Below are 144,179 nucleotides of genomic sequence, written 5' to 3'. Positions count from 1 at the left end.
ACTAGACCTGTAGATACTGAAGTCATTACAATGAAAGGGACCTATGAGTGACTTCTGTCAACACAGTGTAAGGCTGAAGAATAGGGGGAAGATGAAGTCTGACGACCTTTGATGATAGTCCAGCTAGCAATACCACCTTAGAGAAGACACCAAGTGCAGATTTTATAGGTGACCTCCAACAAACCCTTACAGAATGGGTAATTCTGAGCAAAGAAAACCCTTCCAGTGACTGAGTTCACTAACAGTTGGAGTTTTAATAGAGCATTCTCTATTTTTAAATATTGGCAACTTTTAAACTTTTTTTTTTTTTTTTGTCAGTGCAGGCAAAACACAATATGTCTGCAGGCTGGTTCCAGCCCATAGTCTGCCAGTTTGCAATCCCTGTTCTCTGCCTCACGAAGCACCCTTGAAAGTCACAGTGCAATTAGGTCGATGACTTAGGGGACTAACGGTGGAACTCACTGATGGAATGATGAGATGCTTACGTGCAGCACACACACACCGTCTTCATGGTCTGCACACATCACAGCCAGCTGCTCCTAAAGAAGGCTGGCACTCATGGAGGGGTGGGCGGGGCAGACATCCTCAGGGGTTGTCTTGTGAGCTTTCGGTCCTGCCTCTTGCATGCCTTGCTGTTTGTCTTATCTGTCCATCTTTTCTTTGTCTGTCTCTGAGAATTGAGTGGAATACAGGCTTCATGCATGCTAGGAAAGAGCTCTGCCTCTAAGGTGCACCCTCAGCTCTTTAAAAACGTATTTGCTTCATTTTGAGGCAGGTTCTCACTGTGTTGACCAGACAAGGTTGTACTTAAAATCCTCCTGCTTCAGCCACCCGAATAACTAGGATTATAGCCCTGTGCCACTAGGCCTGGCTTAGTCTTTCTAATGAACACTCTTCTTTTAAAAAAAATATTTTCCAGCTCTAGTGAATTATGACTGACAAAAGTATACATATTTAATATACACAACGTATGAATTTGATAAATGTATGCATTATAAGGTAATTGCCACAATCAAGCTAACACAATGATAACTTTAGTTATCCTTTTTAGACTGTCATAAAATGTACATATTTATGAAGAATCATGTGATGTTTTGATGTATATGTATATATTATGTAATATCTAAATCAGCATAAACATACTTGCCTCCTTAATTATTATTTATTTATACTAAAACATTGCAAATTCAACTAACTTTAAAAACACATATCACCTGATCTTCACCTGCTATCCATGTGCTGAGGACCAGCACAGCCAGATTTACCTTTCCCTCCTCACTGTAACTCAGTCCCCGCCGAGGGCCATGTCCTCCTCATCTCTTCTCTGGCCTCCTTCTGCCCAGCATCATGCTGCTCTCAGCTTTCATGTCATGTGTGAGTGAGCTTGTCTCATGGAGTCTGGCTTCTCTGACTAAATACAATGACCTCGGCTTCATTTTACCCATTTTGTTATAGATGACAAGGTTTCATCTTTTTTGTGTGGCCAAATAGCATTCCATTATGCCTATGCGCCGCATTTTCCTTACCCACTTATTGGGTGCTGGGCATGTAGATTGCTTCCATTTCTTGATCCTTATGAATATTGCTAGAATCAACACAGAAGTGTCAATTTCTCTCATATATTGATTTAACTTCCTTAGCAAGTGTGAGATTGCTGGATAGAACTATTTCTTTTTTTAATTGTCAAGGTACCTTCTTACTGTTTTCCATAATTGCTGTATTATTTACTTTTCCACAGGCAGTGTACAGAAGCTCCCTTTCCTCCCTGCCCTCAACTTGCTTTCTTCTGCTCTGCTGTGAGGACTCTTGGTTTTGACTTGTGTTTCTCAGATGACCTTGGCATTACTTTTCGCACGTTCCTGTTGCTCATTTGTATGTCTTCTTTCAGTAATGCCTATTTAGAGTTTTTGACATGTTTTACTTGGAGTTTATTACTCATAAATTGCTTGAATTCCTTTTAGGTTCCAATTATTAGCTCCTTGTCAGTTTGCAAATATTCCTCTTATCTTCTAGATTATTTACTTGCTGTTTTACTCAATAGGCAAGCCAGTTGAATTTGGAAATCTATTTGTCTACTTAAGCTCTTGCCCCCACCACACACACCCCTCTCCTCTCCCTCCTCTTTTTCTCTGTTGAGGGTGGAATCCAGAGCCTCACCTGTACTACAAGTTCCACCAGTGAATTGTATTTTAGAACTTTTGAGCCAGGGTCCTGCTAGGTTTTCCAGGTTGGCCTTCAACTTGCAGGACCCTCTTTATTAGCCTCTCTACCAAGTAGCTGAGATTACAGGCCAGCGCCAGCACATTGGGGGCCTGTGCCTTTAAATGCACTTTTCTTAACTACCTGATCCAATAATAAACCCAGCCTGCTGTGGATATCGCACAGTTCTGATTGGCCAGTGGCCAGGCAGGAAGTATAGGCGGGACAAGAGAGACACTGGTAAGCCACAAGCCATGTGGCAAAGTATAGACTAACAGAAATGGGTTAATTTAAGATAGAAGAAGTAGATAACAAGAAGCCTGCCACGGCCATACAGTTTCTAAACAATGTAAGTTTCTGTGTGCTTTCTTGGTTGGGTCTGAGTGACTGTGGGACTGGTGGGTAAGACAGATTTGTCCTGACTGTGGGCCAGGCAGGAAAATCTAACTACACCAGCCATTTGATGCTTCCACTAGAGACTCCGACTCCAGGAAAAAAGTATTACAATATTTAGGTCCCACTTAGGGCTCTGAGTCTTACACAGACCATAATTACTTATTCTGTCTTTTACTAAGGGAGATATTAGAGTGTAGTAACCCACAGCCTGAACTTTGGAGCCAGCCAGTCCTGTTTAGATCTTGCCTCTCCTGCCCTATATGACCCTGTGACCTCTCCATACTATCCTTTCCCAATGATAAGCAACATGGATAAGACAGACCATCCCCGATCTAAGGGTGTCCACACTGTAGTTGTGGGGAAACTACAATAAAACAAACAAACAAACTCACATAATGTATGTCACAGAGCAGACTGTTTCCCAGCATAGAGGCAAGGCTTGGCCATGTGATTGCTTGAGCTGACAGAAGGAGGCAGAAGCCATGCTGATCCAGTTCTGGGCGTGGATCCCATTGGTCTGTCTTTCCAAGTGAGTTCTGTATTCATTGTTGCCTGGAGTAGGTGACAGATCTCTGGAGGGTGAAAAACTGGGCTGAGCTAAGTTAGCCAGGATCACCCAGTCTCTAGCTGGCTCCAGATGTGCAGTGGTTGCTTGTTAAGCTACTGAGCTGGGATTGGCACAGACTGCTGCTGTCTGGTGTTTGCCCTTTGTGTCCACAGCACATTTAATCCCCACAGCACTCTGAGGGCAGGCACTGGGACACTTACTTCGTGAATGAAGATTGTCTACAGTGCAATGAAAACATTAACGTCTCCTGCCCACCTCAACCACCCCAATCTTGTCAAGAGTCAACAAGTTTCAAGGTGACATGACAGGTCAAGGGTATCATTAAATGTCAATCTGATCACAGACACACTGGAGGCTGTTACTTTGGAGAATTTTAAATAACTTTTAAATATTTAAATAATAAATTTCCATTGAATCCCTCATGTAAGAAGCTTTGTGCTGGAGCGTGACTCAGCCGTTAAGAGCACCAACTGCTCTTGTAGAAGCCCTGGGTTCAATTCCCAGCACATGTTTGGCCGCTCAGTCTCTTGTAACTCCAGCTCCAGGGGATCCACCCCACATAAATATAATTTTAAATCTTTTTTTTAAAATTTGTACTATCATTATCTCACCCAGTTAATGGGAAAGGAACTGAGATGTGGAGAGCTTGATGACATGGTTAGTCAGGGAGTGAGTGCAGGAAGGGAGAGCCAATGCCTGGATGGTGCTTCTCCACCTAAGGAGAGGTCAGGACCTTACCACAGGTGACACCTGTCGTATCTCTCTCAGGTTGAGTGGGTTACCGTATGGTTAGGATCCAGGCACCCTCCTTTCTCAGCCAGATTCTTGAATGTCTAGTGATTTGGGGCCTTGGTTTGGCACAGTCTCTGCAGCCCTTCAACACGGCACTCACACTTCTCCATGCTGCTCCTCAGGACCTCTGCATGCAGGCCTCCTGGCTTCTGCCCTGCTTAGTTTCTTTGATTTAAAATGGGATTTTTTTTTCCTTTAAACTTTTAATTGGTTAGTGTGTGTGTTTGTCATTTAGAAAACAACTTGCATGAGTCTGTTCTCTCCTACCCAGGGACTCAACTCAAGTCAGTGGGTTTGGCAGCAAACCACTGAGCCATCTCACAGACTCCTTGCTTAGTTTCTTTACAGCTCTTGATAGATGGCTCTACTCACACCCAGAGCTGTGTGTGTCTCATCCTCCACTTCTGCTCTGGGCTCACAGAACTGTGGCCCTAGGGGATTTCTTCTCCCCAGCTCTTACAGAGGCACAGCTCTGCAGGCCATTCCTGGCCCGCTGTTGCCCTCTAGTGGACTTTCAATTTACTGCTTCGTGTACATGATGAGCTCTAACCCTGTGCTGGAGGCCGCTGTTGTTTACAGCAATTCAAAGGATGTAGCTAGTAACTAAATCTCATCTCTGACTCATTTCAGCCTCCTTCATAATATTAAGCTGTGTGCTTGAAGGATTCCTCAACATTTAAGAAAAATATGTGAAGCAAATTAACGACAATAGTTTCAGAGGACCCGGGGACAAGTTGACTCTGATTTCTAACAGACATTTTTCTTCTCAGCTTTAAGAAACCAATGGGTAAACCATTCAGTAAACATCAACCGAGCACGGCCAAATACTGCACACTTTCCACATAATGGGGTCTGAGTGGAGGGGCATGTCCAAATCTTGCAGCATGCATCAAAAGACAACAGGACTGTTGGCATCGTAAAGTGTAACAAACAACCCACTTCTATGACTTACAGGAACAGGAAGTCTCCACAGCCCTTCCTAAACACAAGCCAGCTCACTCCCTCCACAGTCCTGACTTGGTTAATGGCCAGCAGGTCAGAGAAGCCAGAGCTAGTGAGTAAGAGACTGAGTTCCGGTAACTCAGTTTCAGAAGAGTGTACAGCAGTGAGCAAACTCATTTTCTACAGCAGAATCTTCCAACAAGTGCCAGGAAATGACTCAGCTGCCACAGACTTTCCCAAGACAGACTGTGGCAAAGGGATCCCTTTGATGTTCTGGCTCCAGGGGCCTCACACCTCCAGAGGGAGGTGGGGGTGGGATGGGATTTGTACCTGTGGTGCCTTTCAGATGCCCAAGCTTTGGTGTCCACAAAGCATTTGTGATAACAATGTTTCTCTTTTCTCAATGCTCCATTGCCAGTTTCAGAATTATTCAGACTCTGATTTCAAGCAGATGTGTAACTAATATCAAAGATCTAAAGTTTGAAGTTATCTTTATTTTTTTGTGATTTGTTTGTTTTAGGGACAAGTTTTCACTATGTATTTTAAGCAGGCCTCAAACTCACAATCCTCCTGCCTCAGCCTGCCAAGTGCTAAGACTATAGGTTGAAGCTACCAAAGTTACCTACTTTACACAGCGGTAACACCCACGGCCAGAGGTGACAACCAGAAGGAGCTGACACTGTTTGTTTTGAGACAGGGTCTCTTGTGATCCAGTCTGGGCTGGAACTCACTGGGTAGGGGAGGATGACCTTGAACTCCTGATCCTCCTGCTTCTACTTCCCAAGTGCTGGGTTTACAGGTATATACTACCTTGCCTGGCTAAGGATCTTACCCTCTTAAAGGGAAGACAGCTGACCACCGTGTGGATAGATGACCCCAAAGCACCGCCTGGTTGAAGTCAGCACCTCCACCAATGCCTGAGCATGGCTGAACACAATGCTTTCTGCCATTCCCAGTCCCTAGATTCAGGATTTCTAAGGAGAATAATCCAACTGCCACTGGATCTTGGGTTCACTCACACAATCCAGTATACCAATGGGCCTGGCTTGTTTTAGCTGGCCCTGCTCCTGGAAGAGTCTGGGAACTAAACTAGAATGGGCGTGGCTGCCTCCTGCTATGCCCAGGAGCTCAGAGCTCTTTCTGAAAGGACGACACTGGTTGGGATATTCCTTTGCCTGACTGAGAGGGCAGGAGAGTGGCCCAGGGTCGTCTGGCCTCGGTCCTCTCTTTCCTTAATGCCCCTCCACTGAGGCTAATTGGAGGAGCCAGTTAGGCTGTTTTGACCTGAACACCATCTCAGTGAGAATGCTGGCCGTGGGTGTTACCGCTGTGTAAAAGTAGATAACTTTTGGTAGCTTTTGGCAGGCTGAGGCAGGAGGATTGTGAGTTTGAGGCCTGCTTAAAATACATAGTGAAAACTTGTCCCTAAAACAAACAAATCACAAAAAAATAAAGATAACTTCAAACTTTAGATCTTTGATATTGGTTACATTTCTGCTTGAAAACAGAGGAAGCAAAGCTTTACTCTGTTGCTATGTTTTATTCATTTTTTTTCTTAGTTCCTTAATTATTCTTTTTTTATTAATTTTTTCATTAATTTTACATACCAACTACAGTTTTCCCTCCCTCCTCTCCTCCCCCAACCTCCTTTCTACCCCTCCCCCGTCCATTCCTCAGAAAGGTAAGGCCTCCCATGGGAGTCAACAAAACATGGCATATCAAGTTGAGGCAGGACCACACTCCTCCCCCTGCATCAAGGCTGGGCAAGGCATCCCAGCATGGGGAATAGGTTCCAAAAGGCTAGCTCATGTGCCAGGGACAGGTCCTGATCCCACTGCTAGGGGCCCCACAAACAGACCAAGCTACACAACTGTCACACATGTCAGTCCCATGCAGGCTCCCTAGCTGTCAGTCTGGAGTCTGTGAGCTCCCACGAGCTCAAGTCAGCCGTCTCTGTGGGTGTTCCCATCATGATCTTGACCTCCCTTGCTCATACAATCCCTCCTCCCTCTCCTAAACAGAACTCCCGGAGCTCGGCCCAGTGCTTGGCTGTGGATCTCTGCATCTGTTCCAATCAGTCACTGGATGAAGGCTCTCTGATGATGATATTTAGGGTATTCACCAATCTGATTACAGAAAAGTCAGTTCAGGCACCCTCTCCACTGTTGCTAGGAGTCTTAGCTAGGGCCGTCCTTGTGGATTCCTGGGAATTTTCTTAGCACCAGGTTTCTTCCTAACCCCATAATGGCCCCTTCTATCAAGATACCTCTTTGCTTACTCTCCCCCTCTGTCCCACCTCCAACTCAACGGACCCGATTCCTCATGTTACTCTCCCCCCACTCCTGCCTCCCCCCACCCCCAGCTTACCCAGGAGGTGTCATCTGTTTCCCTTCCCAGGGAAATCCGTGTGCCCTCTTAGGGTCCTCCTTGTTACCTTGTTGCTGTGTTTTAACTCCTAATTCCCATGAGGTGGCCAGTCAAGTGGGTGGTGAGAGTGCAGCCACGGGCAGCGTCAAGTGCTCATTGTCATTTTATGTGTGTTTGCCTGCATGTACTTAAACACTACTTGTATACAATGCCTGAAGAGGCTGGAAAAGGTATCAGATCCGCTGGACTGGGAGTCACAGATGCTTGTGTGCCACGGTGTGGATGCTGGGAACCAAACACACACTGTGTGGGTGCGGGGAACCCAACCACATTGTGTGGGTGCTGGGAACCCAACCAGGTCCTCTCCATTTCTCCAGCTATAGAAGCACATTTTAAAAAGTAAAACAAAAACAAAAAAATCCTTCCAACAGATGCTGGGGAACTCAAATCCACAGAGGTACTTGTGGGTTTCACTGGCTGCTTCTCACTGGAGAAACAGCAGAAACATAGCTCAGTTTGATGGTCGCTGGTCTATAGGTCTGATACTATGTGCACCAGAGCCTGTTCTCTTCAAAACATAATTACTGGGGCTGATAAGGTAGCTCAGCAGGTATCTGTTGCCAAGCCTGAAGACCTGAGTTCTACCCCAGAGACCCATGTTGTGGGCACAGAACTGACTCTGGTAAATTGTCCTCTGACTTTCACACTTAAGCACAGTGTGCATGCACACACACAATAAATGTAACTAAAATAATAATTACTGAAACTGTTCTCTCAATTGATATATCTTTAGGCAGGAAATACACAGAGGAATATACCCACAAAGCATCCAGGGTATGATCTGCTACTGCCTGCTGTGATGGGATCTGAAAAGAACACGTTTCCAGGACACAGGAGAAGGAAACACTCAAGCCTCAGCACCTTCCACAGTATAGTGTGTTAGTCCAGCACACAGAAGGCTTTCTTTCTGCTGGACATATATGCATGTGTATGTATACATAAACATACATGTAATTTTTCGTTATACTATGTTCATTTCATCAGCAATGCAAACAACCCCACAAAATGAAATTGTGGGTAGAAATGTACTGTTTCCATTCACAGAGCTCAACTTACTTTTAAGATCTCATTTGTTCTAGCTTTTTCTCTGTGTTCATAGTTGGCTATCAATAGCTTTTCTAAGTGATCACGCTCCTGATGGCCCAGCTCCAGTCACCACCATTTTGGCAGTGAGATCCCAAAAGACTTGGAGTCTCTCACGCCGACACAGCCATGCCAAATTAGCTGAGAAGAATCTCAGAATGTTTTTATAGCTAGTGAAAAAATAAAAAAATACCATCAAAGATCACACAGGACATCATCATCTTGCTTGACTTCATGGCAAGCTTGTTTGGGCAGTCTTGCCTGCACCTCTCTGGTTTTTTTATTTTATTATTATTTTTTATTGTGTGCTTGCCTCCCATGCATGCACTAATGCATCAGCAAAGGCCTCTTGGGATGTCTGCAACAGGACAGAAATGTAGTTGAATTTCTAAGCAGTCTTATTAAATAAAAAACACGGAGCCAAATATACGGTGAAAGCCTTAGAGATCAGGGAAATAGTGAGAGCCACCAACCAACCTTACCTCACCAGCTCTGCATCTTCCAAAATGCCATGACTTCCTGTCTACCAAGGCGTTTATTGCCTTGATATTCTGCCCTCTTATTGGCTCTTGGCCCAGCTACCTCACTTCCTTGTCACTGTCTGTACAGACCTCCATGTCTCTATGGTTCATACTGGGATTAAAGACATGTGTCATCTAGCTTGGCTCTGTTCCCTAGTATGGCCTTGAACACACAGAGACCCGCCTGCCAACTGCTTGGATTAAGGGTGTGTGCTATCACTGTCTGACCTTTGTGTTTACTTAAAACGGCTTGCTATTTCATCTGATCTCCAGGCAAACTTTATTTATTAACATACAAATAAATTATCACCACACAGAAACCCAACCTGAAGAGATTTCAACAGAGGCAGTGCATCACCTCTTGTTATAGACAAGGCTGAGAGGCTTTGGCTTTGGTTGCTCTAGGCCTTCAAGTGGTTATGTTAGGCAGTTTTTTTTTTTGTTTTTGTTTTTGTTTTTTTTTTTGTTTTGTTTTTTTTTGAGCTGAAGATCGAACCCAGGGCCTTGTGCTTGCTAGGTGAGCGCTCTACCACTGAGCTAAATCCCCAACCCCTATGTTAGGCAGTTTTTAAAGTAGTTCTTGATGAGCATCATCTCCTGTGTCTATGCCTTTTGCGGTCAAGTTCCTTAAGAGCTGTTATTACATCGACAGTCTTAGAGATAATGTACTTGCTGGCTAAGAGTTGTATTTTCATATTTCGTGACCAAGCTTTGTTTTGTTTTCTGATGATGACATCATGCCACACAGATGTGTACCAAGTGTTGGCAGGTGCCACCCAGCTGATCCTATTGATCCTCCAATATGGACTATTCCTCTCCTGCTTGGCCTTTCCCTGGCCACTCTTCAGCTGGGCTGGTGGAATATCACAGCAAAGACCAGGGTTATGGAGTAAAGTCATGGCTTGGTCATTTACCAGTATGCTGCTCTGGACTCTCTGAGCCATAGTTTCTTATTAAAGTTGAGGAGGATTTTAGTTCCTGCAGCACTAAAACTTAAAACCACCAAACAGCTACACATACTACTATCTTATCTAGGAGTATGTCATTGTTTTATAAAATATAGCTAGAAGTAATATTTTACCATTTCTTTTCAAATGGTAAGACATTTGTAGAAACCAGATGTGAACACAGAAACACAGATTATGGTAGGGTTAATTAGTTTGTCCTTCTAAACTAGATGTAGCCATTTCATAGTGCTGACAGGTATTGATCTTGTAAAGAATGCAGCTGCTCCAGGGTGTGTGTGTGTGTGTGTGTGTGTGTGTGTGTGTGTGTGTGTGTGTGTGTGTCTTTAGGTGAGCTGCTGATTCCACCCTCTTGTTCTGCACCATCCCACTGAGTGTTGTTGGTGCCTGTACACGGGGCTCCTTACCAGCATCTAAGACATCATTTTGTTGTTGTGGATCTACTCATTTTCTATGCCTATTATTATTCGTTATTATCAATTATGCAGATGTGGATGTGAATGTGGGTTTCCAGATGCCATGGCATTCCCATGAAGGCCAGAGGACAGCTTTTGGGAGTTGGTTCTCTCCTCCCATAGCTTCAGAGGGTTGAATCCAGATCTTCAAGCCTGTATGACAAGTGATTTTTACTCCTGGCTCTCTGTCAAATCTTTCAGTCATTTCCTAAATCAGCTGGGTGGGTGCCTATGTTGGATGATATGTTTACCCAGTGGAGCAGGGCATCCATTCATCTCTCAGGACACCCAAGGAGCCTAGTCTAGAGATTGGTGGCATGCTGGTAGAGACCTGCTTTGGATGATCAGTCTGTGCTAATTTACTTAGTCAACTATAAGGCCTTTAATTGTTCTAATCTTCAACCTCTATAATGTAATGTTTCTCCCCTGAATGTTGGGAAAGCCTTCTTTGTTTCAGAGTTTTATGTAATTTATAGTTTATATTTGTTCTACATTATCATGATTATCAAAAGAGAAAACACAAGCTCTTGTCCTTTCTGCATCATTGGCTCTCTCAAGCTTGAACTCTGCAGTGCTGCGTCCCAGGCCCTTCACCACTGCAGTGCATGTGAGTCCCTGGTGGCTCATTTCTGAGGGTGAAATTTTATCTCGTTACAATGAGAACTCCCCAGTTGCTATAAAGTAGAGCGTATTTTCATATCTGTTCACAACTGGAGCGCTCCTTTCTGACCTATGAGTATTCTTAGCTCATTTTTCTGAACTTTGATTTTGTAAATAGTGTGTCTTGAAGATATTTTTATATGTAGGTATAACTTGAGTACTTGTACTTTATAACTAATTGCAGAACATTTCATTTAATGGACATTACTTTGTAGTGGTCTGAATGCGAAGTGTTCCCTTGGCAGCCAGCAGGTGCTGCTCTTTGGGATGCTTGTAGAGCCCTTAGGATGGAGACTTCCTAGGGGCATAATCACTCAGGACAGGTCTTTGGGGGTTTATAGCCTTGCCCCACTTCCTGTTCCCTCTCTAGGTGGCTTCCTGTTCTGCTGCCTGTCTTCCTTGTCTGTTGCCAGGATGGACTCTCTCTCTTTGGAATTGTCGACCAAAATAAGCCCTTTCTCCCCTAAACTGATGTTTGTTGAGGTGTTTTATCACAGCAACAGAAAATAACTAATACAAACAAGGCTTGTATAATCATGTATTTATTCCAGTTTTTACTCTTTTTTGTACAAATATTGTTTTACTTGATGGATGTAATTTGGTGGTTATATCCACAGATAAATTTCTTTGTAAGAGAGAAATTACAGATGGAAAAAGCAAATGAGTTTTATGTTTTAAGAGATATTGTGAAACAGTGTTCTGAACTGTTGCGCCAGTCCATGTTCCCCACTGACAGATGCCACATCTGTTGTAATTCTGTGTCAGGAAAGAGCTATTTACGCTCTCCAAGTGAGTGGGACACTTGTATAGCTGTTCCAAGGGCAATCTATTTTCTGTTGCTATAACAAAATACTGGAAGGTAGAAACTTCACAAAGAAAATACGTTTACTTGGTCTTCAATTTTGGAGGCCAAAAAGCCAGGATTGTTTGTCCTCTGATGGGCATCACGATAGTGGGAATATCTGCAAAAGAAGTCTCAAACAATATCCAGCCCTGCACCACATGTTGTCTCTCTCATTTTCACAAGCTCCCAGGTGAGAACATTCTCTCCTGCCTGACCTGCCATTGAACTTTGGAGAAAGTTGTATGTATTTATTTAGGGAAATATGTGCTCTCCATTCCCCCACTCAACTTCACAGGAAGAGTCTGTTTCCTTGTCCTACAGTGTTGGGTTAGCATGGGACTCCTGGGAGGACCAAAAGCATGGGTGAACAAGGCTGTCTGGAGATTAAAAGTGTGGTCACATGGCTTAGCTTGAGCTAGCACCTGCCATTCCCGGTGAGAAAAGTGGCTCCAGCTGTTCTGGGTTCAGAACAGCACTCAGTGCCTAATGAGAACTGGACCTACAGCCCCATAGGACCGCACTCCTGACCCCCAAATCTGTGAAGAGAAAGACAGGCCCACATGGTACATCACTGGCAGTTCGGGCTTGGCTTGTTGTAGTGCAAGATCGAAAGATTGATGCATGAAGCTCCTCCCTCACGTTTGTCGTACTGGTGACTGGCCATGTGCAGGGTAGGCAAGTGTCGGACCCATAGACTTTCTGGCATTTTAAATTTTGAGACAGGGACTCACTGAATTGCTCATCTCAGCCTTGTACTTGCTGTGTAGCTCAGACCTTGAACTTGTGATCCTCCTGCCTTCTGAGTGGCTGGGATTTCAGGACTGTGGCATGAAATTCAACAGCACTGTCGACCTGTTAAAACCCTGTATGTACGTAAACACACACACATATGATTGTATAGATATACCTAGAATTCATGATTGTTATAGAGGTTTTCATGTTTTTTTTTCTTTTCCTTGTTATATTACTTATTCCTTTGTTCTTTGCTCATATGTACAGAGGCTCCTTTCCCTGTAATGCATGTTGTCAACCCCATCTTTACTCTGTTGGCTGGTTTTATGTTAACTTGATGCAAACTAGAGTCCTCTGAAAGGAGGAAACCTCAACTGAGAAAATGCCTCCACAAGATCTGGATGCAGGCAAGCCTGTAGAGCATTTTCTTAATTAGTGATTAACTGGGGAGGAAACCCCTGTAGGCTGTTTCACCCCTGGGCTGATGGTCCTGGGTACTAGGAGAACAGGACGAGCAAGCCATGAAGAGCAAGCCAGTAAGTAGCAGTCTGTCATGGCCTCTACATGGCTCCTGGCTCCACATCCTCACTTTACTTGAGTCTCTGCCTTGACTTCCTTTGATGATGAACAGTGATGTGGAGCTGTACGAAAAATAAACTCTTTCCTCTGGTCATGGTGTTTTATTATAGCAATAGAAACCCTAAGACATTTACCTATATTTCTGTATACTCATTTAAAATAAGAAACAGGGGTGATAGTCAAGGTATGTAACAGCCAATAATATGACCCAGTCTGAGTGAGGCAACTTGCTGAGACATCCAATATGACCATCTCTCTCTCTCTCTCTCTCTCTCTCTCTCTCTCTCTCTCTCTCTCTCTCTCTCTCACACACACACACACACACACACACACACACACACACACACACACAGATGTTTTGTCATTTTGTACTTTCAAAAATGGCACAATGTTATGAACATTGTTGCTTTCTTGTTATTTTTACACAGCAATACCTCATGCTCTAATTCCAACTGTGATACAGCTTTCTCATTTCTCTTGGCTACTGTATGGAGTTGTGTCCAACCAGCCAGGTGTGTCAGCACTCTCTGTGTCACTGTGTCACTGGCCTTCTCTCTACCGGCACTCGGCTGTTGTATGTACAGGTCAGCCTCCACTGATGCCGTCTCTAGGGCATCCAGTCCCAGGGAAAGTCTCTGAGTTCTGTGACAATTTACACTTTAAACCGTCAACACCATGTAAGGAAATATTTCCCTGAACCACTCACCAGGAATAAGTAAGCACCTTTCTGATTTTTGTCAAATATACAGGCAAAAATAATACTCTACATTTTCTGACCACCTTCCTGTGTGTTGGCTGCTGGGGTCTGAGACCTTCTTCTCTCTGCTGCTGGGGTCTGAGACCTTCTTCTCTCTGCTGTGTTCTCTCATACTCGCTAATACCCAGGAGCTTTTTTTGTACATTTCAGATACTGATCTTAACCATACATTGAAATTTTCTTACTTTAATATTTATTCATTGATTTGGTTTGGGTTGTTGCTGCTCGCTGTTCCAAGACTATCGATAATCGTGATGTTGAGACTTCTCTCATTTCTCCACACCTCTCCTCTTCTCTTCTCCTGCCTCTACGTGACTGCTTTGCTCAGTACCTCTGCCTTCTCTCCCTCCTCACCGCCTCTTGTCTCTAGCTACTTGTACTTGTTTTAAAGGCGGAGACCCCTGCTTGTGTCGTTTATACAGCCATGAAAAAGTTAAGTTGCCTAGGAGCAGCACAGGAGTAACCAGAGTTGTGTTCTCAGAGTTGTTTTGAGGCCTTGAGATTTCCTTTTCATGCAGAACCTCTAGGCCTTCTGCAGAGCCTGATCCCCTAGGTCTGGTGGGATACAGATGCGGGGTGGGGTGGGGGTGGGGCCCAGGAGATTCCAGTACCCAACTAAAGGCCCGCAACCTGTAAGTTAGGATTGGGGCGGGGAGCCGGACTATTGATCCTCAGTGTCTTAGCTTGCTTAGGAAACTGGAATCAGGTTGTTGAAGTACTAGATACCTGGCTCCAACAGCTACCCAGATCAGCCCAAGGCGGCCTCAGTCCAGCGCCAGAAGGTGGCAGTGTGGCTCTTTGACACTCTGGCGACCGGTGGGAACAGAGACCCCCAAACCAGACTGCCACAGGCAGTGATGTGGGAGGGAAGCTCCCGCACTGGCCACTCATGACCAACATAACCTGGCCCTCTGACGATTAAGTCCACCCAACATTTACTGAGATGACTTTCCTCAAGTCAAATACTGTCCTGGTTCTTTCATTTACTCTCCATGGAAGCCCCAGGTAGGCAAAATATTTCTCTTCTACCAAACAGGGAAGGTAATTTTTTTTTTTTTTTTTACATTCAGCTGTAGTTACTCTATGCATAGGTACCATTTATTTGATTCTCAGCATATTAATACAAGAGACACTCTCTTCATTAGTTTATTCTTGATGACTGTTCCTTCCTTGTCCCTGTGTCCCAACCCCTCACAGGGTCAGTAACAATAACCAAGTTAGCCAAGAAAACCTAAGCTCACAGTTGTTTGTATTTTAACAGGTTACCGAGGAAGCAGAGACACACGCAGTGCAAGATCTCACTCGGCTAACGTGACTATTAAATGATCCACCTCAGTGGATTTCGGGGAACATTGCTCTGCGTTTCCTGCCGTGCCTACGGTTCCTTCTCGTTGTGTCTTCATGCATCTTCCCTTGCCACATGCCAGGTTGGTGTCTGCCAAAGGGCTGTCAGGCTGGTGGCCACCGAGAGGAGCTCCCTTCCCTGGTACTGCTTCCCTCTGGGTATCTCTGTAACTATCACACTGGCCATCTGGCCATCTTTCCATCCATCTGTCCATCTGTCTGTCCACCCATCTGTCTGTCCATCCATCCAAGCCGATGCTTCCAGCACCCAGCCAAGGCCTGCATTTGCCAAGGCTAAATTTAACCGGCAGCTGCTTCATCAGATGCTGGTATTTTCAGTGAGGAGTCTGGAGCTGCTGAGCTGGAAGCCTCTGAGGGCTGCTGGCCAGGGCTCACACCCTGGCTTTGAGTTACGCTCAACATCCAAGCTGTTCTGAGAACTTGTTTCTTCCCATCCCTTCCTTTTTAATTAAAAAAAAAAAAGATTATAATTATATCATTTCCCCCTTCTCTTTCTTCCCTCTAAATCCTCAAATATACCACTCCTCACAACACCTCTGCTCTCTTTGAAGTTCATGGCCTCTTTTTCTTTCTTTCTCCCTTCCTTCCTTCCTTCCTTCCTTCCTTTCTTTCTTTTTTTAAAATTTATTTATCATGTATACAGCATATATGCCTGCAGGCCAGAAGAGGGCACCAGATCTCATTACAGATGGTTGTTAGCCACCATGTGGTTGCTGTGAATTGAACTCAGGACCTCTGGAAGGCTAGTCAGTGCTCTTAACCTCTTAATCTCTCCAGCCCGGCCTCTTTTTCTTTAATTGCTTTTGGCGGTGGTAGTAGTGGTGGCGTTATGTTTCCTAAATACATAAACACAACCTGCTCGGACTATATAACATGACTTGGTGTATGTTTCTAGGGCTGACCATTTGGTACTGGATAACCAATTAGTGTGCTCTCCCTTAAAAAAGATATTCCCCTTATCTGGGTGTTCCTCAGTTGCCTGTAGTTCTGTTCAGGGTTGAGGTCTCTTGAGCTCCCCTTCCATGCTAGCATGGCTACTGGTGTTCTTGTTCAGGGCATGCTTGGGTGGACATGTTGATGAGACTTCATGGGAGTAGTTTCCCTTCCTTTCCTAACGGGCACTGGGATGGGAAGAAGCAAGCACTGGCAGAGAGAGGAGAGAAAGAGGCAGGTCTGGGGACCTCTGTGTGCTCTGTCATGCTTCTCCTCTCCCAGATCAGCAGGACTGCTCTCTGGGGTGTGATAGGAAGAGAACACAAGCTACACCACCCATGGAGGGGCTGCCAGCTGGTCTGTTCTCTCCCTGCCTCTGTTTCTGAGTCACTGTCCAGGGAGCTGCCAGGCTTGCTGTGAACTCCTGTATTCATTAATCATCCATGCTTTTTCTTATTGGAGCACTCGTGGGAGGCCCTGGCCCATCACACTCTGAAAGTCTCCAGTCCTTCTGGCCAAGGGGTCAGCTCTGTGGAAAACCACAGGCCCTTAGTGTTCTTTACAAGCAGGAGAAGATGGCCTCAGAGGTGTGGCAGGTAGAAGAGAGAGAGATGGTGGGTCTTGGGGAGCAGGGTGGAGGTGGAGCCTATTGTCCATGGCCACCACACTGGCCACGGTAGCAGCCTGTCAAATGTCTCAAGGGAAACAGGATCTACTCCCCCCTACCTTACCCTCCCCCCCTCCATGTCCAGAGTGAGCATCCTTGACCACTTTGTGTGGCTGGCACCCGATACTCAGGCTGTCTGCAAGTGCCCACTGGATGGCACCTTTGGCCCATAGCTCTCACCCAAGGAGGGGCCTCTGGACTCTTACAGACTGGCAAGCAATGATACTCAAGGTCTTTGGTTTATGTCTGGATCCCTGACTGCCTCTGATTAGCCCTCAGGACCCTATTTTCTAACTCTCCTGTCCTGGGCACAGCACTATCTTCAATGCAGCTTGTGAGTAGACATATTAAAACCTTGTATCAGCCTTTGCTGATACCCCTACAATCCCATTCTACAGATGAAGACATAAAGACCAGACAGGTTATGTGGCTTCCCCAAAGACACACAGGATTTGAATGTGAATGCTGAGGCATGAATCCCAGTCCCTTCAACACTGTGAAGACTCAGGGGAGGGGGTGAGAAGGCATGGTATCAACGACACAGACACTGGGAGTCAGTTGAAGGCAAATATCAGACTCGTTTATTCAATAATGTGAAAGGCCTTATATACCCTCCTCCCAGCACCCAGGCTGTGTCCCAATCTGGTGGCATTGTGTGGTCATTCCTCATTGGCTGGGCATAATCAGCAGCAACCTGACAGCACAATCACAATTCTGACAGCACCTGTTGCTAGGCCTTCAAGCAGACTCCAGGTTGGCTCATAAGGAAGTATGTAATGTGCGTGCCTTGGCAAATGGTTTGAGCCAATTTCCTTGACCCTATGGGCCTGTCCTACTACATATCCACCTTTTTATTTTATTACATGGAGTTCTTTGTTCCAGCCTTGTTGACCTAACTCAGGGGGACTCAGCAACTGGATTCTGCTGTTTTATGTTGGCTTGCCAAACAAGCCCTTGCCTGTACTTGACTATCAGATCCCAAAGAGCATCCATCTCTAGAGAATCACCAGGTGGGGAGGGCCAGGCAGTAACAAGGGCTATGAATTAGATGTCTAAGAGCCATTACACCTGTAGAGTCGCCTTAGTGGCTGCCCATTGTTGCCAGATGTGCTGTAGGAAACACTTAAAAAGGAGAAAGATTAAAAGCACCACTCCACCAATCAAAACATAAATGAAAATCCAGGAGGGATCAAACAGCCTTTTTATATCATGCCAATATTTTCAAAAAATAGTCAAGGCCATAACTTCTCTTGTCTGATTTAATTGGAAAATTTCCTGTGTTAGTTATAAAGAATAATAGAGAAACTTAGCTGACCATGGGCCCTTAATTTATTTATCTAGCTCTCAGCCTGCTAAACTAATGTTCCTCATCTCAAAAGGCATCATACAAAATGAGGAAAAGTGAGGGCCCACAAGTCTTAAGCCCTTAGAGGGGCAATGAAAGTGAGAAAGGGAAATATATATATTTACCCATCCTGAATTATTTCCTCCTTAGCGGAAGCAGGCTGATCTGTGGCCAGGCACACATCTCTTGCTGGGACCCATATTGGTATAGTGGCACTCTGAGGAAAAACATAAGCATGCCCTCTCCCATGAGTTAGCAAGGGGGCTGGCTGCTTTCATTGAAGCAATAGGATTTCTCCGTCTCACCAGGGGCAGGGACATGTTCCTTGGCAGAGATGCCCAGTGCTGAGTCCCTGTCATCAAAGCTGAGAAAGTTCATATGGAAAAGGACCCCTGTTAAGGCCAGATGAGGATCTCTTCTAGCCTCTGGTGAAATAGTCCTGGCCAGTAGCTTCTTTTTTTTGTTTTTGTTTTTGTTTTTGGAGCTGAGGATAGAACCCAGGGCCTTGTGCTTACTAGGCTTCTTAAGAGCTCTGTTGGTCCTCTCCATGATAGCTTGTCCCTGTGGATTATAGGGGATGCCAGGGGTATGGGAAATCTTCCAGGACTCCAGGAAGTTATTGAATTGTCGAGATGCATAGGCAGGGCCACTGTCAGTCTTAAGTGCTCAAGGTACTCCCATAACTCCCATGGCTGACTCAAGGGCCTTGATAGCACTGACGGCTTCTCCCCAGAAAGAATGAGGCATAAACAAAGGAGGAACAGGTATCTATTATCACATGAACATATTTAAGATTGCCAAAGGGAGAATGATGCATGACATTCATCTGCCAGATAACATTAGATAATAATCCCCAGGGATTAACCCCTGAACACTGAAGCGGTCCTAGGGGCAGAGGAGCACAAGTGGCACATGCCCAGGGCAAATGTTTACATTGGGAAACTGGTAATTCTGGAAGAATCTGTGCAAATTCTCTGGAGGCAGAGGAACTGCTGTGAAGAGCCCTGGCTTGCTCTAGGAGACCTATACTGGTTATTATTATGATGGTGTTGGTGACCTCCTTTCCTCAAGCCAATATTCTTGGTAATTTGTGATGAAATCTAATATGTGACAGGTACCAAGGCTCAGTCCTCTGATTTAGGATATCTTGTATGAGCAACACAGTGCTGGTGATGGGGGTTAGTGAGTCTTTGACTCAAGAAAAGACCAGCACACAAACTGCCTATACTGGCTATCAGAAAACAATATTAATGGGACCAGTCTGGCACTCTACTGGAACCTTTAGGAGAGCCAATAGCTCACCCAATTGAACAGAACCAGGGTTAGAGATAACATATGTAACATCTTTGGAGCCAGGATGCCTGACAAGAACACTATATCTGCTTTTATTGGACTCTAAAGCGCCAGGTTTGCATGAGGGATGGGGTGAGGGAGGGATTACATGGGGCTGTATCTTTATTGGAAGTGTGGGGAGTTCTGCTAAGATATTGGTTGTTTTGGCAAATGATTGTCAATATTTCCTGTGACTCCTGCAACCATTTCCTGGATAGACTCTGCCCAGAGGGAGTGGAAATTCTTTAAAAAAGCTTATCTGACTCTTGTCCATATGTTCTCCATGCCAGCATCCATGCCTTAAGGCTGAGTTGGAAGAACTGGTCAAACTTAGAGGTGACCTTGTGCAGGTCATAATGTACTTCAATGTATCCATAGAAGGGGCTCAGATTGCCATAATACTCCCCCAAATCCCCTGGGTGTCCAGAGGACCTTTGGGGATCATGGCATTGCAGGCTGAAGGTGGCTAGAATGGCCAAAACCTTTTGTAGCAAATCTTTAGCTTCCCAGATAAGCCTAATCTTGATAGATGGGCAGGTGGAGCCCTTCAGCAATGAAATGAGGTGTCTCATCTCTTGATCAGGGATGGGTAAGAAGGTTTAAGCCAATTAACTGTTCCAAATAATTGTAATTCTGAGAGTGAGTACAATTCCTTCATTTCCAAAGGCAAAGGAGGACCACTTGGACCTTATCTGGAGCCACCATCAGATGTAATGATTCAAAACCTTCTAATACTCCCTTGGCAGTCTTTTCAGGTAGGCTGCATCTGGGTGGGCCAGGTGGAGATCATCCATATAATGGGTCAGAAGAACTTCCTGGAGACATTGACCAAAGCTTGAGGAACATATAATTGGCAAATAATGGGGCTGTTTTTCATTCCTTGGGACAAAACAGTCCGTTGATATCTCTTAGCTGGTTTATGCATATTAGGTTCCCAGACAGTAAATGCAAAATGATCTTGATCCTGTAGCACCAGAAGAATTTGAAAAAAGCAGTCCTTAATATCTAAAACTAATATATAATAAGATGGAGGAATAGCACTAGGGTGGGGGAGGTCTGGCTATGTAGACCCCATTTTTTCCATTAGACCATTAACTATATGAAGATCCTGCAGGAGGCAGTAGTGTCCTGATTTCCTGGGGATAACAAATATGGGGGTATTATGTTTACTTGTGGACAGTTCTATGTGCCCCATTTTTAGCTGTTCTGTATCTAATTCCTTTAGGGTTGACAGCTTGGGTTTAATTATAGGCCTCTGTTCCACCCGTACTTCTTGATCTGAGCACATCAATGGAATGGGGTTGGGGATATCGATCATGGTGAATCTCATGGGGACAGTGGCCCTTAGAATTGGGGGTGCAGACCTCATGCAGGGTTACAGACTGCAAGATTTGCCTTTTCATGGACCTTGATGTCATCAAAAAAGGCCCTGTCATCTGTACTTAGGACAATACCCACATCCTCCAAAATGTCTCTGCGCCACAGGTTCCTAGGTACAGTGGAAATGACAGGATGACTGGCTCCCCAATTGCCATCAAGGTCCTTCCAATGGACCAGACGGGTGGTCATCTTAGAGTCTTGTTGGCCTCCAACACCACTGATGGGAGGACTGGGTTTAAACTTTCAATGAGGGAAGTGAAGCACCTCAGTCTTGATTAAAACGGAGATGTCCACACCCATGTCAACCAATCCTTGGACACCTTGTCCATCAAGATAGCATTGGACAGTGTGGAAAAATGGGCATTGTCCAATAGATTTTGGGATTACCAGAGCCTTCTCTTACTGGTGGGGTTGAAGAGTGCCCCACCTGGAGTTTAAAGGGTTTTGGCAGGCTGTGACCTGCAATCCTTTGCCCAATGAAATCCCATATTGCATCTGGGGTATCAGGTCCTAGGTTTTGCCTAAGGGCAGTTATGCTACAAATGGCCTGGTTTGCCACATCCCCAGCAGGTTCTATCTACCTGAGGCCCTTGGAGTGTCATTAGCATGCTGCCTATCAGTGAGGAGAGCATCCAGGGAGGCAGTAAGAGTGGCAATGGGACTTGTGCTGGGGTTGAGATCTCTGGTGGCCTGCACCCATTTATGCATGTCCTCATTTCACACAGCTGCAACCACATTATGGGTTTGGGTGATGAGCCCCTTCCAAGTCAGCTGTTTTATTAACATATTTCTAGTGGTGCCTGCTTCCACTCTGTGCTCTACTGCCTCATTGATAGGGGCCAGGAAGTCCATAAAGAGCTCCCCAGGCTGTTGGATAAGATTGTAAAAATAAGATGAGGTGTCTGGGAGTACAGGCTCTGAGGGCCTTGTGGGCCAGGTCTGAGACCTGTTGAAAATAGACATTCAAGCCAATCTGTGCCTGGTGCACAGAATGGACATATTCCCTGAGCCCTGTGAGCATATTATAGGTCACCTGAACATTAAATAAGATGTTCGTCTAGGTCTGGGATTCTGCCTGATCCTCATAGGCTGATCTCCAATTGAGAAACACAGCTTTAAGCAAATGATACCAATCAAAATAAGTTTGTAACTGCATGGATCATTGAGCAGGGACCTGCTGAAAGTAGAGAATTCTGGTCCTGACTCATTGGCTGCCTTCCAGATGAGGGAGAGATCAGCTATGGGGGTGGGAATCCAGGGCTGGCACTGGCATTTGGGCCCACATTGACTGGGAAGGCTTCTATGGGCCTACACTGACAGTAGTGCAGGGGTGAGGGTGGTAAGTCATCTGGCACTGCAGAAGAGCCTCCTGAGGCAGGCTGGTATTGGGGTTGATTGCCCCAAGAATACCATGGTGGAGGCATAGCTACCCTCAGTGGTGGTGGAGCAGAGGGGGGAGCAGCACATGACTTAATGACAGCTGCCTTCTCCTTGACAGATTTTGCAGGGCCCAACCTATCTGTCTGTTTCTTCAACATTGGACATTGTAGAGATATCCAACATGGAAGGAGTGGGGTGATGAAAAGATTACCCACCTTTTAGGGAGAAACAGGAAGCAAACAACAGTCAGAGAGAAGATGACAGTCAACAGGGGTGGAAATTTGTATTGGACCCTGTCTTGTGCTTAGTGGGGGATGTCTGTGGTTTTTTTAGGCCATGGCTATATGCCCACATGGTGTCTCTGGACAAGGGATGGTGTTCAGGAGCTGAGCCTTGGTTCTGCCTATTGGGGAGTCAATCTTTATGTGGAGGTGACAGGTGAACCAAAACAGAAAAAAATGTGCCTTCCTAACAGGATGGGCAGAAAACCATGACAGACAACATGAAAGAAGGAAAGAAATGGGTCCCAATGCTTCCCTGCCAGAGGACCAAAAGAACACAACACTGAGGGGCCTTCTCACCAAAATACACTGGGAAAGAGATAGTAACAGAAGCCCCATGTTCAGGTGCCAGATGTTGCTGGATCCTAATGGCTTTCTTGGGAGAGGGAGTGAGAAGGCATGGCATCAACAACACAGACACAGGGCGTCAGTTGAAGGCAAACATCAGACTCATTTACTCAATAATGGGGAAGGCCTTCTATATACCCTCCTCCCAGCACCCAGGCTGTGTCCCAATCTAGTGGCATTGCACGGCCATCCCTCATTGGCTAGGCATGATCAGGAACCCTGACAGAGACCATAAACTCTGACAGTGCCTGTTGCTAAGCCCTAAGGCAAACTCCAGGTTGGCTCATAAAGAAGTATGTTACATGTATGCCTTGGCAACTGGTTTGAGCCAATTTCCTTGGCCCTATGGGCCTGTCCTACTATATCATAGTATTTCAGATGCCTCTTTCTTGCCTACATCCTTCACTAGACTGTGAAAGTGTGGACAAAGATTGTGCTTCAATCTTTTCAAATATTTGTTGAATGAATGAAAAAATTGTACCTAAACCACTGTTCTTTACCCTGTGTTTCCTAAAGCTGATGGGTCTGAGGTATTTGTAGGTTCAGGGGCATTTTATGGCTACTGGGGAGAGCCAGCAGCACACCAAGGGTGGCAGCCTGTGGCTTCTCTGTCTCTAGCCCCTCTGCCTCCCTCTGGCCTTCTTACCTTGCCTGCACAGAGCAAGCACCCGACTGCTTGTCTTGGCTAAGGTCCCAAAGACTCACTCTGACCCAGGTAACTGTGGTCACTCCCTTGCTGTGCTATAGGCCATGAGGACAGCAAATTCTTGCTCCCTTTTCTCCAGGCCAAGGTCCACTGGAGGTCTGTAGGGGAGGTTGCCCTCTGACTGGGGTTGGTATGTGAAAACAGATGGGGATTGGCAGGCAGGTGCAGTGAGTGTGTGCTGGAGAAATACTTCATTGGGAAGCAGGTTGGCCCTTCAGAAGGTCTGGAATGGAGGCCATTGGCCTAAGTATTTGCATCTTCTTTATGGGCAGGTATGGGTATATAACATACTGCTGTTCTACCTGGAAGAGGGTGTGACCTTCATAAGTGGAAGAAGTTCATGTGGAAGGCTGCAGCTACCACCAAGCTGTACTTACTAGTCTGGGGAATAAAGTGCTTGGGAGCCAGGCAGCCACTACTGGACTCATTTGGCCCAAAGATGGAAAGGGCAATATCCAAGAGCCAAAGAAAGTAGACTCAAGTGAATTACAAAGACTGATTCCCCAACTCCTCACAGTACTATGCAAGGATTTGTTGGTGGGTACTGGGGCTGCTCACAGGATGAAGGTTTGAGAAGCCCTGTCTCACACTATGCCATTGTTGGGACTAAACACCAAGGACTAACTGGGTTTTTGTTTACTATAGAGAACCCTCAAACATAAAAGATTGGACACACACACCCTCAGTGCACTCATGCCCACCCTGGTGGCAACTCTGAGGCAAGCATGAGGACACGTGACAGAAGCAGAACTCCATGCATCACCTGAAGCAGCCTGAGTTCTTTTTAGAATCCACCACTCAGGGAAAATCTGGATCTGGGGCTTCCACCCAGGAAGGAATTTTAGAACAAGCTAATAGAAGGTGGAGCTGGAATTTATTAAAAGCAGAAAGGAAGGTACCCAGGGAAGAATAAAGCCTACCCAAGAACACAGGTGTGGGCTTCTCAAAGAGAAGTTGCATTTCAAGAGTCCTCATGGTGATTATAACAGGGTTCTGGAAACTTCTGGATCCACTGCTCAGCAGGTCTCTAAGGGACACTCCCTTTACCTCTGCCCTGCACTGAGAAGGTGCTTTGGATGGGATTGCAGTCTGACAAGCCACCACCAGGAGCCACCTAGGTTGCACAAAGGGTTTAGGGCCCATCTTCACTGTAAGTGTGTTTTCTGGTGAGAGCCTAGAAAGTAGCAGGGTTACAGGTGAGAAGAGTGCATGGCCTTACACACATCTGTATTGTGTTGTAATTCTTGATTCTCAGCTGGTGAGAGGCACTGCCCCCTGGATTCTGAGTGGAAGGCTCCTTTCCCTTTTCAGGTCCACATCATTTTCCCTGGCTTTTTATCCTGCTTCAGAACACATACATAAGTCTCTCACTTCCATGTCCAGAATCCCACCACTGTACAAAAGTAAAGGCAGGAAACACAACTCTTGCCCAAGGTTTGATGTATTTCCTGGCCACCAATCATCAAGATAATGACATTAAACTAGTACCATCAGGGTTTTCCAAAGTGTAATTTGCTAATGTGGCAGATGGCTCCATCACAAGCTGTAATTTGTCCCCAAAGACTCTCAATATATTTAGCTTCTTAGAGGCAATAATTAGCCTTGGGAATTAAAGATTAAAATCAGCATAATTCTGTTTAACTATGCCCTCTAAGCAAGTCATAGTACTTGAAGAGTTTCCAGGTATGGCAACATACTTTTGAAAAAACTGTTAATTTAAGTAGATTGATAATTTAAAAATCAACTGAAGACCCCCTTTTTGGATCACATTTGTGTAGCCACATTGCTAAGTATCTTAGTTATTTTTTGCATGGGTGTGTGTATAGTGTAGGTATGTGTACGTATTTTCAAAGGTGTGTGGGTGAACGTGTGTGTGTGTGTGCACAGTGTGAGAATGCATGGGAAGGCCAGAGATTGACATCAGGTGTCTTCAGTTGCTCTCCACATTATCTTTTGAGGCATGGTTTCTCACTTAAACCCAGAGCTAATCAATTCAGCTAGTCAAGCTTGCTAGCTTGCTCCAGAGATCTGGTCTTAGGTGATGGCATTATATGAGTCACCATGCCTATCTGGCACTTAAAGGAATGCTGGGGACATGAAATCAGGTTCCCGTGCCTGTGTAGCAAGTGAATTACCCACTGGGCCACCTCTTTAGCCCATGTATCCCAAGTTTTAATCCCTATCTATCCAAGACAAATGATTGTTTTATTAAACATTAAAATTTCAGGAACCAGGGAGATTTTGTCATCTTGGCTCAACTTAGTGTGTATTTGCTGTTGGCTGGTGGCCCTTGACTATTCCTTATTCTCACCTTTATTACTGGTTTTATCTGGGTCATTGTTGTTGTTTGTATATAGTACAAGTCTCAATTCTGTCTCTTAATGGATTTACTTATATTTAATGGTAGCTGGTAGTTTTTACTTCTTTTTTTAAAATTTATTTTTGTAACTATACATTGATAGAATAAAATAGTGTGGGCTTCATGATATGATTTTTTTTTTGAGCTGAGGATCGAACCCAGTGCTCTATCACTGAGCTAAATCCCCAACCGCATGATATATAATTTTGATACCTTCATTTCTCTTTATTTTTTAATTTTTTGTTTGTCTTTTGAAATAGGGTCTTTATACATAGCCCTGGATTGCCTGGAACTCAGTATATAGACCAGGATGTCCTTGAACTCACAGAGCTCTGCCTGCCTCTGTCTCCTAAGTGCTAGGATTGAAGGCGTGCACTGCCATTCCTGATGATATTCATTTCTAAAGTGTATTTATTGTTTATTTCACTTGGTTTGTACCTCTTATGCCACTCATTACTTTTTATGGCTTGATTGAGTAGTCATTTATTTCCTTTCTCTGATTATTAATTTTCATAGCTTTGATAGAGTATAATTGCTATAAAGTAAACAATAGCTTAAAGTCTGTAAATTCAGGACAAGTGAGATTGCTCAGTCAGGAAAAGTGCTTGCCACACAAGCCTGGGAGCCTGAATTTGATCCCTGGAGCCCACAGTTGTACTTGGAAGTTTTCCTGTGATCCGGCCAGCTGGCGGTCAGGACAAATCTCTCCTACTCATGTCCCTGAATAAGCGCACAGAGGCTTATATTAATTATAAGTGCTCGGCCATTAGCTCAAGCTTATTACTAGCTAGCTCTTATACTTAAATTAACCCATAATTCTTATCTATGTTTAGCCACGTGGCTTGGTACCTTTTCTCGGTTTTTCCTTGTCATCTTGCTTCTTCTGTGTCTGGCTGGTGACTCCTGATCCAGCCTTCCTCTTCCCAGAATTCTCCTTGTCTGCTTACCCTGTCTATACTTCTTGCCTGGCTACTGGCCAATCAGCATTTTATTTATCAACCAAATCAGAGCAACACATTCACAGCATACAGAATGACATCCACAGCACACAGTGGAAGGAGAGAAACAGCTTTGGAAATTTGCCTTCTGTCCTCCACACACATGCCTTGGCACAGTAGGTATCCATGGAGCCACATCTTCAGGCCAAGATGTTTTGAAGCAATGTCTTACTATGTGTAGCTCAGGCTGTACTTGACCATTCTCCTGCCTCTGCCTCCTGAGTGCTGGGATTGCAGGTGTAGACCCTATGTCCAGCTTCACTTCCCATGTTGTAGACAATATGTTTTCTTTCGGTACCTCAAATATTGCTTCATATTTTCTTCTTTCTTTTTTTTGTTTTTGTTTTTCGAGATAGGGTTTCTCTGTAGTTTTGGAGGCTGTCTTGGAATTCACTCTGTAGACCAGGCTGGCCTCGAACTCACAGAGATCCACCTGCCTCTGCCTCCCGAGTGCTGGGATTACAGACATGAGCCACCACCGCCCAGCTTTTTTTTTTTTTTTTTTTTTTAAGATTTATTTATTTATTATGTACACAGAAGAGGGTGGGTGCCAGATCTCATTATAGATGGTTGCGAGCCATCATGTGGGTGCTGGGAACTGAACTCAGGACCTCTGGAAGAGCAGTCGGTGCTCTTAACCTCTAAGCCACCTCTCCATCCTGCTTCATATTTTCTTAATTGCATTCTCTCCAATAACAACAAAATGGTAAAAATATTTACTATTGCTCCTCTGAATATAAAACATCTTTATTTCTTCTGTGGCTGATTTTAAGATCTTTTTATCTTAAACATTTATTTTTAGAAATTTGGCTGTGCCATGTCTTGTTATAATTTTTCCGTGTATCTTGTGCTAGACTTTATTGAACTCAGGTATTTTAGCTATAATGTATATGTATGTACATATGTATGTATGTATGTGTTTTAGTTAGGGTTTCTATTGCTGTGAAGAGACACCATGGCAACTCTTACAAAGAAAACATTTAATTGGGATGGCATACAGTTTCAGAGGTTCAGTCCATTATGATCATGAGGGAGAGCATGGTGGCGTGCAGGCAGATGTGGTGCTAGAGCTGAGAGTGCTACATCTTGTTCAGGCAACAGAAAGTCAACTGTGACACTGAGCAAGGCTTAAGTAAAAGACCCCAAAGCCCACCCCCACAGTGACACACTTCCTCTAACAAGGCCACACCCACTCTACCAAAGCCACACCTCCTAATAGTGCCTGTCTCTGAGGGCCATTTTCTTTCAAACCACCACAGTATGTATGTATGCATGTGTGTGTATGTGTGTGTGTGTGTGTGTGTGTGTGTGTGTGTATGTATGCATGTGTGTGTGTATGTGTGTATGTGTGTGTATGCATGCATGAGGTTCTTATGCTTACATGGCTGGTGCTTTAGCAGCTGAGTCCCTCTCCAGGCCTCAGTCAGGACTGTCCTGGATCTTGGCTACTACAGTCTTCAAGGAAACACTACTCTTATAGCAAGCACCCAGAACCACCAGGGGTATTCCCAGGACCTAGGCCCTCCCACAGAAATTATTAATCAAAAATGTACCACAGGCTTGCCTACAGGCCTATCCAGTCTGGGCGTTTTCTCAGTTGAGGTTGCCTCTTCCACAACGGCTCTAGTTTGTGTCATGTTGGCACAGCCAGCACAGTAGCTAACAACAGGCTCTTATTCAGTGCCCACTATGGTGTTAGCACCATCTCCCAATATTTTATCTTCAAATGATTCTAGAAACCAACCCTATCACAGGGACCCACTACTATTCTTATTTTATAAATGAGAAAGTTGAGGCCCAGGCAGGCTATGAAACTTCCCAAGAGCACATGCGACAGTTAATTTGCATGGTCAGTTTGCTGAGTCCGGGTGGAAGGATCCTCTCCCAGTGTGGGCAGCCAGGGTGGAAAGTGGTCCAATGCCTGTCTGCCCTTGCTTCCCACTGCTTAGCACACCCATTTCTGCCTCTGCCTCTGCCAGTCTTGCTGACATCACACTTCAGCTTCTTCAGCCTTTCAGCACAGACTGAAGGCTAGTGGCTCTTCAGGACTCCCCAAGGCCTTGAGTGTTGGACTGAGACCACCAAAGCATCCAGTTTCAGGGACTGTGCAGCTACTGAATTCTCATTCTCTCCAACATGCAGATGGCCATTGTTGAACTACCCAGCTCTTAGAATGCAAGGCAGTCTAACAAATACCTTTGTGATACATGTTCATTCTACCGTCACTGTTCCTCTGGAGAACCCTGACTAATGCAGAGAATGACGAGTGACACAATGAGAATTTGGGACACAATAGTTGAGTCCAGAGCATTGTGGTTAGGCAAGAATGATGGATTTTTTTTTAATACCTAGAACATTCAGACTTTTTACAGCCATAAACCAACTCATAAATTTAAATAGAAAAGAAGTATGTATACTCTTTAAAGAGCAAGAGAAAAGAAAACAAGAAAAAATACATCATCAACAATTTTAAGGACTCAAATAATTATGAATTTTTGGGTTTAGTAACAATTTATTTTTAATGGACAATTAAACACCAACATGCTGTGTTTTGTTAATATGTCCATGGTTTATTCTCAGAGAACAAGGCAGAGAGGAGGTGAGTGGGAAAGCTTGCCTCAGACCTGATCTATTTATTTGTATTAGAGAGTTTGTCAGGAAGAGAATTAAGTTAGTAAGAAGCCAAATATCCACCAAATGTCAAAGTGTGCTCATCTGTGCCCCAGCCCCCAACAACAACTCTTAGCCTGGAACTCGGAAATAAAATTTAGCTAAAAAGTAAGTCTATGCCCCTTAGCATTCTTCCCAAAAGCCAATAAACTAATTGAGTTATTGTAGATGCATGCAGTTCACTCATTCTGTCTAGATTTTGTTGATGTTACCTTTTTGTTTTGTTTTAAAAACAAAGCCTTGTGATATATCCCAGGCTGGCCTTCAATTCAAGATCCTTGTACCTCAGCCTCCTGAGAGGTAGGATTTCTTAAGCATGTCCACTACATCTGACTATAAGGTAAAGTCTTAATTATTTTAAATGTTTTTACACTTTTGAAAATATCTATTTTTATTTGCTCTATTGAGTTTTTATTTTTCTTGAGGAAATGATGGTCTTATATTTTTGTGTATTTTATACTTTACAAGGACCATTAGTCTGTTACCCTTGGCAATCTTATTACACTTGGAGGGAAGATATTTTTATTCCATTTCAGTTCAGAAACTCAAGCTCCTGTTATTTCCCTAAAGTATCTTGGCTAGCAGCTAGCAGAGTTGGATGAAGTATCTTTATATAGTGCATATATAGCCTTAGACCAGGGTCTGCTCCAAAAAATACAGTGACTATAACACTGAAAAAAACCTACAAACCAATTTCTTTCTAATGAAAAAGAACTGAAATGAAAAGAAAAAAAAGTGAAATATCCAAGATAACAACAGCTCGTGGAGAATGTCTTTGAATCCAAGTCAGTCGATATTAGAACTGAGACAATTGGCACTCTTTTGACTGTTTAAGAAAGGCTTTTTACATGGTATAGAATAATAACACTGTTTATTTATGGCTTCCTGAATGCAGATGTGGTACTGCATATTTTAATGCAGTGTTTCATTTCTTCTTCCAACAATCCTATGAAGGAGAATCCCCATTGGCCCCGTGATATAGCCAACGCACAGAGGGAAAGACCCTAAGGGCCGTGATGCATCCTGCCCACCCACAGAGCTACTCAGAAGCAGAGCCAGGATCCTAACCCAATCCACCTAGAGTTTCAACATGCTCTTCCCTAGTTCTATTTCAGTCTGAGGTGTGGAATCTCCCAGGGACATAGTTTTAAGTCCAGAGGGCACTGTCAAGGTTTCTTGAATTAACTGGCAATCAGCTAATGTTCTCCACGGGAAAACGAGAATTGAACAGGGACTTTGCTCGACAGAGGGAGAGTCTGAAATATCACATTATTGGAGCTTAAGCAATTGGGCTCACTGAGGGCATTTAGACAAGTCCAAAGTTTGTTTATTTCCCTGGATATGAAGAAAGAGCAAGGTTGGGTTAAATAGTAATTTATTATTGTTGATAACAAGGAAGGAAAACAGCCTCCGTATTGTGGCTGCCTTGGTCTCTTACACCGCTGATCAGGTAGACAGTTGCTACTCGATTATTTTGTAAGCAAGTACTATTATTACTGTGGCTGGTTTCAGGTCACTCACTCTTGGCCCACAAGGCCCACACTGATCTTTGTACCTTGTCTAAGCTGATCATTTTCCTTAACCGTGTTATAAAGTGTAATTGAGAATACATTCTAATACATTCTTTGGGGATGCTGGGTCTGGGGCTACACCCTAGGCCTGTGACTTGTTGTAGACTTTCCACCCACATCCTACATAAAACCTTGCAGGAATGGCTTTGGAGAGACAACCCCCACATCAGAACATGACGGCTTTGAGCAGGAGGTCTCACTCCTTTCCACCATGAGTTAAGGCTAGGGGTGCAGTCCGTCACAGACCATGTGAAAATGTAGTATTTGTGATATCCTCTCCAAGTCCCAAGGAAAGAAAACAAGCAAGGATTAATCCTCAGGAAAACTGGGTTTAAGAATCATCAGGTTCACAGTCTCTTGCCTCAACGAGCAAGCGGGGGACATCCACACTACTGCCTCTGAAGGGACCCTGCAGGACCTGTGCCTTGTCCACAGCCCAGTGAAAATCCCTGTTCCCCATGCCCCAGGGAGGAGCTGAAATTGCCTTGTAGAGAAAGCTGCCAGACTCTCTATCTGCCCCTTTCTTCCCTATCATGACCTGTTTTTCCTGTTTCTATGGGAAATATGTGTTCTCACTTCCTTATCCCTTTATCAGAGTAAGTTTAGTTTGAATCCAAAGCAAGGCTGGGCATTTTATGTTCTTATTGGCAAAACTGTTATAACTAGGGATTTGGAGCAGATTTTTAAAAATCCTGGAATTAGATAAGAGTGTGAGCAGACAAACAGACTGGTTCAAACTCCAACCCATACAGTCACCAGAACGTTAAAAATCTCTCACTGTTAACCTTGCTCAGCTTTACATTTTATGAGCAACTCTGTGGTACTATTGTGAGGATTTATTCAGGTGTCCTTTGTAAATCCTTTAGTCTAGCATCTGGCCCATAGTATACACATTCACACAGGATGCTCATTACAGATACTGTGAATGTGGCTCTTAGTTTACCACCAACCTGAAGACCTGAGTTCAATTCCCAGTAACCATGTGGTGGAAGGATGTTCACATGCAGGAACGCACTCCTGCAAGTTAGCCTCTGACTTTCTCACTCTTGCTGTGGCACATAAGTTTCTCCCCAATAAAAAGATGCCTAAAAAATATAAAAGAAGAAAACAGACTCCTGAAAGTTGTCCTCTGACTTCCACACATATACTCCTCAAAGAGCTTATGTGCATGTACACCTAAACCACAACAATAATAATAGTGATAATAGGACTTAACAGCATGGCAATGCATAAGAAAATTGTGTCCTTCTATATGGTGCTCTTTCCTAGTGTGTTTGAGCATCGTCACAATTAGGTTTTTAAAAAAATTCTGATGTTATAAGGCAAATTAAAAGGGAAGTCCCCAGCATCACTGACGAAGAAGCAGAGGTGTTGCATGTTAAACTGACATGAGAGGTGGGGCTGGAAGTGGAGGCCTCAGGCTGGGGTGTTGAGCAACAACACCCCAGTTAGGCATCGGGAAGAATCCTGAGCAACCAGCCAGGACTGCGCTGGCCCCTGGGCCGCAAACATAAAGGGTAGTTTTTATTCCAATGTTTTTGTGGCTCTGGTCTGCCTTTCAGTTCTGTGGGATCCCATGGAGTGGTGGATGTTGTCAGCAGATGGTGTAGTGGTGGTTGTCAGCAGATGGTGTAGTGGTGGATGTTGTCAGCAGATGGTGTAGTGGTGGTTGTCAGCAGATGGTGTAGTGGTGGATGTTGTCAGCAGATGGTGTAGTGGTGGTTGTCAGCAGATGGTGTAGTGGTGGTTGTCAGCAGATGGTGTAGTGGTGGATGTTGTCAGCAGATGGTGTAGTGGTTGGATTGTTAGAAGGGATTCAATTTCCTATCATACTGGTTATCTCTCCTGTTTTAAATCTGTTTTCAGGCATATTCATGGACTTAGACAAATATTTAAATTTTACTTCTCTCTAGAAAGAACAAAGAAAAAGGACCCTCATACCGGTTAGCCATCCTAACTTCTTGCCCATATTTCTCTTTCCAGGGTGTCCACCAGACAGTCAACAGCTCCTCCAAACACTGTTCAAACCACACCTCACTGAAAGCCCAAGGCTAATTGGTTTGTCTGTCAATAGGAAAGCACAAAGCTAACCTGGTGATAAGCCAAAATCGTCAGTTCAAACTGAGTTGAGCCTTGTACAGCACAGCCGCCCACTGCTCAGAGAAAGTGAGCTAATGGTAGGAAGAGGGGGCATTTGAGAAGGACTCTCCTTAGAGTCCTTGGCAGCATTCCAGAGGACAGCATATCCATAAATCAAGATCAAATCCCATCAAAAAGAGTAATCCCAAATTAGAATTCCTAGATGTGCAATCATGACAGTGTGATTACTTAAATTAATTTTAAAATTCCAAGGAAGTCAACAAAATATAAACGGGTTCATCTGAGGACTGAATTAGTCATTCAGAAGATAATCTTGACAATGGAAATCTCCTCAAAGGCTGAGACAGGATGTGAAGACAAAAGAGTATGAGGAAAGCCTGAGAAAAGGCCTGGAAAGTTTTCACGAGGCAGGAAGAATGTGGAAAGAGAACATTAAACAGTAGGGAAGTGGCTAACTTCGGTTTGAAAGGGTCCATCTAGATCCATAATTGGTAAGATTTCTACACTTCAAGGATGAGGGAGCATCACTAAACATTTCAGAAAGAGGGCTGGCAAGACAGCTTAGCAGGGAAAGGGCTTGTCTAGTCCTGAAGGAGAGAGCTGGCCCCTGACCCTCCTCCTTTGACCTCATGTGTGCTGGATTGTAGGCATGAGCACCACTCCTAGTGAGTTCTAGATTTAGAGAAAAATGTTTTGAACATATGCCATCTGGGTTAAAAGTAAAAATGTTTTAGACACAGACAATGAATTATAAGTGTCTTCTATATAGTTTTTCTTAGGTATCTCTTTTGTGCTTAGAGACAGGCACACAAGGGATCCCAGCAAGAGATCACTGGGGAGGACAACAGCGAGAAGTCTGAAGATGATGGTTTCCCTGGGTACTTCAATAGCCTCAGTTCTGAATGAAGAGAAGTCAGACACCAGGGCCATGGAAGCAGTCTTCAGGAGGAAGGTGGGTAACCTCACATAAATGGTGGAAAGACACTCTAGAAATATTGTTACAATCCATTACCAACCCAATGGCAGCAACATCCTCCTCCTCCTCCTTCAAGTATAGGAAAATATGTGGCCATTTGATATTCTGGGAAATAAAGAATTTTTCCAGAGCCAATCGGTGATGGCACATGCCTTTAATCCCAACACTTGGGAGGCAGAGGCAGGCAGATCTCTGTGAGTTCAAGGCCAGCCTGGGCTACAGAGTGAATTCTAGGACAGGTTACAAAGATACACAGAGAAACCCTGTCTTGGAAAACCAAAAGAAGAAGGAGAAGGAGAAGAAGGAGGAGGAGGAGGAGGAGGAGGAGGAGGAGGAGGAGGAGGAGGAGGAGGAGAAGAAGAAGAAGAAGAAGAAGAAGAAGAAGAAGAAGAAGAAGAAGAAGAATTTTTCCAGAAAATTGAAGTCTCAATATGAAGTGATCTAGATTCTGAAACATTATTGGTGTCTACCAAACAGCAATGGATCTTCTGAATAAATAGAGAATTTATTACAGCTTCTTGTTAAATACAGCTTTGCCTTTGATTTCCCAAAGACATTTTACATGAGCCTTAAAGACTGGCTTTTCTGTAATAATTTTTTTTGAAGAATTACTTTGTGTAACCCACAGGTATAAAATTTTATTGTCATTTTCATCCTCTTACAAAAAAGAAACAAAAACTTTTTTTAACTGCTATCTACCATTGTTACTTTTGATTTTGATTAGACAATTATCTAAGGCCCAATATATAGAAACTTAAATTTCTGGACATTAAGAAGTTATCAACTAAACAGTGTTCAATAACCCCAGCTTTATTGTTTCATAGTTGTGTAAGCTATTTAAGGGTCCCTTAGTGACTAACAGCTCTTATTTCGAAAAAAATATATCCCTTTAATTTAAAGCAATTTAAAAATTTGTTTTTATTTTATGCATATGGGTGTTTTGTCTGCATGTATGTCCCATGTGTATACAATGCCCCTGGAGGCCAGAAGAAGGCACCAAATCCTCTAGAACTGGAGTTACACATTGTTGTTAACTACCAAGGGGATGCTGGGAACTGAATCTGGGCTCTTTGGAAGAGTAGCTAGTGTTCTTAACCACTGAGCCATCTCTCTAGCGTATATCCCTTTAGTCTAATTTAATTATTTTTTATATCAAACCCCAGTCAAAATAAATGGGAAATGTTTAAAGGAATACTGACAAGTTATCCATGGGTGTTAGAATTGGCATGATTTGAATATGTATGTAAATCATACATGTATATATAATTTACCCAATTTTACACCAAAAATAAATTGCTTTTAAAATAAGAAAAACTTCATGTAATTTAATAAGAAAAAATATTCTTCCCTCACCATGAAGTCTTCTTCAAACTCATCCCTTCCAATAATCACTCATCTCAAACTTGCAGACTTTTGCTTTTTGTTTTTATTTCTATTTGTTTGAGATGGGGTCTTTCCATGTGGCCTAGGTGGTCTCAGACTCTCATCTCTCCTGCCTGTGTCTCTCAGTGCTGGATTACAGGTGTGGGCCACCTCGCCCTTCAGGAAACTCATTTAAAGACACCCCGTTTCTGACAGCCCATGGAGCTGTGCTTGGGCATCTTCACCATTTTTCTTCTGGCCAGGTTTAGCTCAGCCTCCAGTCATTCCCATAAGGAGCAGGAGGATGTCCTGGGCTGGTGCACACTGCCCTCTTCTCACAGGCACACGGTATGGGCGAAGGACAAGAGAAAGTAGCAGGTCCAGACGTGGGAAAGCATAGTGGTGGGCGGCCTCTATACCAAGCAGATGTTTGAAATTGTTTCAATTAACACTGAAAGGCCTATTACTTATGGTTGAATTAGTACACTTGACAGAAGGATCACAGGGCAGGAAAAGGCTCAACCTTGACCCTGACCATCTTTTCCTGAGTAGCAGTTGTGGGGCACAGTGTCATTTTGAGAAATAGATCAAATAATTTGTGGAGCTTGGGCATTTTCATGACGGGCCTGAAATGAAAGGTTTAAGGCCGTGGGGACCACTCAGAGGCAGGGTAATCTGGGAAAAGCCTTTCACCGAGGGAGGCTGGCTTTGGCTTGTTTCCTTCGGTGAAGTGAAGCACATGCCCTGCTTTCTGCCTGCAGGAAGAGAGTGAGCCTGGGGCTGTGCTTTGCATGTTGTCTTCCAGAGTCCGTGTATTACCTGGTTAGCCCTCGTGGTGGCGCCGTTGAGAAAGAGTGGGGCCTCTAAGAGGTCTCAAAAGAAAAGCTAGTGGAAATGAAGAAGTGGTCGAGTATCTGTAGTGTGCAGTAAGGACAGAATCCATGTGGCAGGAAGTAATCTGAAATTGAATCCTACAGAGAGAATTAGGTCTGTGTCCATTCTTCCTCTGATCAAGGAGGTGAACACCTGTGAGGGAGGAGGAAGGCAGGAGGAGGGAGCCCAACCAGACAGGAAGTACTAGCTTTAGTGCACCCCAACTGCCGGGTCTCCATAGGTATGCAGAGCTAAGATGGCCTTTCTTGTCATTGGAAGCAGGCTGCCCTGGAAGAAGAGGTCAGCTTAGGTGATGCAGCTGTCTTAAAGGATCATGGTTGTGTGCAGGTGAGGGAAGCTTTGGAGAGACTGCGGCAGACCAGGTTTGCTGTGGTGACTGCACATGAGGCACATCATCCATCACAGACACCCATTCCACAAAGGTCCTTTCCCAGCACTGCGTCTAGGAATGTAAGGGACTAACTGCATTCCCTGTTGAGGCTCTAGGCCTCAGGAAGACTGAACTTCAAAAAGACTGAACTTCAAACAGCTTCGAGGGGAACTGGAAGGTATTGGGTGGGGCTTCTCAGTAGGAACCAAAAGATTGCTACACAGGAGCAGGAAGTAGGCCTGGTCTCTGTTTCCTACCTAGGAACCAAGTCTTCATGCCTGACTGTAACCTCATGGTCTAACCCCAAGGACAGGGTAGCACCTGGTGACACTGTCTTTCTTCCTTCAGCCCTAGTGCTCCCTCAGTGGCAGGCCAAGGCTCACCTCAACATTGTTTGCAAATTGGAACAAATCAAAGTCACCAGCTCACCACTGGGAGGACTAAAAGATTTCAAGTTTTCAGGTTGGCAGTCAGAGAATTGGTGCACATTATTGTCTCCTGGGTGTTGTTATAGTGGAATGAGTCCAGGGAGCAGAGCCAAACTGGGCATTGTCTATAGACGTGCGCCTATGTCTGCTTCTCTTTCCCAGCACTCAGAGCTGGCCAGGCTGTGACCAGGATGCCCCATTTCACTACTGTCCTGCATGCAGTCAAGCAAAGAGGGAAGAAAGGCTAGGGGAACCAATAATTAGACAAACAGTGACAAGCACAGGGGCCCAGAGCTCCCTTTGTAGCATAATGCATAATGCTGGAATTGGAACTAGCATGGCGCTGTGCAAGGTGGACAAATTCCAGACACGGGCCATAGTTTTCTCAGGGCTATTGAGAAGTTCTGGTGAGGGATACTGATGCTGATTGCAGAGTATGACTATATTTAAGGTCGTGCACTCTGCACTGAAACATAGGTTACATGGGTAAATTTGATGTCACTTAGGGAGCAAGAAGGCAATGAGGACTAGAGAGGTGTACTCATTTCTATCCAGGGCATAACCAGAAAGGACACACCCCATTTCCACCCATAGTCCATTGCCATATCCACGCTGTTAAGGAGGCTTGGAGAAATAAACCCCAGCTGGGGTAGGCACCGCAAGTGCTCGATTATTAAACATGGTGATGTGGACACTGCTAGCCATATCACACACAACTTACATTATGTTTTCTGTAGTCTACAACTCAAGACTGACAAAAAGAGTGAAGTTACTATAATGTTCCCTACCATGGAAGCTCATTTTTTCATTGGTTTAGTAAATAAATACTCAGTTACTTGCTATGTGCTGTCCAATAGGCTGCAAAGCTAATGAGGTCTCTGACACTGTGAAACTACAGTTGTCAAAGGTAGACAGTAGAGCAACACAGACCAGGGAAGACACTGGAGATCAGTAAGTGCAGAGATAAAAGTGAATGTGATGGAGGAGTGAGTGGCCAGGTGGCTCCTTTGAGTGGGTGGTTGAAGGTAGTTCTGGTGACCATCTTGTAGGTGCTGAGACCTCAGTTAGCAGCAGCCATTAAAAGCACAAGTAATTGTAACTGTCAAGCACAGGCATTGTTAACTTCTTGATGGGGGAGAGAAGGCTTGTTGTATAGAAGGGCTGGAGAGCTGAATTCAGAGGGAGAGAGAAGAGAGATACAGGCAGGAGCTGGCTCAGGGGGGCTCTGGAGCTCAGGGAAGTTTGCTCTCCAGCATTGGCTAGGGCTGAGCAAACTGTACCCAACATGTGTCAGATCAATGAGCAAAATAAAAGATAAACACCTGTGCTTACTGATGCTTACAGGTCTCTGGTTTACTGGCTGGTGAAGGTTAAAGATAAACTAGAAACAGTGCTGTCCATAAAATATGGTAGCAGGAAGGAGTGCTGGACCTCACTGTGCTTGGTGTATCAGCTTAAAGTACAGTGGGGATGAGGAAAATGTCTGGTGTCATCAGAGATGTGATGGTAAAAGTTGAGGCTAGTCCAGTGCATTGGCAAGGCTTCCAGGAGCCAGCCATTACTCAGACGAGTTTGCTTTGTCAGCCCTGTAGCTGTGTGAGATGCTAAATGGGTGTGTGTGTCATGCAGGTCCATGGAATGAAGACACAGAGGGATCTTAAGAATGAATCTAGCCTTCCATGACTTCTGCATCAGCTTCTGCCTCCAGGTTCCTGCCATGCTTGAGCTGCAGTTCTGACTTCCTTCAGTGATTGTACTACAATTTGGAAGTGTAAGGTTAATAAACCCTTTCCTCACCAACTTGTTTTTGGTCATAGTGTTTTGTCCCAGCAACAGAAACCAAAGCTGAGACAGAAGTACTATGTAGCCTTTTAATATGAGGGTCCATATCCTTGGATTGAGTTATAACTAAATTGTGTTTCAAGTGCCTGTCTGCTGGTTTCTACCTTAATTGTTTTGAATTTCAGTCGGTTAATGATCCACAAAACAAGGACTACATTACTTGCCCTCCATTGCTCATAGGGTTGCTAGCACAAATGTGATGGTGTTTGCAAAAGTAGCTTGTCACCTGTACTGCTGCTCGGGTTAAGTTAGGAAACAAACAAAGACAGAACTTTTTATCAAAGTCACCCTGAGTGTTCAGCAAGAGGTGGGGATCAGAATTTGTGGGGAATCTGGAAGGGCCATCCAAACAGTTATTGTTCTAATCTGTAGCCCATGTCCTGATTTTTGTGTAGTGTTTAGTGTTGCCTGGGACTCAGCCAAGTTCAGCCCTTAGAAGATCAGATGGGGCAGAGCATGTACTGTTCTGGAATAAGTGAAGCAGAACATGTAGCCATCTTTTTGATCCTGTCCCTCAGCCAAATGAAGAGCGAGCTTCATTTTGATTTAGAGTTTAAGAAAACAACAACAACAAAACACCAGGAAAGATTCCATTTGTAAAGTAGCGTGAGAAAAGGAAACATGGTTCTGTTCCTCCCTGGCTGTCCTGCTGCGCTGGTCTCCAGTGTCCACTGGGAAACCCCCAGGTGGAGTCAGCAGTAGAGCTGGGATGGCTGTGAGGCCTGAGGCTCCTTGGCAGCACTTGACTGAGTGTGTCCCTTCCATCCATACTGCATGTAAGGTGAGTTTCTGACCCTCCTGGATTTCTCCCTCTCCTCTGATCAAAGATGTTTGGTGGCCCCTTGAGCTGCTTTGTGAGCAAGGAAAGGAGGCTGTTTCAGGAGCCTATGCAGGCATGTGTGATACATGCATGTGAGCAGCTTTGATGTTCTGAAAACTGCCTAAGTGACTAACCCAAAGTTATTTATCTGGGTCAGATTTTTGTTTACACTTCTAACCAAGATAATGTGTTTTCTCTGATAGTATATCAAACATTTACATGAAGGGCATGGCAATCATTGTTATTTTTTGTTTTTTCTCTGACCTTGGTAGAAAAGGTCAACAAGATTTCCCCAGGTCCTTGCTACCACTAGGTGTAATCATGAAAAAAAAATGTGTAGCTGGGAGGCATTGGTGCATGCCTTTTGTCCCAGCACTCAGGAGGCAGAGCCAGGCAGATCTCTGTGAGTTTGAGGCCAGCCTGGTCTACAGAGTGAGATCCAGGACAGGCACCAAAACTACACAGAGGAAACCCTGTCTCAAAAAACAAAACAAAAAACAAACAAACAAACAAAATGATGTGTAAATCTGGTCAGACTATCTGGTGATGGCTGAAATGTGTTTAGAGATAACAGCAAAGGGATTTTGAAGCTTTGCCACTCAATGATGCTCAGAAGTAAACAAACATACATGTATGCATTTTTGAGACATAGTGCTGCAAGCTGCAAACATATATGAAGCAGGATTTCAGCTGATTATGACAAGCTAATACCTGGAAGAAGCCAGGGGCCTTCCAAAGGTCAAGCTGAGGCTCAAGGAGTCTTGGTGATATTGGCTTTTGATTATTAGCCATTTCCTACTAAGAATTTCTCGTGTGCTACTGTAGCTTTTCCATCATTCTTTGGGCACAATTTCCCCTCTACTAAGGAATATTTAGATAACCTTCTGTGCAGTAACACAGCCAGGATCTCTAACTTCAGGCCTTTCTGTAATTACTGTCATCAGCAGCATCTGGCTAGGACCATCCCTGGAGGGACAAAAGTATCTTATCAGAAATACCCCTGCACTCTCTCTAAGAACAGACTTAAGCATTCAGACTATCTGTTTCAGAAGTCCTAACTTTCTCCTTTCCAAAGTCTTACCTCTACTTTTAGATTCACCCTTAACAATGAACTCAGAACTAAAGGGTCCCAACTTACTGGTATATCTAGCTGTGATGGAAATTGCCTAGCCAAGTTGACTATCACCTGAGCACACTTGCCAGAAAGGGCAGGAGCAGAGATAGCTTGGAGAGATAAGGATCAAAGGGATAAAAAGGCAGTTTTAGTTTCAGAGAAGGACTAGATGGAGAAAAGAGAATGGAAGAACAAGATAGGTAAGAACTGGAGAGGAGCAGACTGAGATGGGGAAGGACTAGATTGAAGGGCTAGAAGCGAGTACTAGAGGAACAAGATGGAAGATGAGGAAGAGCCAGATGGGGAAGAACAAGATGAGAAAGAAGGAGATGGGAGAGGAGCTAAGATGGGAAGGAACTAGATGGATGAGAACCTAGATGGGGCGGAACTGAGATGAGAGAATTAAGATAGAACTTAGAGAGGACAGCAGCTAATGTAGAGAGAAATCAGGTAAGAAAGGAGCTAGGCATGAGAGCAGAATAGAAGCATTGTAGAGAAAAAACTGACTCAGAAGAATAAAGTATATGGACTAAAGAGTTTCATGTACATAGATTCATCTCTTATCATCAAAGATTAAATTATCAGCTGGTTTATATTCTTCCTGGACCCTGGGAGGGGAACCCTCATAGTCCCCGACACCATAGTCTCATTCTGTAGCCAGGGCTGGTTTCACTCTTGATCTGCTTGCCTCTGCCCCCTGAGGTCTGGGAGCAGGTACATGTTATGTTTAAAAGGCTAAGCACCATGCTTAGAAGCCTATTCTGAGGATTGTCCTTGCAGCCATTCAAACTCCAGTTTCACAAAAGATCCACTGGTGACTGATGGGTTCCTTCTGCAACAGTGACTGCATCTCCTGCAGCTCACCCTGACTGATGGGTTCCTTCTGCAGCAGTGACTGCATCTCCTGCAGCTCACCCTGACTTATGGGTTCCTTCTGCAGCAGTGACTGCAGCTCCTGCAGCTCACCCTGACTGATGGGTTCCTTCTGCAGCAGTGACTGCATCTCCTGCAGCTCACCCTGACTGATGGGTTCCTTCTGCAGCAGTGACTGCATCTCCTGCAGCTCACCCTGACTGTGGGTTCCTTCTGCAGCAGCAGTGACTGCATCTCCTGCAGCTCACCCTGACTGATGGGTTCCTTCTGCAGCAGTGACTGCATCTCCTGCAGCTCACCCTGACTGTGGGTTCCTTCTGCAGCAGCAGTGACTGCATCTCCTGCAGCTCACCCTGACTGATGAGTTTCTTCTCTGCAGTGACTGCATCTCCTGCAGCTCACCCTGACTGTGGGTTCCTTTTGCAGCAGTAGTGCCTGCAGCTCCTGCAGCTCACCCTGACTGTGGGTTCCTTCTGCAGCAGCAGTGACTGCATCTCCTGCAGCTCACACTCTACCAGGGCTCGCCCATGAGTATGATTCACTCTGCTGGCATCAACCCCATTAATTCTGTGTTTCACTTTATATCAAATGTTGAACTTACTTAGTGTACTTTCCAATAAACATTTGGACTAAAGAAAACATTGTAACTAAAGCAGTCTCTTGCTTACTGGCCAAGTCACTTCTCTTACATCCCTGACACAGTTTTTGTTTCTTTTCTTAGTCTTTAATCCTCTAGAAATCCCTTTATTAACCATATATCTGTTCTAATATTTACAGCTGTTTTAGTATGGGACTAGGGGGTTGAAATATAGAAACAAGCCCAAGCAAAAAGATGGATTTATTACCTTATGTAGTGACAAAGTCTAGGGATATAGATGTTTCGGCTGAATAGAGATGCCATTGATTATCAATTTCCTTCATCGTCTGAGCCTCCTTTTCTCCTGTTGTAAACAGATTTCCCCATATGGCTGAGAGAAGTGGGCACCAAATGGCTCCAGATTCATAAACCCACACACGAAGGACCTCACACTAATTAATGCCCAAGTACCAGCTTCAGGGACCCCCCCCCCAGCCTCTCACCACTGCTTTACTGATGTTCAGACTTCATTTGCTTAGGAAATCATTTCTGCTCTTCCCCTTTAAGTCTATGTGTCCTTACTGGAGAAATGAATTTTGTAGGCAGCATTTTTTGAAAAAGAGGTTCTTGCTTTACTTGAACCTGACATTCCCCTGCATCAGCCTCCTGAGTGCTGGGATCATGGTCAGGTGCTTTAGTCTAATTTCTTAACCAATTAGTCCAGCTAGACAGTATCTTTTAATGAGGATAAAGACCAGTTACATTCTGAGTTAGTAATGAAAGATATGGACTGGCACCGGTCATTTTGTTGGTTGTCTAGGCTCTTTGATTGGCACTGTCATCCATCTTTGTGGTTGATGGTTTATTCTGTTGAGGTTGGATGATTTTCCCGGTCTCATTTGTCTAACTTCAGGCGGGCTCTAACTCTTCCCATGCTGTTGGGATGGCAGCTGCCACTCTCTGCTTGTTGTGGGACTCTGTTGTCCCCTGTATAAGGCTGAACCAGTCACAAGTTTCCCTAGTTTTTGCTATTCTAGGAAGCCTTTATTTCTTTTTTAATTCTGAAGATCATTTTGCTGAGTCTTGTCTTTTAGGAGTGAAATTCCATCCTATGCTCCCTGGCCTCCAGGGAGGTTCCTCACCAAGTGGGAAATGGCACTTTCCTTTCACAGATTTAAGAACTGTGCTTTGGACAACTTGGCTATGCTACGCTATGACTGGGATCTTTCTTGGGGTTTTATAGGTATTCTGGATGCCCATTGTCTTGTCCAAATTAGGAAAGTTTTCTGCTACTGTTTCACTGCACAGATTTTCAGTCTCTTAGCCTTTACCCACACTGCTCTTTAGGCTCTTGGGCTGGGTAGAGTCTTTTGTTGTTCTTTTTTTTTTTTTTTTCCTGTCAACTTGATACAGACTGCAGTCTTTGGGGATGAAGGAACCTTAATTGAAAGATTACCTCCATCAGACTAATCTGTAGGTAATTCTGTAGGGTGTTCTCTTGGTTAATGGTAATGTGGGAGGCCTCAGCCCACTGTGGGTGATGCCACCCTGGTGGTCCTGGGTTGTGTAAGCAGTCAGACTGAGCAAGTCTGTAAGCAACATTCCTCATGACCCCAGCTTCAGTTCCTGCCTCCTGCCTGTGGCCTTGCATTGCTGCCTTGACTTCCCTGGGTGATGGATTACAAACTGTGAGATGCAATGAACCCTTCCTCCCTAAGTTTATTTGGTCATGGTGTTTACCACAGCAACAGAAAGCAAACCAAGAGAGGTATGCCGGTGATGACCTAGACATTTGAATGTATGTCTTTGTTTGCTTGCTTGCTTTTGAGACAGGGTCTAACTGTGTAGCATTGACTGGCTCAGAACTCACAGAGACTCACCTATTTCTGACTCCTGGGTGCTGGTATTAAAGGCATGTGTCACCACACCTGACCTTGATATTTGATCTTTTAAAGGTTTCCCAAGGTCCTGTATGTTTTCTTCAATTTTTCCCTTTGTTTATGCTGTAATGTGGCATTTCTAAAGACCTGTATTGATGGATCTAAAGACCTGGAGAGATGGATCAGTAACTAAGAGCACTTACTGCTCTTCCAGAAGACACAGGTTTGATTTGCAGCACCTACATGGTAGCTAACAACCGTCTGTAACTTCAGATCCAGAGAGAGCTGCTGCCCTCTTCTGACCTCCACAGGTAATGCATGCTTGTTGGTGCACAAACACACACAGGCAGAATGCTCATAAACATCTACCAAACGCAACTGTTGAAAGCACTGCCTTCCAGCTCCGCTGCTCTTCTGCTGTTGAGGCTTTCAACCTTTTTCTCAACCATTTTCTCAACCCAGCTTACAGAGCTCTTCACTTCGATCGTTTCCAACTGGTTCATTTTTAAGATTTGTTTCTCTTCACTTAATTCCTCACTCACACTGTGAGTTGCCTTCCAATTTCATTAAACTGGTTCTATCTATGCTCTTAGCATTGAGGTTTTTAAAAAACCATTTTTTGTGAGTGAGTCGTGAGTCATGAGGCATTTCATCCACTTTGTATGTGGACCTGTTACTGATAAGTTATCTTAGGAGGTGTCGTGTTACCTTTATTTTCATATTTTTATGTTCTTATGATGATACTTGTACATCTGCTGAAAAGAATATCTCTGGCACATTTATAGGATGCTTCTTTAGTAAACAGCTGCCTCCCTAAGGTATGTTGTGAGTTGTCAGCATTTATGCAATTTTGAGTCTAATTCTAGCTGACTATCCTCACATAATCTCTCTGTGATCTCATGATTTGTGAGTTTGGGCAAAGCACTTACCATCTTGGAGTTGGAGAGACCTGTCTGTGTGACTCGGCGTGAGTAGGGATATTAGCAGTTCAGGCAGGTAGAGTAAGTACATAGCTCAGTGTGTAGGGTGTACCCTGTGTAGTTACTGTTCCTGTGTGTGGTAACACATCGGGGGAGGTGGACTTCTGAAGGCATTGACAGTGGTTCCAGCAGTAGTAAGGTGCCAAAAGCACCCGTCCTCTGATTAGAACAGGTGTAAGTTCAGGTATTTCACAGAGAGAGGCAGGGCCAGGATCACAGCACTCTACAGTGGCACTCTCACACTGAGTCTTATCTGCAGAGCAGTCTCAGACAAGGGGCAGCTGATGCAGGGCTCACATAGGTGCAGATGCAGGGACAGTTGTGTTATCACCTCTGATGCTAACATGGAATGGTTGCTGAGAGAGGACTCCAGACTTCCAGCTATAAACGTCCATCCTCTCAACTGTGACATCTTCAGGGATGGAGTGGGCAGAGGTAACTGTTAAGGCAGGTAAGTATCCTCTCAGCTCTGCTGTCACAGGAGAGAGCTGGCACTAGCAGCTTCTCTATGGACATCTATGTTAGTGACTGTTCTGCCGCTGTGATAGAACATGACCATGGCAATGCACGGAAGAAAGTTTACTCCCACATCGCAGCAAGCGCAGGCATGGCAGCTGGAGGAGGATGCCAGGGGCTCACGTCTTGAACTGTGAGCCCCAAGCAGAGACAGTGGACTGGAAATGACAGTCTTGAAACCCCAGAGCCTGCCTCCAGAGGCATATGTCCTCCAAACAGGTCCCCAGTTGGGTATCTTAGCCTATGGAGGGCTCCCATTCAGCCCTCCATAGTGTTCTTAGAATGTGTGTGTGCCTGGAGGACTTCCCTCCTTTCTGTACTCCACTAAGGATGGGTCACAGCTAGGCTAGTAAAACTCTTCTTAGCTGAGGTATCCTCAGGAGCAAGGGAGAGAAGCACATAGCCATCGCTGGACAAGAATTCTCTCTGCCTGGAAGCTGTATACCTCAGAGGTCAATAAGGGCCACAGTGCCATTGCTCCGAGTTTATTCTCTGCTTTGCTAGTGGCCATGTCTGTGTGTTGCACTAGGAGGGTAGTGGAAGGAAACATGCACATTACCCATGAAAAATCGCATGTGGCTTAGCCATTATTCCACTGAATCAGAGAAGGCTCCCTGATCCCTGGTTCTTACGGATGGCACTCTGCTGCTGTCTGCATTGTAACACCTTCCTGTCCTGTGTAGTCTTCTCAGTGGGCTGTGTCAATCACTCCAGCCAGCCAGCTCTGGCCAGTGTTTTCTGTGGGGACCCAGAAACGGCAGTGTGCTGTCTGAATTCTCAAGATGGCTCTTTAAGATGACTCTTGGCTGCAGCACCCAGAAGGTTACTAGGGGATGCATGGGTTTCTTCTCCAAAGCTAGACACCTGGTCAGATGTCAATTGTCTGAGCTTAGGCTGTAAATATGCAAGGCCGGGAACCTCTCCCATAGCTGGGGTTGTCCTTATCCTGCTGACAACTCTCTAGTACTCTTCTATTTACACGCCTTCACCCCCAGTGTGGGGTTAGAGTTTTGTTTCTCTTGCTGTGTCTCAGGTTTCTAGGTTTTTAGAAAGTTTCTCTTTCTGTCCTGTAGAGGTCCAGGGCTCTCCTGTGGTCACTGACAGGACTATAGCCATATTCTTGTTTCCTTGATTCTTTTTTAGAGGAGCCGAGGAAGGCTGAGTACCTCTTTGCAGTTATCTTGCCTTTTCCAATATGATAAATTAGATAGTGTCAAATATCTTGTTCAAAATGATATAAGAAAATGGATGTTAAATAAAATCAATGAGGTTGATATCAGCAAGAGTAAGTAAAAATCAAATACTTTAAATATTAGTATAAAGTCATGGTACATTTTAATAATTAAAACTTCCAGGGTTTTCTTCTGAAACGGTAGAGAACAGTGACACTAGTCTCAAGCCAAAATTATTATATGAAGTTATTTCCTGTTTTATGTATGAAATTTTATCTTCATATAATAATCACTTGACTTCTTTTCCTATTCTATCCTTTTGATCTCTCTCACTTGTCTGACTGCTCTAGCTAAGACTTCAAGCTTGATTACAGAGGCAAGGAAGGAGTAGATATCCACAGCGTGTCCCTGGCTCTCGTGGGAATGCTTTGTTTTTCTACTTCAGCACGATATGAAGTGTGAGCTGGTGGTACATTGCCTTTGTTATGTTGAGACGTCTCCTGTACCCCTAGATTTGCCAGGAAGTTGTTTATGTGGTATATTACATTTATTGATTTATTAAAATAATTCATGCAAAATTTCCACACTCTATAATCTACCACATTGTGTAGATGTAACTGTCTTGTTCAATAAGAAACACAGAGCCAATTGCAGAGTTAAAAGCCAAGAGGTCAGAGCAGTAGCTAAGAGCTATAAACCTTACCTTTTGCTGCCGCTCCTGTCCTTACCTCAGCAAGAGACCTACTTCTGTGTGGTTTTCCTTTATATAGACTTTCTGTTCTGCCTTCTCATTGGTTGTAAACCCAACCACATGACCTCCTCGTCACTGCCTGTCTGTACAGACAGGTCCTCTATGGTTGGTACTGAGATTAAAGGCGAGTGTCGCCATGCCTTGAACTCACAGAGATCCGCCTGGCTCTGCTTCCCGAGTGCTGGGATTAAAGGTGTGTGCTACCACTGCCTAACCTCTATGTTTAATATTGTGGCTGTCCTGTTCTCTGACCCCAGATAAGTTTATTAGCGTGCACAATATTTCGGGGAACACAATACCACCACATAACAGATAACAGGAGTCTGGTTAAAGAGTATTAGAGAAATTTATTAGGGTAAATTGAGGAAATACACTCATGAATACAGAACAGAGTAGACAACTGAAGTCTTCTGATCTGACCAGGAGTGAATCCACCTGGCAGTTTGACCGCACCAGGCAGCAGGGAGAAGGGGGTCATGACCCTCCTCCCTTTCCTTTTAAGAGGTCATGGACAACAGCAAGAGGCACCACCTCCTTCAGGCCCAAAGTCATGGGCAGAGCAAATACTATTCCATATTAACACTGAGTATCAGTGCATCACTAGTGTGAAGCCAATTTGATCATGATGAATAAGCTTTTTGATGCATTTTGGGATTTGATTTGCAAGTATCTTTTGAGAATATTTGTATTTATGTTTATCAGAGATACTGGCCTATAATTTTCCATCTTTTTTGTTGGGTCTTTGTCTGGTTTTGGTATCAGGGAATGTTGGCTTTATAAAGAAATTTGGAAATGTTTCAAGACAGTAGCAGACTTTCTGTAAAGTTAGAAGATTCTCAGAGCACCAGAAGTCTGGAGAGGTACTAGGGATTTGGCATTTGGTAAGAGCTGGTAGAGTTGGCAGTGGAAGTCTAGGATTCCAACCTATAGAGGGGTGGCCAGGCTGATGTTCGAGTCTCAGTCTGAAGAAGTGGAACTGGAGAGGGGAGCTGATGGAAGGTGTGAGATATCTGGTCCTCAGACAGGTCTTAGAGCCGGGCTGAGTTGGTGGCATGAGCCTAGTGTCTCTACCTAGAGAGCAGCAGTTGAAGTTCCAGAAGGCAGGTGAGAGATGTGTGATTCGCAGGCATGTTGAAGGAGTGCCTAAACATTGATTTTTAATCAAGCTTCTTGAGTTACCATCCTTTAGAGAGAACATATAAGGCTATGGGTCATTTAAATAACCACGAAGAGGTAATCAACATACTCAATATTGTGAGAATGTTCCTAATATAAGGGAGACAGTTCATTCACCAGAGCAAATGTGGTAGCAGAGGAACGAAAGAGATGGGTTCAGGGAACCCATGTCCTAAAACACGCTGAAAGAGACACGTAAGTGTAGGTTCATTGTTGTTGTTGTTTGTTTTTGTTTTGTTCTGTTTTACTCTTTTTACTCTTTGCTTTTTTGGCTCTTTGGGGGTCCACCACTCAGCTCAAGCTCCCAAATAAATACACACAATGTTATTCTTACTTATGAATGCCCAGCCTTAGCTTTTTTTCTAGGCAGCTTTTCTTAACTTAAATTATCCTGTCTACCTTTTGCCTCTGGGCTTTTAGTTTTCTCTATTCTGTATGTCTTTCTCTACTTACTCTATTGCTGGCTGTCTGGCTGGGTTGCTGACCCCTGACATCATCCTCTCCTTCTCTTTTTTCTTGCTCCCCAGTATCTCTTCCCAGATTTCTCCTTCTATTTAGTCTCTCTGCCTGCCAGCCCCACCTATCCTTTCTCCTGCCTAGCTATTGGCCATTCAGCTCTTTATTAGACCAATCAGGTGTTTTAGACAGGCAAAGGAACACAGCTTTATAGAGTTAAACAAATGCAATATAAAAGAATGCAACACATCTTTGCATCATTAAACAAATGTTCCACAGCATAAATGTAACAATTCAACTAATATTCCACAACATGCAAGCTCATTGCAATTTATGATCTCATTTGAATGCTGATTCTAAGGAGTCTTTCTACTCCCCCAAGAAAAGAAAAAGAAAAAAAATAAGTTCAGTTACTTTCCTATTGCTATAATAAATACCATGACCAAGGCATTTTGGAAAGTAAAGCATTTAAATGGGCTTATAGTTCCAAGGGGGTTAGAGTCCATGATGGCAGAGCAAAGGCATGGAGGCAGGAACAGCTGAGAGTCACATCCTGATCCACAAGTGGGAGGCATGGATCAGGCACACGTCTTTGGAAACTTCAAAATCTACCCCTGTGGCCCAACAAGGCCACACTGCCTAAATCCTCCCCAAAGAGCCACCAACTGGGGACCAAATATTCAAATGCCAGACATTTGGGGACATCTCATTCCAACCACCACAGAAAATAAGGGAAATTTGTGCACAAATTAGATATTTGATATTAAAATTACAGTCTTTGGTATGACAATGAAATTGAGGTTTCATTTAGAATAAGGTTATTTTACTGCAGGAATCAGTTAGTACTGAAAACCAGAAACCTTGCCTGGTGCAGTGGTGCTTGCCTTTAACCCCAGTACTCTGGGGGCAGGGGCAGAAGCAGGCTGATCTCTGAGTTCAAGGCTATCCTGGTCTACAGAGTGACAGCTAGGGCTACACAGAGAAACCCTGTCTCTGAAAACAACAAACAAACAAACAAAAAAGCCAACAAAACAAAACAATAAAAACCTTGAAATAGTTCTCGCCAACCTTACTGAAGAAATATGCTAATAGACAGATGAGTGACGTGAATGTCCAAGGCTTTTGAAAAGGTCTCCAGATCTGCGAAAAGTCAAGGAAGTAAAGCACAAGAGCACAACTCCACACCACACCACCATACCACACCACCACACTACCACACCACACCACCACACCCCACCACACACCACACCCATCACATCCCACCACACCACCACACCCCACCACACCACACCACCACACCATCACATCATCACACCCCACCCCACCACACCCCATCACACCTTACCACACCACACCCCACCACACCCCACCCCACCACACCACCACACCATCACACCATACCACACCACCACACCACACCACACCCCATCACACACCACCACACCCCACCCCACCACACACCACACCCATCACATCCCACCACACCACACCCCACCACACCACCACACCCCACCACACCACACCACACCACACCACACCACACACCACACCCATCACATCCTACCACACCACACCACCACACCATCACATCATCACACCCCACCACACCACACCACCACACCATCACATCATCACACCCCACTACACCCCACCACACACCACACCCATCACATCCCACCACACCACCACACCCCACCACACCACACCACCACACCATCACATCATCACACCCCACCCCACCACACCACACACCACACCCATCACATCCCACCACACCACCACACCCCACCACACCCCACCCCACCACACCACACACCACACCACACCACACCCACACACCACACCCATCACATCCCACCACACCACCACACCCCACCACACCACCACACCATCACATCCCACCACACCACATCCCACCACACCACCACACCCCACCACACCACACCACACCCCATCACACCCCACCACACCACCACACCACTACCCCATCACCCCACCACCCCATCATCCCACTACACCCCACCACCACACCCCACCCCACCACACTGAAATAGACTATTCCAGAGCCGTGGGAAAGTGTTCTAATTCTTTCAGTTCTCTTACATGGAGACAAAAGTCATTTGTTCTTTCTGGCCCACATGCCTTTGAGCAAAAGTGTAAACTCATACAAGTGGAAGAGCTGATTGTCAGCCCTTAGACACTCAAGCCTAACATCTCCACGCCTCTCCAGACATGTTCCATCTATCTTCTCTCCATATCCCTAGAATCGATCCATGTAAAACACTCCTCAGAAGTGAACCTGGGGCAGACGTGAGGCTGAACTGATGGCCAAGCAATGGTTACATGCCCTCAAAGGGCACAGTCCAGTGGAGGAGTTAGCCTGTGCAAGGCCACCAGCGTTACCAGGGAGTGAGCTCATGGTCTGAGTCCTGTTTCCTGCAGTGCGCAAACACCAGAAATCTCCGGAGGGAGGGGGAGCATGGCTGATTCTTCTCAGTGGATGGCTTTGCTCCGGAGTCGGAGGCAGGCTGGCTAAGCGGCCCTTTGAGATCCTCTGCTGCCTTCTTCCTACAAGTGCGGATGGCCGAGGGTCCATCTAGTCTAGCGTATGCTCTTTGCCCATTTGACCAGTTCATCTTATAGATGAGTTTTCTTCCCTTGCTCCAAAGCTGCGGCCATTAACTGTCTGAGATGTGGTTTTAGCGAGACCAATCAAGCCATCCCATTGCCTCCTCCCAGAACAGTCCAAGTTAGCAATCAAAGAAACTAAAAATAGCTGGAAATGCTTTGGCTAGTCTGTCTCCAGGGAGTGGGTCAGCCGAGGCTCCAGAAAAAGGAAACACAGAGCCTGACAAACAAGAAATGTAATTCCTGCTTCCTGCAAGCTGCATATGACTTTAGCGGAAGAGCAACAGACACATACCCATTTACACATTTGTGTCTGTGTAATAATATGCAGACACTGGGCACAGTGGCCAGGCTTTGCATACTACGGGTCTATAGGTTCACGAAGATGTTTCCTGGAAGGGGCCTTCTGGAGAAAGTGGCAAGGAAGCCATGTCTGGAGGGAGCTGCCGTGCGCGGACAGACACAGTGAGGAGGAAAGACCGTTTTGAGATGGTTGGTGAATACAGACAACCACGAGAGGCAAGCGAGGGGTCAAACAACCCTCCCTGCACAGACTCTTCTAGAAACCAAAGGAGGAAATGTTAGTCTGAAATTTCCCACAAGATGCAGATGACTCTGAATGGCTAACCAGTTGCTACTGGTAATTTTTTTTTTTTTTTTTTTTGTCTTAAAAAGCACCAGTTTTTGGCTTGATGAAATGAGGACTTGGGGTGTACTGAGCAGAAGTAAGCAGAAAATGAATCAGGGCTTGACAGTGCAGGTGGGGCAGGGGTGCTGGGGGCAGAGTTCTGGGTGAAGAGCCTTCCTCTCTTCAATACATGGTGGCTGAGTGTGATCTGGAGCAAGCCTCACTTAGACCCTAGCACATGCTCTGTAGTGGGCAGAGCCAGGCAAGGGTTCCAGCCAATAAGTTAAGTCTCACTTAGCAAGTTAGTGTGACTTGGCTTAATGGCCCCGACTTAATTTTCAACTATTCAGTGTCCATTATGTGTATATACAAATTTCCCCAATTATGTGTAATTTTTTTTCTTAGTTTCAAAACTACCTGAGAGGAATGAGGTATCAGCCTATGTTCCCCACCACCCCCGGCCTGCTGCATTCTCATACCTAGAATGAGGTATCAGCTTCCATGCTCTCTTCACACCGCCCCCCCCACTGCATTCTCATACATACAAAATACTAAATTCAGCAGCTGTTTAGCTTGTTAACCTTCCCCGTCCCGTGGTCTAGTCACCCCAGGTAACAGAAAGCTCTATTCACTCACCACCAGTAATTGGAGACACCTCGTTCCAAGACGTGCCATGCACACCACAGCTAGCACCACAATTGTGTGACACTGTTTTCCTGCTTGGTAATAAAAGCAATTCTTTTATATATTATAGAGAATAAAAGTAACTCAGAAAAATCCAGAATTTCTTTTGCATGTAAATTTTATGATGACTTCCTTAGAGCTATTGTGTGCAAAAGGCAGAAGGGTGTGTTGGACAGATTTGTAGTCTGGACATGATACGAGATGTCTTTGTCAGCTAAGTTATCCCCCTCTTTTGCTTCCTGTAGGAAAAACATGGTGATCTTTCTATCCTCAGGCAGGCTAGGGTGAAGACAAGTTTTATGAGCCGCAAAGGACCATTCGACTGTCTTGTGCTAAGCCTTGCTCCCTAAACAGGAGAGAGATCACTACTAACCGCTGTGGTAGACAGTGTTCATGTGTGAAGTCCTGAACCAGTGCCTGGGAAGTAGTTTATACACAACAGTGGTTCTCAACTAGAGATGACAGGGGCTTACACTATCTCTGAGGGGTGGGGTATACAAGCCTTTCCCACTGTCATAATCTGGCATTTATCAGATTTTTAGGAATAAATGTGTGTGATTTAGAAAAACTCACAGGTAACCTGATCATTCCTTCCTACCCTCCACCTATCAATGAAAGGGTAATTCACCAAAATTCCAGACAAGTTCAGAAATGGATGTGAGAAACAGACATCAGAAGCCTGAGGGTCAGGAAAATGACCAAAAGCAGGCAGTTTCTCAGAATGCATCTTTCCTGCACTGATTAACCTGACATTTCCAAACATGGCTCATCTGAGAAGAGCACTGTCTGAAGCTTCGTTTTCCCCAAGGCTTGGTAAGTACGCCACAGCCTGGTGTTGGAATGCTCTGTTCCTTTTCGGTGCCACACCTTGCTCGCACAGTTCTGGGGACGAGTGATGTCAGAAATCCTGAACACACAAGTCATGTGATCACAAGAAAAAGTACAGCTACAACTTCCAGTCAATTGTTCCTTTAAAAATACTTCCAATCTTGTTTTAGATGTGACTTTTCTAAGTGGCAAATAGACTGTTCCTGTCTTTTGGATTTATGTGTCCAGGATATACAAGGTTCACATGTGTGCATACAGCTCACAGTTAATCTTGCTTATTTTGCTAATTGTTCCACTTGCTTTTCTCATTTATTTCGAAAACCATATACACATTTGACCTTTTCCTGTTAGTCTGAAAGCAATATACTTATTTCCATGCCAATTTGTTCAATATGTACGTTTATCGTGGTCTAAAATTGACCAATAGCTTTAGCCACTCTCCTGAGCCGAAGCACTTCAGAATCCTTCCAGCTCCACTTACGTTGCTCCTCATTTATGCTTTCCTGGTGTAAGTCCTGCTTACTTTAAATCCTGGGCACATTCCTATTCACCATTGTTTCACACAGTCAGCGTTGGCTGAACTGTGTCTGACCCGCTCACTGCTCTTCCCCCTTATCCCTTAGAATGTTCTGAAATGGTGGCACACAGAATTTCAGTTCTTGGTGTTGTAACAGAACTCAGTTTATCCATACTCTTGAAACTGTTTTAGTGGCAACAAAGTTGTCTTGGGGATGACTTTCCTTTCCGACACTGGCACCCATCGGTGCTGTTGAGGCAGGGCTTATCTTTTTCCTTAGAACATCATGTTTTGTTCTGGCTTTCTTTCATATTTTTATTAGCAAGTGTATGGAATAATAGGCTTATACATTTTCATGAATGTTAATAATGGCTTTGCTTGCCAGGCAGTGGTGGTGCATGCCTTTAATCCCAGCACTTGGGAGGCAGAGGCAAGTGGATCTCTGCGAGTTCGAGGCTAGCCTTGGCTACAGAGTGAGTCCCAGGAAAGGCGCAAAGCTACACAGAGAAACCCTGTCTAGAAAAAAAAAATGGCTTTGCTCAAATCTGTACACATTCTGTGCCCTCCCAAGACACCCTGTTATTCCAGGCTTGCAGTTTCACTCTCCTGTCTGGATGTGGCCGATTTTACTAAGGATTCATTGAGATTTGATCGTTAGATGGTTGCTTTCACCAGTTCAGGTGAGTCCCAAGGCCATATGAAAAATAAGCATGTATTAGTTGTACAAAATAAGGGCTTTCAAGACAGGGCTTCACTATGTATCCCAAGCTGGCCCAGACCTCAGCCTTCATTAGACATTTCCCAGATGTATACATGAACTTTCATCCTATTCAACCATTTTTGCCCCCCTGCTGCTGGTCCCATCTCTTGTCCTGAACAGCTCCTGTTCTGCACTCACACCTTAGAAACAGGTTCTGTAGATGATGAAGAACTTCCACTATGGTCCAAGCCTGACTATTGTATTTCACACGATGGTCTTCAGCTGTATCCATTTTCCTGCCAAGGATGTTTGTTGTTCTTTATGGCTGAATCAAAAGCTGCTGTGGATACAGACCGAATTTGCTGTTAAAGGACACCTAAGATAGTTCCATAACTAGGCTATTGCAAACAGTTCAGCAATAAACTTGAGCATGCTCAGACTTTTTAATAATAATGATGACTTAAGTATATATATCCAGAAGTGGCTACTTCTATTAAAAAACAAAACAAAACAAAAAACCCTGTAAAACCTCCACACTGCCTTCCATAGTGGCTGCACCTACACTCCCAGTGTACATGGGCTCCCCCTTTCCCCTCTGGCCCAGCACCTGTTACTGTATCCTTGATAATAACCATTCTGAGTGGGACGAGATAGTCTCACTGGTTTCAATTTATATTTGCCTGATGGCTGAGAATATTCCCCATGCATTTATTTTTTTGGCAATTTCTACACTTTTGAGAAGTCTGTTTAATTCTTATTCTTCTGGGAGTTGTTTTATTTGTTGAGTTCTTTGTATGTTCTGCACAGTAATCTCCTTGCTGTTGTTCTGGAGTCCTACTTAATGCCTGTGCCCATTTCTTCTAGTGTTTATTTTGATACAGAATGGGTAATATGGCTTGGTATATTTTTCTGCCCATGTGCACCCCACTTCCCAGTTCTTCACTGTACTGGCACTTGTCAAGAATCAGGTCGCTGCATGTGTTCACTGTTGCTTTGGCCTGTTTTGTGTGTCAGTGTGTGATAGGTGTGTGTGTGTTGTCAGTACTATTTTCTGTTCAGTCTAATTTCTTAAACTGTACCTTCTACCCTGTTTTCTCTGCTTCTAGAATACTCCTAAGACCAAATGCTGGGCCTTTTTCAGTTTTTATGTTTTTATTTGCTTAACTTGCACTACTTTCGTGCTGGGCAATTCTTGGACCACCTCCAAGCCACTGGTCCCTCGTATACCAGCTTTTGCGTTTTTAAATGCTCATTCTTTCAATCCTCCTTTCAAATACTATATCATTTAAAATTCACTCCCTGGCATGTTTCAAAGTGTTTTTCAACATTCTTTTAAAGAATATACTACTCTGTCTCCTAACTGGTGCCGAAGCCCCTGTGTTTGTCCTTGGTGTTTTGTGTGGCTCCTCTGAGCCGTTCATTTCTTAGGTCATTGTTGTGACGGCTCATGCTTTTACTGCTGCCATCCTGCCAGGGATTCTGCCCATTCGGTTCAACCAGTGTTCTCAGTCTGACCTCATCATGTGCAGGACTGTGATTTGGACCGCAATGGCAATTTAGGGGTACTTACTTGTTTTTTAAAATTACCTTCTGAGTATAAGCAGCTTTTCTCTGAGCGCTCCAGGGACTGGAGGTTCTGCTGGATCACCTTCACCCCGAAGGGTAAACGTGGGGACTTCCCAGGGGATAGCTCATCTCTGTCCTCAAGGGCAGACTTGCGAAGCCGGCACTGTAGCAGCATCTCTGCCCATCATGTCCACCGTGGCCCACACAACTGAGTTCACAGTCCCCATTTTGGTGAACATTCCTGGACAAAAGTGTTTTTCTGTTTCATGACCTTCCATCTGTACTTTCTGATCTGGTCATTTCTTTCTTGCTAGCTCAGTACTGAGAAAATTACCACAAGCTTGGTATTGCTGGCTCACACAGATGCCAGGTGTTTCTAGTCTTTCCTTTTGGGAAGGGAGGTTTAGACAGGACATCATTAGGTAGCCCCGGCCGGCCCTGAACTCAGCACCCTCCAGCTGCACCTTTCTAGTGCCGAGATCCCAAAGCACACTTGTCTGCTTTTGGATTTCTTGCTTTCCCTGGAACTGTTTTCCATCCCTAACAGCCATGACCTGTGGCATCAGTGGATTAGGAAGCGTGGAGTATGCAAATTGTGTATATTCACAAATAAGAATCCTGAGCTTGTGACTTGAGAGTTGAAAACTACTGAACTACGTACAAAGGTAACCTTGGACAAATAATGCCAGTTTTCCTTCTCATCTATCTGCTTAGGAAATGACTATTTTAGGAGCTTAAGAATCCAAGTTTCTGACTGTACCCGGAGCTTCCTGATTAGCTGCATGGGCCAGCCATCCAGTGATCCAGGCCTGGAAGCTCTGCTTCCACCACCTCAATGTTGAGATAACAGGAACATGCCCAACTTGCCTAGCCTTTTCTGGGTGCTGGAGATCTGAACTTGGGTACCCATGCCTGTGCAGCAAGCTTTTTCTTTTTTCTTTTTTTTTTAACCTAGTAAGTTATCTCTCCAGATAAAGCTTTCCTGTATATGTGTTCTCACTTTTCCTTTCTCTTTAGCTGATGCTGGCCAGTAAGCACCCTTTGCTTGCTTATGCTCTGCCACTTAACCTTCAGGAGTTCAATGCCAGTTGGTCTTGGGTCCTTCTTTGTTAGCTTGATATGCCTTTTCTGGAAAATGGAAGGTGGTGGGCTATTTCAGCTTTGCCAGCTCTAGCTTGTGCTCCAACTACTCAACCCTGCTACTGTAGCAGGAAAACAACGATGACCATAACCAATGACTGGCTAGGGCTATGTTTCAATGAAGTTATCTACAAACCAGATGGTGGGCTGGATTTGGTCTGTGGTGTGTGTGCCAACCACTGGTCCACACTCACTCTCTAGAGCTGTCTCCTTCACTGTGCCTCCAGTGAACACCTACATACCCCTCACTCCTACACACACACACACACACACACACACACACACACACACACACAGACACCCCTACCTTGCCCATGCCTGGAGGGGCTGTTCTGTCTCCAATCCTGTGTTCTCCAGACACCTATTCACTCTCTGCATTTCAATGTCCCCAAGTCCCCATGGTCCTAGAAACCACCCCTGCCCCCCGGCTCTTAATAAATAATGGTACTACCATCCAGAGCTGCTGAAGGCAGAAAGGTGGAGCAACCCTCAGCGAACCCTCCTCTCTCATCCTCCAATTCTTTGGAGAAATACCTAGAAGAGGTAGGTTTGGAAATGGCATTATTTGACACACACAGTCAAATTTAACATTTCACTAACAGAACTAAACTTTATTTCCATGTTTATTACATGTTGTCTTTGATGCTGATTACATATTAGAATTGACTTAACATACAACTTGGGAGAAAATTTGTTATTCTCCACTGGATGGGTTAAAAAGAAATGTAAAACTACAAAATACTAGTTTAAGTGAATTCTAAGTTATGGTAAGTACAACAACAAATACCTTGCTATTTTTCTCTAATTCTCCAAGATGGATTTCACTATAAAAGCTTTTTTTCCTAACAGATTATTTCAAGAAAGGCTACTCATAAAAAGTTTTTACTTTAAATATAGGGTACAAATAAGTCTTAACACAAAACTACTTCCTACTTAAAGTTATGAATGGAGGGGGCCTAACTAATGTCAACTGCAAATCTAGTGTCTTAAATCTGTATATGTCCTGCTTTAGTCAGGAAGGGTTAGCCAATCTAAGGGTGACACACAGTACTATTCCATTTGACATTTATGTCAACCACTTGGTACTCAGAATGGAGATGGCCAAATACTGCTTAGTGACAGAAATTAAAAATTCATCAGTTCCAAGGGGACCAGAGCCAAGAGAAATTACTCATTCCACTTCTGGACCCATGTGCACAAATGTTGACTTCTAGTTTTCACCAAATATTTCAAGATAAAACTGGCACGTGGATCTTTTTAAGTCACCGAAGAAAAACACTGCTTAGCATGACAGCAGTGGCAGTTTTGTGTAGAACTCTCTAAGCCTTGTAGCGTTTTGTGATGTTGTGCCTCTCCTTTCTGGAGCAGAGACAAGGCTCTACACAGCTCAGACTGGTTCTGAACAATAATCCTGTTGAGGATCCTTCTCAAGTCCTGGGATTACCTCTGCCTACCACCATACCCACATGTCTTTTTAGTACTACTAGTCTTAGGTACATTTTAATTTTCTCAGGGTCTCAGGTAGCCCAGGCTAGCCTGGAATTTGTTGTGTAGTTCAGGATGATGTTGATTTCTGATCCTCCTGTCTCTGCTTCGGTTCTGGGATTACAGGCATGCACACACCATGCTGAGACTACTTAAATTACATTTTATTTTTTTTTAAGGTCAGTTTAAGATTTTTTTTTTTTTTTTTTTTTGCCGTGTATTATAGGATAAGGATTACTGAAAGTAAGTAAAGCTTTCTGTTCTCCTTAAGTTTTAGGATCACTTGCAAAAACCTTGAACTTACTTCATCAGATTAGTGATATGCTCTCATGTAACTGTTTTAGATGACTTATGGCTTTTAAAATTTCATCTTAACAGCAAGTTGTTAAAACTTTTCAAAATCAGTTTTCTAGTATCAGATTCTTAAATGAGAAAAAAACAATAGAAACTCCATAAAATTCAGCTTTCTTCCTTCCCAGAAAATCCAACATCTCTCTTGAAATGCAAAGGCATGCTCCTTTTCTTAGAACACAGGCCATTGAGCTTTCTCCTTGTGTTCAGTGAACACGGAAGTGAACACTGCAGGCTTTGAGGACTCTTTGGTTTCAACTGAAGTTGCTCTCTCTCTGCCACTGAGAATGTGTAATAAAAATGAAGGAGCAGTGCCAGGCTGGCCTGCAGGCCATCCCACCTTAGGACCCAGGGTCAGGAATTACCTCCAAGTGTCTAGTGTCTAGTTGGATGCAATGGCCAACTCAGGGTCTAGCAGTGAATCACTATGAACATTTTGATGATGGATATTGCAAATTCAGCTACATCTCCGATGAAGAACGATTCTTCTATTAAGAATTGCACTTTCCACTGAGGATAACATCAAGAACTTGCTTACATATTAGTTACTGAGGGTTTAATTTAAAAGTAATAAATGATGTCCATACAGTTTAATATCCAATTTAATTTTTTAAAAACTTAATGAAAATATAACAGAATCAAAACATTTAAAATAAGTGTACTCACTACCCACTCCAGCAATTCATTTAAGTCATACCAACTATAGAATATGAAAAATAAATTCAGAAGTGTAATTACTTTAAAATACACTACTTCCACTTTCAATATTTTACATTTATGTATATATTCTGTAGTGGAAGCAGAAATTCTCTCTAAAAACATTATCTTCTTAAAATCTTGAGGTGCATATTAGAGCCACAGGCAATATCTGACATACAAAATTGCAGAACAGGCCTTTCAAATTTGGCATTTCACTGGTACAATACAATGACCAAGAAATAGAACTATACAATGCCTAGACATCTGAGTATGAACCATAATTCTCTTCAATGTAGAATGACTAACGCATACTCTACAAGGGCAGTGAGGTTAGTATCTCTGTTGGGTATATGTCCTGACATAATTTCCAAATGTACAATAACACAAACAACTTTGTTAAGGCCATGTTTTATTTGCTGATTAATGGACAAAAGGCAATGTAATTTATTTTCAAGTATTTTCTTGAAAGTCTGTGCTCATAAAAATCATGAAAAGTTGGAAACAGACTGTTAAATCACTGAAACTTTAAATATATCTTACACAATCTCATTTGTACAAAAATACAAGTTAAATATAAACATAAAGCAGTCATGGTAATTTATGCAAATCTGTTTTATGTGATCTGTAGTTATATATAAAAGTTTCTTGATTCTGTGATTTGTGAAAAGGTCAACAGCAGATCGAGTCACTATCTATTAGCAAAGGGCCCTAAAAAGCTTACTTTAGCATTAATCTTGTACATGGTTATAAGTATTTCCTAATTTGAAATCTTCTAAACATTGGGAAAAAGAAAATAAAAAGGGCAGTATGTCCATAAACCAACAAATAATCTGGCTGTAATGTGTCATAAACACAAACCCACATGTCTGTACAATGAACATGTTACTCCATACGCACAAGCACACACATAGTGCACGTATGTACACACACACACTGCACAAACAACCAGGCCTAGTGAGGTGCCACGTCCTGCTCGATGTTCAGCTGTGCATTTTTCCTGACTTCATCAAATGAATAGCTTTTTGTCACCTTCCCATTCTTGAAAACCGTATGGAGAAGATCCTGCAGGATGTAAATTTCATCATTAAAAAGACCATCAAATCTTTGAATTGTGCTTTGACCAATTCACCTAAGAGGTCAAACACACAAAGCTGTTCAGAGTGTCCACTTACAATAGTGAGATTACGATAAACATTCTCAGGCCAGTTTTCTTAAAAGAAGTAACAAAACACTAGACACCTCAGCCTTTGTACTACTGAAGAAACATGTTTGCTTCAGAGAACTACAACTGTCCCTGCTAAATTATCCCTCCAGAGCCTGACCAACTGCTTTAACACTGCTTAGACTGGTCAATCTAGAAGTTTAGTAAATTTGTTAGCCATTAAGTTTTGTCCTTAAAAAATGATAAAATCCAAAAACCAAACCCAAGACAGAAACACAGAAAAACAGGCATTGATTTTTTTGGTCTCATTCATAGTGACTGAGTTACACAAAAATTATAGCTGCAAAGTCGTGGAAAAACATCAACAGAGGATGAGGACTGAATTAGTTTCTATATGAAAAATCTACTGAAATTCATTGTTTTCTTACTGTACACATGACATTAACTGGTATCTTATATGCTCCAAATTGCACCTAGATGTAGCATTTTCATTTAAAAATTTCAATATAACCGACCAGGGAATGTTGGTTCTTATCTCTTAACCAAAATGTCTCCATGATCAGAGGTCACCAGCATACTTCTGACTGGACAAGTGTTCGAGCACTTGTTTCCTCTGAATCATTCTCAACTGGCTCTGCTTCCCTCAAGAAGACCCCATTCAGCATAACCTTGGAGCTCCAATTGTTAGGTGAAATTGCTCAAAAAATTGCTGGTGGACTACATAAAGAGATTTCATTCTAAAAGCCTGATCTACAAGTTCATAGTTTTCTTAGAAAGACAGATTACTTTATTAATTCCAGTCCCAAACCTCAAGAATCATAAGGAAATAACATTTTCGTAAGCAGTCATATTTGCACAGTGTCATCAAAGCATTGTCGCAGAACCAGCTGGGGATTTATTTCTGAAGAACATAAGACACTCAAGAGAAGCCTTCCTCTCAAACTGAATCCCTCTCCCATCTAGTGGCTTAGAGATCAGTATCTTTTCACTTTTGAGCATACAAACTTAAGTATACTTGTGCTGAAACCATCAGATCACATGGCCTACTTCAGCATACAAACTATACATTCCTCCCAGTTTGGTTAACTAGAATAAGAAAACTCAGTTATGGCTTTAACCATCAGTTAGTTATGTAATCTGAATCAACCCACTCTATTTCTATGCTAAGATAATTTTTTTTTTTGTCTGTTTTAAGCTCAGAATTCCATGAGATAATCAAATAAGACCAAAGAAAACCTTCTGAAATGATTATTATTAAGTTCTAAAGAAACAATTCCCTTCAAACAGTTTGGAATTTGGCTAGTCCATCCATTATAAAATTACAATATTTTACACTAACACATTAGTTATAGTGTTGAAGAGCAACATTTAAAAAGTATTATTTGCTATGCTTCTCCACAGAGAGCTAACAGTAAGATTAAGACCAAATATACAGAAAGCCCATTAAAGGCCACCAGTATCTATCATGTTAGCTGCTATGTGAAAAAAATAAAATAAATGTCACAAAACTGTTCTGAATGCCATTTGAAAGTATAACACACACAAAAAAACTCTTTTCTTAATTTGAAAAGCCAGTTTACTCCCACTAAAAACTCTAGTCAATGGATACTCACGTGGCCATATTCCTCAAGGTCTCCTTTTCCTTCTTCAAGTGTAACGAAGTTCCCTGCTGGTGTCCTATGTAAAGATAACCGACCCTTTTTTGACCTTTTGTTGGGATCAGCAACTGGGTCCTTAAAGACGTTAACCTGAAATCAAAATTAAGAGAAAAAAGATAAATCAACATACACCAAATGTCTCTAAAAACATGTATACAGCTCAATGCTACACACAAGGTTGGTTAGATCCATAGCTAGAACCAGTTTTTTTTTTATAGTGTATTATATACAAGCTTAAAATGTCTACAGTGTTACATGTAGAATTATATTACTTCACAACTGTTAGAAATATAACCCATTAATTAGCCTGTTTTCCTTCAAAATTGTCATGCTATGGAAACTCAAATCGTAGTTATCTTTTACAGGGTGATTTGGAGAAACATGCCACGTAGGCCTATGTTACAAACTATACGACACACGCGTCTTTACATACTACATAGAGAACTGGAGCATCTAAGATAAAGACGCTCCTGCTCCGCAAGCCTGTCCTTTTGCTGCTTCCTTCGCCTACTAACAGGCTGGGACACAGCCATGAGGTGGGGTGCTGGCCTGACACAGGGACCAAGGCTTGGGAACCTGCTGGGTGTGGTGGGACGAACCTAGAAGCCCAGCACTTAGGAAGCACAGACAAGAGGTCTGCTACAAATTCAAATCCAGCCAGGGCCACACTGCAAGTCCCCAACTCAGAACAGTAAAAACAAACAACTTAAAGAATTTGAAGACAGTACATTTATTCTAGAACCAGAAAGGTAGGAGGCAAAACACTAACGGACGGCAGTGGTGTGGAAGAGCAGGAGCGAAGGCAAGGCAGTCTGTGGTTCTCCAAGGTGGACAGCAGTGCACAGGCTTCCTTCAGGGTTTCATTTATAACCACTGTGTGCATGTGCGTGAAGGTGGTCAAAGTCCAGCTTTAGAGCTGGTTCTCTCCTCCACCTTTAGGTGGGTTCTGGGGATTGAACTCTGGTTGCCAGGCTTGCATGGGAAGTGCCTTTGTCTGCTGAGCCATCTTGCCTGCTCTCTTTTTCAGGGTTCTTAGTTTCCTCTGACCCTGCTCCACACATACTATTCAGCCTTTAAGAGGCTTTGAAAGATTTGGCCCAGCAGTGGTGGCTCACGCCTGTAATCCCAGCATTCGAGAGGCAGAGGCAGGTGGATCTCTGTGAGTTCGAGGCCAGCCTGGTCTACAGAGCTACAGCCTCCAAAGCTACAGAGAAACCCTGTCTCGAAAAACAAAACAAACAAAAAGATTTGAAAGGGATTACTGCCCAGCTATACTATGGTTACTGAACATGATTCTAGTATCAAAATCAGAAGTTCAAACTCTACCCTTGTAAGATATTGACAGTGATTATTACATAGTTGATTATTTTCAGTATATGATAGCCAGGCTAGCTGATAATCTTACCTAAACAGAACCAACTTCTTGATAAAAAGGCATACACCAAAACAATGGCAATGACTGACTAACTCTCTGTCTGAAATCATGTGGTTCCCACATCTCTTCTGTTACTACCTGACATCTTTCTTGGGCAGGACCCATCAACACCCGACAGCCCAACAGCATGCTGTCCTTTGACTATTGCACTCTGTATGTCCTTCCCAGATACACGAACATAACACGAGAAGGAAGTTGAAGGACATACCCCAAGACCATTGGTCACAACATAGCTGCACTTGAAGGAACAATTCAAGAGGTCTCTTGTTAACTTCTGTAGCAGAGCTCCGCCAGAACCAAAGGAGACATTCTCAATACTCCACTTTTTCTGTTTCATTCCCTCTACAATCTAGATTAAAAACAAGCAAACAAATGATCTGGAAGACAATGGAGGTTATTTTCAAATGGCAATACTGTGAACTCCTACAGTTGTTTTGTACCAGTCAATACTTAAGATATACCTAGGCAGGTAATAGTACACATTTTCTTTTTAAAGACCCACTCAGGTTACAATGGGTATGTGGAAGGGGGGTCCACTTGCAGAGTCTCAGTGTACAGTAGTCAGTGCAGTCAGGTTGGGAGTGAAGGAGCAAGAAAACTGGCTACAAATACCTCACAGCAGAAGCTGAAATACTTGCCCCAAATTACTAGACTGTAGGGATTTCTAACCATCACAAAAACATCACATGTAATAGTTGCTCTATGGCACAGGTCAGAGGTTATGGACAGGAGCATATAATACTCACTTGTACTTAACAAGAGTGAGCAGAGTCAATTCAACCTGCCTGGTATCCAGTGCATAAACAAAATTATGCCTGACACTTTAGATGTTATGATTTGACTGGCTCACTGGAAAAGGATGATTATCTGGAGAGACCTGTATGGCAGTTTTTTCCAGAGACGCAGAATTTTAAAACTACAGTGAAGCCTTGTTATCAGTGCCATCTGTGTTTCTCTATGGGGGTTATTGACCAATCATGTCTCTAATTTTATAAACAAAGCCTATCACTTTCACAATAGAAATAATAAGTGAAATTTATTGTTTTTTGAATTTCATGAAAAGCCATGTTCTGTTTAAAAATTCTGTTTAAGAAGAATTTCTGAAGTGATTAAGGTGGAGGCTAGTTATGGCTTTAAAGTGAGTCATTTACATATTCTCTGCCGTACTAAACCTCAAGTTGATTGTTTCTCCTGATTTTCAAAATTGTAAAAGGAATCAAACCCCAAATATCATCATGTGCTAATAATCCAGCACTGACAAATGCAATCATTTTTAAAATTTAAAATCCCAACCATCTGATTCTTATGGGTGTCTCTGTGTGTGTATGTACGTTTTTCTTTTTAAACCAAAATATGTCTTTCAATGAGAAGAATTAAGGAAAAACAGTTTATTTTACAGTGATTCCTTTAGGCTTTATACAGATCTGGTCTTGTGTCTATTGTTCTTCCTGTGGGAGGAAAGGGGATTCTTGTGCTCACAGACAAGCACTAGGGAAGTCAGGAATGTAAACACACAGGACTATCTCTTCAAAGGGAGAGATACATAACCTGCTTTCTACCCAGAAGGCTAGAAGCAGATGTGGTTAATAGCTTAGTGACCTTTGCACTATCTATGTGGCCACAGCTTGCCAATCTATAGAACCTATCTTTATGGAAGGTGTCACAAGTAGTTAATCTACAGACCCCATCTTTATGGAAGCTGTCACATGTACTTTATAAAGAATGTGTTGCCGGGAGGTGATGGCGCAAGCCTTTAATCCCAGCACTCGGGAGGCAGAGCCAGGTGGATCTCTGTGAGTTCGAGGCCAGCCTGGGCTACAGAGTGAGATCCAGGAAAGGCGCAAAGCTACACAGAGAAACCCTGTCTCGAAAAAGCAAAAGAATGTCTTAGGCTTTATTGTGCACACAGGATTGAGCTATTTATCACCAGAAAAAAATTCCCCCAAATTGTGCCATGCTCAAATATTCCTAAAATAAAGTACTTGGGATCAAACTCTTGATGTTTGAATCAACACTGGCTACTTAGTTGTTTTGAACTGAACTACTTTCTTGTCTCCTTAAGTGGTCACAAAGAGACCCCCTCTACTTCCCAGGGACAGGCACATGGAGATCAAACAGCTTCAGGCCCACCACCAGATGTGCAGTGGTGAAGAGGAGAGCCTCACACCATGGTATGTGAGCTCCATTTTTTTCCACTGCAGAACCAGTCAAAAACCATTCACACACAAGCCAGAAGAAAAAGAAATCAAGGTAGAAGTAAATGGACGAACTATCACTATTACTGCACAATCCACCTTTGTGTTTCATTCCAAGGTGTTTAGTTCAGATTTAATGATCTGTGACCATCACTTGTATGAATCATGCTCCAGTGAGCAAGTGCTTTTCACATATTACATCTTTATGTAGGTCAAAACTCATTTGTTCTTAACATTTACATAAAATCAGTGTCTTCTAGCAAGCCTCTGAATCGGAGTTGTGATTCACAGAAGAAACATACAAGGGATGTAGACAGAAGGGTTTAAGATAAGGGTGCAGGACAGCTGACAGGAAGGGAAAGCTGCACTGACCTGTACATAAGACTACAAGATAAAACAACATGAGAATAAAAGCTTTGGAAATCTGCTAGAATGCAAAGAAATCCTCCTTTTTGTGGACTTAGAAGAGTCAGTGCTATTTTAATGACTTTAGTAAGTCATTCTGGTGGAGAGAGTCTAACAGTACCCAAGGAAATCAAGTACCCAGGACACCAACAGAAACAGACACTGTATTTTGTCTCAGGAATGAGATTTTTTTGCCTCTTTTCTTAGGTAGATTTGTTCTGGTTCACAGCAGAAGTTAGAGCAGCATGCCACATGAGGACAATGAATGTTGACAGGGAAATCTAAGAGTGAGGCTGTGAGTTAAGGAGAGAAGATGGTTTGTGGGGTGAAGTAACCCTCCATGATCAAAATTAAGGACTCTGATTAACATATATAGAGGGAACCTGTTAAGATGACTTGCTTTTCCTGTTTCTAAAACCATATATGACTAATTTCCAACATGAAAAAAATCAAAATCCTCTAGGTATGGGTTTCTTCTACCTACTTCCCTAAACTGCTTTGCTTTGAGAGCCAGTTTAAGATATTCTTCCTATACCCATGAGTGCATCAACAGAGGACTACTTGTCACATACAGGTTAGCTTCAGCTGTCAGCCCTACACAAGCCTGGAGTCACAGGGAGGGAGAACTTCAACTAAGAACTACTCAGATCACACTGGCCAGAGGTCGTGTGGCTGAGGGGCATTTTCTTATTGCTAACAGATGCAGGAAGGCCCAGCCCACTGTGAACAGTGCCATTTCCAGAGAGGTGGGTGGTACTAAGGAAGGTAGCTGAGGGAGGGGGTCTAGAACAATCAAATGCCCACCCCTATCCCTGTGAGTTCACAGACCACCTGAGCTAGATAATCCTTCACTGAGACTCTGTTCCCAAGTGACTCTACTCTTATATGTACTTTGAGTTCCTCCAACAAAAGCCTTTACTCTGTTTCTCTTTAGAAACACGACAGAAGGTGATTACTGAGGCCTGGAGAGTCTGTGCTGGCTGGTATGTCTGTATTGCAAGCTACTATTATTTCTAAACACCAAAGACATTTACCATCAAAAATATTCCAAATAAGACTCACAATTACATTTAAATTTTAATGGGCTACTTATGAATAACAAGGAGCTGTTTCAGGAATGGGGATTTCCTTACTGTGAGACTCAATACATCACCTCCTGTAAAGTGTTGATATCCACTCCATCTCCCTGGATGACTCTCAGATATGGTGGCAGCAACTTGTAGCCCTTTGAGTTCTCAGTGACAGGAAACTTCTTGCCTAAAATATCTAAGACCTGCATGAAAAAACAGGACACAAGTAACTAAAATGGGGGGGAGGGCTTCCCAAGCTAAGCATTATTTTTCCTTATTAAATAATTTTGAGAATACAAAAATTCAATTACTTAAACAATCTTAAACCACATATACACCTTTCTGAAATTAGGTTCCAATGCCTTTCAACTACATTAGAAAAACATATGTGCTTTTCTATTTCATCAATTTATATCATTGCTGGTTGGTGGTGGCGCACGCCTTTGATCCCAACACTCGGGAGGCAGAGCCAGGCAGATCTCTGTGAGTTTGAGGCCAGCCTGGGCTACAAAATGAGTTCCAGGAAAGGCGCAAAGCTACACAGAGAAACCCTGTCTCGAAAAACCAAAATTTGTATCATTAAAGTAGCACAAAACAGGTTTTTTTTCCTTCACATCTTTCACATTATACAGATTCAATTAAGAGAATCCCTAATATTGAAACAACATATGTTTTAAAGAAGAATGTAAGGTCTGACACAGCAAACTCATAATTAGCCTTGATTTGGACTGTTCTGCTTGTGGCCGACAGTTCTGTTTGATTTACACTTGTCTGACATTTGAGTCAAAATAAGATGGAAACAAGGCACACATGACATCATTTGTCCAATGCGCCATTGACGCTAACATGCATGATATCTGAGCCACTCTACGCAATGACTGCTGCTCAACATTTTATCACAGATCAAACCCTTAAACACAGATTTGAACTTGATCAGGAAAACTTGGTCAGGGGCACAGAAGACCTATCAGCCAAATCCCCTTCCCATAATAATCACTTCCTTTCCTGACATAAATTGCTTAACGATCCTAATAAAATTCCATGTAAATTACTTTATTATAACTATCACAATGGAAATATAAAAGCTGTTTAGTTTGTCAAAAGTGAAATACTTCAGACTAAGACACTGAGCCTGGGCTGTTTACAGAATTAAAAAAGACCTTTAATCTGTCCCCACTTCCTACAAGTGAGTGAGTGACAAGCCATCTGCTCATTAGCTGAGAACAGTTGTACAGGAAGGCTCCAGACAGAAGGCCTAAGCTGTTTCCATGTTTCTCAGCCTTGGTGGGTCATTACCTCCTTCACAACAGAGATGGTAAGAGCCACCGGAGGTGACTTTTTTTTTTTTTCCCCTGATGAGATTAAAGAAAACATTTTGGTGTAAAGCACCAAACAGTAGTTCTCTAACAGAATGCATCAATTAACTCCTGCTGGGATGAGTATTTTGTAAAACAGGCAAATCAAGCCCTGAGCACTAAAAAGGCAGCTCTGCTTAAACAGTTCTAGTCCTAGTCAAGCATGACTTGAAAAACAGTTTTGAATTCTTTTCATTCTTTATTACCCTGAACATATACCTTCTGTACTAACAACTTCAAAGTTGTAACAACGATTTCTAATAAACGTAATAAACCATAAATAAGCTGATTAAAGCACAAGCCTGATTAAGATGGTAATGCTATTAATTCTGAAGGCACATAAGGAAGTGTTCAGTGGCCTCTAATTGTCTACTTGACAATATATAAATAAACTAACCTCTATTTCCTTTCTTGGCAATTATATGGGACCTTGGGCAATCTACTTTCCTAGAAAGTCTTGAAATGATGTGTATACAAATGAGAAGTGCTGGAGCAGCTGGTGTACAGGCATCTTAATATACATTACAGTTTACCTTCAATACGGTGTCAAGTGGATTTCCAGAATCAGGTCTGATGATCAGTGGTGCCTCTGTACTTCTTGATACTATTAAATGTCTTAGGTCTTCACCCCATATTTTCTCACAAGCATTGTAAATGTCATAGCTATCGCTGACCACAGACACAGGCACTGATGAGAACTGTGTTACTATGTGTTCAAAAGCATCTTTCTCATGGTCTTTCCCCCAAGCTGTTATGGTACTAGAAAACAAAGGGAAAAAGACAGATTTACTCAGGCAAACATGTGACCTACGTCTGAAGCATCATTAACCACCTTCTTCACTATATCACACCATCACTGTCACAGAGAAGGGATCCAGTTTAATAAGTGCACATCAGAAAGCAAATAAAATATCTGGGCCAAACCACTCCTTGGCCAATTTGTTTTTAACACTACAAGTTAACTATATTCAGCTTAGTAGTTATTATTACTTATCTCTCAAATCAATGTTAACCAAGTATAAACTGGGTTTTGTTCAGCCTCCTTCAGCCTAACCAGAATCAGTGCCTGCAGCCTTCCACACTTCATGCCAGGACGTTAGGAAACACTTCCTTTGGCCAGGCAAGACAAGCACTTGGTTCTTTTCTGTGAATCTCTGGAACTGTACACCAAGAGATAGATATGTCTTCTTTACTTTTTAAAATCTTATACTTAAAAGCAATTATTTATACTTTATCATAGTATATACAATCAAGTAACTATACCTATCTTAAAATGTCTACCTAACAATTTTTTTACTCATTAGTATGTGTTCAAGGAGCAAAAATCTTAACAGTTAGTTTGGGCATAATATAATTTAAGATAGAAAACAAAACAAAGTTTCTATTAGAAAAGAATGACTTACGATTTTTGCAATGACCTCATTTTTTTTTTACTAAAGGGATTAATGTTAAATTATAAGATTTTTGTTGATTAATATATGTTAGTTAAAAATTCTTAAGCACAATTACACATAACTTTAAATATTATTATCATTTTCTTTTGGCCAATCTATTTTTCTTTTCCTCTTATTTTCTAGACTTTTCCCCTAACAAAATAATGCAAAGTAGATTATCCCACCCGACTTATTGTAAAGCTTATGTAGTTATAAGGTTACTTCAAAACTGGTTAAAAGAACTTGCTGATTTTGATCTGGACTATCCTCCAAGTGCTCGTGTGCTGAAGGCCCAGTTACTGGGGCTAATGGAAGGTGGTACAAACTTGGGGGTCTACTTGCAGAAAGGTCACTGAAGGTGCCCCACAAAGGGCACTCAGAAGCCGCCTCGTCCCTTCCCCTTTCCTCTGCGCTTCCTTGCTGCCACAAGGGAGCACACACACAAGCCTGCCCTGCTCTTCTTCATGATGGTTCCGTCTTGCCTTGCCACAGGCCCAGTGGTGGGACTGAGCAACTAAGGAAGCCCTAGGAGACGCTCCTTGATTTTAGACTCATGGTATACTCATGCACTTATTACTTCAGCACTTATTCAGCTGATAGCCTACCATGTGATTACGTTAAATTTTCAAAAGATATGGGTATAGACAAAAACTCAAATAACTTTCATCAGTTATCACCCATACTTTTCTGTTTCTTAATGCTAAAACTTTTATGAAAAATTATTCCAAGGGTCTCACCATACAGCAATGTCCTTAATATTAGCTACATCGATTCCCCTGAATCACATTTCAAATAATCTATTTTTATTTCATGTTTATCGAACTTCTTTCCATTCATTTTGCCACCTAGCTCTGGACCTTACTCCTCAAGACTACTGTTTCCTATACTATTTCCTAGAAAGGCTAGATGCTAGCTTTTCTATTTGACTGCCATCAAAATAACCTAAAAGCTATTTCCAATATCATTTGCTCAAAACTTTGGGATCTACTTCTTTCTGAAATGCCTAATTAATAGTAAACTAGAACTAAATATATAACCACAGCATTTGGGAAATGGAGGCAGGAGAATCTAGAGCTCAAATTACTGTTTGAAGCCAGCTTGGGCTACATGAGACTCTGTATTTAAAAACAAACAAATAAACAAGTCAGCATGATGTGCACACAGTGAACACGCAACATGAAAATGAACCTGAAGGCTCTTAAAATTAACCTTTACCCAACTTCTCAATCTACTTTTAACGTATCTGCTTCAGCTCTTATCTCCTAACGCATACATATACTCCTCATAATGCTTGGTAGGTAGTAAGATATGAAAAAGTACTACTCAAAAATGCTCAATCAAATTTTATTATTTCCTTAAGAAGTCAAGACTTCACACACTGTCTCTATAAAAGCTGTTTTGATCCTGTCAGTGGATATGAACCTTCCTTGAGACTACTGTGAACACCTCTTTAAATAAAAGTTCTTAGCAGAGCAGACTGTTACCAGTGAGGGGTCAGCTTTGTATCTTTCTGTCCCTCACAGCACTCAGCAGAGGGCCTCACACACCAAAGATGGTGAGTTAAATGCATGAGAGACAAAGCTCAGCTTATTTTATACTCAAACATATAAAGACCTTTAAGCATTCCTGAATGACTGTAGTAAATAGGGCTAAGAACCAGAAACAAGGATTGACATATACTTACTACACACCATGTTTACTTTCTTTTCTTCTGCTTTTTTTGGTTTTTTGAGACAGGGTTTCTCTGTGCTTGCTGTTCTGGAACTCACTCTGTAGACCAGGCTGGCCTCAAACACAGAGATCCACCTGCCTCTGGCTCCCAAGTGCTGGGATTAAAGGCGTGCACCACCACCGCCAAGCTATGCTATTTACTTTCAATAAAGGGACTCTAGAACCAGACGGGCTGCAATCTGGATTATAATTTCCTAGTGTACCTTGAGATGGTTTTTAGTAAGAGTAAATAAGTAAATACAAGAGAATCAGAACACCCCCCGCCCCCGCCGCTTTCCATTAAAATGGCTTACTTATCTAGAATCTGGGTCCAGATGACAATTTCCTGGGCAAAGGTAGGGAGATCACAAAGAAAAGCAGAGAAAGTAACCAGTACTTACAGTGTTTCTAGACTTCACTAATGAAGAAAAAGCTATTTGCATATACAGTGCAGCAAATGAAAAACTATTCCTTAAAATAAAAACAATAGTGTTGGAAAATGTGCTTCGATTCTTTTACTAGAGTGGTTCAAAATCCTAGCCCTGCCTGAGAGTAACTGATCTTTATAAAATGTGTAAGTACTCAATTTGTACTGTTTATTCCATGAAAGTTTATTTAGCATCTGGCTCTGTTGTCAAGTAAGGTGTTGCTGAGTTACACATAACAAATTCAAACCAAGTTTTAGAAAGCAATTTTGTTTGTTTGCAGGGCCAGAGATAGGATCAGGGGCCTTGTGCATGCAAGGCAAGTATTCAACGAGAACAGACTCAATTTTACCTGTGCTCTGCCGCTGGAACAGAATAGCCTGGAACAGGATCTTTTGTTCCGTAGTATTTTTTAATTAGAGCAATTCCTGCCACTGTATCTGTTCCTTTGAAGTTAACCAAATGAGCGGAAGCTCCTATGCCAGCAGTCTGAAAGATCAACCACAAACCAAAAATCAAAACAGGCGCTAACACCCCGTCTGCCTCATCCCATTCCCACTGCGACTGCTTTCCTCCACACTTGTGCTGCACTCGTCTGCCTACCCTCCACCTAATATATAAAGACCCGGAACAAGTATTTAGAGGTAAATTCCATGTAGTGACAAGACACACAGTAGGTATTTAGTTATCTGTTGACTAAGACTCCAGAGTTGCAAGAAATGGCCTACTTAAAACAGGTTCAGTCCAGTGACATTCTGAGAAGCTGGCAGTGGCTTCTCACCTTGGTTTGGATGAGAAAGCTCTCTATAGACGCAGACATCCCCAACTCATGGTCGTGTTTGGGGAGGGTTAGGAAGGGCAGCCTTGTTGGAGGAAGCACTGGAAGAGGTTTCAAGAGTTGAAAGCCCACGACACTTCTGGTTTTCTCACTCTGCTGCATGCTTACATTTGAAAATGTGAGCTCTGGGCTCCCTGCTCCTCCTGTCACACCTCGGCCTACCTGCCATGACTGGCTCTCAAAAACTTTCTTCCATCTGTTGCTTTTGATAATGATGTTTTCTCACAATAACAGAAGTAGCTAATACACCCACCAACAATTCACATTGTATTATATGAGATTCATTTTGGTTTCTTACCTCTTGTGAAGAGACTCCTCTGTAACCAAAATCATGTAACTTGTATTCCAGACCATCTAAATTACCAGAAGTTTCTAACAAGTATTTGGCCAATATTTTCTTCTGCTCTCTCGAATTTGTGGCCACTGTAATTGGATACCAGGACTGAACAAGAATAGTCTGTAACAAAAAAATTAACTGCATTATTAACATAAAATCCAGGTTCCTTCTGGGGAAATTATGGCTTCCTTCTGGACTTCTCAGGAAAAGGATGCTCACTGCAGATGCAGCCACTGACCAACTGCTGTAAGCAGCAGAGCTAAGTGAGACTCTTAAGTCTCAAACAGACAACTCCAACCAAAAGCTTTGATTTAAACTGCAATCTGCCATGGATGGGCAGTTTAATACTTGATGCCAAGACAACTGTCACATTGTCCTAAATGCCTCAGTACTTATTCTTGATTCCTTTACTTGTGTGGGCCAGCACCAAATGGACCTATGAACTAGCCCTGACTTACAGACTCTAAGAAGTACCTACTTAAAGCAGTCATGTCTTTAGTCCTTTAGACCGACTCGGTTCTAGCAGTGTTATCTATGATAGCAGAGACCCGTGATTACATCCTTAGCTTTACAAAGCTGTCGGAAGAAAGCTATGGGAAGTGTTTATGTGAGGAAGTGTTAGAATTGCTAGGCTCTCCCTTTCTTGTAAGAGCTATTCTTCATTTTTTTTCTTGTCTGCCAGGAAACTCCAAATTCAGGCTGATGTTTAACCGTTCGAATCATAATAGTTACTCTAGCTTGGGAATTTACTACTTCATTCTAGGATGTTAAATCTCCATTTTCACTTTCTATGCCTGATGGTATATTATCAGAAGCAGCTTCCAATCTACTTTAGAAAAAGCTAAGATATCATTACTAATGATATCTGAGCTGGACTAAAAAGATAGTTCATTTCTGATACAAATTTTATCAAGCAAAATTTTATAAACTTACTAAACATAAGCCAAGTGATCAGTAAATGAAACCAATGGAAAGAGATTATTTAATCTTAGACATGACAATCGGTTCATCTAAAAAGCAAACTCCTGTGGCTTTAGATTGCTGTGGCTGAATCAAAAGAGCCCTCCAAGCTCCTCTCCTCATCTGAAGCTCTAATCCTCATCCCTTGGTTCTGGGCTATCCCGTGATCAATCATGTCTCTCTGTCTCTCAGATTATGTGACTTCTACACCCAGTTGCAAGGTCTTGAAGCTTCCTACACTGGTTTACTTAGAACTCCTGTGCAGTAAAGCACCCTTGATTTGTAAGAGCCAACAGTTTCAGCTAATGAAGTGAAGGCCCCAGCTTAGCTGAATGTGAGTATTTAAATCCAAGCAGGACCCACTAAAGAACATCTGGGGAGTCACACAACCACGGGGAACAAGAGCTGTGTGAAGCTCCTGTCTGGGGACAGTTGTTAGACAGCAGCGCTACCACACCTCTCATCTCTGACACAGACTCCTCCTCTGACTCCACTGCCAATCATGAGCCTCCTCACTCTGAAGTGTCAGGCTGCAGTGACCTGCATTTCACACTGTCACTGGATGTCATTCCAAGGCGGACTTCAGACAGGTTCTACCATCCTTTACAAACTAACTAGTTACTTTCAATTTCTAGATCTAAGTCAGCCTTGAACTTGCCATACTCCTGCTTGTCTAGCTCCTCACAAACTTTAATTACCATCTACTTCCTACAAGGTATGGGAAGGAATGGCAATTCAAGCAGAGTTGAGGTCTTCCGTGATCTTGCCATGTTTACCCCCTTAAACACTTCTCTCTCACTACAGCTTTTACTTTCAGACTGCACCCTCTGCTGAACTATGCACCCCTCAGTCCTACCACCCCTTACCACCCCTCCCCCAATTTTATGATTCCTTGGACAGAATTACCCTTTCTTCTGGTACCAATTCAAGCATGTATTTTTCATGATATTCATGGTTAGCTAACAAACTGCCACTCTCCCATAGAGGCCCTTAATAAGGTATATCTTACTCTTAATTTTTGTGCCAAGCACCTTGGTGAGTGGTGGATGGATATTTAAATTATACTTACTTGCTGAATCAAATTTAATCAGCTCCCCATTTGTTTGTTTTCTAGAGTCTCCCTATGTAGCCCTGGCTGGTCTCAAACTCGAGGAGTGCTGTGATTAAGCGTGTTGACCACCGTCCCCAGCTCATCTCTGCACTATAATTAAGCTCAGTTGTCACTTTTCTCCAAGAGTGCGACAAACCCGAGAACCTCCGGGTCCCCAAGGAGGGAAACAACTGTCAGACACAGTGCCCTGCAGAACACCATTTCCTCTCCACACGCCAGCTGCTGGAACCCCTCCCCTTGAAAAAGACACGGAGGTGGAAGAAGCAAAGGGTAGAGGGGGCAAGTTAGTTCGGGCTAATCCAAGGTCTAATGAAGAAGTGGGCTTTCATGGCAACTTTTCCAAATAGCAATATGCCCACACGTATCAAGACAGTTTTTAGCTTTCCTTTCAGAGGCGCTTACTTACATACCACTTACATAACTGAAATGGTGTGGCTAGTCACCTATCTGCTCACTTGGCAAGCCTCAGTTTCCCCATCTTTAAAATGGCATTTCATTAGTATAATCTTTTAATATCATCTGTTAGTACCAGAAGGGTTTCACTGTTTGTTGGTCAGAAGGAAGTGTCTGGTCTAATGTGCTTGCTCCTCAGCCCCCTTGTATGCCCGAGACACTTTTTATGAAATATTTGTTTAACTATGCAAAGATGTGTTGCTGTTTTACCTTACCTACCTAAGGCACTTGACTGGTCTAATAAAAAGGAGAATGGCCAATAGCAAGGGAGTAGGTACAGGAGGAACTTCCTGGCAGGGAGAGTTAAGTAGGAGAGAAATTCAGGCTTGGGGAAGAAAGAAAAGGAGACAGCCAGACAAGGAGGAAGCAAGAAAGCAGGACATACAAAAGAAAGAAAAGTAAAAGGCTCACAGGGAAAAAAACATAGATGAATAGAAACAGGTTAAATTAAAAGAGCAAGTGGGACAAGGCTAAGCCAAGGCCAAGCATTCATAATTAATAATAAGCCCCCATATCAGCCCAAAGTAAATTCCAACTACATGTGGCCTTGCAAGCTTTCTGCGTGGTTACTGGAGAAAGGAACTCAGATCCTCACACTGGTGCAGCCAATACTTTTACCACTGAGCCATCTCCATAGCCCCATATGTTTAATAATTTTTAATTAAAACTCGTATTTATCAAGAGGGAGAGGAATAAATGCTAATTATGTATTGTTAACTATCACTCTAAGCTGTCAGAACTTTTTTTAACTTTGTGGTTTCTTAGTAAAATATACCAAAGACAACAACAGTCATTAAATAACCATTTTCAGAAGAGGATAAAGGAAAACTCTTAAGGGCAAGGTGAAGTAGTAAATATTTAATCACTTTTTTCTTTTTTCATTTTCAAGTGTGTGGAGTGTGTGTGTGTGCGTGTGTGTGTGCGCGCACACGTGCATGTGTGTGAAGCACCTGAGCTTCATGCTGGGAATCATTCTGGACTGCTCTTCCATTTTACTCATTGACACAGGTCTCTCAAACAAACCCAGAGCTAGTCTCCCAGGCCAGCTTGCTCAGCACGTGCCACTTCATTGCTGCTGGCCAGGTCATTTCCTCCACAGATGCACTGCACAGTAATCCATCAAGAAGCCAGAGATCACATTATCATCAAAATGTAAAGCAACCCGAAATACCTATGACATACGTGCCCTTGTTTTAGATTCAGAAGTTAAACAGTACAAACACAGAATGTCTGTACTTAGGTTAGAAGCTGAAAAATTCATTGAAAAATCAGTGAATGAATCGACTCTTACTGCAACAGAATGTCCAACAGAAACCTGCAGTGATTACTTGCCTGATTTTGCTCTAAGCCAGTACACATGGAGAATGTCAGGGGATTAGTGTGGCAGCTGTTTGGGAGGCTAAAGCAAGAGGACAGCCAACTCAAGGCCTGTCTGAACAACCTAGTAAGGCCTTGCCTCAAGAAATTTTTTGGGAAAAAGGGGTAGAGGTGTAATTTAGTGGAAGGTTGCTTAGTGTGCACTAAGCCCTAGATTCTAGTCCCAGTACCAAAAGAAAAAGAATTGTAGGACAGATGTCAAGTGAGCTTTAAGTAACAATCATTAGTCATCTGATTTATAAGGAGTCTCCTAAAACCACATTTCACTAGAAGGACCTTAAAGATCATTTAGTTCAATTCGCAGTTCACTGATGAGGAAGCTGAGACAGGAGTCAGTTGTAGATTACACAGCTTTACTACTGGTAGCAAACTTACTGGATTCCACGGTCTTTTATCGTCAATCACCACTAAAATAAGATTTGGAATAAAAGCCAAACCCACTCACCTCAATCCAGTTGGTAAGCCAGTAGCATTCGGGGTCTGTGTTCTCCACTGTGAACAGCACGTTCCCTCTGGGGATGACAGAGCCCTCAGGAACAGCCTTCACTTCAATTGGGAGATGACCATCATATTTCTGGCAGGAGGTAACAATATTCACTCATTCAACAGGCAAGATGCAGTTGTCTGTCACAGGAAGTTACTTTTTTTTTTTCCCCCCCCGAGACAGAGTTCCTCTGTAGCTTTGGAGCTTTTGTAGTTCCTGGACTAGCTCTGTAGACCAGGCTGGCCTCAAACTCAGAGAGATTACAGTGCTGGGACTAGTGTGCACCCACCTGGCAAAGTTTCTTTACATTTTATGGAAGCTAAATTTTACCACTACAGAAAGTATAGATGTTGTTAAATCATTAGCAATAATCTAGTTAGTCAGAGTATCCTGCAGCTTCTAAAGTGAATTAAAATGATTAACAACTTAGGCACCAATCCAGCTCTTTAAATTCATGCTGTTTCTGCTAAGAACACCTACCACTTACAATCAATACTGATCAAAACGGCACTTCCTTGACTTGTTCAGAAAGAGAAAAATTTCATTCTGACATAAGCTAAAAATACCCTACAAGCAACTTGTTCTACACAGGTCATTTTCATACATGAAAAAAAAAGGAGGAAAAATTAAGACTAAAATGTGAAAGAACACTAGAAGAATTTTAAGTAAGCTTTATCTTTTTTCTGGCAAGTAAGACTTTTAAACCCACCAAGACCCTGAAATCCAATGCCTAAGTCTAAGTCATTGTCCTGACAACCACATGTCTCTGAGCACTTGGTTCCCAGATGCTGGAGCTGTTTGGGAAGGACTAGGAGGTGTGGCCTTGTTGGAGGAGGTGTGTCACCAGAGGTGAGCTTTTTCTCTGCCTTGTGGAGAAGGCTATAAGCCCTTAGGCACTGCTCCATCAGCTCCCTGCTATGATGGTCATAGACTCAACTTTTGAAATTGTATGCTCCAACAAGTGCTTCTCTAAGTTGCCTTGGTCATGGTGTCCAACATAGCAATAGAAAAGTAGCTGGGCCAGCACCTCCACTGTCTATATACAGTTAACCTTTGTCCAGAAGGCAAGTTGTGGAAATCCTAGGAGTTTATGTGATTCAGAACAGAGCACTTAAATGAGAGAAAACTATGTACAATAAAAACCACTGGAAGCATCATAATGTAACAGCAGAATGCTGCTTTACAAATCCTGGTTTGATCTCAAAAGCATCTACAAGACCTTAGGCAAGTCACTCAGCAGCCCTAGATCTGACTGTAGAACCACTAGGAATGACAGACTTAGACACTGTCCTTACAACAAACCTCACAGAATGGAGTGATGGCAAACGCACTGTGTTAGTTTGGCTGCACACTTTTTAGACATGCAACACAGTGTGGTTAGCTGACCTTTTCAGTTACCAAGGCATAAGACTCATTTACTATAGGCATGAAAGTTATAAGTATTTCTAATTACTGTGGGTTTCATACAGTGCATGACATATTCCAATCATAGTGTAGTGTAGTAATACAGGAACCACTAGATGTCTTTCGCCTGTGTAATTCAATTCCCAGTAATCTGGATGCTTAGGACATTATAGTAAAGTGAAAAGCAAGCATCAATTCCAAGGAGCTACACCAAACTATTCTATTTGCTGAAAGTTCCCAGAATTATGTGGTAATGAACTCACAGCATCTACATTCACTTGAGAAAATTAGAAATAACTTTTGAAACTGCCAAGTAAGCATACCCTTTAAAAATTATTAGTGTATCTCCATTTTATAAGGTGTATTTGATATGAAGTCACAACATGCCCACACAGTTGGGCTTGCCTGGTGGACCGCCTTGTTATTTCTGGTTCATTCTGGTGCCATGAGGAAATGGGTGCTTCCAGGCACAAGGCACCTGGAATCCTGGGTACCAGGGACTCTGCTCCGTATGCAACAGACCACTGTCCATTCACCTGGCTGCACAACCTTGCACCCAATAGCGATCCTCTGATTGGTGAGTTTTCCCCTTTTTGGCTGGCATAAACTGTTTCCTGAATCTGTGAGAACGACCGTTGAGTGTCTGGCGCCTCACTGGTTATTCTTGAAACCGGGGAACCCTGGCCACGGTCTTCACGGGCTTCGGTTGGCCCCTATCGCAGGCCTAAATTTCCAGCCACCTCCCACGTCTGCAGCTTGAGATATTTCTCACAATTGGACCACCACCGTCAGGTGTGTCATGGGGCTGTGTGAAGCCGGCACGTTTTGCACTCAACAGAGCAGTTAGATGTTAAGGATTCCTGGGGAATTCTTGCTTCACACAGCGGGGCCTCTGCTTCTCAGCTGATGAGCGACGAAGCAGCTTGTGCCTAGGATCTGTCCTTGGCCTCAGGAACGCCTGGAGGTCTTGGCTCCGAATCATGTTTGTTTTTTTTGTTTTTATTTATTTATTTTTTTTTTTATTTTTCTGCCTCTCTACTGCAGACATAGGACATGAGGCTTCCAAGCCGATCAGTCCTTCCTCTCCCTTAGGCTGTCTTTTTGAGGCTTTGAAACCTCTTACCTTAATGCCTTCCTTAAAGATTCCTAAGCTTATCCGTCTATGTACTAAGAAATGGACCAGGTATGCTTTAGAAAATAATAAAAAATGGCTGCCGAGCAGCTCCTTAGATCCCAATATTTTATGGGAGTTATCTAATTTCTGCCAGCGAACAGGCAAATGGAAAGAGCTGCCCTATGTCATTGGTTTCCTCTTTCTCAGTGCTAAGCCTTCTCTTCTGGATTCCTTCTCTCCTGCTCATGTGCTCCTAGCTATGCCTAAACCGGAAGATTCTCTGACTCCGGAATCTCTGACTCTAGATCCTGCTAACAAACCTCCTCCTATCCGACCTCCGGCTTCTACCCCTACTCCTAGGGCGTCTGTTCCTTCAGCTCCTATTCCAGATTCTTCTTCCTCGGCAGTGGCCATTTCCAGAGGCCCTGCTCTGGCTCCAACTTTCACTCCGCCTACTACATGCTCTTGAACTGCTAAACTGCCTGATTCCAGCAATCCAAACCCGTCCACTGTTCTCCCTTTGCGAGAGGTGGCTAGTGTGGATGGACTGATTAAGGTTCATGTTCCATTTTCTCTCGCAGAACTCTCTCAGATAGAGGCTAAGCTGGGTTCTTATACTTCTAATTCTGCTTCCTTTATTAAACAGTTTCAATATATAACTCAATCCTATAGTCTCACCTTTCATGACATAATCATGATACTTTCTAATAATCTACTCCCTGAGGAGCGCAGGCCAGTATGGGAACAGGCTAGAACTCATGCAGATGAAGTTCACCAGAGTAACCCCTCACATCCTCCAGGAGCTGAGGCGGTTGCTGACCAGGAACCACACTGAGATTTTAATACTCAGCGTGGAACTCTAGCCAGAGATAGATTTATTACCTGTCTCCTGACAGGCCTCTGTAAGGCTGCCCTAAAACCAGTAAACTATGAAAAACTAAAAATGGTAATTCAGGATAAGGACGAAAGTCCATCTCACCTCTTAGAGCAGCTCACCAAGGCTCTAGTCAGTTCACTAGCTTAGACCCGGAGAGCCCTGAGGGCAGGCAGCTCCTAATGACCCACTTTGTCTCTCAGAGCTTCCCCACATTAGGGATAAACTTAAATGTTTAGAGAATGGCCCTCTGACCCCACAGGCAGATATGCTGGTGATAGCATTTAAGGTGTACCATGGGAGGGATGAAAAAGCGCAGAAAAAACATTACCAGATGCTGGCAAACACTGCCCGACCAGCTCCCCAAAAGCCGTCTGGTCCCTGTTTCAAATGCGGGAAAGAAGGCCATTGGGCCCGGGTTTGCACCATTGCCCAACGGAGGGCACCGACAAGGCCTTGTCCAAAATGTTGCCAAAGGGGTCACTGGTCAGCTGACTGTCCTAATGTCCCAAGCGACATAGGAACGCCAGACGAAGACCACCCTCCGGCTGACTTTGTAGGCCTGACCTACACCGACGACTGACGCTGCCCAGTTTCCGCCCCGGCCACTCCCATCTCACACAGGGAACCTAGGGTAGTGATAAAAGTAAATGGGCACCCCATCTTGTTCCTTTTGGACACTGGAGCTACCTACTCTGTCCTAAGAGAGTTTGGGGGGGCCTACCTCTCTTTCTTGTCTCTATTGTCGGGGTTGGGGGACAGCCTTATCTACCTCACCAGACCCCACCACTCAACTGCATTTTCAGAGGCATCCCTCTCACACACACATTCTTAGTGGTGCCAAGCTGCCCGGTACCTTTAATGGGAAGGGATCTTCTAGCTAAGGTAGGAGCGTCCATTTCTTTCGCTCCACACATTCGCCTTGTCCCAGACGTGCCAGCAGCTCCTCTTCTCCTTCTCCTAGCCACTCACTCTACTGACTCTAACAATTCTTTTCCCTTGCCAGCCTCTCAGGTAGACCCAAAGGTCTGGGATACCCAGAACCCTTCTATCGCTAGACACCATCAGCCTATTATCCAGCTACAAAACCCCACCAGATATATCACCCAAGCTTAGTACCCTCTCTCCCTCCAGAGTCTAAAGGGACTTAAGCCTATCATTTCTGACCTTCTCAGGAAAAAACTGCTCCGCCCAACCTCTTCACCTTTTAACACCCCTATACTTGCAATTAAAAAGTCTAATGGAACCTACCACCTGGTTCACGACCTCTGGCTCATCAACTCTGCAGTGGTCCCCCTCCACCCTGTAGTGCCTAACCCTTATACTCTCCTGTCCACCATCCCTTCAGGAACCTCTCACTTCTCCGTTCTGGATCTCAAAGATGCTTTCTTTTCTATCCCTCTCAGTGCTCAGTCTCAGAATATCTTTGCTTTCACCTGGACTGACCCTGACACTCACCTCTCCACACAGCTGACCTGGACTGTTCTGCCACAAGGATTCAGAGACAGTCACACCTATTTGGTCAGGCTCTGGCCTCTGACCTGCTTTTTCTGTCTCTCCCTGGCTCTAAACTAATACAATATGTAGATGATATTTTACTCTGTAGCCCATCCTTGCAGGTTAGCCAAACTAACACCTCTGCTCTCTTAAATTTCTTATCCAGCAGAGGTTATAGGGTATCTCCTTCTAAAGTTCAGCTGTCCACTCCCCAGGTCACCTATTTGGGTCTAACCATTACTCCAATCCAGTCTCTTACAGTCCCTTCTACTAAACAAGAGATTCTGTCTTTCCTAGGAATAGCTGGCTTCCTAGGGTCGTGGGTTCCATCTTTTTCTCCCCTTGCTGACCCCTTATTCGAGGCAGCTCAGGGCTCGCCACACGAGCCCCTCCTCTATCCTGTCACTAAACCTTTTCAGAGGCTCCTGCAGGCTCTTTAGGCCCCAGCGCTTCATCTTCCAGACTTAACCCGTCCCTTCTCCCTCTATGTAATAGAGAAGGAGGGATTTGCCCTGGGAACTCTAGACACCATCAGCTGGGACTCTCCTTTGCACCTGTAGCCTATCTGTCAAAGAAGTTGGACCTTACCAGTCAGGGCTGGGTGTCATGCAGCTGCTGAGCTCCTTATTCAGGAATCAGAGAAGCTAACCTTTGGGTCACCCATTACTGTCTTCTCTCACCATAATCTGTCCCATCTCTTGACTTATAAAGGCTTACAAACTTTACCTCCTTCCAGGGTTCTTTCTCTCCAGGTGGCATTACTAGAGGATGCCACACTTACTTTCCAGACTTGTCCACCTCTTAATATTTCAAACCTCCTCCCTCAACCTAATGCTGACTATTCTCCTTCTCATTCCTGCACTGAAACCTTGGAGGAAATGTTACCTCACCCTTCACACATACAGGCTTTTTATACCTGGTACACAGATGGCAGCTCCTTTTTACATGAAGGGACCTGTAAACAGGTTATGCCATAGTGTCAGATACTAAGATAATAGAGGCCCCGGCATTACCAACACACACCACAAACCAACAGGCTGAGCTGGTAGCTCTCACCCGTGCCTTCTAATTGGCACAGGGACAATCTCTAAATGTTTACCCAGACTCCAAATATGCTTTTCATATCCTCCTGTCCCACGCTGCTATTAGGAGGGAGCGTGGCCTTCTCACAGCAAAAGGGGGATCCTTATCTAACTCAGGCCAAATAATGGCCATGCTAGAGGCTTCCCACCTCCCCAAGGCTATAGGAATTGTCCACTGCTGGTCTCATCGGACCGACAGCTCTATCATCTCTAGGGGAAACAACCGAGCTGACCAGGCAGCCAGGAAAGCGGCCCTCAAGGGTCAAGTCTCACCTCACCCACCACAGGTAATCCATACAGTACAGCCTCCACCCTCACAAGAAACTCCTGACACTAAGCAAATTCTCTCCTACCTACACCAGCTCTTTCCCAATAATCTTGCTCTGTCCCTTCGTAAAGGCTCACCTGCAGCCCACTTCTGAGGACTTAACAATTTTTAAAAACTATTACTGCCTCTTGTGAGATCTGCCAAAAAACAGATCCCAATACCAAGTACAGGAGTCAGCCTTTTCCCACCCACCAGGCTAGAGGTTTCCTTCCAGGGACTGACTGGCAGCTCGATTTTACTCATATGCCCACCATCAGGAAAGTTAAATATCTCCTTGTGATGGTGGACTCATTTTCAAATTGGGTGGAGGCATATCCGTTTTCTAATAAGCGGGTTCAGACAGCTGCAGACCTCCTTCTCCAAGAAATTATGCCTCGGTTTGGGGTTCCTGCTTCTCTTCAGTCTGACAATGGCCCGGAGTTCACCTCTCAGATTTCTCAGACTTCTCAGACACTAGCTAAGGCTCTTAACATCCCTTGGCATTTTCATATCCCACACCATCCTCAATCCTCAGGAAAGGTGGAACGTACCAACCGGTCTTTAAAAACCATTCTTACTAAGATGTCACAGGAGCTTCATCTCAACTGGGTAAGATTATTGCCTCTAGCTCTTCTCAGGCTCAGGGCTCTTCCTAAAAAGCCTCTTTCAATTTCTCCGTTTGAACTAATGTAAGGAAGGCCAGTTCTAACACCAGGTCTTTTATCCAACCCTCCAACTGTTCCAGATAGCCTGTTAACTCCTCTCTTATGTCACCTAAGGTCTATCCTATGGAGCTACGCAGACTGGTCATTACCTCAGCCGTGTGACAATCATTGTCCACCTCCAATCCACATCGGGGACCAGGTTCTTCTCTTTCCTCCAGGCCAGCGTCCTTCACCCCTTTCCCCTAAGTGGAAGGGACCCTTCAAGGTAATTCTTGTGACTCCAACAGCCGCTAAACTCGAGGGCTTTCCTCACTGGGTCCACCTGTCTCATCTAAAACCTTTTATCTCACCTCCATCCCAGAAAAATCTCTCTTCATATACAGTAAAACAAACAGGGCCTTGCACTCTCAAGCTCCAGAGGACACCAGGATCCACTGCCTTGTCACCAATTCCAGAGGAATAAGGTATCACCCCTTCCTTTCCCAACTAGGGCCACACAGAGCCAGAGGCAAAAGGACCATCAAAAATATCCTGGCAGTAAGGATATAACAGTCTATCACTGTTCAATACTTAGCAACTGATCACCTGTGTTTCCTAAATGCTAAACTAATAAAACAAACAGGTGCCTTAAAGAAACTACCTTGAATAAGGCTTGTCTCAGGTAAAAATTAAGCAGAGTACTAAAACATCACAGCCACCTTTTTAACATGTCTCCATCCAGACAAGCCAGATCTACCTCAGATAAATGTCAACTCCAAAAATAAAACAATAATGAGTCTTTTCTCTAAGCTTTTATGTCACCAGTGTCCTGTCAGACAGAAGGTTCCCAGCCACACCATGAAGGATGGACAGCTGCAGGACAAGCCATGACAGAACTTTATCCCAGGACCAGCCACACCATGGAGGATGGACACAGCTGCAGGACTTCATCCCAGGACTTCAGGAGCCAGCCTCCCCATTTCCCCCCAAGAACCAATCGACGCCCACCATTTAGCCTGAAGCAGTCTTTGAGAGAAACGGAGCCCCATACCCACTCATCCACATTTTTTCTTTTTTTTTAGAGAAAAACAAGTCAGGAATGATATGAAGTCACAACATGCCCACACAATTGGACTTGCCTGGCGGACTGCCTAGTTATTTCTGGTTCAAAATAGCCATTTCCGGGTCAAAACATCTCGCGTGATTAGGACTCCGTGGCTTTGCATGGTTGCGTAACGTGCGCGGCCATGTAATCTATGTGCATGTGTGGAGTAGCCACATGAGTTCCTGTACGCATGTGCGGTCCAACCTTTATAAAGCCGGCGCCACCCTGCATGAGCCTCTCTTTCTTAATCACATGTGTTTCCCACAGGCCTGTCACATCTCTTCCTATCCTCTCTCAATAAAAACTCTTCTGTGGATTTGTCATGTTCTGGATGGTTCCTCTCAGGGTAAGAGCGCCAAATAACTAACAGTATTTTCCAGAAATGTATTAAATTATCTTTCAAAAATGAGTTATTTTAATTCCAAATCACATACAAAGCATATTATGTAGGTCTAATAGAAACTATCTTAGTGCTTCACACTACAGAGGAAAACCAAATGTTATTTAGTTTTTGTAAGAATACCTAAAAATAACCATTATATTCAGATCATCAACAAAAAGCTTTAGTTGAATTTTCTATTCAAATTCTATGGCAAGAAATTTTGAATTAAACAAAAACCAAAACAGATAAAAAGTGACAGCCATTTTTACCTCAAGAATGTAGTTCCATCCCCTTTCATTAAAGACATCATCTTGGAAATGTTCTTTGTACACTTCTTTGGCTTCCTGGATTTTCTCTTTGGTCACTACTTTACCTGGACGGAAGGACACACAGGTCTTGTTTACACTCAGTGAACTGCTGAGTCATCACAGCCATGTTTTCAGCTCTCTCACCCCCTTCATGATTGAAAAGTACGGAAGGATGAATGAGATTCACCAGGTCAAGAGCAGATTCAGAAAAGGAACCTGTACTTCCAGGGCTCATCCTAAGCATGAATGTTCATTGTTTTATAAGCACAGGAGCAGTCAAACACAGCGGTTCACACTCATAAATGAAGTTCACAGGAGGCCAAAGCAGGAGGTCCTAAGTTCTGAAGCCAGTCTGGGCTACATGGCAAGACTATCTTGAAAAACTAAAACAAGCAAGCAGGCAGAGAACAGAAAGTCACTTGCATAGGCAGCATCAAAACAAACAAAACTCATCTGCAGTGCTTCATCTCTTCTTCTACAGTGAGGACAAGGGTATAGCACCTACTTACAGGAGGACACACAGCTACTTAGAAACACTGGCCTAGTCTTGTAAACTACGGCAACAGTAAAAACTTCTGAATGTACAAGAGCCACAAGTCAATTCAAAACCAAACATGTAATGAATTCAAAGTTTTTCAGTAATGTTCACTTGTGCAGGATCATGAAACACCCAGTTGGGTCTGAAACACACACGTACACTTTGTACTGTGCATGTTGTCACACGATGCAAAGTCAACAAATGTTGCCTAAAATACCCTGCTCAGCTTCAAGACTATTGTATTACAAACTGCAGTACTTGTATACAAAATTCTCTGCTCTTATAGGAACACAATGGTTTAATCACAGAAAACAGACTTAGTGTTTTCCTTCTGTCACTCCTAAGTATGTAGTTAAAGCAAATGTGTGTTTGTACTCTACTGTGTTAACAATGCTTGATTTTAAAAACTGCTGTTTAAGTTGCTGATTTGAGTTTCATAAAAAATTGTCTATGCATTTTGGCTTGGAATTAGGACAGAATTCCCATCAATTATGAAATGGCCCTAAACACACTTCTGCCATTTATACTACAGATTTATATGAGAGGGCAGTTTCATCATTGTAAAAATAAGTAATATTTATTAATGTTTAGTCTTTAATAAAAGATAACATCAGATGTATTATGAAGTTAATGTTTGCTTTGTGTATCTATTTTATATACTTATACACTCAGGATTGTGTAAAAATTCCTCAGGTCAAGAAGGGATTCCCAATGGCAAAAGTTTAAGAAGCTGTAGCCTAAAGTAGGCAATCAATGCAACACACACACACACATACACGGTAACAACTTATATATAATAATTTCCAAAGTTATAGAACTGAATAAAAATTTACGATCTATCTTAAGAAACCAATATTAATTAGTTTATTTATTTAAAATACCCTGTGCAGTCTCTTTCCACACAGTAAGACCTTTACACCTGGCTGGGTTTTCAGTAATGCAGTATGTATGATAAAATAATATACTATCATTTGTATAAAATTAAACTTAATCTGTACTCAACTGAAATTATTTTTGTTTAAAAAAAATGTCCAGATGTGTAAGGTCTTTGGAACTGATTCCCTGCTAGAAACTCCATTACAAAATATACTATTTAAATGGCCTCAAGAAACAACCAACCACTCCTGAAAATTACTTTGAGGATTTTCCTGTTTTAAAATTCATCTTAGAACTAAACCCACTTATTGTAAATAGTTTTGAAAAATGAAATTGTAAGGTATGTCTAAAGCAATATAAAAATATTCTAGTTAAATCTACTATAATTCAAAATGAGTTTCAGGAACAATAATAAATCTCTTGCTCCGAGTAAGTGGCTAAATCTATCAGTAAATAAGAATGGCCTCTGAATATTACTGACTGTCCTAAACTTTCTTTGGAAATTCATCAGTTGCAAAAAACCTATCTCTAACGGAAAACATCTAACACAGACACAAAATTCTAAGATTGAATGCATTCAAGTCAACAGATCATAATTTTTACAGAAGAAGGTAGGTGCGGTGGTAGCTCAACAAGTGTGAACACTTGGGACGCTGAGGCAGAAGACTGGCGGGAGTTTGAGGCCAGCCTGAGCAACTCACCCAGTTCAAGGCCAGCCTAGGCTACAAAGTGAGGTCTTGTCTCAGACAAAACAAAACAGAAACAAAAATTTCCAAAACAACCCCTAAAGTGGTGATCAAATATAATTAAATATCAAAATTAGATTACTCAAAAGGTTACTTCAAATAACAGAACATAACAATACAGAAAAGAGATGAAGCCACATAAAAGCAATGTTTTAAATGTACTGGGAAAAGCAATACCTTTTAAGTACTTATTAAGAATGTACTGCAACCCATAAAATACTGTTTCCTCGTATTTCACCTTCCTTACTTTGGAGTTTTCTGTCTTCTTTTCACGGCATTCAAAGTAGGAATAAACTTTGCTTGTATTGGGTGGGTATTGTTTATAGTGAGTAACCTATATAAAGAAAGATACCTTCATTAGGAAATACTAAGAGTATAATTAAAGCACAGTAGACAAGCTTTCAAATTATTCCCAAATCAGACTGTTTTTTACTTGCTATTGATCAGCCTCCCCACTCTGGCTGCAGACAAGAGACCACAATCATGCTGGTAATTCCTTATCTTACCATCAAAACAAAAGTGACTAAAGAGGGTGAAGTGGGCTCAAAGCGCTTAGGCTGGAAAGTCTCCACTTGGTCTTAGGGTTGCAGCCCTTTTTGGTCTGAGGTACACAACCATATGAAATAAGCCAAGGCAGCTGATTCAGACAGGTTGTATGCACTTTTTTGCTTTTGGTGAAATGTTTGAGACCGGAGGTACTTCAGATTTGGAATTTTGGGGTACTTGACTATACTTTCATTTTGGAGATAGGACCTATCTACCTGAGGGAAATATTTTCAACTTTTTGTGTGTATGTTTGTGTGGTGTGTGTGCATGTGCATACATGTGTATGGAGGCCAGAGGTGGATTTCAGGTCTTCCTCACTCTCCATTTTATTTTTGAGACAGGATCTCTTATCAAACCTGGAGCTCATTAATTTGGCTGGATGAGCTGGGCAGCAAACCCAGGGGTTCCCTGCCTCTGCTTAGGCAGCACTGGCATTGTTAAGCACCTGCCAACATGACTGCTTTTCATGTCAGGTGCTACAGATCCAACTCAGGTCCTCAGGCTTCTGCAGTGAGCACTTTACTGTCTGGGCCATCTTCCTGGCCTCCAGATTTTGACAGTGACTGGTTTTATGAGGTCAGGTTTGGAATTTTGCCCATGACATCCATGCTTAAGAAGTTCTGAGTTTTGGATCAAGAATGCTCATCCTATTCCACATCTATCTAATGTGCTGAGTGTGGTAACAGTCAACGTCTTCCCATAACCACTTCTTTATGAAATCATGAATCATGAGGAGGAGCTCCTGACAGCCACAGAAACCTGGATAAAAGCAACAGCAGTGGCAAGCGAGGAAGGAAAAGCAGACAGTAGCTGTTGCAGGTGCTGGGATGGCTCAGCAGGTCCAGGGGCTTGCTGCGAATAAACCTGAACATCATCGACCTGAGATCAACCCTCGGGACACATGTGGTAGGCGAGAACAGATCCTCCATGCGGTTCTCTGACTTCTAAATGAGCATCACGCACACATGTCCCTACACACATAAATATAAAATGTAGTAAAATATTTAAAAACATAAATGGAGCCAATTTTATTTTCCAAATTGCCTCCTAATTGAATAGTAAGTTCCTACTAGATCTCTAAGCTCATGAGTTTAAAAACAAAAGCCTTTTATCACAATTTCTATTCTATGAATTTGCTAAGAGCCACTGTCAAAGACTTTCCAACTTCCATTTGAAAAACAAGTTTATTCACTAGACTCTCAATTTCACTGTAGTGTTTTTGTCACACTAAGGCAACTGTATAAATAAGGCATTGATGTGTAAACTTACAAATCAATGTAAGAACAGAAAAAGGAACTTTAAAATTTAAGGTACAGGGTAAATTACAGCCATGGTGGACCAGTGTCCCAGGTGACCACAGTCCACACCATGTCTCCCATTAAGCTATGATTTCAAGTTTAGGAAAGCCAGTGTTTCTTTGGCTGCACAACCTCAATCTCAGTGAAGCTGGTCTCTACCTACAGACTCTTTATAGCTTAGTATTAGCATTCTAAAATAAATGTATGTCCATGGCTATTTCCGAAGGACCATCCTCTGTGCTTCCTTCCCAGTGAGGCATGCCTGGAGCTTTCCTTCTGCTGCACACAGGCAAAGGTGTGTGGGGGTAAACCTTTAGAGTGACATGGCCTTGGAGGCCCATGTCCTGCAGGTTTGCAGCTCCTTTTGAGGCACAGATAAAAACAACAACAATAATCAAAACCAAACAAACAACCCTCAACCCCCAAAACCCTACAATAAAAGGCACAGGGCACCCTGAGCACAACGTAGACACTTTGGACTTCAAAGATTGGAAGCCATGGACTGACCACTGTCAGTTTTAGGAAAGCTACAAAAAACAGTGAGAAAGTTAATACAGAACTCACAGTAATTAAACCTATTGTCTACCACAATGCAAAAATAAAAAACAAACAAACAAACAAAAACCCCACCCGTTAGGTATATTTATAAATAATATTTCAGTAAAAAAAGAAAACCCATGCTGTGTGGCAGTGGCACACGCCTTTAATCTCAGCACTCAGGAGGCAGACCAGGTGGATCTCTGTGAGTTCAAGGCCAGCCTGGTCTACAGAGCGAGATCCAGGAAAAGGTACCAAAACTATAGAGAAACACCACCTTGAAAAACAAAAAACAAACAAACAAAACTCTGCACTTAAAATATACCCAAGATGTATGTAAAAACAACATCAGTCTTCTAACCTAGTAATTCTAGTTTTTTAGAGAAACCTAGGTATTGAGGTAGGAGAAAGGTAAAAATTGAAATACAGGTTCACAGCTGTGTTTCATGCATCCACCTTGACCTGAGTCAGTTCTGATCTTTACAGGTCATACATTTAACAGTGTATCTTCTACCAGAATTTACAAGTCTGTAAGGCAGGCTGAGGGGTGGGTCAGTGGATAAATACTTGCTGCATGAGGACCATTGGGATCCCCAGCAGCCATGGAAATGCAGGTAGGTGTGGTGGCCCAACTGCAATCCCAGCATGAGAGGTGGAGACAGGGTCCACAAACTAGCTAGCTAGGACCAGCCAAACTGGTGAACTCTTGGCTCAAGGGGAAACCACACCTGAATATACTATTTTGGAGAACATTTGAGAAAGAAGATAGCAGACATTAATCTCTGGCCTATACACAATGTCTATATGATCAGAATAGCCCAGAAGCATGCATGCAAACTCAAATATATATTCCATGTACATAAAAATATACCACAAGGCAAATTATTTACTTTTCTGAGAAGTCCAAAGAGTCAAAAGTTGAATGGAAATATCTCTAACTCATTTAACTCCACTAGGGCCTAAAAATATAATAAAATTTTTCCATCATACCAATGAAGTTATACTTCTGTAAAATAACATAGCTTTCAAATTTAAAGTCCTTAATTAAAAAAAGATTTCTTCATTTTTATTTATGTGTATAGATGTTTTGCCTACATCTATGTCTGTGTACCACATTCATGCTATGCCTGAAGAGGCCAGACAAGGGCTGAGTCACCATGTGGGTGCTGGGAACTGAACCTGGATCCTTCATAAGAGAAGCCAGAGCTCTTTACAGCTGAGCCATCTCTTCATCTATAAGCCTTTATTCTTTAAAGCTTTTGTTTAGGATACATTTTTTAATAGTGCTTTAAAACCGGCTTTTGCCTAAATATTCAGAATGTTTCCTGTGTTAAAAAAAGATACCATTTAAAACACAAAGTTTCATAGGCTGTTGAATTAGAAATGAACCATATTCTACAATTTTAAGAGAAATTTAAAAAGCAGAGTTTCTTAGCAAATATTCTAAGCATTAACTCTAGCTTTACTAGTTTGCTGCCCTCTTTATTTTCTGCTAAAGTGGTCACTGACCCTTCCTCACAAAAATGGGATGTGACATAACTCCAGTCAGTTTATTTACAAACACATGACCTGTTTGTTTCATGTGCCAGGCTCAACGTTTCAGATGCTTAGGGGAGAAAGTAAAATAGGCTGATGTGGTCCCACTTCTTACAGGGCTAATGAGAAGGGCAAGAGAAAAACAATACTAAGACAAAGTAATTGCTGATTAAGATGGATGCTATGAAAAATCAGGACAGAAGGGACCTGGTAAGTGTCTTTAAAGGGAACTGGGGAGATTTCTCTGGGTGGTGACATGTAAACAAGAATCAAATGAGAGGACAGGAAACTCGCTGGCCTAAGAGATAGTAAAGAATAATGGCCAATGTAGTTGGTCCTTGGAACAGGTAAGTAAGATCCTATGTAGGCAAAGGTACCTCCGAGAGGAGCTCACTGTGTGCTAAGCGCAATAGAAGCCATTATGTTTTAAGTTGAGGGAAATATAACCTGATTTGTATTTTTTGATGCTGGAGACTGAATATAGGCTCTTCCATATGGTAAGTACATGTTCTAACACTGAGCTACAACTCCTAGTCCCTCCTCACAATCTCAGACTGAAGTGTGTGCCACACACACACAATAATATGAAACAATCAATCTGGCATAAGGGGACTATGTATTATGGTGCTCAGAACAGAGCCAGTAATTAAGAAGCTACTGCATACAACTACGTCAGATGGGAAGACACCTACCAAGTATTTTTGGAGCTAAAGGAGAAGTAGAATTGGATATAATGAGATGATACAAACACCTCGTAGGGTCTGACTTGCGCTCTTTGGTTATCAATAGTACAATTTAGGCCAGGGATAGTGAGTGGCAGGCAGGAAGACTGCCTTGAATCGAAGGCCAGCCTGGGCTACCTAGAGAATACCAGGCCAACCAGAGGCACATAGAAAACCCTATCTCAGCTCCTCCTCAAAGAAAAGGTTCCATTTATTGAGTCAATGAAGACTATGGAAGGAATGAATGGGAAAATCAAAAGTTCAGTCTTCAATGTTAAGCAACACTAATAAGTTTCATATGCCTGAAATTAAGTGTATGACAAGGAAGTTCTTGAACCCTGTTAATTTCTGCACTGCTTTGATTTCTATTGCTAGAGAAAATGATATGCAATTCTTCACATTCCTAGGCAATTGTTCCCTGAACTGGCAGGGCTCTCCTATGGCTAACACAGCCCTGTGAAGAACACAGAAGGCTATGAAAATAGCCTTTTAACAGAACTTCATTCCACTTGCCTTCTTGAAGAAAAGGTAAGCTCAGGGAGATGGATCAGTGGTTAAGAGCACTGGAGTTTGATTCCCAGTACTCACATGACAGCTCACCACTGTCTGTAATTCCAGTTCCAGGGAATCCAGAGGTACCCAGCAAACATGTGGGACAGAGATGTGCATGGAGACAACATAGCCATACACATAAAAAGAAAAAAAATCTCCTAAAGTGCTTCTAAAATGATGAGATGCTACAACAATAACTTTCAATGCCTAGAACAGAAAGGTTATAGCCCCATTTTAACAAAGGTGAGCTTTCTCCAATGTGGAGTGTCAGCCAAAAACTGCATCAGTACATTCCATTATCCAGGGTCTACCCTTGTCCTACTACAACAGTAGGGCTGAGGATGGAGGCAACATAAGGTAAACAGAATCATCCTGGGGGAATTAGGTATAGTTTTCTCCAGATTAGGTTGACCTGATGGCTTCTCAAGAGTTTTCCTCCCAAACTGTTATCACTTGTATTTTTAACTGGTAATAAATAATTAAGAACCAAGATTTAAAATACAATGGGATGACATATCGAAGGCCACAGATAAGTTACAATACATATAGCCTAAGAAAAGGATCCACTAGCCCCATCCCAGCTGACCTCTGCCTTACTACAGCAAAAATATTAACTGGTTCTCCTGCTTTTCAAGGGTTTTTACAGTGTGGGAAGCTCTGGGAATTTGCTGCCACAGAAAATAACTTGTTGCTATTTAGCTCTGAAGCATAAACTACTTCATAAATACTTGCAGGAGTTGGTTCTCTCTTTCCACCACATGGATCCCCAGCTAATGCAAGCCACTAGGCTTGGTAGCAAGCATCTTTAACTGATGTTGTCAGCCCTACTGTTTTAGTTCTATTGCCCAAGTTTCCCCTAGAACTTATAAAACTTATTTGAAAATATATATACAAATGTCACCCTCTTTTTTTGAGACAAGGTCTCACGTAGCCCAGGCTAGGCGAGACTCACTGTGTAACCAAGGATGGCCTCCTCCTACCTCTTCTTTCTCAGTACTAAGATTATAGAGGTATGACACTATGACTGATACATATATGTCTTTAAGGATACATCAGGAAAAAAATTCAGAACCCCTGCTCATTGATAAGCTCTGGTGCCATGGGTCCACGTACCTAACCCTTCTCTCAGAAGCACTAGAGAGGCAATTACAAAAAACGGAGCCAGTGAGAGGAAAACACTGCAAGTTCCAGGCAGAACTAACTTGGTCATATGATTCTCATCTCTCTAAATCTCTTCTGCAATAATGTTCGACTTCCTGTGTTCCTTAGCCATTGGAGAAGACATCAGCTGATGGCTTTATCACCGAAGGGAAGTGAAGCAGCTCTCTGAAGTGTCCCTAAAATCAGCCTTTCTCCACCCTAGTTCTAAGATGCTGTTGTTCTCCTGTGTTGCTCCATCATGTACTAATGCATGATTGAAAAGTGCTGAGTTCTAGGTAGCTGGCCTAGGAGTCCCTGGCAGCACATTTCAGTGGTGTGGTGGGACCTGAACATCACTGAAGGACTACTTTTATGTATCCTGTCTTTTCTGGCCACAGCACAAACGACAATGTCTTCCACTAATCTGCTAGAGATAAAATGTTGAAAAATGTTAAAACTGTTCTCTGCTGATGTATACAGTTTTGTGGAATGTCTATGTGGGGCAGAAGAAAAGCATCTTTTACTGCTTCCCAGTTATTTGGAAACTGACCATCCCAGAGGTAAGCCAAAAAAGAAAAACCATGCCTCCTCTACAGGAAAGTTCTGAATGCAACCCAACCCCTGCAATGACTAGACTGGCTCACATCCATCTTCCCTAGCTGGGTTAGCAAATGTCACCACGGCTGGGTGGGAAACTGTGCCTTAAGCTATTCTGAAAACACAAATGATTAAAGATGTAAGAGTAGGCCTTTTTATTTGGAAAAAGAACTCACGATGAGACTGAAGAGCTGTATATGCCTGTGTTCTCAGTTCCTTATTACACATAATGAAATATGAGATCACAGAAATGGAAGTGTGTTTCAAACGTTCCTCCACTGGCCCCAAATGTTCTGCCCTTTCTTAAGGACACCCTGAAAATGTATCCCACATGTTGCTTTATGCTTGGCCACTACCTTAGCTACTTTGTGTAGTTTAGGAAATGATTTTTTCCCCTTTAGTTTTAGAAGAAATCTCTTCATCAACATCCAGCCACTCTCTTCTAAACAGCCAAGAATTTTTAAGAACTGAAAAAGAACATGCAATCATATGTAATTTCCAAATAAAAGAATTTCCGTTACTTGTAATCTTAAGTTTTAAGTATTTTTTGCTACCTCTCTACCTAAGATAAAAAGGCAAAAAATAAAGGACAAAATATCTAATGAAAATAGGCAGATATAAAAATTATATGCAAATTATAATCATGCAGATAAGCATGGCTTGCTAGAAAGCTGGAGAGCTTTCAGATTATTCATTAAGGGAAAGCAGCTCCAAAACACCGCCAAAAGCTAAAGCAGTTTTACATCACTGATACTTGTATACTTAAAAAACAAAACAAAACAAAAAAACCCCACTATATAGCTCTGGTTGTTCACTATCTACTATGTAGAGCATGCTAGCCTGGAACTCAAGAAGCCTGCCTCTGGCTTCTGGGTGTTGGGATTAAAATAAAGATGTGCTCTCTCAAGCCTGGCCCTTTAAGAGTTTACACTTAACATCTGCTTATATTTTCCATTACATTCAGTCATTTCATACATAATACAGTAAAATATTTGAAAATTACTTTGGGATATTTACTTAAATTTTAGAAAACCACGAATGCAACTTTTCTAAAATCACCAAGGAATGTCGAAAACACCTTAACTGAAATCAAGTAGAGAATTTTAAAGTCGTAAGTACCACAGTAGAAACTGTAACAATATTGCAAATGTGAATTCCACTTTAAAATTCCATCTGAAGTCGGACACCGAGGCGCATGCCTTTAATCCCAGCACTCAGAAGGCAGAGGCAGGTGGATTTCCATTTCCGAGTTCGAGGCCAGCCTGGCCTACAAAGTGAGTTCCAGGACAGCCAGGGCTTACACAGAGAAACCCTGTCTCGGAAAACTAAAATAAAATAATGTAAAAATTCCATTTGAAAGACCACCTGTTGATAAATCTTGTATCTATTAAAATGAAAACTCACCTGCTTACAATAGATTACAAAGAAATGGACAAACTAGAGTTATAAGCAAAATGGAACTCTGTGAAACACTCAGATTACAGGGTTAAAAACTAAAAAGCAAAAGAGCCAAAACAAAACCACGAGCGTACTGCGCCTAATCACTACACTCAAAACCATCACAATGCTTAAGTAAATGCTAAACTTGAAAGCTAAAATTTAATTTGTTCTAGTGAGGATGCTAGTCTGACATTGTACCCTTAAGTGTCTTGACTAACAAAACTTAGCTTAAGATCAGTGTGGTTCACTTCCCATAATCGTGGGGGCATTTCCTCCTCACTCCTCCCTTTGCTAAGGTGCATTTCAAGTGGAATTAATGCAAGAGTCAAATCAATAGGCACTGGGCCATTTCGCTCCCCACAAGTTCTCTAGGGTTAAGTTCCTTTACCTCCCGGTCTTTCACTTTCCTTTTCACAGAAATCCTGTGATGACCCTGAAGTGCCAGTATACTGACTGGCGTCTGCAATCAGGGGCTAGGCGCGTGAATGATCCCTAGGAGTTTGAAAGGCAGCCCAGCCGAGTGGAAGGCTGAATCAGAAGCGGTTCCCTGAGCCGGGTTTGTCTTCCACGCTGGGGCCATTGGCTGGGTGCGGAGCACGCCGCCAGGACCTCTCCCCGCGCTCCCCTGGGCAGGGGTGTACCTGCCCAGCCCGGGGCTGTTACCTAACCAGCCTGATCGTCGGGCGGTCCCATCCAGTCCACCCTGCCGGGGCGCCCAGGCCGCCGGCAGCCGCAGCGTGCGCCCATCCCGCCGAGCCTCCGGCCGCGCCCCCGCCGCGGCGCAGGCCCCGCCTCCGGCCCGCGCCTCCATCCTTCAGCCGCCGCGCTGCGGCTCCTCCACCTGCCCCATCCCGCCGCCCTAGCTCCCGTCGCCCCCGGCCCCGAGGCCCACACCGCAGCTCCACCTTGTACGAGTCGGTGGCCAGCAGGATGTTGAACTCGGCTTCTGCCGCAGCATTCATCTCGGGCCGGAGCGGAGGCGCCGCGCCACGAGCTGCCCGGCTGCGAGCAAGGAGAAAAATGGGCTTCACTGCGCTCCGTTGCTTAAGTCACCGCTCGCTCGCTGGGGGGCGGGAGAGCCGGGAACGGAGCGCGGGGAGGGGCCGGGAGGGCGGGCAGGTCCGTGACGCGGCGCCGGAGCTCACGCGCTCCCCAGCCCAGCGCTCCCGCGGCTTCCCCGGCTGGGCTCCGCGCCCCGCCCACCCCGGGGACAAGGGGCGGGGCGTCGCTGCGCGTGCGCAACGCAGGGGCGGGGCCGAGGAGGACGTGAGGCACGCGCTCTGCCTCAGCGGCGCCGGCCCAGGCCTCAGGCCGCGGGTCACCCCAGCGCGTGACCTGGGAGCCCGCCTCCGCTCCAGCTCTGGGGCCCGAAGGGCGTGGTCCGGCAGGGGGCGTGGCCCGGGCGTTCCCAGCCTTCGCCCCTCCTCCCAGGAGCCTCTTTGCCCGCCCCACCCGGGACCTTCCTCTTGTCCTACCCAGTCCCCGCTGGAGTCACGCCACCCGCCTGGGCCCAAGGAGCCTCCCCTTGCGGTCTCCGTTCCCGCACGCGCTCAATTACCTTTGTCTCCCACTTGGAGATAGATGGAACCTTTGGTCCCATCCCTCTTGTCGACCGTGATCCTCTAGCTTCCCTTTTACAATCGCCGGAGCTGCGTGAGGTCTTGAGTTCCCATGCTGCGTGGACCCGCTTTCCTCCTTGCTCTGTAGTAGCTGAGCTCTTTGATCCTCTCTGAAGGCTGTTGGACTTTCCCTGAAGAAAATAGTTTGCGTCTAAAGGGGACTATTAAATTCAGCCCTCTCAGACAATGTAGGGACAAGACCTAATTGAATCTGAAATTGTTGGGAAGTAAAAGGCGACCAGCCAAGTCTGGTTTGTTTGTCTGTTTGTTTGTTTTTTAAATCGTTAAATCCTGGGAAAAAAAGCTTGCAACCTCCCAAATAAGAGAAATGACGTCTAGTGATGTCATCCAACTTTCATGAAACCATCCTCTTGTTCAGTTTTCATGTACATAGTTGCAATTTTTTGCATAAAACTAAATTTCCATTTGCCATGTTTAATGGCATTTAAAAATTCTAAGATTTGGGTTTTGTTTCTTAATAGAATACAAGTAGCAAGAGAAAATTAGTATAAATAAACTGGCACAGAGTTAGAAATTTCCTGGAATCAATTCATCTCCAATTGACCACTGGTCTAGGCTGTTTTATGCAGAAAAAAAAAAAAAAAAAGGATTCTGATTACAAAGTAGGCTTTGTTTGTGGTAGCGTTTTTAAAAAGCAAAATTTGATCTTGCAGTCTTTGAATTTTCTTGTATAAAAATAAAAAAAGCTCAAAATGTAAAAACACTGACATTGTAAGCATACTGACATTGCTAGTTAAGTTCAAGAATAATGTCTGCAGAAGTACTGTGGGCTCAATCCCACAGCAGTCTTTCGAGGAAAAGATAGCAATAAGATTGTTAGGATTTTGATCTTAAATGTCCTCAGGGACCTATATGCTATCGTTGACTGCCAGCCTCTGAGCGGTAGTGGGGAACACTGCAACTGTAAGAGCTGGGGTCTGGTTGGAGGCAGTTCCGTAATTGAGGGATGGGAGGTTTTGGAACTGTCTCATTCTCTTTCTCTTCTGCGAGATGTACCAGGCCACCACAAGCACAAGGCAACTGTGAACTGAAGCTAAAGAGACCTCTCAACCTTCCAAGATTTCCTCAGGTGGAAGTGATGAAAGCTGACTGACACAGAAGTCATGTTGCCAATAGAAAAACCACAATGCCAAAGGTGGAAGTTGGTGTGTTCTTGTGCAACCATATGCTTAGACCAGACCAGTTTTGAATTAAATAGGGTTTAGAACTGTGGTATGAAATTATCACCAAATAAAAAAAACAAGTTCATTTTGAAAGCATATATACTGAAGGATAATTTTAAAGAAGTATTTAGCTAGCACCTTTATTTAGTAGCATGTAAAAGATCTGACAAACTTTTTCATGGATTATTGCAGCACAGATAATAAATACCCAGATTCAGATAGGGCCCTTCTGCTTTTTCAAAGTTCTGGGTCATTCTCTCAGCCTACAGATCAGCCAGTTAAGCACAGCAGATTGGGCATTAGGTTCTTGCTATGATCAAAGTGGGTGATGCTGAGCCCCTCCTGTTTCTCAGATAACCTCCGATACACTTTTGTATTTTAAGGTTGCTTCAGGTATTTTCAAACTGATGTGATTTCATCTCATTAAACAAACAAAAACACCAAACAGTGGAGAAGTAGGTATAGATCTCTCTCATCTCCAAACCCTGACAATGGTGCTTTCCTCTCTCTCCCCATCGCTTCCAGATCCATCAGTTAGCCACAACTATTACAGAGACAGACATAAAACAAGAGCTTCATAAAGTTAAAACTTAGACCCTTTCCTTACTTAAATTGCTAAGATCCCTGGGTAAGTTTACGAAATTGAAAAGTTTTGGACTAATTTATTTGGCAGAGGAGGTTTCAAGATAGCCCAACATTGACTCTGTTGCATGGTCACTAGTGACCACTCTTATACAGATCTATAATGAAAAAGAGTAAATGGGACAAAAAGAGATATAAAACATACAGTTTAAAAGTTGAGGCTGGTGGCACATGTCGTTAATTCTAGCACACAGGAGGCAGAGGTCAGATTGTTCTACAAAGTAAGTTCCAGGATAGCCAGGGCTATACAAGTAAACCCTGTTGGGGATAGGAGGTAGGGGTAGGGAGTAGGGGATAGGGGGTATGGTTTGAAAAGAAAAAGAGCACCAGGAAATTTAATGCCTGAGTCATGATTTATGCTGAAAGACATCAGGAAAAATGGAATAAATGGAGTGGTACCCCTAGGGGAGAGACCTCACCGTGCTTCAGCTAATCCTACAACTTGTGAAAAGGCCTAAGGAATTATCTGGTTCTAAAAAGCATCAACAAATCAAACCCATGCCAATAATTCAAGGAGGGGTTCAAGTTCCATCCCAAGCAGGCAGAGGAATTTGGCAGCATCAGCCACATGGTCCTGGCTTCGCTTTAATCTCAAAGAATATGGGAGTAAAGGGGTTTGGGGATCTTCCTCTGAGGTTAAGAAAAGCTGATGAGGTCAAGTGTGTGGCCAAGGCATGCACCCCTGCATGGAGGCCTAAAGAGGCCATTTCATGAAACTACAAAAGTGAACCCTGGATTATGTTAGAGACCCCATAATGCTGGAGATGCCAGAGTAGTGGGATGTCTGCCAAGAAGAGCTGTAGACAGGGCATGGAAATAGCCCATGAGAGAGAAGTATGTTGTAGTCAGCAAATCTAGAAGGGAAGAGCCATCTAAGACCTTTGATATCAGGGGTGAAGCTACAAGATTTGGAGCTTGCCCTGCTGGGTTTCTGTGTTGCTCAAGCCCAGAATTTCCTCACTATGCCTCCTTTACTCCTTTTTGGAATGGTAGTATATATTCTGTACCATTGCATGTTGGAAGTATGTAATTTGCCTTTTTATTTTGATTTTACAGGAGATTACAGTTAAGAGATTGACCTGAGTCTCAAAAGAGACTTTAGACTTTTAAACTATGTTGAGACTGTGAAAAACTATGGGGACCTTGAAGTTGAACTAATGCTTTTTGCATTATAATATAGAGTAGAATGTTGTGGTTTCAATGGGAATGGCCCTTACAGGTGTGTATATTTGAATGCTTGATTCCCAGTTAGTGGAACTGTTTGGGAAGGATTAGGGGGTGTAGCCTTATTGGAGGAGATATGTTACTGGGGATGGGTTTTGAGGTTTCAGAAGACCACACAGTTCCCAGTTAGCTTTTTGTCTCATGCTTGTGAGCAGATGTAAGCTGCCATGCCCTACTGCCTGATGCCATGCTCCCCACCATGATGGCCATGGACTCTAGCCCTCTGGAACCATGAGCCCGCAAATTAAATGCTTTCTATTATCAATTGCCTTGGTCATGGTGTTTTGTTGCAGCAATAGAAAAGTAACTAAGATAATGGGAACAAATATAGAAAAGTTAAAATGTTTAGGTTCATCTTTAAAAGAAAGGTAAACATACATGAGCTAGGGAACAGTGAGCAGATGCAGAGAGAAGTGAGATGGACATGCTGTCCTGAGAAAAGGTACCAAGCCACATGGCAAAATGTAAATACAAATATGGGTTAATTGAAAAGTTAGCTAGTAACAAGCCTGAGCTATTGGTTGAGTATTTATTTATTTTGTTTGTTTGTTTGTTTTTCGAGACAGGGTTTCCCTGTGTAGCTTTGCTCCTTTTCCTGGAGCTCACTTGGTAGCCCAGGCTGGCCTTGAACTCACAGAGATCCACCTGGCTCTGCCTCCCAAGTGCTGGGATTAAAGGCGTGCACCACCACCGCCCTGCTGGGCGAGTATTTATAATTAATATTAAGCCTGTGTGTTGTTACTTGGGAGTAGCTTATGGGACAGAAACTTCTGCCTACAATGCACTAATAGAGAATGCCACATAGCTATGAAGTAGCCAACTATAACAGACACATTATGTCATCTGGAACCCTTGTATTCCCCCTTCAGCTTTTTTTTTTTTCATTTTGCTTAGCAGTTATTTAAAAATTTTACCCTTCTCCTCAAATCCTTACCTCCAAACTGTCCCCTTGTCTCAGATGATGTGGTTGTCTATGGTTTAGGTAAAACTTAGGCCATCAGGTAGGAACTCCCTAGCCCATAATAGCTATGAGAGCAAAGCTATACCTTCTGTACAGATATGTTCCCAGAGGAAAGTGCAGTGCTAAACACATGTTAAAGGGTTAGTAAATATTTACTGAACCAACTAAGATGGCTCTGTGGCATGTGGTGCTGTTCACTAAGATCTAAAGTCCCTTTTTATTCCTGTGCTCACTTATATACACAGCCTCTCTTCTACATTCATATTCTGTTGAACTTAGTTATGATCCTGTGAGTGGCCAAGACGTGGGAGGAAAAGCATGAGCTAGAGTGTGGTTCTCCATCTTTCTTTTCCTTGTGTCACAGAGACTGTGACATTCCAGACAGGGGCTGATGGAGTTACATAACTCCTGCCACAGGACCAGCAGAAAGAACATTGGCTGTGCAGTGAGAGAAACAAGCCTTCCTCAGAAGCCATAGAGAATCCCAACAGACTCCAAAGGCTCAGAGAGAGACGGGGGTGGGGGGGGGGGGGGGGGGGTGGGGGGGTCTTTAGTCCCAGGTTAATCCCTCCCTCCTTCACTTTACCTTATCACCACCTCTTGTTGTTGCCTCTTGTATTTCAAATGTCCTCTTACAGTGGGCCTCTGTTATAGTTATTTATTTTAACTGGGGGTGATGTTGACAAGATTTCTTTGTGTAACTGCCCTGGTTGGTCTGGAACTCATAGAAATCCACCTGCCTCTGCCTCAGTCTTTTGAGTGCTAGGATTACAGGCATGAGCCACTATGCCTGAATACCTGAATAGCTATGCTTTTAACCATTAGAGTCCTAAACAATAATGTGAGCTTCTGCTCAACAGGTTTTTATTGCCACCACCTGAAAGAATTCATTATATACTTAATTTCATTTAGTACTATACTAGCAGACATGTAAACAAAGCAATGCAACTAATTTGGCAAGAGATTAAATATTAAATATACAGATAGTAATTGATTAAAATATTCATAGTTATCATTGATGATAAAGGAGGCCCAAGCTTAAACTGGGTTCAGAGGGAAGGCTAAATCTCAGAAGAAAGGTCTGCACTTAATTACACTAGTACTTTACAAGCTGCCATGGGTTAGATAAGTGCCTCCTGTGGACTGAGTTAAAAACTCAGCTCCCAGTCCCTGCTCAGGAGATGGCATAACCTTTATGAGTAAAGGCTAGTGGGAGGTCTTTAGGACATTGGGAGCATGGCCTTGAAGAACCCTAGCCTCTCTTACTTCTAGCCATGAGGGTTTCCTCTACCAAACACTGCCTCACCATGGTCCACTGCCTCACCCTGGACCCACGAGCCATAGACTAATTGATCATGGATTGAAAATTTCAGAACTATGAGCCGAAACAAACCATCCTACTTTTAAAGTTTATTATCTCAGATATTTTGTTACAGTGGTCAAAAGCTGACTAACATATCTAGGATGCTTAAGAACTCACTGGACCTGTACAAAATGATATGGTAGAATCTATAGTTCCAAGAAACAGATACTCACATGGAGAAAACATATACATAATTGAAAGAATTTCCTTCCTACATGACCCCTGCAGGTGTTCTGTGGAAGTCACAGCTGGAAACACTGTTCACTTTGCTGCTCCTAGCAGCTTAGGAGACACAGGCCACACCCCCTCTGATGAGAAGCACCATGTCCACAAGGCCCTTCAGAGAAAGCAAGAAGAGATGGAGCAGCCTTTTCCTTCCCTAAAGTCACTCTCCTCACCAGTGCACATTACCTCCAATACAGTAGGGCTTTGGGTTCCACATTTTGCCTGCCACAAATTCCTTGATACAATGACTAAAATAAAATTTAAATTAACTTCTTTCTCTGAGGATAAGCTCTGTTGTGATGATGACATGGTTGGGTAAGCCACACTCTTCTGACTTCTTGATTTGTCATTCATGATGTGACTTTGGTACTGTGTCCAAAATTGAATGTTATATTAGTTAATTTTCTGTGACAAAACACCATGACCAGAAGCATTTTAATGGAAGAAAAGAATTTATTTTGAATTACAACTGTAAGAGGGCTCAGAATCCATCAAGGAAGGGTAGCTTGTTCATAAGTGGCAGGCCTGGTGTCAGAGCAGGAAGCTGAGAGATCACATCTTTAGCAGAGACTAAACAGGAAGTGGGATGAGACTAAAAACATTCACAACCGACGCCCCCACCCTCACCCCAATTCCTCCAGCAAGGCTCTATCTCCTACAGGTTCCACAGCCTCCCCAAACAATGCTACCAACTGGGAACATTTATCTACGTCTTTGGGAGCATTTCTCATGCAAACCACTACACAAATTCTAAAAGTTGCTTCTCAACTTTGCATTAATGTGGTATGTGTGAATACAATATGGATGTAGAAAAACAAACATGGGAAACAGTTCAGTGGTCACTGTAGTCTATGTGGGAAATTATGTGGCTTGGACAAGGTGGTGCATTTGGAAACAGTAAAATGGGGATCAGAGATATTTGGAAGAGCACACTGGGAAGGGAAATGTGTGTGGTGAAGGAACAGGAAATGTGTGAGGGATGTCTGGAGGGAGGTAATGATTTTAGTCTCTGGCTTTAAATACTGGGTGGTTCTCTTGAGAGAGTTATTGGAGGAGCTAATGAGGAATTCAATTTGTGTAATGTAAGCTTGAAGTTCCTATTAGACAGTTGTGAGGCTACCTATTGGCTTATAGAGTTTTGGATTATTATCTGAATTTTGTCATTCCCTGCCTGATGTCTATATTAATAATTAGGAATAAATCTGTATTTCTTTCATTCTTCAATTTCATTTCTGAAATTTCATGGTCATTTGTTTTTTTTCAGTAGCATCTTTAACATTTGATTTATCTATCTCCTTTCTGCCTATTGCAGATAACACGGTAGTTCCTCTCTACCCCTACCGACAACCCCATATTTCTGAAATCACAGGATGCCTTGGGACCTATACAAAAAGTCTACACGGGTCAAGCTTTGGGGGATGGATCAATGGACTTCTTTTAGATGAATGACTATCTGGGGAAATTTGTCTCATGTAACTTTTTTCTTTTGCTATTGTCCATTTATTGAGGAATTATGCATGAAATAAAAAATATTTTTGAAAATGACAAAACACTGAGTAAATATTAAGTTAAATAGGACAATTACTGGTATTTTTCTATGTTGAAAATAGGATGAGGATGTAGATTAGCTGGTAGGGTGCTTGCCTAGCATGTATAAAGCCTTGAAGTATGATCCCAGCACTATTTAAGTGGTACATAGTGGTGCATGTCTGTAATCCCAAAATGTGGGAGGCAGAAACAGGGAGATCAGGCATTCAAGGCCATCTTTTGCTACTTATAGAGTTCTAGGGCAGCCCGGGATATATAAGACCCTGCCCAATAAAAGAATGTGGAGGAGAAGGAGGAAGAAGAAGGAAGAGGAAAAAACTCAATGAATAATATGTGTGGGAAACAAATACAGAAAATGAAGGGAAAAAAAAAAAAACAACCCTGCTCTATGGTTTCTTATGTGAAGATATTTCAAGAGCATCTTATGGTCTTAGAGCCAGTCCTCAGGATGTCAGATTCAGAAATTATTTCATCAGGTCCCTCAAAGTTGATCTGGCTATGGACAATCAACTGATTAAGTCTTTCTGACAGAAGACATGATAAGTAACAGTGTAAAATAAGCCAAACTTGAGGATGAAATCCTGATATATGCAGCACAGGTTTCTTCCATAACCAGTCTTTAGGTCACAGATTTGCTTGGCAGGTACTTACCAATAATACTTACCTCGTGAGATGTCCTACAAAGATATCTTTGTGAAGCCAAATCTGGAAAATCAGTTTTTTGTCCTCCAGAGAAGTTTCTATCAAGGTTAGCCCCATTGTTCTTCTGGAATCAAAGAAGCCTCCTTCTGCACAAGTCAGATAAACACTGATGAATTCCAGAAGTGCTATTTCTGTGGGTCACACAAGCTGCAAAGCAATTGGACAGGAAGTTTTGTGTTAAGTGACATTTGAGCATTATCTTCTTAACACAAGTGTTGGTAAATTTCTTACTGAACCAACACATTTGTTAACCATCTCTTCAATGTTTTGGGTGATGATCACATTACTTTCTGTTTTCATTCCCAGAAGATAAGCTAGAAGAGGCCAACAATCTCTCATGCCAACAACACTCAAGTTTCAAAAATGGCTTTAACCTTTAAAGTTGTGTGCCAGAACCATTTAATCTATGGAGAATTAATCCACAGCTTTTTGCACAATTATTCAAACTAATTAGAAAGGAAGCCACCTTAAAGGAGGGACCATTAGTGACTTCCCTCTGGATTACATCTCCTAAAGGTCCATGGCTTCAACATTTTCAATAAGTGGATGGAGCCTCTACTATGAAGGACAAACCTCTCTATATCAGCACCATTCTTGCTTCTTGTCACATGAATTGCCCAGTACACTGCTTGTCTCCTCAAAGCCAGCAAAGGGCATTTCTATCAAAACTGGTTGCCATCAATGTAATATAAGAAAATGCATGTGCTTATTGACATACAATCTTCACAACTATTTACTTATTCATTTTGTGTGTGCACATGTGCTCATGTACTTTGGGGTCAGATAACAATTTGAGAGAGTTGATTCTTGCCTTCCACCACATTCGTCCTGAGGACTGAACTCAGGTCCTCAGGTGGGGCAGGAAGGACCTTTACATTCTGTGCCATCCTGATGGCCCCTTGTTCTATTGGTCAGAAGCAAACTCTGGTTTCACCTTCACTAAGTGACACTGATCATGCAAGGACACTTCGGTTTTCTTTCAGTTCCTGGAATATGCATGTTCTTATCTAGTTTAGGGCATTGACACAGTGATTCTCCCTGTATGCCCCTTGCTTCACTAGTTAATTTCCTCCTGCTCCTTCAGTAGATTGAATTCAACACATCTTCAGGGAAGCAGCCTCAGGACTATCAGCGCAAGCTTCAGCCACTTTCAGATGTGCCTGTACCCTCTTGTATCTTTTATTCACACCAATTGCTCTGGTCTGCTGTTCAACAGCTGATGAATTTCCTTCTAGAAGCTCCCTCTGTGACACAGCATCCCATCACACCTACTGTGGCACTTGGCACAAAGCAAATGCTGAATAAATAATAAGTCAATGATGGTTTTACTGTTCGATGAAACCCATAGAAGTAAAGAGCGGTATTAATTCCATGTCTCAGTCAATAAGTATAAAAGGATTCAGAAAAAAATCAATAAGAATAAAATTTCTAGTAATATATTTATGAACATTTTAGGAACTAGACCAAAAGGTATTTGGAATTCTATGCTGGGTCCTCTGTGTGTCAGATTTAGTTCCCAAACACAAAATTCTAGGAAGAAGCATACAGAAGGTAAAATTCCTAGTAAGAGATTCCACAGGAAAACTAGGGTTGAGGAGTAGAGGAGGACAGTAAGAGAGCAACAGTCTATTTGTACAAAGAAACATAATACTTTAGACTAAATTGTTAGGTCTCATAAAGCAGATCCCCTTGCTTCCCTTCTTCAAACACTTAGGAAAAAAGTATGAAAATAATAAATCATAAAAGAAAAAAAACACCCTGTGTTTGAGCAGACAGAGAACAGAAGGTGGAAAATCATGGTTTGTAACATGAACAAGAAAAACTATCTTAGGCACACAAATGACTTCAGAGAGAGTTTACGGTTGGTACTGAGAACAATGTCTATTAAAGGCTGTGTAGTAAGTCTGCAGCTGGGGGTGACTTTGATCTTCTAATCCTCTAGCTTGTGTCTCAGCTATGTGTCATGCTGGAGGGGTTTCAGAGCCACCTATTCAGAAGAAGTGGAGATCTTGAGTTAGATATGTGCTTTTGTGGCATTTGAATGTCTCAAAGTATGTAATTTATAACCAGATTGAAAGGTTGAGCCAAGTTTAAAAATAATGTAAGAAAATGTGAGCTTGCTTGCTTGTTTCTCTTAAAGAGTTTCCTTTAGTAAATAAAAGGTGTTTAGTGTTTAAGGAGGTGCATTTTTGAGGGTTCCAAAGGAGGAGAGAGGTAAACTCAAGATCATACACATCTTGGCCTTAAGCATGGTTCATTTGCTGTTTTAACGCTCATGTTTGTGTAATCTCTCACAAAAGGAAATATGATCTCCATATCAGCAATTTCAGTTTTACCAGTTGTATTGAAATTCTTAATCATCTGCCAGAAAAACACAAAACAGTTCCACATGGTTCTTCCTATGTCTACTCTGCTTCCTTATCAGTTCCCTGTAGTTTAGTGGGTAGCTCTTCCAGCTTTGACCTGGAAGTACTACCCCTAGTGAGGCTTCTGGGAACTGCCACGCCTACCTATGATCCACCCCTGGGGCGGGGCTGAGATGGAAGCCCTTAATACCCAAGATCCAGACGACAGCTCTTCTTGGTTCCTCATGACCCAGGATGCTGAATGGTAGATTGAGCAGAGTTCTCCAGAGAAACCCACTGGACTGCACCTTATCTCTTCCAGATCCTATAACCAACTCCTTTACTGGCTGTAAGTTACCTCAAAATAAACCTCTTTTTAAAGTACACAGAGTTGCTTTGTTAATCCCCACAATAGTTCCCCATGGTCAGGGACGCCTTTTTCTTTCCATGTCTCCTCCATTTCCCAATCTCCATGATGGGTCTCTAGCTTCAGACTGGTAGGAAGACCTACATCCTTGGAATGAAGGCATGCTCCAAATGTCTTCTCTTTTTTCCTTCAGCAAGCTTGGATGACTACTGGATTCTCATTTAACAATGATTTCCTATACTGTTGTCTTCCAATGTCCTGTGCAGCCAGGCAAAGCTTGCTGGTATTCTGATTCTTACTCTTTTTTAAGTAGTCTATCTGTTTGCCCTGAAACTTTTAGGATTTTCTCCTAGTCATCAGAAGAAAGCAAAAGGTCAACAAGAAAGAATAGTAACTGAGAATCATGAAAGGAAAATGCCAGGATGTGAGCCAATAATATGAATGAATAAGAGTGCTTTTTAGAAAGTGAGTTTTACAAAAGCATACTTTTTATACCAGACATATCCAAAACAAAATGACTCAGAACAATTCAAGTGAAGTTTTGGAAGATATCCAAGATAAATGCTAATATAAAGAAAGCAAGTAAGACATAAATTTCACATATAAAAAGAGTATATTTTTATTTATGAAAGAAGCAATCTTTGAAAAAGGACGAAGAGAGGTGCCAGACAGATGGCTCAGCAGTTAAGAGCACTATCTGCTCTTCCAGAGGACACAGGTTCCATTCCCGGTGCCCACATGGCAGCTCACAACTGTCTGTAACACTAGTTCCAGGGACCCAACTACCTCTTCTGGCTGCCAAGGGCACTAGAAACACAAGTGCACAGCAACATATAGGCAAAGCATCTATTCATGTAAGATAAAAATAAAATAGATTTGAAAAGAAAGAAGAATAGTTAAAGACTTTCACTTAAAGTATAACATCTAGAGTGTGAAACTGAAATGTTATCAACACAAAAAGAAATGTGCAGTTCTGTATACATGTATGGGAAGCTTTTATAGAGAGCTACCAAGACTGATAGAGCAAGTGAACAGCACTTAAGAATATAGAGAATTCAAATAATAAAGTAAATAGAATTTAAGAATAAATGTAAAGTTTTGACCAGTACAATTGGCAAATTTCATCTCATAGACCTACATATATAGTATGTATTTTATTTATAAGTAAGGTCTCTAGCCCAGGCTGCCCTCAAATTCCCTATATAGGCAAGGATAACCTTCAATTTCTGATCCTCCTGCCTCTACCCACTGACTGCTGGTATTATAGCGTACCATTTTATTCAGTTTATGAGGTATATATTGGTGAAATTATTAAGGCCACTCAACGTAGTTAAAAGGGAGGTTTATTTTGTGGGGTAACTTACAAGCGAAGGGGTAGGTTGCAGGGTCTGGAAAAGGTATAGCGCAGTCCGGCGGTGTTCTCTGGAGAACTCTGCTCGGTCTACCTCTAGCATCCAGGGTCCCGGACCCAAGAGAGAGCCCTCCTCTTGATCCTCCGTCTTCCGCTCCCTCCTTTGCCCCACCTTGTGGGTGTGATCATTACCGAAGCCTCAATGGGGGTTGGAACTTCCAGGCCAATGCTGGGATGGCTATCCACTACAGGTATATGCTAGGCAAACCCTCTGCTAACTGAGCCACATTCCCAGTCCTTATACCCAATTTTTTAAAAAGTGCATGCACATTGTTTCCAATATCCATGGAATAGCTACAAAAGTTAAGCAACAAATCAAGGGTAATACCTCAAATTTTAAGAAATTATCAAAATCAGAAATCATATACTCTTGATTCTCTGATTTCAATTAACTATCCAATTAGTGGTTCTACACTATTCTCTCAAAGTGTTCAGAAATTAAAACTAAGATTATAACCTGTTCTCAAATAAGCCACAAATGAGAAACACTTTTCTAAAGCTTAAGTTGACATAGCTAGAGTAGCATTCAGAGTCTGCTGCACCAAAGTAAATAATACAGTAAGAGTAAGATACGTCATTGGGGTACATGGTTATGATCCCAGCACTCCAGAGGCAGGAGGATCACTATGTATTCAAGTCCAGCACAGATTGCAATAGTGAGTCCCAGGCCAGCCTGGTTTATGGCTGCTTACTCTGCCTCTTGATCTGTGGTTGACTTTACTTAATCCTGTTTACAATATTCAAGCAGAAAGCTCTTAGACTAAAGGTGTGCATGAGGACTGAGCCATACCACAACTAGAAACAGGTTTTTCCAGTAAACAATGCAATCTTGGGGTTCACAGTGTGATCAAATACCCCATAGCACCTTCCTTCACCACCTCTGTAGCCTGGAGCCTAGCAGAGCCCATGGCACAAAATAGTGCAGGATCAGAAACAAGTCAACAGCAGTGTTTCTTCCTCTTGGCAGCCCAGATGTGGGAAGGAAGGCAGCCGCTGTCCTCGTTGCTCTCTCTCTGGGGAAGAACGTGGGGATGTTTAAAACCATGCAGCCACCTTCCTCAGTGTGTTGTCTTAGCAGACATTGTTCTAATGGTCTTAACACTTCTGAAGTTTTTATCTGTTCAAGATATGTCTCTCCCTAAAATTTTTCTTATGAAACATGAGTTCACTGGAACAAAAACAGTGTCATGTGTTTCCCCCAACTGGATCACTGATATTGTTCAAATAATTCCTCCATCTCTGGAACCACATTCTGTGTGTGCTTTATTTTCCAGGAAAAGAACTGTAATGTGGGGGAACAAATAAGATATTCTATTTAATAAATTTGCCTTGTAATGATTTATGTTTTTTACTGCGAGAGATTTTTTTCTCTTCTTGGTTCCTTGTTTGTTTGTTTATGCAAGACAGGGTCTCTCTGTGTCGCCTTAGTTGTCCTCGAATTCTCTATGTAGACCACGCTGGTCTTGAATTCACAGAAATGCTTGAGCTAACAGACATAAACCAAGTGGACCTAACAGATATCTACAGAATATTCTATCCAAACACAAAAGAATATATCTTCTTCTCAGCACTTCGTGGACCTTTCTCCAAAACTGACCATATACTTGGACACTAAGGAAGTCCCAATAGTTACAAGAAAATTGAAATTACTCCCTTTATCCTACCAGACCACCATGGACTAAACCTGGACATCATCAACAACAGAAACAACAGAGAACTTAAAAATTCATGGAAGCTGAACAGCTTTCTACTGAACAAAAAATTGATCAATACAGAAATAAAGAAATAAATTAAAGACTTTCAAGAATTCAATGAAAATGAATGCACAGCATATCAAACTATGGGACACAGTGGAAGCGATTCTAAGAGTATGCTAAAGTTCATAGTACTAAGTGCCTACATAAAAACTTGGAGTGATCTCATACTAGCAACTTAACAATATACCTGAAAGCTCTAGAACAAAAAAAAAAAAAAAAAAAAGCACATACAAGAGGAATAAACAGCAAGAAATTATCAAATTGGTAGCTGAAATCAATAAAATAGAAACAAAGAAAACAATACAAAGAATTAATGAACCAAAGAGTTGGTTCTTTGAGACAATCAACAAGATAAACCAACCCTTATCTAAACTAACTAAAAGACATATCAACAATTGATACATGGGACCTCATGAAACTGAAAAGTTTTTGTAGGGCAAAGGATATCATCATTTGGACAAAATGACAGCTTACAGATAGGAAAGGATTTTTACCAGCCCCACATCAGATAGAGGTATAATATCAAAGTATATAAAGAACTCAAGAAACTAGACATCAAAACCCAAAATGATCCAATTAAAAATGAAGTATAGAGCTAAATACAGAGTTCTTAATAAAGGAATCTCAAATGACTGAGAAACAAAGAAATGTTCAACAACTTTAGCCATCAGGGAAATGCAAATCAAAATGACTCTGAGATTCCATCTTACACCTGTCAGAATGGCACAAAATGTCAAAAACAGGAGTAACAGCTCATGCTGGTGAGGATATGGAGTAAGGGAAACACTCCTGCATTGCCGATGGAAATGCAAACTTGTACAGCTGCCATTGATATCATTATGTCAGCTCCTCAGAATGTTGGTAATGGATCTACCTTGAGACCGAGCTATACTACTCTTGGGCATAGGATTCTCCATTCTACCATAAGGAAACTTGTCCAACTATGTTCATAACAGCTTTAGTCATAATAGCCAGAAACTGGAAACATGCTAGATGTCCCTCAAATGAAAAATGGATAAAGACAATGTGGTACATTTACATAATGGAGTACTACTCAGCTGTTAAAAACAATGACATCATGAAATTTTCAGGCAAACAGATGCAACTAGAAGAAATTGTACTGAGTAAAGTAACCCAGACCCAGAAAGACAAATATGATATGTATTCACTTGTAAGTGGATTTTAGCTGTTAAGGAAATGATAATCAAAGTACAATCCAGGGCTCTGTGGGGGAAGGGGTCATGGATCTCCCTGGGAAGGGGCAATAGAATAGATTCTGTGGGTGAACTGGGGCAAGGTGGGGACAGGATTAGAAGGGATCAGATGGGGAGTTGGGGAGGGAGAGTATGGGAAGAGACAGCTGGAATTGGGGGAGGGGCACTTAGGGGGTATTGTGGAAACCTAAATGCAGTGAAAACTTCTTGGAATCTATGAGAGTGACTCTAGTGAGGACTTCTAGTGATGGAGGATATGGTGTCTGAACTGACCATCTTCTGTAGCAGGCAAGGCTTCCAGTGGTGGGGTTGGGTTACATTTGGTTGAATTGTTGGCCAAGGGGACCTCTAAATGCCATGGAGATCCTTAGCAAGCCCAGGCTGATGCTAGGACAAAAAGTCACTCTCCGAAAATTGTCAGCAGGGAGGGCCCCATTGTTAAGGACAAAATCTACATAGCTCATTGATCATAAAGAGTTTAAGCTAGTGCCTGGAGTCATCACCATTACATTCTAGCCTCTTTGGTATGGGAAGGTATGTAGGCTATGAAAAGAGAAACCTGGACACCAACTCAGCCACAAAGCCCTCAACCTACCATCTATGCTGCCTGCAAGATGTGCTGGGATAATGGTGGCTCAAAACTTGTGAGAGTGGCCAAATAATGTGTGGTTTAACTTAAGGCCCAGGCCATGAGAAAAACTCCATGTCCTACACTGCCTGGATGGCCAGAAACTGGAGACTGGATAGTCCAGAGACCTAGGGTAGAACCAAACACTACTGGAAAAAAAAATTCATGAAATGATTTCTAATGAGATTCTGTTATACTTATAGACTGGTGCTTTGTCTAGCCATCATCAGAACAGGGTCCTCTGGCAGCAGGTGAGAGCAGGTGCAGAGACCTACCACTAGACAGCTATGCGGAAGGAGAGTTTAAATTGGAGGTCTCCATCAGGTCTCTTCCCTCAGAGATCTGGGAATCCCATTCAGAAGAGTAGGTGGATAGACTGTAGGAGTCAGAGGGGATGGAGGACTCTAGGAGAACAGGGCCGACTGAATCTACTAAGCAGGACTTCTATGAGCTCACAGAGACTGAAGCAGCAAGCACAGAGCCTGCATGAGTCTGCACCAGGTCCTCTGCATATATACATTATGGTTGTTAGCTTGGTATTTTGTGGGACTCCTAACAGTGGGCTTGGGTATATATATAGCTGACTCTTTTGCCTGCTCTTAGGACTCCTATTGGGTTGTCCTGTCCAGTCTGGATTTGAGGGCTTTTGTGTTGTCTTATTGTATCTTGTTTTATTCTGGTTGGCTGAGGACTCTTGGAGGCCTGCTCTTTTCTGAAGAAGAAACAGAGGGAGTAGATCTGGGGGAGAGGAGAAATGGGAGCAGGAAGCTGGGAGGGGAAGCTTTTTTGAATGTATTGTATGAGAGAAGAACTTATTTTCAATTGAAAAAAAAAAAGAATGTTGAGAGGTGAAGTGCTGTGCTCAGCAGGCACAACCTCACATCCATGCATCTGGGGTAAAGGGAGTCTCTAGGGAGCTCAGGGAGTCCAAGTGATTTTCTTTCTCTTTTGTGCTTTCTTTTCCTTCTCTTCCTCTATTTCCCTCACCCCTTCCTCTTTCTCCTTTTGATTCATCATCATTACCGTCGTCATCATCATCATCATCATCATCATCATCATCATCATCATCATGATTATTACTAAGACGGGGTCTTGGTAGGTAACCCAGATTGGCCTGGAATTTACTGTGTAGCCTGGGGTGGCCCTCCAACTCACCATCTTCCAGTCTTGGCCTCCTGAGTACTGGATTCCAGAACTGAGCACCATCATACTTTGATCATTATTTTTAATGTGAGAAGATTGAGTATGTTAGAAAAACTCAGCAAAACCATTTAAGAGTCTTGTGTGAGGATCAGGTATGGTGGTGTACACCTGAAATCCCAAAACTCTGGAGATTGGAGCTAAGGCTGAAGTGACCAGGAACTGTTTAGTTACTTTTCTATTGCTGTGATAAGATAGATACCTTGACCATGGCAACTTATAAAAGAAGAGTTTATTTGTGGCTCATGGTTTCAAAGTGTTAGGGCCCCATCCCCCCAATGACACACCTACCCCAACAAGGCTACACCTCTAATCCTTTCCAAACAGTTCCACCAACTAGGGACCAAGTATTCATACATATAAGCCTACAGAGATCATTCTTATTCAAAATACCACAGGAGCTTAAGGCTATCCTTGGCTATATAGCAAGCTCAAGGCCAACCAAGGCTACATGAGACCCTGTCTCATCCTCCCTCCCCAACAAGAACAAAGCAAAAAAAGAATATGGGCTAGCTATATAGACTGCAGACAGACTAAGCAGAGAGAAAGGGTCCCTATGCTGTAAATACCAAGGGAGAACAGAGTGTGTAGGCAGATGAAGGCAAGACCATGTTTGGAAGCTTGGTTTAGGAAATGCAGAAAAGTTCATATCAGTGTCACCTGCAGACAGAGGGAACAGCACAGACATGAGGAACAAGAAGATTTGAAATTTCTGTATTGTAGTGAGGAAGAAAGTGGCCAGAGGGACATGTTAGAGTTTGGGCTGTGCTAAAGACCCAGGGAAAGTCTGTAATCATACACTGCAGTGGTATTCACGTCTCTGCTCTGAGAATTTCTCCAGCAGCTCTCTTGGCTCAGTGTAAGCATTTTTAAGGTGAATGTAGCTGACTGTGGTCTCAGAGCCAGGCCCCTCCGTTTAGTCTGTATCTGAAAGCTCTTATAATAAGGGCAGGTCTAGAGCGGAGACTAGTGAATAGTGGTTAACTGGCTCCCTGTGATACTTCTGACACAGGTCTGGTAACCTACCTAGCTGCCTCTTCATTCCTCCTTAAAAAGCACTGTCTCTCACATTCACAGTGTCTTTCTGCTTCATAATTTCTTCTAAAACCTCATCCAGGTGGATGTATGTTTACCACAGCTTTCTGTTTATTGGTTTTGGCCCAGCCAATGGAAGTGAGATGGAGCAGGACCACTTAAGTCATTTGCTTCTGACATCATTATCTAACATATGCCCATGGCCCCTTGCTTTTGAAAACACATTTTGGTGTGTGTATTTTAGGGGATGAAGTTCTTTTATCAAGGACTGTTTTATATCTCCCCTAGCTCTCTTTGTGGGCTTCAGTGTTTGGCTGATGTCAGGTTCAGGTTTCAGGTAAGTGCGGAAGAGGAGGTACAGGCAGTTCCCACTTTTTCATCATTGTGACTACCTCATCTGGCACTACCAGTACCTCAGTGGCTGCTGTATCAGTCCAAAGAGTGGAATCTGGCAGCGTATCAGAGGGCAGAATCATACTCCTTAGAGAGAGCATCTTCCTTCAGGGTGATTGAAAATTTGGTTTTCAGAGAGTCCTAAAGATGGACTAATGTGCTACTGAAGATTGGGTGATTGAAGACTCAGTTTTCAGAGAGTCCTTCTAAAGATGGACTAATGTGCTACTGAAAATTGGTTTCATATCTCCATTAGCAAATGAGACCAGCTAAGGACCTGTTTCACATTAATCACATATGATATCCTAGAATAAAGTAGAAAAATTTAGTATTTTGAAATATATTATTGTTACTTTTTCAATTTTCTTGGTGAAATATAGCTTAACTAAGACAAAAACGTACAGGAAAAGACAATTCTGGATAAGCAAGAAGACTGAAGTGAACCATTCATGCAATCATTTTTTATTTTTTCAGGAGAAAGCTCAGAGTGCTATTTGTTCAGCAGGCCTAGAAGGCAAGAAGTCTGAAGTAAAATGGAGACGTGCACTCCTTCAGGAAGAGCAGTGGGATGAATCCTGTGTAACAGCTAGCATGAGTAAGAGGCTGGAATCCAGTCATAAGGTGGAAAAGAAGGAGATGCTGGATAAAGAGAAGGAGCAGCCCACTGTAGGCCATGAGGTCACACGGGAGGTCACAGATGCATGTACCTTGTCCTCCCTCAGTCCCCATGACCACGGACTTCTCATAGTGTGCTCATCTTCCTGTGCCAAGTATCACTCCTTTGTTTGTTTGTCTTTTAGATAAGACAGTTCCCGAGTGCAAGCCCAGCATGTTAGATAAAAATCAATCAGTTCCAGTGGTCGCTCGATGCTTTAGAGGTAAAGAGTGGGTGACTGAAAAGCTTCTCTCCCCCATTTTGATCAACAGGCAGGCCAAATCCATCCCCACTCGGCACCAGTTTGGAACCCTTTTGCAGGTAGGGCTTGCTGTCCTCTCTTTCTTGGAATGGCCTTGCTTCTCTGCATTGGAAGAAAGTTACGTTGGTTTTGAGGTTTCTTTCTCTTTCTGCAGTCTCTCTCTCTCTCTCTCTCTCTCTCTCTCTCTCTCTCTCTCTCTCTCTGTGTCTGTGTGTGTGTGTGTGTGTGTGTGTGTGTGTGTGTGTGTGTAGGCTAGGCTAGAAAGTATCTTTGGGCATCACTCCTGAGGAGTCATTAGCCTTGTTTTTTTCACTGATAAGGCTGGGCTGGCTCCAGGGATCTCCTGTCTCTGCTTCCCCAGTGCTGGGATAGCAAGGCTGTGCCTCTGTGCTGGGCTTTTTGTGGATGTGATCAGGTGATTGCACTCATTCTCACGCTTGCAAGGCGAGCAATTCAGCAGCTGAGGCATCTGCCTTGCCCCTCAGGACTTTCTGAGGAAGTGTTCCTACTTGAGAATACAGGCTGAAGAATGGAATGCTCTTGGAATTGGGCAGCAGTGCTCTTCTCTTTCAGTTTCTTTTTCTACAAAGTTCCTTTTCTTATCAGGTCTTTGAATTCTTCTGCTTCTTCTCAACTCCTTCACTTCCTCAAAAATAGAATTGAAACCATTCCTTCCTTATTCCTGGAATCGTAGTCATGTCTCTCATCTAAGTTTCCATATCTTGATTTCCTAGAGCAAGCTACTCACTTTCTCCTTTTCATTCTATCATTCTTCGTATTTTCACACCATCAAATGCAGTTTTATGTTTCATTCTCCCCAGCTCTTTTTTTTTTTTTCCAAGACAGGGTTTCCCTGTGTAGTTTTGGTACCTGTCCTGGATTTCACTCTGTAAACCAGGCTGGGCTTGAACTCACAGAGATCCACCTGCCTCTGTCTCCTGAGTGCTGGGATTAACTGCTTGCAACACCACCACCCGGCTCTCCCCAACTCTTTTATTGTACTCTCTGGTCCTTTAATTACTTCCTCCCATTTGATTGACAAGACTGGGTAGTCAGCCCACTTAAGCTTCTTATTTTTTGTATGATTCAGTTAGGTAAACATATTTTTAGGTCCGATTCCTTTTTTCTTTCTCTTCTTCCTCTGAGGTTTGAAGCATCGTTCCTGTTGCTTTATACTAGCCTTATTTTTTCTAGTAAATGGTACAACAAAAGTTATCAGATTCATCTAGAGAACTTTCCCAAATAGATATGTCTTATCTTTCTACTACTTCAGGTTCCATCATGCTGTTCCAGTGTTGGGGTGAGGAGCAGACAGAAACATGCATATGGTTGAGAAGTTTGTAATGGTATATGATTTCTGTTATAATCATCTCCCTCCCAGCACTCTAGAACTTTCCTGAGTTAGAAAGACATCATTCGGGGCTGGAGAGATGGCTCAGAGGTTAAGAGCACTGCCTGCTCCTCCAGAGGTCCTGAGTTCAATTCCCAGCACCCACATGGTGGCTCACAACCATCTGTAATGAGATCTGGTGCCCTCTTCTGGCCTGCAGAGATACATGCAGACAGAACACTGTATACATAACAAATAAATAAATCTTTAAAAAAAAAAAAAGAAAGAAAGAAAAAGAAAGACATCATTCGTCCAAGGCCATATCTGCTGGCTAATGAGCAGGCTGCTTAGTTACTCTTTTATTTCTCTGAAGAGACACCATGACCAAGGCAACTTGTAGAAGACAAAGTCTGTAGGGGTTTTCAGTTCAAGAGGGTGAGTCCATGACCATCATGGTGGGGAGCATGGCACTAGGCAGGCAAAGTTGGAGCTAGAACAGTAGCTGAGAGCTCACATCTCACTGACAGACATGAGATAGAGAGAGAGAAAGAGAGAGAGAGAGAGAGAGAGAGAAGAGAAGATGGGAGCGGGTGGAAGGGATGTGAATGTGGTCCATATGCAATATATATATGTATATATATATATATGTATGAAGATGTCATAAAACTCATTGTATATAATTAATGCATGTTGATAAAAACTTTAAAAAAGACAAAACATTGCTTTTCTGGGCTGGAGAGATGACTCAACAATTTAGGAGCACTGGCTGCTCTTCCAGAGGACCCAGGTTCAATTCCCAGCACCCACATGGTAGCTTACAAAAGTTTGCAATTCCGGTTCCATGGTATCTGATGTCCCCTTCTGGCTTCCATGGGCACTGCATGCACATGGTTTACAGACACACATGTCTCAAAAAAAAAAAAAAACAACAAAAAACAAAAAACTGGGGTTTTTCTGTTTTGTTTTGTTTTTATTTTAACCTGCTGTTTGAGCTTACATAAGGCCTTTGTGTCCCAGGTACACCAGAAGGTAGAGCTGCAATGACTATAGAAGAGAAATATGGGTAAATTGATGAACAGAAGACCCTCCTGTTTGACTAGTCCTTGGAAACAAAAAGGCTGCAGTAAACTTACATTTCATGAAGAGTCATCAGTGAGCACCAACAGCCAGAAAAGCAAATAAAACGATAATGACTAATGTCGTAGATGAAAACTCAGGGAGAAACTAAAAGGGAGGAGCAGACCAAGCTTTGGGTCTCTCGTGCCATCAACACTTCCCGAAGTAAACTGCGCTCATGAAGCTGCTTTCCTTTTGAAATATGTATGTATGGTGGAGCAGTCCCTTAGCTTCGTAAGGCAATGACTAAGTTCTGCTTATGGTCAAGGCTTTTGCTACTAAGCAAACATCTGAAAGGAGCAGAATCATATGAATAATGGCTTTAGTGTCATGCATTCCATATGTGTGTTTATTATGGATCCCAAGAGAGCGATTTTAGGGGAGTTGCTTGCATATTATTAGCTGTGTATTCTGGTATAAAGTTTAGTGCTAAGCACACAAAACAATAAAAAAGTGTTGGCCTCTAAGGTGTCCGGTTCTGTGCACAGATGGCTGTCTGTGTTTGGCTGGGGTGGAGGAACTTATCCCAGACACCAGGGCTGATAAAGTGGGAAGATGGCCAAGGTCGGAAACTGCAAGGCTATCATGAGACAGTGTTAAGGGTGACTTTTTTCTTTTTCTTTGTTCCTTATTACAAAGAAAAAGATGCTGTTGTTATGAACTCATTGCTGCTTTCTTAGAACATAAACTTGGATTAGTAATTTTCACTGTATGAAAATAATTCCCTTTCTGTCATAAAATGTATATACATAAAATCTGGCCAGTAACTTGTTTCTCACATACCTTTATTTATGACTCTCTGGTAATGATTTAATAAGTAAATGTTTTAATTAATTTTATTTTTGCTAAGTATTCTATAGATCAAATAAAAAATCCAAATAAGTATATAGAAATAGTTTCTCTCTTGCCACTCTTCCCTGGATGTCCAATTTCCTCCTCATCAAACACTCTTAGTTTCTTGTCTTTCTTAATCTTCTGTGGAAACATGAATAATTAGACTTCACTTCTTTACTAAGAATGGGGCTGTTGCTAAGGTTGTCTGTTTCAGAGGCTGGGGGTGAGGGGATGGGCAGAGGAAGTGGGTTAGCCTGTTCTCCTTTTATAATTTTCTCTATTGAGCTCCCCATCTTCAGACTTGTCAAATTAGCCTGGGGAAGCCCATGGTCCAGGACCATGCTCTCTGTTTCTGTCCCCTGAGTGCACAGTTAACAATGTATCAGTCCCTTTATCGAGCATTACTGCCGGAGGCCGGCCTCTTCAAGGGAGGGTTGTTAATCCTCACAGTTGCTCTGGCTCTCTCTGGTTTTGACAGAGATGGAAATCTGAGCTCTTCCATCATCCAGTTAGCAGGAGTTGTGCCTGTACTTTTTTTCCCCTGTATTCTGAAACAGTGTTGGTCTTTAAAATAAAATACACTACCCCAAATAATTCTGGACTCTTGAAACATTTTATGTGGGAAAACTCCCCATCTCCATGTCTCCCCAAAGTTGGAAGTAAGTCCTGGAGAAGGTGTGAGAGCAGTTGTTGGCTCCACCCCATTCCATTTTCCTTTGGATGTATTCCCTCCCATTTCTAGGAACTACCCTCTCTTCCTGCTTACCCATGTGGTTAGTAAAGGAGATGCAACACTAGTTCTGGTGTAGTTTAGGTTTGGCCACAGCTGATTAGCTCAGGGGTGAATGTGACATCCACGCTGCATCTCAAGGGATTTAGACTTTGGCCTGAAATTCATGTCAGTTTCTCTCAAGATGACTTGACCTACTGGTAATTAACACTGAGGAGCTTTAGGTCATGTGCTGTCACCAGGAGCAGGAATATACGGAGGCAGGTGGTCTGAGAAAAGAAAAGGGCAGAGATGAGACAGAAAGCTGTTAACAGCTGGAGTCCGTGGCTGTATCACTGCCACTGCCTCTCTTACCTTCTATAAGATACTCAGTCTTCTTCTGGAGTCAGGGAATTCAGGTTGGTTGTACATTTCTTGAAACTAGAGTCTCATAATGCAAAGGAACTATAGTGTCACCACCCAGTTCTGAGATCTACCAGCTGGGGCCTGGTTTAGCATGGTTTTCCACAGTATTTATATGCTCCGCTAACTAGAAGTTTGCACTCTTAAAAAAGTGGTGGCACTTGCCTTTAATCCCAGCACTTGGGAGGCTGTGAGTTCGAGGTCAGTCTGGTCTACAGAGTGAGTTCCAGGATAACCTGGGCTACACAGGAAAATCCTGTCTCAGAAAAAAAAAAAAAAAAAAAAAAAAGAGAAAAAAAAGAAACTGCACCCATACCTCTGAACATATTTATGAGTTAATATTTCCATGGACATTTTCTTTCATAAATCTTCAGTACTTCATTGTGACAGGAAATGTTTGTTTGAAATCAGCTGTGTCTATTTTGTTTAAATATGTCCTGTTGTCTGACAAAAGCCAACCTTCTGGCTTCTGTGTGCTCATCTGCCACACTCAATGTGTCAGGAGGAGACGTATCAAAGCCCATGAGGATTCCCTGCTCTGCCCCCGTTGCCCTCCCCCGGGGCCCCACAGTAGAGAGGACCTTCTGTACTAAGAAGACCCTCTGAGAAGCAGTGAAATCCCCATGGAGAAGAAATGTGGAATTGGTCAGTTTGAGGAGGACAGACAGCCGTAGGCCATTTTGATGGGATGTGAATGCTCTTGAAAGGCAAGAAAGCTACAGAAAGATATCAACATCCCATGTATGCTGTGGAAGAGAGGCAGTGAAAGGACAGATTGAAAGAGCTTGTTAGAACAGAAATTCTGTTCCTCCTTGTGGGGCCGTGGTCAAGAATTATACAGCAATTCTGTTCTACACTGTTCTTAGTGACATATTCAGGGCGCTGACTGATCAAGGAATGGGTCAGGGACTAATGGTCTTTCTTCTTAATATAGTGTGATTTCTATAGCTCAATACTGTCTCTCATTTCATCCAGAAGAAAATGATTTCTTTTTGTAAAGAATTTTTGACAGCTTTTGTATTCCATGCCATGCATCAAAGCAGAGAATGGAGAATTATACTATAGGCATGCATACATGTTACATTATAAATGTGAAAAAGAGTGAGGGAGGGGGAGAAGGCTTAAGGAGTTAGTATATATGACTATAGAGGATAAGAAGTCCAAATCCTATAGGGCAGGTCAGTAGACTAGAAATTTGGTGAGAGTTGATGTTGCAGCATTGAGTTGAAAATCCACAGGGCAGATCACACAAGCTGGGAACTCAGGAAGGGCTCTTAAATCACAGGCTCAGGGCAACTCCCTCTTTTCATAATATTTTAATTTATATTACTTTTAGTTATGGTCTCTGTGTGGCTATGTACACATGAGTGCAGCTGACTGTGGAGGTCAGACATATTGAATCCCCTGGAGCTGAGTTACAGATGGTTGTGAGCAGCCCCACGAGGGTGATGGGAATCAAACACAGGTCCTCTGCAAGAGCAGTGCTTGTTCTAAACCACTGAGCCCTTGCTTCTGCCCATCAAGCCCCTGTGTTGAGCAACTCTGTTCTTGAGAGGTTCAGCAGAATGGATGAGACAGTAGGGCAGATTGAAAGGAGTCTCTGAAGTTGGCTGTGTTCAATGTTAGTCTTGTCTAAAAGCAGCTTCCAGGTAGGGCAGGATAGTCTTTGACCAGGATGCTTACAACCCCAAGGCTGAAAAGACTGAGACTCTAACACAGATAGATGGCACAAAATTTCAGAAAATAATCCATCTTTGAAGTTTCTGTAACACTGGAATCATTTGGTATAAATAAGGTCAAATACATTTATTTATTATAGAAAATCTACAAGAACATACTGAAAGTGGAGGCTATAGTTTGCACAGATCCTTGGTGTATATCATCAAATAACCACTAAATGTGTATATTTATGTCTGTCTGTCTGTGTGAGTCTATGTGTATGTCTGTGTGTATTTGTGTGTGTATCTGTGTGAGTCTGTGTGTGTTGTTCTTTGTGTGTCTTTCTCTGTGTGTGTCTATGTGAGTCTGTGTTTATATGTATATTTCTGTATGTGTGTGTCTGTGTATGTGTCTGTACTGTGTTTTTGTGAGTGTGCATGTATGTCTGTGTATTTGCATATATCTCTGTATGTGTGTCTGTGTTTGTGTGTGTCTCTTTATGTGCCTATATATGTATGTATGTGTGCAGGCATCTGTGTGTTTGTGTGTCTCTTTGTGTGCCTCTGTATGTGTGTTGTGTGTGTTTGTCTATGTGTGTGTGTCTGTGTATGATTGTATATCTGTGTGTTTGTGTCTCTGTGTTTGTGTGTCTGTGTGTATTTGTATGGGTGTTTTTGTATATCTGTGTCTGTGTGGTTGTGTGTATATGTGTGTAGGTATCTCTGTGTTGTATTTGTCTGTCTTTGTCTTGTGTATGTGTGTGTTATGTCTGCCTGCATCTGTTTCTTTGTATTTGTTTCTCTGTGTGCCTGTTTGAATCAATGTGAGTCTGTGGTATATTTGTTTCTCTCTGTGTGTTTGTATGTGTGTGTATTTCTCTGTGTGTGTCTGTGTGTGTTTGCGTGTATTTGTGTTTATTTCTGTGTGTCTTTTTATTTGTGTCTGGGTTTGTGTGTGTGTTTTTGTGAGTCTGTGTCTATGGCTCTGTGTTTGTATGTGTGTCTATGTTTGTGTATTTTGTGTCTGTGTGCTTGTGTGACTGTGTGTACACACACACACACACACACACACACACACACACACACACACACACGCATATACATATATGCATCATTTTTCAGAATAAGTGTCTCTTGAGGGACCCAGAGAGATCAGACTAAACCCCTTTGTTTTACAGCCTGGGGCCCGAGGCAGAAAGAAATGCTGAGCTAGTTGCAGTGTTCTTTTCAAATGCAAACTATAAAAAGCCATTTGTAAATGATAAAAATTGGGCTCATTTCTGGTGAGGTATTTGACACAGGCCAGACAACAGTGATTGATTCTGTATCCCTCTAATATTGCTATATAGCTGAAGGAGGCGGGGCTGATGAATAAGTTCAGAACAGATGGGGAGAAGGTAGGAGGGCAGGCTCTGTTTGCAGCCATGTATGTAGATGTCTGTGACAGAGCACTCCCCTTTGTCTCTGACAGGTCGGTACCAGCAGTGGATGGTAGGGTGGAGTAAACAAACCTTGGGTATAGTGAAGTTAGCTGCACTTGCTACCTTCAGTCTGGTGATGGTGGTAATTCCTAATAAAAATATTTACAGAAAGCTTGAGAATTGATGATGGCCTGTCAATGGAATGCTATCAGAATTAAGATCAATATGAGATTGCTGTGGGGTGTTCTGTATGTCAAATGTGTTGCTCTGATTGGGTAAAATAAAGTGCTGATTGGCCAGTAGCCAGGCAGGAAGGATAGGGTAGGTGGGACAAGGAGGAGGAGAATTATGGGAAGTGGAAGGCTGGGAGAGACACTGCCAGCTGCCGCCATGACAAGCAACATGTAAAGACACCAGTAAGCCACAAGCTATGTGGCAAAATATAGATTAATAGAAATGGGCTAAATATAAGAGTAAGAGCTAGACAATAATAGGCCTAAGCTAATGGCCAAGCAGTTTAAATAATATAAATGTCTGTGTGTTTATTTTACAAGTAGGTTGTTGGACTAACAGGGCTTGGTGGGGGGCTGGAGAGAAGGTCTCCAAGTACATGAGATTATCTCCAAATTCCTTCACAGAAAGGTAAAACACTTTCTTTTCAAAAGGATTTATTATTATTATTATTAAGAGACTTATTTACTCATATGTATGAGTGTTTGCCTATGCATGTGCACATAAATGCAAGTGACTGCAGAGGCCAGAGGCTTTGGAGGCCCTGGAGCTGGAGCTACACACAGTTGTGTGCCACCCAGCAGAGGGGCTGGAAATCAAACCTGTGCCTTCTGCAAGACCAGAATGACTTTTAACTGCTGAGCCATCAGTCTATCCCTGTATTTATTATCTTTATGTGTGTGTGCTTCTATGAGCTTATATGCATCACATGTGTGCAGGGGCCTGCAGAGGCCAGAAGAGGGCACTGGAGTTGTACTTAGAAGAGGTTGTGAACTGCCATGTGGGTGCTGGGCACCCAACCCCAGTCCTGTGCAAGGGCAGCAAGTGTTCTTAGCCACTGAGCCATCTCTCCTGCTCCTCAAAATGTGTTCTGATATTGATTCTTTTCCTTGGTTATTGAGTTGTTAAGGCAGAGGATTAAAAATCTATGACTTCAAATTTGTCATATTTCTTTCTAGAAACAAATTTTCTTAATTCACTTAAATAATTACTTATATATTGAAAAATAAGTTATTGAATACCCTCCAGGGGAGCATGGGCTGGGCAGTCACTGTAGTATTGCCCCCTTTATTTACATCTTTATAGTAAACCTTCCTGGGAAGTCTTTGGTGATACTACCTCACTAAGCATCATATGACCTTTTTTCTATTTTCTTTTATCTTTGAAGGGCCAAGCATCAGTTCTATACTCAATTAAGTAAATATTTGACCTAATGCTTTCCCATGACTTTGGCTGTTTCTGGCATATACATTAAGGTCGTTGAATTTCCCCATGGGGTCAGGTTGTGACTACAGATAAACACTTTGTTAGAAAGTGGACTGTCACAGTTCTTCAGAAGCCAGCCTTGAAAATTAGGGACCAGTCAGCAATACATCCCTCTTTTCTCGTTATGATTTGTTATAGACTCATTATGTGCCCACAAATCCTTAGCTCTTTACTCATGATTTCCAGTTTGGTTTTGAGACAGGATCTTTTTACACAGACAAAGCTGTCCTTGAACTCAATATTCTCCAGACTCAGGCTCTCAAAGTGCTGAGGTCAGACATGGGTACTGTCAAGCCTGGCTTCTCAGAACGTCTTCAGTATCCTTGATATTTCTTGAGAGTTTTAGCTTGAAATGAGCAATTTAAGCTATTAAAACAATTTTGAAGATTTATCAATTTTAGCATTTTCTGTTTTGTTTTGAGACAAGGTTTTGATATGTAACTCACATTTCCTTTAAACTCAGGATCATTCGGCTTCAGTCTCCTGAGTACTTGCTTCCAGTCCCAGCACACATGGCCCTCAGTCCTGAGTACTTGTTTACAGTCCCAGCACACATGGCCCTCAGTCCTGAGTACTTGTTTACAGTCCCAGTGCACATGGTCCTCAGTCTCCTGAGTACTTGTTTACAGTCCCAGCACACATGGTCCTCAGTCCTGAGTACTTGTTTACAGTCCCAGTGCACATGGTCCTCAGTCCTGAGTACTTGTTTACAGTCCCAGTGCACATGGTCCTCAGTCCTGAGTACTTGTTTACAGTCCCAGCACACATGGTCCTCAGTCTCCTGAGTACTTGTTAACAGTCCCAGCATAATATAGTCCTCAGTCCTGAGTACTTGTTTACAGTCCCAGTGCACATGGTCCTCAGTCCTGAGTACTTGTTTACAGTCCCAGCACACATGGTCCTCAGTCCTGAGTACTTGTTTACAGTCCCAGTGCACATGGTCCTCAGTCCTGATTACTTGTTTACAGTCCCAGCACACATGGTCCTCACTCAGTCCTGAGTACTTGTTTACAGTCCCAGCACACATGGTCCTCAGTCTCCTGAGTACTTGTTTACAGTCCCAGTGCACATGGTCCTCACTCAGTCCTTGTTAGGGTCGACGTCCAAAACAGAGAGCTTCACTCCGATATCCAGTCACAAAAGAAGCTTTATTAGCATGAGCTCGTGGGACACCAGCGCGAGAAGTAGCTGGTGACCCAGAGTCTAAGGCTCACAGGCCTTTTAAGAGGCGGTTCTATCAGGGCGGGGGAGCGGGGTCATCCAGAGTGCAGACATCTGGAGACTAGATGTTTCCGTGGTCTTTCTCAGAGTCTGGGTGGGTAAATGAATTCCAAGCTTATCTAGCAAGGGGTTATTGGATACTTGTTGAACCGTCCCAGCACACCATAGCCCTCAGTCCTAGATACTTGTTACAGTCCCAGCCCACGATGGTCCTCAGTCCTGAGTACTTGTTTACAGTGCCAGCACACATGGTCCTCAATCTCCAGAGTACTTGTTTACGGTCCCAGCACACAGGGTCCTCAGTCTCCTGAGTACTTGTTTAAAGTCCCAGCACAGTGGGTCTTCAGTCTCCTGAGTACTTGTTTACAGTCCCAGTGCACATGGTCTTCACTCAGTCCTGAGTACTTGTTTACAGTCCCAGCACACAGGGTCCTCAGTCTCCTGAGTACTGGGTCACAGACAGGTCCCATCACACATGCTTCACCTGGAGCAGTTTGTAGGATTTCAGAGCTCTCTCTTCTTTTTCCCCCTATCATTTCAGGAGCTTTCGAAGACATTCATTCTTTCCTCATTGCTAATTTTTGTGCTACTCTGATGTTCTTCCTCACTTTCTTCTTCCTGTGGCGAGCCCTGGACATAGGGCATGCACTCTTGCATCTACCTCCCTTGTATTGTTTATTTTCCACTCAAATGTTTTGTACACTGTTTCAAATATTGCCAAATGAAATTCCTTCTTCTAAGGTGGCAACCCTGAGGCCTGGTTGTATTTCAGCCTGAGCTAGAATTGTAGTATTTGGCAGATTAGTTAAGAAAAAGCCAGAGGCAGACACCAGAGGGGCCTAATATCTAAAGAAACAGAGGATGTTGACCTAAAGTTACCTTTTGCAATGTCATAGAAGAATGGCTTTTGTTTTCATGGGGCTTAGATTTCATAGTTTCTGGGTTCTTTTTTTTTTTTTCTTTCCCAGTTTGACTACAAAGAGCAGTACACCAAGATTTTTACAAAACTCTGCTTGGAATTTTCAGACATTGGTGAGAATTTTGCTGAGCTTGAAGATGCTGCCACCTGTGGGTCTCACTCTCTCCCCATTCCTGTGATGCTTTCCATCTGTTCTGAGGCAGATGAAAAATTCTTGCTTTGGATGTAGGCAACACTCATAACTACCAGCTGTCTTCCCAGTAGATGTTGACAGTGACTGGGAGAATCTACAGTCATTCCTCAGTCCCTGTGGTCCACTTACAGATACAACAAATCTAAGGATGTCCATCCACTTACATGAAATGCCATAGTACTTGCATAGAACCTACCTACCCCCTCTCAAACACTTTGGGTTATCTTAAAATTACTTATAATACCTAAAATACAAATACTATATAAATAGTACTCATACCATCCTGCTGAAGGAATAATGATAAAGTAGTCTGTACATATCCAGGCAGACACAATCTTTCTCCCAATATTTTTGTCTATACTTGCTTGAGTCCATGGATGTGGATTCTGTGCATATAAGGACTGCTTGTACATAGTTCAAACACAGATCCTCCTAGATACCCACATTCTCCTTCGCAGGCAGCTCATAAGGAGCACATTAAAGGAATGACTGTAAGTTACTCACCTCTCATTGTTTATTCATGTTGTCTGACTACTCAGAAAACCTTTCCAGCTCTCTCTTAGTCAAGTAAAACCCAGAGGTTTTGCCCTGGCATTTTAGACTTCCAGTTGGCATTTATACTTCAAATCACCTTATCAAAAATAATATTCCTTCCCTGTCCCTTACACATTACCTGTACTTCAGACAAACTGGGCCACTGACTGCTGTGCTTACCCACACCATAGAACATTAAAATCTCCCACTACTCATATATTTCCCTTGTCTGAGGTCTGTCATAAGTGCTGTGCTGTGTGTTGGAAACACCCCTTTCTTGACTATACAAACAGACAGTTCAGCTTACCTGGGAGTGTGATAAAATTAGACCCAGTAGCTACAGGGATCCGATAGGCTAGAGTTCTTATGTAGACCTAGGTACAGAGGTCTTTAGCTACACATGTGTTACAGCTCCTTTAAAAATGTTTTTTATTAGCACACACACACACAGACACACACAGACACACAGACACACAGACACACACACACACACACACACTTTCATAATACATACATATATATGGGTTCCACTGTGATATTTTCATATGTGCATATAATGCATTTAAAAATATCATACCCATATCTTTTGTACCCTTCCCACTTCTATGGATCCCTGTCATTTTCAAACCGGTCCCCAGAGAGCTTCTCTTGAGTGGCCTTCTCTGCCCTCCTTTTAGTAGAGCAGGCTGAGGTGACAGGATGAAGGAGGGAGCAGTACCAGCAGAGGCAGCTGAGTGGCAGAGGCAGCAGAGGAGAGGATGTAGGAGAACTATGGGAACCGGAAGCTGCTTAGTTTTGGGGCAGAGCCATGGAAATTGACTGACAACCAGAAGGACAGGAGCGGAGCTCCTGGAATAGCTGGTGGCCTTGATAAGTGGTCTAGTGGTCGGCAGGCCAAGCCACAAAAGCAGTGTGGCGGCAGGGTGGACAGTACAGAAGAAGGGGAGCTGCAAGCCTGCAGCAGACAGCAGAAGCCTCAAGGGCAGCCAGAAGCATGGCAGTGGGGAGCTGTGATGGAGCTGCCGCAAACTTCAACGCCACCAAAAGCTGAGGAAGCCTGAGTACCCAGGCCCCGAAGCTGCATTTCCAGTTGTCATCAAGGGCTGAGGGCCTCAGCCTAGATATCTACACAGGAGTTATTACACTTGTCGGGCGAAAGGTCCTTGTGCAAAGATCTAAGCAAGAACTGTGACCCGTGGAGCGCTAAGAGTTTTCGCAGCCAAGGCCTGCACCAGACCTGTCACTGTAGTGGGGCCGCTTGCTGCTGTCTCTGCCTATCTGCTGTCTACTTGCTGTAACCAGATGTAGAGGGGTACAGAAGCTGCCAGAGACAGCGCTTCAACAGCTTCCGCTGGCCACTGTTTCTGTTCAGGCCAAGTTAAAGGACCCCAGCCACCTGATCGGTAGCATGGCTTGCATGGGCTACAGCTGGCCAATTCTGCTTGCTACATCCTCAGCTAAACAACTGGACTACTGGGCTATTGCAGACCCTGTCTCAAAATAAAACAACAAGAAGTTTAAAAACATCCTTAAAATAATGAAAAAAATCTATATACCCAGATTCTATATGAAGAAAAAATGTCCTTCAACTATGAAGATAAATGATAAATAAAGACAAAAAGAAAAAAAGACTGGAAGTATTCCTTACTGCCAGCATGCCAAAGGATATCCCTGAGGCTGGAGGCAAAAGATACTAGATAATGGTCATATCCCCATAAAAGAATAAATAACATTTAAAAAACCCATGCAAAAGAGTATTTTTCGTTGATACTTCCTCTTAATTCTTTTATATAAATCATAACTCTAAAATGATAGAGTTGTACTTTATGACATAACAAAGGCAGATGGAATACATACACACAATAATAAAATACAAATATTGACGATAATATTCATAACAGATGGCCTCAAGGGTTCTGTATTTTACATGATGATGCAATATTAAAGGTAAGTAGACTGTAAAAAAAGCTAAGGATTTATAATGCACTCCTTCAGCTATGCCTAAAATACAATACAAAGAAAAAGACAATTTTTAGCAAGATGGAGTAACAGGGTCTGGTTTTGTCTTCTTCTCTTAAACAACTAAATGTCAAAAGTAGTTATATGAATAACAAGTTCATAGCAAGGGTCAAGTAATGAAGGACATAGGAATGGATGAACTAAGCTGACTAGTTGCCCAGCTCAATGCCTAAAGAGTTTTCAGGTATTGGTTCAGGAAAGGGGAAGTCAGGCAGCTGCCCATCTGAATTGAGGCTCAAAGCTAAGAGAATGGAGAGAGTGAAGAGGCAAGGACAGGTGCCAGAGAGGAAGGAGCTGTTCAGAGAGAGACTTCTGCTTGAAACAGCGGGTATGTTAGTCTTTAATTGAGCCCCAGTAAATACATGGTAGAGGAGATTAGCAAAAGCTGGGGAAAGACCAGCTAGACAACTACAAGACTCAGTATGTAGAGCTTATATGATGGCCTGAAAAAATTCCTATTCCTAACAGCCAGAGTGGAAATCTTCATTGAATTTTGAGAATTGGATAATGTTTTCAGGAGATGCTTATCTCAGTAGTCACAGGAAAAACATCATCTGAGAAAGAGTTGTACCTAAGAAAGCTTAACAGCAACCTATAAAAGAATAAACTGTCACCAATAACACAACTGCACTAAGGGCAAAACGGTACTTTCAGGAATGTAAATAAGACAGTTGGCAATACTTACATAATTAACGAATCCCAGGCATATAATTAACTAATCCCAGGAGAAGTCACTTTTTTTTTGCTGCTTAACTAATTACACCAACATGAACTGGATGCTTTTGTTCCCCTAAAACTTGTATGTTGAAGTCCTAACTCTAGTGTAATGGTGTTTGGAGATGGAACTGTATTATTTACTTCATTGTTGGTATGAGAAACTACCTGATCAAAGGAACTCAAGGCAGGGTTTGTTTTGGCTCACAGTTTGAGGGGCTCATAGTTTGAGGCCCAGCCCATCCTGGCATAGAAGTCATGGGGGCAGGACCAAGAGGCAACTGGGCACATTGTATCTCCAGAGAGATAGAAGCTGGTGCTTTCTGCTTTTTATTTCAATCAGGACCTTGGTTCATGGAATCATGCCACCCACATGCAGGGTGGGTCTTCTCACCTCAATAACCCAGTCTAGAAATACCCACACAGACACTCACAGAGCTTTGGTGACTCCTAGGAGATTCTAGGTCCCATCAGGTTGACAATGTCAACCATCATAGAATTCTTTGGTTTGATAGGGAAAAGAATTAATATCTGTATAAAAGGGACCCCAGCATTCTCCCACTCTCCTTTCACCACGTGAAAATACTTGGAAGTTGGATGTCTGTAAACAGGACTATAGCTTCACAAAATCCTAATCATGAAGGTCCCCTGACCTTAGGCCTCCTGCCTCCAGAACTGTGGGAGATCAGTTTGTATAGTTTGTAAGCCTCCCAGTCTCTGATAGTTTGTTACAGAAGACTAATTCAAGAAATTCATGGGAGTCTGCTTTAGGAATATTAGGGAAATTTATTAGGATAAATTGAGGAAATCCCCCTTTCCTTTTAAGAGTTCCCATACAACAGCAAGAAGCACTGCCTCCTTGGGGCAGTATAGCCCAAGGTCATGGTGGAGCAAATACTGCTACAGAAGACCCAAACTGTCTAAGATGATGGCTTAAGGGAATGGATATTATCATTGCATAGTTCTGAGGCTAGAAGTCCAAGCAAGGTCCAATTATATTATCTCCTGATGTTTTCATAGGGTTGGAATCAAGGTGTTAATTGGGGCTGTGGTCCTGTATAAGCCTTAAAGACCTTTAGCAGCCATGGGATTTTTGGAAGCATTCATTTCCTTGTACTCTAGACCTTCTGGAGGCAGTGTCTTCTTTGAGACATTCAGAAACACATTCCTCTGACTTCCCTGTCCTGCCAACTACCTGTCCCCATCAACTACCTGTCCCCTTCAACTAACTACCTGTCCCCTTCAACTAACTACTTGTTCCCTTCAACTGACTACATTTCCCCTTTAACTAACTACCTGTCCCCATCAACTACCTGTTCCCTTCAACTGACTACATTTCTCCTTTAACTAACTACCTGTCCCCATCAACTAGCCTCCAAAGTAAAAAAAAAATCATATGACTACATCCTCACACTAAGGGCAATTTTTTCTCTTGAGTAATTCAATTGATATGGGACTTTAATTTCATTTCCCCTTAGACAGCTAATGGAATATAATTATGGAAATAATAATCTCTCATCAAGGTCAGGGAATTATAAAAGAGCATAAGACATTAGGATTGTTTTTTAACTTTTCCAACCATGCCTGGCATAGTGGTACATGCCTTTAACACCAGCACTCAGGAGGCAGAGGCAGGTGGATGTCTGTGAGTTCAAAGTTCAACCTGGCTGGTTGGCCAGTACTACACAGTGAAAGTGCATCTCAAATTTTTTTTTTCTCAGCCATACTAGATATATAAAAAAGTAGAGAAATACGCCTCATGTTTTAGGCACATAATGAAAAATATAACTGGATAGAAACCAACCTATAATGACAGATGGAAGAATTAATAACAGGGATGTTAAAACTACCATTTTTGCTGTATGCTATGAATGTAAGAAACTAGAGGAAAGTTGCATGGATTTGGTATGACCAGGAGACCACAAAAAGACACAAGTGTGTCCAAAGGGAAGAAATGGCAATGTCTGAGATAAAAAGTGCACGGGATGGGATTAAAAGCAGATTAGCTACTACAGAAGAAGAGGGTATTGTGAAAATTCATTTATCTAAATTATCAAAATAAAACAAAGAGCTACACTACAATAAACGGTGGCACAGGACATTCTGGGAGGACAGAAAGTCAAGCTTGAAATTCCACATTAGCTAGTTTTACAGCATAGAAAAATACTTAAGGAAATAAAGCTATGTATTTTCAAATTTTGATGGAAACTAAATAAACTATCAGTCATAGAACATGAAGAAACTTGCATCAAGAAACTTCCAAAATCAGACTGCTAAATCTAGTGATGAAGAGGAAAATTTAAAAGCTCTCAGACTAAAAGTTTACAGAACATGCTAAGAAAGACAACAGATTTCTTACTAGAAATAACACAAAAGAGAAGATGGAAGGGATGTATTTTAGAGTATCTAAAGAAAAATACCTCAGTAAGTTAAATATCTATATTGGCAAAATAAATTTGGAAATACAAAGTAAATTATTTTTGGACACATAGTAGCTGTAAAACATGCACTGGGAGCAGTGCCTCACCAGAGGATGCTTCTTATGACCCAGTCATAAGAAAACACAAACAAACAAACAAACACAAAACCAATTGTAAACACCAGGAAACCATACTAGGCCTATAAATCCTTAAATAACAGAAATGCAAAGAAGTAATTATACTCAGTCAGCAAAGGACACAAACAGAAATATAAAATTCTCTAAAAAATACAAAAAAACACAAACAACCAAACTGCTGTGGGATGTCCTTCTGCACACTATGAATGTGTGTTGCTCTCATTGGTTGATAATAAAGCAGTTTTGGCCAATGGTGAGACAAGATAAGGTTAGGCAGTACAATCAAACTGAGAATGGAGATGAAGCATGACAGAGTTGGAGCAGACACCAGCCAGCTGCCGAGGAAGCAAGACATGTAGAAAATGAGGTAACAAGCCACAAACCACTTGTTCATGACAAAGCATAGATAAGAATCATGGGTTAATTTAAATGCAAGAGCTAGCTAGTAGTAAGCCTGAGCCATCAGTCAAGAATTTATAATTAATATATGCCTCTGAGTGATAATTTGGGAAGTGGCTATGGAATGGGATGGGCCCGTGTTTACATCAAATGGTGACAAATTCTGGCTAGGTTGTGTGCATGTTCTAGTGGGGTGTAAAGTAGTGTAGCCACTATGAAAACTAGTATGTCATTTCATCCAAAAACTAAAACTGAACATGCCATGTAATCCAGCTGTGTCACTCCCAGGAATGTGAACAAGGTGTCTAATGCAGTTTATGACAGAGACACCCACTCTTCATGTTAGGCCAGGTTATGGAGTCAGCCCAAGTGTCCAACAGTGCACAGATAAAGAAAAATGAAGTGTACACACACACACACACACACACACACACACACACACACACACCTTTGTAAAGCCCATCACAAATATGCAATAATAAAAATACATAAAATTTGGAGAAATTAACAGGTAGCAAATACTTAGCTCTGTGTGTATTTCTATGGAAGTGGAATTGCTGGTAAATTAGTGACTGGTATAAGATGGCATATTGAAATCAATCCTATTAATGGTCTTGTTAAATCTAAACGACTTAACCATTCTAACAAAGTGTGAGCTGTCAGATCAGATTAAATAGAAAAGCAGAGTTTATCTATTTGCTTCCAAGAGGAAACCTTCTTTAAGTGAAAGCTAAAAAGTAGGCTTAGGGAATAAGAATGTGAATCTATATGCATCATTTAATACCAACCTAAGTTCCATCTAAGCTGGAAAGGATTTGTTCATGTCAGATAAAGTAGACTTCCAAAGAAAAGGATAATACTCAGGACCAAGGGATGGTTTTATTTGTTTTTGTTTTAAATAACAAAACAGTTTCCATTCATGAAGAAATTACAGCAATCACAAATGATTTACAGCCAAATATTGAGTTTCAAAACACATAAGTAAAAGCTGCCAGAACTAAAAGTTCCATAAATAAACCTACAGAAACAGTAAGAGATTTAAAATCTCCCCTAATGAAATTGGACAGAAGGGCAAGGGCTGTAGGTCAGTGGCAGAACTCTTGCCTGGTTTACACAAGTCCCTGTATTTAATCCATGATAGTACTCAAAATAAAACACACAAGACAAGACAAAACCAAACAACACCCCCAAGAAATCGTGATAGAATATTAGCACCTCATGGCCTCACTGACATTTAATTGTAGAGACCCACAGAGGTTTCCTAGTGAGAACTTACTCAGGGTCCAAGAATCTGAGCTTGCTTTACCCAGCAGGGCTACATAAGAGGATAATTTGACCATGGTTACCAGGTGGTTGGAAGGGTCTACTCTTAGCTGTGCGGTGTGCTTTGATCTAGCAAGGAGGAGGTCTTTTGCCCCACCCCTTGGCATTGTTATAAAAAGCCCTTTTGAAGAGGCAGAAGAGGCTGTTGGGTGTTGACCCAGGTCCTCCCAAAGCTATCCTGTGTTTCTGTCTTTTTCCTCTTTGCTATCTTTCTATCTAATATTTTCTTATCCTTCTCTCCTCCTCAAAAGAACCCTTGAAAAGTTGGGAGCTGGTCTCCTGCATTTAACCCACATACCACCCAACAAGACACATGCCATTCACCAAACTAGACCATAAAAAAGCCCTCATAAGTTTCAAGTGATCAACATGTTACTATACTAAATATATACTACGATGCTAAAAACAATAGATAAGAGATTAACAGAATTATCTCTGGGAAATCCCCCAAACATTAGGGAACTAATTAAGAAGACAAAAGCAAAGTCACAAAGGGAAATTTCAAAGTTGTTTCAACTGAGTCAAAGTGAAAATACAACATGCCAAGATGTGTAGGAAGCAAGACCTGAAATAAGCATTACAGGTAAACTCACACCAGGAAGAGGAAAGCATCTGTACTTTACAGCAGTAGAGAAGAGGAGAAAACCAAGCTAGGAGGGATAAGGAGAAAAGAAGCAACCAATTTACTGATGCCAGAAAATGAACAGAGATAGCAAACCAAAAGGATGTACTGCAGTCCCAGCCACAGGACAAACCCACAGTTCATGGGAGCCTTACATCCAGTGGGAGGATTTCGTGGCTGATGCCTGTATGGGAGGCCACATTGGGAAAGAGACCCATTTTCTTAGTCCTGATGTTTCAGACAGCTGTAGTCTGGCACCATCTTGAGAAGGAGACTATTGTTTGAGACGAGGCTACTCTGGTGACTTGAAATCAAGAAATAATTATACCTCAAGGAGCCTGAAGTCATTCTTTTACATGTTTGGGTAGAAGACTGCAGTTCTGGAGAGGACAAGATGAGCCGAGGAGCTTAAGCAGGAGGAAGGTGGTCATGGATAGAGAGCTCTGTGGTAAGGAATGGGGACTCCAGTGGACACTGAGAGCCCTCAGCTCATAGTCTATGGACTGCTCATCCTCCAGGGAGGCCTCCTTGATGTGAATAATTTACTGCTATCCAGGATTGAGAACATGGAGTGCTAGTCTGGGGCAACAGCCGATTTGCACAGCCTTTCCCTCCAGCAGGGTGATATTGTACTAGCCATGGTCTGAAAGCACTGAGAGCAGAAGGCAGAGAGCTGAGTTCCCCAGTTCTCCCCATATGGATCAGATCTTGGTGCTGTTTGGTGAGTTTCCCTTTGATGCACTGGAGAGGGCACCTCTGAGCTTGGACAATTAGTACCCTTGGGCCCTGGGATCAAACTGGTGGCTTCTGAAACAAGTGGGAAACTTCCTGGCCCATCAGTCCCAAACTGGTTGGTAAAACATGCTCTAGCTCCTGAAACACAAAGAGGGAGTGCAGGCCTGCCTAAAAAATTAACCCTTGGCTGTACTGGTCCTCAGCCTGTACACATCACCAGCCTGAAAATGGCTAGTTTTGGTGGTGTTGCCTTCTTTTCTTTGGGAGGTTTTGGGGATTGAGACCTTAAATGAAGATCAAGAAGACACCCTCCCCCTCACACACCAAAATAACAATCAGAAGAGATATACACACACCAAAAATGCAAATATTATAATGTAGAAACCCAAGAAATATAAAAGGCAACATGACTCCTAAAATGTTTACAGGTACTTATGATCAAGTCCAAAGATACTGAGGTCTTGAAATGCAGGAGAAATAATTCAAAAGTCTAGGTTTAAAATAATTAATAACCTCAAAGAGGACAGAAGATGAAATAAAGAAGTCAGTTCAATATCTGAACAAGAAAGCCAGCAACATAGATGAGAAATTCAGTAAAAAAAATTGATAGTCTGAAACAAAAGAACAAACAAAAAATTGGAAATTAAAAACTCAATAAATCAATGAAAGACAAGTAGACTTCATCACCAATATACTAAATTAAGCAGAAGAAAGACTATTAGGGTCTACAGGTTGGCAGATGGCTTAGTTGGAAAAGTCTCTGCCGTGCAAGCACACTGAGTTTGAATCCCCAGCACCCACATAAAAGCTGGATGTGATGGTGTGGGTCTGTAGCTCTAGCCCTGGGGGTGGGGTGGGGTAAAGGGTGAACTCCTAGAACTCAATGGCCAGTCAGTCTAGCCATTTGATGAACTCTCAGTTCAATGACAGATGCTGCCTCAAAAATCAAGGTAGATGGAGAGGGGAAACTGCAATCAGAATATAGTGTATGAAAAAAACTATTTTCAATAAAAAGGTGGAGAAAGACAGAGGAAGACCCCTGCCTCCAACCTATAGCTTGTGTGTGTGTGTGTGTGTGTGTGTGTGTGTGTGTGTGTGTGTGAGCACGCATGTACATGCACACACACTAGCCTTATGGAATTCCAGATAAGATGGCGAACAAGTGGCTGATTACAGCTTAGGAAACAAATGATATAGCAATGTTTTGTCACTCCATCAGCTACTTATTTAGTTCCCAACTCAATTTGATCAGTGACTCCAAGAAACTTGTTCTAATTCTGGATTCATGAATATTCTCTGTCATCCAAATGGATTTGCTGTTGTGACTGCAACCAAAGTATCCACTGCTACAGCTGTGTTTCAGCTCAGGCAAATTGAGTTAAAAGAAGACTTGGATCAGTGATTCTACAAAAGCTGTACCATTAGGGACCAGCATCAGCAACCCAATGGGGGAAAGCAATGCTGCAGGAGCTAAGCATCATCTCTAAACAGTGCTTTGGGCACGATACATCCACCAGCCTCTTCAAACTCCAGCCACCTATGACTGTGGAGGGCCATGTCCTCCCATAGGCCTTCTGAATACACCCTCAGCTCTTCAAAACCACCTGCCCCAGCCTATAGTTAACCAGAGCTTACTCAAGGTAGAGCAACTAGACTTTGGGAGCCACACTAAAAGGCAGCAGAAGAGAGGCCCAGCAAGGGGTGTGCTGACTCTTGGATATCTTAGGCCTACAATAGCAGACTCTCAAAAGACTAGGGACAGAACCTGGGCCCTGATCGCTAGTCCCACAAAAGAAAACAACATCTCAACCCTCTTACAACTTAATCCTTTCTGAACATTGTACACATTTACACTAAAAGGTGGGAAACCAAGATGGCTGGAAGATTCTTTACCTTCCTCAAGAATGTCTGGGTGCACTCTGACCAGGGAAACAGGTAGGCTAGTTGCAGATCTTCATCTTTCCCTCAGATCCTCCAAATACAATCTCATCCCCAGCTCTGCAGCAAACCACCCTCTGCAGCCACCTCCTTCTACTGCATGCCCCCTGTTTCCAGTGGATCATACAGATCATCCCTTCCTAACTCCCTACCCCCAACTTACTGCTTTATCCTAGGACCCAACTCCAGCAGGCACTCCCTGGGAACCCACAGACCACTTTTGCCTGGGAAGCAAGTAGGTTAGCTGCAGATCTTCATCTCTTCTGCTCCTCCAAATCCAACCCCCAAGTCTCATCCCAGCTCTGCAACAAAAAACCCGCTGCTGTCTCCCTTCTCTACCCTGCCCCCATTTCCAGTTGATCACACAGGTCTTCTCCTCTGGTCTTCATTCCTCTACCCATTGGTTTATCCCCTGCCCCCAACTCAAGCAGGTATTGTCTGGGAACCCACAGGCCACTCTGAACATGGAAGCAGGTAGGCTAATTGCATATCTTCATTCCTTTCTCCATTTCTCCAAGTCCAACCTTCCCGTCTCATTCCTAGCCCTATAGTAGACTTTCTTACACAGCCGTAGTCTCTACTTGCTCTCTGCCCCAGTTTCCAGGGGACTAAGCTGTTCCTTGCCTTCTTCCTCCTGTGGACTTCCTCAACCCTAGCCTATTCCCATCCCTACGTGTCAGCTCCCAATACCCAGAAACACATTTTATATAATACCCAGTGGCCACACCTATCAGGATTCCAGAAGAATTTTCTACCAGACAACATATGGCCACCACATTCTCCTAAGAAGGAGAGAGGGCAACAGAAACATTCACCCAACAAGACAAGACTAGATGTCAACACCTAGAATTATAATCTTCCTAATTCCAGATGCCTAGATGCAAATGTAAAAACACAATCAATGACAGCCAGGACAGTATGTCTCCACTAGAGCTCAGCAACCCCACCACAGCATGGCTTTGTGAGTTGTAACATAACTGATGTACAAGTAAAAGACCTTAAAATAGCCTTTATGAATATGACAAAGGTCCTTAAAAAGGAAACAAATATGTTAAAGAAATCAATGAAAACACAAACAGTGGAAAGAAATGAATAAAACCATTCAAAATCTCAAAGTGGAAATAGGATCAATTAAAAAAAATCCAAACTGAGGGAAATATGGAAATGAAAAATTTATGAACTCAAACAGGAACCTCAGAGGTAAGCCTCACCAACAAAATACAAAATACGGAAAAGAAAATCTCAAGTACTGAAGATAGGATATTATAAATGGATACCAGCTGGGCGGTGTGGCACACATCTTTAATCTTCGCACTCAGGAGGCAGAGGGAGGCAGATCTCTGTGAGTTTGAGGCCAGCCTGGTCTACAGAGCACATTCCAGGATAGCCAGAGCTGTTACACAGAGGAACAACATTGTCTTGAAAAACAACAAAAAAGACAAAAAAAAAAATAGAGAAAAAAAGAAAGAAAATAAAATGGATTCCTCAGTCAAAGAAAATGTTAAATCTAAAAAACTCCTGACATGAAATATCCAGTAACTCTGGGACACTATGAAATGACAAACTCTAAGAACAAAGAAAGACTATTAAAAGCTGAAATTGAAAAAGACTAAGTAACATAGAAATGCAGACCTATTAGAATTACACCTGACTTCTCAATAGAGATGCTAAAAGCCAAGAAGGACCTGGACAGATGTGCTGCAGACTCAGAGACCACAAGATGCCAGCCCATATTATTATACCCAGCAAAACTTTCACTTACAATAGAGTAAAATAAGACATTCCATAATAAAAGTCAAATTTAAGCAATTGCTATCTATAAATTTAGCCTTACAGAAGACACTGGAAGGAAAAATCCAACCTTAAGAAGGTAATCATACCCAAGAAAACTCAGGAAATAAATAATCCCAGACCAGCAAATCAAAAGAAGGGAATTGAGTGCCCCCATACACACCACGACCACTACCAACAAATAATAGGGATCAACAACACTGCCCATTGATACCTCTCAATATCAATGGTTACAATTCCCCAAGACACAGACACAGATTAACAGAAGGCTATGAAAACAGGAGCCATCCTGTTGAATCCAAGAAACACACTTTGACATCAAGAATAGACATCACCTCAACATAAAAAGGATGTAAAAAGACATTCCAAGTATGAACTTAAGAAGCAAGCTAGTGTAGCTATTTTAATATCTGACAAGACAGACCTAAAACCAAAACTAATCAGAAGAGATAGGGAGGAACACTACATACTCATCAAAGGAAAAATCCACCAAGAGGACATTGCAGTTCTTAACATTCTTAATCAAATACAAGGCATTCACATTTGCAAATGAAATACTTCTACAGCTTATATCACATGTTGACCCTCATACATTGATAGAAGTGACTTAATACCCTCCTCTCAACAATGCACAGGTCTTCCAGAGAAGTAGCAATGCAGGTCTTCCCCAACTGGTATGAACCCCCTGTCTCCATATTTAAATGTGGATCCACACTATCTTGTTCAGGATACTGATGAATTCATTTTGCCAACTGGAACTAACAAAACCCGAGGCAGATTTGAGCTAGCTTTCTTTACCATTGGAGGATGTTGCATGACAGGGGCTGCATTTGGGGCAACAAATGGTCTTCGGTTAGGATTGAAGGAAACCCAGAGCATGGCCTGGTCCAAACCAAGAAACATACAGATTTTGAATATGGTGACTAGGCAGGGGGCACTTTGGGCTAATACTCTAGGCTCCCTGGCTTTGCTCTATAGTGCATTTGGTGTTATCATTGAGAAAACACGAGGTGCAGAAGATGACCTCAACACAGTAGCAGCTGGAACCGTGACGGGAATGTTGTATAAAT

The 144,179-nt window shown here is 42.8% G+C and overlaps 1 protein-coding gene across 1 annotated transcript; it reads right to left on the bottom strand.

The window, feature by feature from the left end:
* Positions 1-59,909: 59,909 nt before the first annotated feature.
* On the bottom strand, positions 59,910-99,615 carry Nampt (nicotinamide phosphoribosyltransferase). Its single transcript, XM_036206081.1, has 11 exons — positions 99,327-99,615; positions 90,231-90,387; positions 87,855-87,958; positions 79,138-79,266; positions 74,753-74,911; positions 73,969-74,105; positions 70,582-70,807; positions 68,777-68,896; positions 65,232-65,372; positions 63,544-63,678; positions 59,910-61,830 (listed from the first exon to the last, which is right to left on the bottom strand). Exons 1-11 carry the CDS (start codon positions 99,381-99,383, stop codon positions 61,720-61,722), a joined length of 1,476 nt encoding a protein of 491 aa, XP_036061974.1. The 5' UTR covers positions 99,384-99,615; the 3' UTR covers positions 59,910-61,719.
* Between the last annotated feature and the right edge of the window lie 44,564 nt (positions 99,616-144,179).

Source organism: Onychomys torridus, chromosome 14 (genome assembly GCF_903995425.1).
Source record: "Onychomys torridus chromosome 14, mOncTor1.1, whole genome shotgun sequence".
Lineage (NCBI taxonomy): Eukaryota > Metazoa > Chordata > Mammalia > Rodentia > Cricetidae > Onychomys > Onychomys torridus.
Note: the sequence above shows the minus strand (reverse complement) of the source record. Positions and strands in the feature narration are given on the sequence as shown.

Coding starts and splice junctions, on each gene's coding strand:
- Nampt (XM_036206081.1), bottom strand. CDS start 99,383: ATGAATGCTGCGGCAGAAGCCGAGTTCAACATCCTGCTGGCCACCGAC. Junction 74,912..79,137: donor GGCTTACCAACTGGATTGAG/GTGAGTGGGTTT, acceptor TTTTTGTTACAG/ACTATTCTTGTTCAGTCCTG. Junction 68,897..70,581: donor CACTTGACACCGTATTGAAG/GTAAACTGTAAT, acceptor TTTTTCATGCAG/GTCTTAGATATTTTAGGCAA.